Genomic DNA, 144,179 nt, shown 5'->3' with positions numbered 1-144,179 from the left:
AGATCACTGTGAGAAATATTTTGAGAACACCAGCCCTCAGCTGTCAGCTTTAGCAAGGCCTGTTGCCAAAATGTAGGGGACCCCACATCGTTTTTTAAAATTATTTATGCTTGATAACCAGCCTTGCTGAAGCTGACAGCTGAGGGCTGTTGTTCCCAAAATATTTCTCACAGTGATCTGCTGTGAAGTCTGTGCCACCTGCACTGATGTAGCACATGGGCGGAACATGGATGCCACACGTGTGCCGAAGCTAGTACATACACTGACACTGTCATCTCCGTTACCGTTTTTTTTTCGGTACCGGAAATATCAGGACTTGTGAAACCGGCCTAACAATGTGAGAATTGCAGGGTTTTTTCTCACAATTTCACTGCACATTGTATTTTATTCCTGTTTTCCAGTACATTATGTGATATAATGAATGCTGTCATTCCAAAGTACAACTCCATCCTGCAAAAAACAAGCCCCAAATGGGGACAGAAAAATAAAACAGTTTTGAAAGAAGGGGAGAAAAAAAACAAAAATGCTGAAACAAACTGGCCATGTCGGAAAGGGGTTAAATATTAATATTGCATAGGTGAGGTTCACAAGGCATTTTATAGGGAAATCATTGTCAGAAATGAAATGGTACCAGGGAGGAGATCAGCTCACTCTGTCCTTCACCCTTCTATGTGGTGAGGTCAGTGTCCATGGCCTGGGACACCATCATGATGAGAAGATCCCTTTAATTGCTGGGAATGAGCTCATATTTACAAGGCGCCTGTGGATGTGTTTCTAGCAAGTCTGCCTGCAAATATTCTGAGTGATTCATCATGTCATTTGTTCCATTCCTCTATGTAAAGAGACTTTCACTTCCCCTTCAGAAATACGCAATATGGAAAGCAAAACGTCCTTAGAAACTGCCCAGACTTACTGCCCATGATCTTCCAGTGTGAGACAATCCCTTTCTGTGTCACTTCTGTTATGTTGCTACAGAAATAGTCAGAAAAACACAAGAGGCTCAGCTTTGCTTCAACCAAGTGCATTGGTAGGAAACTTTTTAACCTTGTCCCTACTGTGTCTGCAACGCTAAGTGTAGGTGTGAATGTACAGAGCTATGGTATACTGATTTGCAATGCCGTCTCTGCAAGCATAGAAGAGACATGTAGTGGGCATATAGTGGTCTTGTACTAATACACAGCTGTCAATCTAAAAAACGTGGAGCTGCAGTATAAAGCATGGCACACTCTGAGTCTCATAACGAAGACCCATCACTTGCTCGAAAAATGACGTCTACAAATCGAGCTCCCCTGATTATGACACGGTTTTTCTCAATCTCTCCATTGTGGAGCTATTCGCATTTGTTACTTTGGCAGATGTCATATAAGATTTCTGCTCGCATTCCACTTGGGCGTTTGTCCACAATCCTCTGTGGTAAAGTGTGCCTTCACCCCTCCCAGACACTGCCAATCTCTACAGTGCCAGTATTCATACCCTGTGAACTTTTCCACGTTTTCATGTTACACCCACAAACTTAAAGAAGCACTCGTATCAAAGTTTTTATCCTCTTCATATAGTGCAGACATCATATTGTATTTCACTGTGTACTTACAATTGCTCATTTTGCCTTTCTACACAGTAAATTCTTGTTTTCTCTGCTCTATGTTGAAACAGGAAGTCTCTTGTCCCTGCATTTATCATTCCCCTTTCAACTCTTCCTGATCCAGCTGCTCTGCTCCCACCTGCCGTGGACTTTTGCTGTGACTTTAGACTCATATAGGGAAAACTGACCTCCTGTTTCTACATAGAGCTTAGGATTCAGCTGATCAGTGTATAATCATGAGATGAGATTGACCTAATGGAAGAGAGAAGATTTAGCTGGGAAGAAGAACAGAATGAGCAATTGTAGGTACACAATGCTATATAATATGATTTCAATGTATGAAGAGGTTCAACATTTTGATGGGAGGAGTGCTTCTTTAAATGTATTATACTAGATGGTGGCCCGATTCTAACGCATCAGGTATTCTAGAATATGCATGTCCACATAGTATATTGCACAGCCTACGTAGTATATTGCCCAGCCACGTAGTATATTGCCCAGCCACGTAGTATATTGCCCAGCTACGTAGTATATTGCCCAGCCAGGTAGTATATTGCTCAGTGACGTAGTATATTGCCCAGCCACGTAGTATATTGCCCAGCAACGTAGTATATTGCCCAGCCAGGTAGTATATTGCCCAGCTACGTAGTATATTGCCCAGCCAGGTAGTATATTGCTCAGTGACGTAGTATATTGCCCAGCCACGTAGTATATTGCACAGCAACGTAGTATACAGCACAGAGCCATGTAGTATATTGCTCAGCCACGTATGTCACAGGTTAAAAAATAAACATACTCACCTTCCGATCCGAGGGCCCCTTGTAGTTCTGTCGCCTGTGCGCGGTGCACGCGGCAGCTTCCGGTCCCAGGGTGTGATGAAGTAGCGGTCACATGACCGTGACGTCATGGCAGGTCCTTCTCGCGCAGGACCTGTGATGACGTCGCGGTCACATGGCCGTGACGTCATGGCAAGTCCTTGTCACATACCATCCTTAGCACCGGAACCTGCCGCTTGCATGGAGCGGTCACCGGAGCGTCGCGAGGAGCAGGAAAGGCGGCGGAAGGTGAGTATATAATGATTTTTTAATTTTTTTAATTATTTTTAACATTAGATCTTTTTACTATTGACGCTGCATAGGCAGCATCAATAGTAAAAACTTGGTCACACAGGGTTAATAGCAGCGGTAACGGAGTTACCGCTGGCATTAACCCTGTGTGAGCGGTGACTGCGGGAAGTATGGAGCGGGCGCCGGGCACTGACTGCAGGGGAGTAGGGAGGGACTAATCGGATTGTGGCCGTCGCTGATTGGTCGCGGCAGCCATGACAGGCAGTTGGCGAGACCAATCAGCGACTTGGATTCTATGACAGACAGAGGCCACTACCAATGAATATCTGTGACAGAAAGACAGACAGACAGCAGACAGACAGACAGACGGAAGTGACCCTTAGACAATTATATAGTAGATTAACGATTTTATGTGATATACAAACACAAAGTAGTAAGTATTTGTGAAGTGTAAAGGAAATTATACATGGTTTTCTAATTATTTTAAAAATATAAAATGTTAAAATTGGGATGTGCATTTATATAGAGTCCCCTAATTCAATACTTTGTAGGACCACCACTTGCTGCAAGTCTTTTGGGGTATGTCTCTACTAAGTTTGCACATCTGAAATTTTTGCCCATTCTTTTTTTAACTGTAGGGGGGATCAGGCTAATACCAATATTTCTGTCATATGGTGACCATACAGTGGTAGATACTAGCTCTGCAGAATATATTAATAGTTTAGAGTACAGACAGGACAGACCACCATGATGACTTTGCAGAGTTTACAACAAAGACACATTTAACTTCACACATTTCCAGCAACGTTCCCAACTATTCCCAACACCCCCCCATCTTGCTGATACCCCAATGCCGAGCTGCTGGTGCCGTATTTGTCCCTCGTACTGGACCTACTGTTTGGTATAGCAACAGTGCTCACTTTTGAGCCTCGCAAAATAATGGCCACCACTGTGTTCCATACAAAGTAAAATGCTCCCTATATTAGTGCCCTCAGAGAATGTCCTACAAAGTATGTCCTACAAAGTACTACAGTTACAATATCCTAAGAGTAATAATGCCACTTAAATGCCTCTTTAAAGGGAATCTGTCACCCCAAAATTCACTAAGCTAAGGCCACCGGCATCAGGGGCTTATCTACAGCATTCTGTAATGCTGTAGATAAGCCCCCAATGTAACCTGAAAGATAAGAAAAGCAAGTTAGATTATACTCACCCAGGGGCGGTCCGATGAGCGTCGAGGTCCGGGTCCGGCGCCTCCCATCTTCATAGGATGACTTCTTCTTTGCTTCTTGCTACGGCTCCGGCGCAGGCGTACTTTATCTGACCTGTTGGGGGCAGAGCAAAGTACTGCAGTGCGCAGGCGGTGGGCCTCTCTGACCTCAACAGGGCAGATAAAGTACGCCTGCGCCGGAGCCGAGGCAGGAAGAAAAGAAGAAGACGTCATTGCATGAAGATGGGAGGCCCCGGACCGGACTGCGACACCCATCGGACTGGACCGCACCGGGACCGCCCCTGGGTGAGTATAATATAACCTGTTTTTCTTATCTTTCAGGATACATTGGTGGCTTATATACAGCATTACAGAATGCTGTAGATAAGCCCCTGATGCCGGTGGCCTTAGCTTATAGGCGAATTCTGGGGTGACAGGTTCCCTTTAATAAAGTATTGTCATGTGTGAGTCTAAAACGTTCCCTGATGCCCCCAAAGTCCCCCACATGGCAAGATGGCCTTAAAGTCCCAGTCCCACACACAATATGATGGCCCCAACTCACAATGTGATCCCCCACAGCCTCCCACACACAGTATGATGGATCTCATGGCATTCCATACAGTATGATGATTTGTATAGCCCCAGACATAATATGATGTCCCCACAGTTCTCCACAAACTGTATGATGGAGCCATGGTCCCTCAAGCAGGTATGATGGTTCCACAGCCTCCTACACACAGGATGATGGCCACCACAGTTCCCCACACACAGTATGATGGCCTCCACAGCCCCCTAGACACAGTATGATGGCCTCCACAGCCTCCCACACACAGTATGATGGCCCCCACAACCTTCTGTACACAGTCTAATGTCCCCCACACACTTTATCAAGAAGCATGTATCACTTATCCACTGGATTGCCATTGCACCCTGGTTGAAAATGACGTGCCCTGAAGCTCTATCCAAAGTCTATGGCACTGACAAAATCAGCCAAGCCCTTTCCTTGCTGGTTTTCATAAGTGCAATATACTTTGAATGGAGCAGCAGGGCACACACTTCACTGCCGCTCCGTTCAAACTTTTTGCGTTTGGAGGTTCTCGCTGATGTATATTTATCATCTAACTATTGGTATGAAAGAGGTGAATACTTACTCAGGAAGCATTTTTTAATTATTACTGGTTTATTGCCTGGAATTATTTGGGCAACTATGTAGGACTGTAAAACTCTGCATTGTACACTGCAAATCAAAGACATTTATCACATTGAAAAGGTCGTTGTGTCAATAATTGGGCTTTGTTTCTTGCTCCTTATCCAGTTGCTGCCTTTTTCCAGGTAACGGATACAAGTAATTAGATGAAATCTTTTTACTGTATGATGAGTAGTACTTAATGGAAAAGCTTCCTTCGATCAAACTAAATTAGCAGATGCCTCCTCTACTGCAGCCTCTCTCTGCAGATCGCTTTAAAAGAAACAACCAAATTCCAGGAATGCTTCCTAGCAAGGGTTTATGTACAGATCAATAATTTGTGAGCCAATATTCATCATGTTAACGAACTGCATATGTAAACCAGAATACAAGGACAAAGTATTTCAACAAGCGCATTAGGGGCCATAAGAATAAAAAATGCCTTGTTCAGAAGCCCCATGTGGCAGCACAGTGTTGATATGCCTGAGGCTACGGTCAGACGGATGTAGTTCTCCCATCCGAAAGAATCGGGACAATTATTCTAATGACACTCCGATCGAACTCTGGTCAGCCTGTCCGCATAGTGTGATCTGATTCTCCCAGATGAGAGTATTGGGGGGCACTGTATGGAGAAGACAGAGAATAGAATTTCCCCATCTTCTCCATTCTGGGTCCATGGAAATCAGACTGCACCTTGATGTTACCCGAGTGCAGTCCGATATTGTCTGAGCATCCATAGACTTGAATGGGTGAGTGGCGTATCATTTCAAAGTGAATCCCACGAACATGGGATTGGGGGTGTACGCCATTTCATTAACACTAGGGGTTGTCAATTTATTGCCCATAACAAACTCATTCTAACCCTTCTGGAGTTCGTACTCAGTAACAATTATTTTACCTTTGACGGCAGAACCTTCCACCAGCTCAGGGGCACCGCTATGGGCAATCCCTGTGCGCCTACGTACGCCAATCTGTTCCTGGGCTGGTGGGAGGACTGCATTGTCTTTTCTGAAGTACACGCTCAATACCTGGCCCATATTGATTTATGGGTCAGGTATATTGATGACATTTTTGTTTTGTGGAGAGGGTCTAAAGATGTGTTCAATCTATTTATCGACTCTCTTAACAACAATGGGGTAGGACTCAAATTTACTTATGACATACAAGAATTTCAGTTACCTTTCCTGGATGTACTGATCTCCAAATCACAGGATGGAGAACATTTGGAAAGTACCATATACAGAAAGCCCACCGCAACCAACTCGCTGTTAAGGTGGGAGAGCAACCTGTTATGGCTGGCAATCAGGCAACACAGCGTGCAGTAATCAGCGCACATACAGAGATCTGGCAAAAACCCAAAACAATAGGACGAGCTCTGAGACGTGGAATCTCTGTAGACTGCAGTACCTGAACTGTCCTCACACAACTGGAAGCAGCAGTGGATTGCGCCTATCACTACCTATGCAACTCGGCACTGCCTGAGGAGCTGACTAGCCTGAAGATAGAAATACAAGCCTGACTTACCTCAGAGAAATACCCCAAAGGAATAGGCAGCCCCCACATATAATGACTGTTAGCAAGATGAAAAGACAAACGTAGGAATGAAATAGATTCAGCAAAGTGAGGCCCGATATTCTAGACAGAGAGAGGATAGCAAAGAGAACTATGCAGTCTACAAAAAACCCTAAAACGAAAACCACGCAAAGGGGCAAAAAAGACCCACCGTGCCGAACTAACAGCACGGCGGTGCACCCCTTTGCTTCTCAGAGCTTCCAGCAAAAGATAATAACAAGCTGGACAGAAAAAACAGAAAACAAACTAGAAGCACTTATCTAGCAGAGCAGCAGGCCCAAGGAAAGATGCAGTAGCTCAGATCCAACACTGGAACATTGACAAGGAGCAAGGAAGACAGACTCAGGTGGAGCTAAATAGCAAGGCAGCCAACGAGCTCACCAAAACACCTGAGGGAGGACGCCCAGAGACTGCAATACCACTTGTGACCACAGAATTCACAACAGTACCCCCCCCTTGAGGAGGGGTCACCGAACCCTCACCAGAACCCCCAGGCCGACCAGGATGAGCCACATGAAAGGCACGAACAAGATCTGGGGCATGGACATCAGAGGCAAAAACCCAGGAATTATCTTCCTGAGCATAACCCTTCCATTTGACCAGATACTGGAGTTTCCGTCTAGAGACACGAGAATCCAAAATCTTCTCCACAATATACTCCAATTCCCCCTCCACCAAAACAGGGGCAGGAGGCTCCACAGATGGAACCATAGGTGCCACGTATCTCCTCAACAACGACCTATGGAATACATTATGTATGGAAAAGGAGTCTGGGAGGGTCAGACGAAAAGACACCGGATTGAGAATCTCAGAAATCCTATACGGACCAATAAAACGAGGTTTAAATTTAGGAGAGGAAACCTTCATAGGTATATGACGAGAAGATAACCAAACCAGATCCCCAACACGAAGTCGGGGTCCCACACGGCGTCTGCGATTAGCGAAAAGCTGAGCCTTCTCCTGGGACAAGGTCAAATTGTCCACTACCTGAGTCCAGATCTGCTGCAATCTGTCCACCACATAATCCACACCAGGACAGTCCGAAGACTCAACCTGTCCTGAAGAGAAACGAGGATGGAACCCAGAATTGCAGAAAAATGGAGAGACCAAGGTAGCCGAGCTGGCCCGATTATTAAGGGCGAACTCAGCCAACGGCAAAAATGACACCCAATCATCCTGGTCAGCGGAAACAAAACATCTTAGATATGTTTCCAAGGTCTGATTGGTTCGTTCGGTCTGGCCATTAGTCTGAGGATGGAAGGCCGAGGAAAAAGATAGGTCAATGCCCATCCTACCACAAAAGGCTCGCCAGAACCTTGAGACAAACTGGGAACCTCTGTCAGAAACAATATTCTCAGGAATGCCATGTAAACGAACCACATGCTGGAAGAACAAAGGCACCAAATCAGAGGAGGAAGGCAATTTAACCAAGGGCACCAGATGGACCATTTTAGAAAAGCGATCACAGACCACCCAAATGACAGACATCTTTTGAGAAACGGGAAGGTCAGAAATGAAATCCATCGAAATATGTGTCCAAGGCCTCTTCGGGACCGGCAAGGGCAAAAGCAACCCACTGGCACGTGAACAGCAGGGCTTAGCCCTAGCACAAATTCCACAGGACTGCACAAAAGCACGCACATCCCGCGACAGAGACGGCCACCAAAAGGATCTAGCAACCAACTCCCTGGTACCAAAGATTCCTGGATGACCGGCCAGCACCGAACAATGAAGTTCAGAGATAACTTTACTAGTCCACCTATCAGGGACGAACAGTTTCTCGGCCGGACAACGATCAGGTTTATTAGCCTGAAATTTCTGCAACACTCTCCGCAAATCAGGGGAGATGGCAGACACAATGACTCCTTCCTTGAGGATACTCGCCGGCTCAGATAACCCCGGAGAGTCGGGCACAAAACTCCTAGACAGAGCATCCGCCTTCACATTTTTAGAGCCCGGAAGGTATGAAATCACAAAATCAAAACGAGCAAAAAATAACGACCAACGGGCCTGTCTAGGATTCAAGCGCTTGGCAGACTCAAGATAAGTAAGGTTCTTATGATCAGTCAAAACCACCACGCGATGCTTAGCACCCTCAAGCCAATGACGCCACTCCTCGAATGCCCACTTCATGGCCAGCAACTCTCGGTTGCCCACATCATAATTACGCTCAGCAGCAGAAAATTTCCTGGAAAAGAAAGCACATGGTTTCAACACTGAGCAACCAGAACCTCTCTGTGACAAAACCGCCCCTGCACCAATCTCAGAAGCATCAACCTCGACCTGGAACGGAAGAGAAACATCAGGTTGACACAACACAGGGGCACAGCAAAAACGACGCTTCAACTCCTGAAAAGCTTCCACGGCAGCAGAAGACCAATTAACCAAATCAGCACCCTTCTTGGTCAAATCGGTCAATGGTCTGGCAATGCTAGAAAAATTACAGATGAAGCGACGATAAAAATTAGCAAAGCCCAGGAATTTCTGCAAACTTTTTAGAGATGTCGGCTGAGTCCAATCCTGGATGGCCTGAACCTTAACCGGATCCATCTCGATAGTAGAAGGGGAAAAGATGAACCCCAAAAATGAAACTTTCTGCACACCGAAGAGACACTTTGATCCCTTCACAAACAAGGAATTAGCACGCAGTACCTGGAAAACCATTCTGACTTGCTTTACATGAGACTCCCAATCATCTGAGAAGATCAAAATGTCATCCAAGTAAACAATCAAGAATTTATCCAGATACTCACGAAAAATGTCATGCATAAAAGACTGAAAAACAGATGGAGCATTGGCAAGTCCGAACGGCATCACCAGATACTCAAAATGACCCTCGGGCGTATTAAATGCCGTTTTCCATTCATCTCCCTGCCTGATTCTCACCAGATTATACGCACCACGAAGATCAATCTTAGTAAACCAACTAGCCCCCTTAATCCGAGCAAACAAGTCAGAAATCAATGGCAAGGGATACTGAAACTTAACAGTGATCTTATTAAGAAGGCGGTAATCAATACACGGTCTTAGCGAACCATCCTTCTTGGCTACAAAAAAGAACCCTGCTCCCAATGGTGACGACGATGGGCGAATATGTCCCTTCTCCAGGGACTCCTTCACATAACTGCGCATAGCGGTGTGTTCAGGTACGGACAAATTAAATAAACGACCCTTAGGGAATTTACTACCAGGAATCAAATCGATAGCACAATCACAATTCCTATGCGGAGGAAGGGCATCAGACTTGGACTCTTCAAATACATCCTGAAAGTCCGACAAGAACTCTGGGATGTCAGAAGGAATGGATGACGAAATAGACAAAAATGAAACATCACCATGTACTCCCTGACAACCCCAGCTGGTTACCGACATAGAGTTCCAATCCAATACTGGATTATGGGTTTGTAGCCATGGCAACCCCAACACGACCACATCATGCAAATTATGCAGTACCAAAAAGCGAATAACTTCCTGATGTGCAGGAGCCATGCACATGGTCAGCTGGGCCCAGTACTGAGGCTTATTCTTGGCCAGAGGTGTAGCATCAATTCCTCTCAACGGAATAGGACACCGCAAAGGCTCCAAGAAAAATCCACAACGTTTAGCATAATCCAAATCCATCAGATTCAGGGCAGCGCCTGAATCCACAAACGCCATGACAGAATATGATGACAAAGAGCACATTAAGGTAATGGACAAAAGGAATTTGGACTGTACAGTACCAATAACGGCAGAGCTATCGAACCGCCTAGTGCGTTTAGGACAATTAGAAATAGCATGAGTAGAATCACCACAATAGAAACACAGTCTGTTCAGACGTCTGTGTTCGTACCGTTCTACTTTAGTCATAGTCCTGTTGCACTGCATAGGCTCAGGCTTACTCTCAGACAATACCGCCAGATGGTGCACAGATTTACGCTCGCGCAAGCGACGACCGATCTGAATGGCCAAGGACATAGACTCATTCAAACCAGCAGGCATAGGAAATCCCACCATTACATCCTTAAGAGCTTCAGAGAGACCCTTTCTGAACAAAGCCGCTAGTGCAGATTCATTCCACAGAGTGAGTACTGACCATTTTCTAAATTTCTGACAATATAGTTCTACATCATCCTGACCCTGGCATAAAGCCAGCAGATTTTTCTCAGCTTGATCCACTGAATTAGGCTCATCGTAAAGCAATCCCAGCGCCTGGAAAAAAGCATCAATATTACTCAATGCAGAATCTCCTGGTGCAAGAGAAAACGCCCAGTCCTGTGGGTCGCCGCGCAAAAAAGAAATAATAATCAAAACCTGTTGAATAGGATTACCAGAAGAATGAGGTTTCAAGGCCAAAAATAGCTTACAATTATTTCTGAAGCTCAGGAACTTAGTTCTGTCACCAAAAAACAAATCAGGAATCGGAATTCTTGGTTCTAGCATCGATTTCTGATCAATAGTATCTTGAATCTTTTGTACATTTACAACGAGATTATCCATTGAGGAGCACAGAGCCTGAATATCCATGTCCACAGCTGTGTCCTGAAGCACTCTAATGTCTAGGGGAAAAAAAAGACTGAAGACAGAGCTAAGAAAAAAAAATGATGTCAGGATTTCTTTTTTCCCTCTATTGGAAATCATTGAATTGGCTCCTTGTACTGTTATGGCTGGCAATCAGGCAACACAGCGTGCAGTAATCAGCGCACATACAGAGATCTAGCAATAACCAAAAACAATAGGACGAGCTCTGAGACGTGGAATCTCTGTAGACTGCAGTACCTGATCTATCCTCACACAACTATAAGCAGCAGTGGATTGCGCCTATCACTACCTATGCAACTCGGCACTGCCTGAGGAGCTGACTAGCCTGAAGATAGAAATACAAGCCTGACTTACCTCAGAGAAATACCCCAAAGGAATAGGCAGCCCCCACATATAATGACTGTTAGCAAGATGAAAAGACAAACGTAGGAATGAAATAGATTCAGCAAAGTGAGGCCCGATATTCTAGACAGAGAGAGGATAGCAAAGAGAACTATGCAGTCTACAAAAAACCCTAAAACGAAAACCACGCAAAGGGGCAAAAAAGACCCACCGTGCCGAACTAACAGCACGGCGGTGCACCCCTTTGCTTCTCAGAGCTTCCAGCAAAAGATAATAACAAGCTGGACAGAAAAAACAGAAAACAAACTAGAAGCACTTATCTAGCAGAGCAGCAGGCCCAAGGAAAGATGCAGTAGCTCAGATCCAACACTGGAACATTGACAAGGAGCAAGGAAGACAGACTCAGGTGGAGCTAAATAGCAAGGCAGCCAACGAGCTCACCAAAACACCTGAGGGAGGACGCCCAGAGACTGCAATACCACTTGTGACCACAGAATTCACAACAGCAACCATCCCTACTCCCTAAAAAAAGGCATCCCAAAGGGCCAATACCTGCGACTGCGACGAAACTGCTCTAATCAGAGAGACTTTAAAGTAATGGCAGATGACCTAAGACAAAGATTTCTGGCTAGAGGGTACCCGGATCGAATCCTGCGGGAGGCATTTCGTTATGCTAACCAACAGGAGAGGGGGAACCTCCTAATACCCAAAAGGGAGGAGACCGAACCCTCAGGAACAACGAGAATCATCTGTACATATGATAACGGGGCAGTATCAGTCAAAAACATCATCAGAAAACACTGGGATATTCTCAGGATGGATGAGGACTTGAGAGACACCCTGGGAACAGAACCAGTCATCACTTATCGAAGGGCTAGGACCTTGGGTGACAGACTCGTTCATAGTCACTTTACCACACCTAGGGGGTCTACGTGGCTCCCACAGAGACCGGCGGGATGTTTTAGATGTGGCGGATGTATAGCTTGTGACTCAATCCATACAGGAAAGGAGTTTTATAACGAGAATACACAAGAGACCATCAAACTAAAAAAATTCGTGAACTGCAGAAGCACAGGAGTTGTTTATCGCGCTCTGTGCCAATGTGGCATCACGTATGTAGGGAAAACAATCAGAGAATTGAGGAGGAGGGTAGGGGAGCATTTGGGAGACATACGAAATCATAGGGATACTCCAATTGCCAAACATGTGAACAACATGCATGGAGGAGACCTTAGAGCCATACGGTTTATGGGAATTGACAAGGTTGATATGCCAGCTAGAGGTGGTGATCTGGATAGATTGTTGCTTCAGAAAGAAGCGAGTTGGATATTTTTGCTGGATACATGCCATCCCAGAGGTCTCAATGATCAGATTAATTTTGGATGTTTTCTGTAATAAGCTTCCCGTACTCATTCTCCTCCCTCTCCACTGTCTCTTATGTGCGGCCCCAGCCCCTCTCCTTCTACAACTATAATTGTATTCTCCTACCATTAGCCTTTGTTTTAAATACGTGGGTTACTATTTGTTGTGAAGTTTTACTCCCCCTTTCTCTCATGACATTTTGTACATGTATATTGGGAGGGGACTACTACATCCCTCTCATCCCCATATTCCATCTCTGCCTCAGGACCTGCGCTGCTAGAACGGCCAAAGAAAACAAAATTAGTCATTGTGTTTATTATGTAGCAATAGAGCTACTGCTCATTTCTACTGTGATTTCCAGGGACTGCATTGATTGGGGACCCATTTGGGTTCTTTTCCAATTACAGTATGGAATTCTTTCTGTTTTGAGGACCTAACCAATATAGTAACCAATGTGCTTTGCATATTTATGCCTCTTCACTTATATGCCCTTCTGTCCCTATAAATCCCCCTCCCTTCCCCTCCCTCCCTCGTAGGTAACCATCACCAGGCAGTAGCACTTAGATGTAGATACATAGAGTCGCCACATTGATGTCTATTAGTACATCTATATACTGTATAGCACAAGAGATGTATAATACTTTTTGTATATTTGAAGGGTTAACTTTTAAATAAACGTTATGTACCCTTGTAAATTGTGCCTGTAGTGGTCGTTGTATCTCCATGCTGCACATCAATGGAGATAGATACCATACACCAGTGTTTACAAATAGTGGGAGTGTGGTGCCCGCAATATGTGGTGGGTGGGCACTATACGTCATACAGGGCTACGGATACTCCCCAGGGTCATTACGAACTATAGGGAGCACTGTGCTCCATAAACATGGTGGGCGGAAGTGACGCTTGCAACATGGCAAGAGAATAAGAAAAGAAGAAAAGCAGCATCCATACCAGGTGATGAAAATCCAAAACGTATCTTTATTCTGCCATGGTAAAATACAGGTATGGTATTTTACCATGGCAGAATAAAGATACGTTTTGGATTTTCATCACCTGGTATGGATGCTGCTTTTCTTCTTTTCTTATACGTTTGTGTCCGATTGGATCCTTGGACCTTGGAGCGTGCATCCGTTGTCTGAGTGCTGATGGTTTACCCTGCTTGCAACATGGCGTCCATACTTCCGGTATTGAGTGCGGATACCGTTCGGTGATACGAGAGATTACAGGGAGCACCATCGGGCTACAAGAACATGGTGGGCGGAAGTGACGCGCACAACATGGCGTCTGTACTTCCGGTAACAAGCGTTCTAGTGACCGGAACTACCCAGCATGTAGCGAAAGAGCACACATGGCTCTGAATTAGGTATGTGTTGTGAATTCTGTGGCTGAATTCACTCCTGTGGTCACAAGTGGTACTGCAGCTTCTGAGCTTCCTCCCTCAGGTGTTCTGGTGAGCTCGTTAACTGCTTCATTACTTAACTCCGCCTGATGCTGCTATCCTTGCTCCTTGTCAATGTTTCAGTGTTGGATCTGAGCTTCTCCTGATTGTTCCTGTGACCTGCTGCTCTGTATAGCTAAGTGCCTTTTGCTTTTTTGTTGCTTTTTTTCTGTCCAGCTTGTCTTTTGTTTTGCTGGAAGCTCTGAGACGCAAAGGGTGTACCGCCGTGCCGTTAGTTCGGCACGGTGGGTTTTTTTTTGCCCCCTTTGCGTGGTTTTGCTTTAGGGTTTTTTGTAGACTGCAAAGTTCGCTTTACTGTCCTCGCTCTGTCCTAGAATATCGGGCCCCACTTTGCTGAATCTATTTCGTCCCTACGTTTTGTCTTTTCATCTTACTCACAGTCATTATATGTGGGGGGCTGCCTTTTCCTTTGGGGAATTTCTCTGGGGCAAGTCAGGCCTATTTTTCTATCTTCAGGCTAGCTAGTTTCTTAGGCTGTGCCGAGTTGCCTAGGTAGTTGTTAGGCGCAATCCACAGCCGCTTTTAGTTGTGTTTAGGATAGGATCAGGTGTGCAGTCTACAGAGTTTCCACGTCTCAGAGCTCGTTCTTGTATTTTTGGGTATTTGTCAGATCACTGTGTGCGCTCTGATCGCTAAGCACACTGTGTTTCTGGATTGCCTTCATAACACCTGTCATTAGCAAACATAACAGTACAAGGAGCCTAACTAATGATTCTCAATAGAGGGAAAGAAAAAGTTCTGACATCATTTTTTTTTTTTTTCTGCTCTGTGTTCACTTTTTTTTTTTTTCCCTAGACATTTGGGTGATTCTGGACACAGGTGTGGACATGGATATTCAGGGTCTGTGCTCTTCAATGGATAATCTCGTTATAAATGTACAAAAAATTCAAGATACTATTGATCAGAAATCTATGTTAGAACCAAGAATTCCTATTCCTGATTTGTTTTTTGGAGATAGAACTAAGTTTCTAAGTTTCAAAAATAATTGTAAGCTATTTCTGGCCTTGAAACCTCATTCTTCTGGTAATCCTATTCAACAGGTTTTGATTATTATTTCTTTTTTGCGCGGCGACCCTCAAGACTGGGCATTTTCTCTTGAGTAGTGTCGATGCGTTTTTCCTGGCGCTCGGATTGCTGTACGATGAGCCTAATTCAGTGGATCAGGCTGAGAAAAATTTGCTGGCTTTGTGCCAGGGTCAGGATGATATAGAAGTATATTGTCAGAAATTTAGGAAATGGTCAGTACTCACTCAGTGGAATGAATCTGCGCTGGCAGCTTTGTTCAGAAAGGGTCTCTCTGAGGCTCTTAAGGATGTCATGGTGGGATTTCCTATGCCTGCTGGTTTGAATGAGTCTTTGTCTTTGGCCATTCAGATCGGTCGACGCTTGCGCGAGCGTAAATCTGTGCACCATTTGGCGGTACTGCCTGAGGTTAAACCTGAGCCTATGCAGTGCGATAGGACTATGACTAGAGTTGAACGGCAGGAATACAGACGTCTGAATGGTTTGTGTTTCTACTGTGGTGATTCCACTCATGCTATTTCTGATTGTCCTAAGCGCACTAAGCGGTCCGCTAGGTCTGCCGTCATTGGTACTGTACAGTCCAAATTCCTTCTGTCCATTACCTTGATATGCTCTTTGTCGTCGTTTTCTGTCATGGCGTTTGTGGATTCGGGCGCTGCCCTGAATCTGATGGATTTGGATTATGCTAAACGTTGTGGGTTTTTCTTGGAGCCTTTGCGGTGTCCTATTCCATTGAGAGGAATTGATGCTACACCTTTGGCCAAGAATAAACCTCAATACTGGGCCCAGCTGACCATGTGCATGGCTCCTGCACATCAGGAAGTTATTCGCTTTCTGGTGTTGCATAATCTGCATGATGTGGTCGTGTTGGGGTTGCCATGGCTACAAACCCATAATCCAGTATTGGATTGGAATTCCATGTCGGTATCCAGCTGGGGTTGTCAGGGGGTACATGGTGATGTTCCATTTTTGTCGATTTCATCATCCACCCTTTCTGAGGTCCCAGAGTTCTTGTCTGATTATCAGGATGTATTTGAAGAGCCCAAGTCCGATGCTCTACCTCCGCATAGGGATTGTGATTGTGCTATCAATTTGATTCCTGGTAGTAAATTCCCTAAAGGTCGATTATTTAATTTATCCGTGCCCGAACACGCCGCTATGCGCAGTTATGTGAAGGAATCCCTGGAGAAGGGACATATTCGCCCATCGTCATCACCACTGGGAGCAGGGTTCTTCTTTGTAGCCAAGAAGGATGGTTCGCTGAGACCGTGTATTGATTACCGCCTTCTTAATAAGATCACTGTTAAATTTCAGTATCCCTTGCCATTGTTATCTGACTTGTTTGCTCGGATTAAGGGGGCTAGTTGGTTCACTAAGATAGATCTTCGTGGTGCGTATAATCTGGTGAGAATCAGGCAAGGAGATGAATGGAAAACTGCATTCAATACGCCCGAGGGTCATTTTGAGTATCAGGTGATGCCGTTCGGACTTGCCAATGCTCCATCTGTGTTTCAGTCTTTTATGCATGACATCTTCCGTGAGTATCTGGATAAATTCCTGATTGTTTACCTGGATGACATTTTGATCTTCTCAGATGATTGGGAGTCTCATGTGAAGCAGGTCAGAATGGTTTTTCAGGTCCTGCGTGCTAACTCTTTGTTTGTGAAGGGATCAAAGTGTCTCTTCGGTGTGCAGAAAGTTTCATTTTTGGGGTTCATCTTTACCCCTTCTACTATCGAGATGGATCGAGTTAAGGTCCAAGCCATCCAGGATTGGATTCAGCCGACATCTCTGAAAAGTCTGCAAAAGTTCCTGGGCTTTGCTAATTTTTATCGTCGCTTCATCTGTAATTTTTCTAGCATTGCCAAACCATTGACCGATTTGACCAAGAAGGGTGCTGATTTGGTTAATTGGTCTTCTGCTGCTGTGGAAGCTTTTCAGGAGTTGAAGCGTCGTTTTTGTCCTGCCCCTGTGTTGTGTCAGCCTGATGTTTCTCTTCCGTTCCAGGTCGAGGTTGATGCTTCTGAGATTGGAGCAGGGGCGGTTTTGTCACAGAGAGGTTCTGATTGCTCAGTGATGAAACCATGTGCTTTCTTTTCCAGGAAGTGTTCGCCCGCTGAGCGTAATTATGATGTGGGCAATCGAGAGTTGCTGGCCATGAAGTGGGCATTCGAGGAGTGGCGTCATTGGCTTGAAGGAGCTAAGCATCGCGTGGTGGTATTGACTGATCATAAGAACTTGACTTATCTCGAGTCTGCCAAGCGCTTGAATCCTAGACAGGCCCGTTGGTCGTTATTTTTTGCCCGCTTCGACTTTGTGATTTCGTACCTTCCGGGCTCTAAAAATGTCAAGGCGGATGCTCTGTCTAGGAGTTTTGTGCCCGACTCTCCGGGTTTATCTGAGCCAGCGGGTATCCTCAAGGAAGGAGTCATTGTGTCTGCCATCTCCCCTGATTTGCGGCGGGTGCTGCAAAAATTTCAGGCGAATAAACCTGATCGTTGTCCAGCAGAGAAACTGTTCGTCCCTGATAGGTGGACTAATAAACTTATCTCTGAACTTCATTGTTCGGTGTTGGCTGGTCATCCTGGAATCTTTGGTACCAGAGAGTTAGTGGCTAGATCCTTCTGGTGGCCATCTCTGTCACGGGATGTACGTACTTTTGTGCAGTCCTGTGGGATTTGTGCTAGGGCTAAGCCCTGCTGTTCTCGTGCCAATGGGTTGCTTTTGCCCTTGCCGGTCCCAAAGAGGCCTTGGACACATATTTCGATGGATTTCATTTCTGACCTTCCCGTTTCTCAAAAGATGTCAGTCATTTGGGTGGTCTGTGATCGCTTTTCTAAAATGGTCCATCTGGTGCCCTTGGCTAAATTGCCTTCCTCCTCTGATTTGGTACCTTTGTTCTTTCAGCATGTGGTTCGGTTGCATGGCATTCCTGAGAATATTGTTTCTGACAGAGGTTCCCAGTTTGTTTCAAGGTTCTGGCGAGCCTTTTGTGGTAGGATGGGCATTGACCTATCCTTTTCCTCGGCTTTCCATCCTCAGACTAATGGCCAGACCGAACGAACCAATCAGACCTTGGAAACATATCTGAGATGTTTTGTTTCTGCAGACCAGGATGATTGGGTGTCCTTTTTGCCGTTGGCTGAGTTCGCCCTTAATAATCGGGCCAGCTCGGCTACCTTGGTTTCTCCATTTTTTTGCAATTCTGGGTTCCATCCTCGTTTCTCTTCAGGACAGGTTGAGTCTTCGGACTGTCCTGGTGTGGATTCTGTGATGGATAGGTTGCAGCAGATCTGGACTCAGGTAGTGGACAATTTGATCTTGTCCCAGGAGAAAGCTCAACTTTTCGCTAATCGCAGACGCCGTGTGGGTCCCCGACTTCGTGTTGGGGATCTGGTTTGGTTATCTTCTCGTCATATTCCTATGAAGGTTTCCTCTCCTAAATTTAAACCTCGTTTTATTGGTCCGTATAGGATTTCTGAGGTTCTCAATCCTGTGTCTTTTCGTTTGACCCTCCCAGACTCCTTTTCCATACATAATGTATTCCATAGGTCGTTGTTGCGGAGATACGTGGCACCTATGGTTCCATCTGTTGAGCCTCCTGCCCCGGTTTTGGTGGAGGGGGAATTGGAGTATATTGTGGAGAAGATTTTGGATTCTCGTGTTTCTAGACGGAAACTCCAGTATCTGGTTAAATGGAAGGGTTATGCTCAGGAAGATAATTCCTGGGTTTTTGCCTCTGATGTTCATGCTTCCGATCTTGTTCGTGCCTTTCATGCGGCTCATCCTGGTCGGCCTGGGGGCTCTGGTGAGGGTTCGGTGACCCCTCCTCAAGGGGGGGGGGTACTGTTGTGAATTCTGTGGCTGAATTCACTCCTGTGGTCACAAGTGGTACTGCAGCTTCTGAGCTTCCTCCCTCAGGTGTTCTGGTGAGCTCGTTAACTGCTTCATTACTTAACTCCGCCTGATGCTGCTATCCTTGCTCCTTGTCAATGTTTCAGTGTTGGATCTGAGCTTCTCCTGATTGTTCCTGTGACCTGCTGCTCTGTATAGCTAAGTGCCTTTTGCTTTTTTGTTGCTTTTTTTCTGTCCAGCTTGTCTTTTGTTTTGCTGGAAGCTCTGAGACGCAAAGGGTGTACCGCCGTGCCGTTAGTTCGGCACGGTGGGTTTTTTTTTGCCCCCTTTGCGTGGTTTTGCTTTAGGGTTTTTTGTAGACTGCAAAGTTCGCTTTACTGTCCTCGCTCTGTCCTAGAATATCGGGCCCCACTTTGCTGAATCTATTTCGTCCCTACGTTTTGTCTTTTCATCTTACTCACAGTCATTATATGTGGGGGGCTGCCTTTTCCTTTGGGGAATTTCTCTGGGGCAAGTCAGGCCTATTTTTCTATCTTCAGGCTAGCTAGTTTCTTAGGCTGTGCCGAGTTGCCTAGGTAGTTGTTAGGCGCAATCCACAGCCGCTTTTAGTTGTGTTTAGGATAGGATCAGGTGTGCAGTCTACAGAGTTTCCACGTCTCAGAGCTCGTTCTTGTATTTTTGGGTATTTGTCAGATCACTGTGTGCGCTCTGATCGCTAAGCACACTGTGTTTCTGGATTGCCTTCATAACACCTGTCATTAGCAAACATAACAGGTATGTACTACGAACCCACTGATTGGGGTAATCAGGTTTATCAGCTGACGCATTAGGGGGGCTATATAGGGTGGGTATTTGGATCAGTATGCAGGGACTCCTTACAGATTACGGACATAACGGACACCTGTTAATCGGACACGGGTATTCCCTGCCAATGCGGGACCCCGGATATACACGGACCCTCTTGAATGAGACTTGATTATTATCTTTTACGGACTACGGCAGACCCATTGGTCATGAATCACACAACTCCCCTGATGATTCTCCCCCATCGGAGTTGAAACGCGTTGGGAGATTATAGACATTATTTTCGTTTCTTTTGTTGGTTGGTGGGTATCCATAGCAGGACTTACTTGGGGCCTGTCCTTGTCAGGACAGGAGTTCGTGGAGGGTTTACAGGGAAGGCAGTGGTTTACATATTATTTCCCTACCCTCCTACCTGGCTAATACAATCGGTACCACCTTCCTCCTATAACTTGAGGGATTTCCCTTATCTGTTCGTCTAATTGGTAAGACTGCTCCAATTTTTTATCTTGAGCACTGTTTCACTTGAGCACGTTTTTCTGTTTTGTTTGTGTTTGTTAGGATCCAGATTTTTAACTTGGATGTATTAAAAGTTATGTTTTAGATTATGGATATCCTCTATTGCTGCTATTATCAAAGTGAAAGCCCCCCATATTTTAACCACTTCACAACATTTGACGTTCCTATAAGTCATAGAAGGGGTTCCCGATCAATAACGTATAATTACATCATGGCGATCGCGCGTGGCACAGAAGCTGTGCACACATGACCGCCGCTGGGAGCTCTGCTTACATGACAGCTGAGACCCAGCTCTCACAGTTAGGATCAGTTCCCTGCATCCCCCACCTGTTTTACCCCCTCACTGCTGCAATCGATGGCAAGATTTAGGAGGCTTGGAGAGGGAGGGGCTCCTTCTCCTGTCCGATCGGCGCTCCCGAAACGTCATCGCGATGGCCTGATTGTCTATCATATGTCATATAGGCCCCTCAGAATCTTGATAAATGCTTCTGCGCAGGCGCCCATCTTGGTGGTGACTTGTTTTTCCTCTAGCAAAATGGCGCCGGCAGTGGCGAATGTGCAGTAGCATCTATCGTGTTCCGAATTATGCTACTGTGCAGGCACAGCCGGCGCCATTTTGAGTTTTTTTTTTTTCTCAAGAAATGTTTTATCACTAAATAAAAGGAATATGTGGATATTATAAGGCCATGTTCACACCATCCTTTTTTTCATGCGGAATCGCCGCGATTTTCCCGCTGCGGGTCCGCAGCTGTTTTCCATGCAGGGTACATTACAATGTACCCTATGGAAAACAGGAACTGCTGTGCCCACATTGCGGAAAATCGCGGAAAAAGCCGCGCTGAATAGCCGCGGTAAAAAAGAAGTACCATGTCACTTCTTTTTGCGGAACTGCAGCGGTTCTGCACCCATAGACCTCCATTGTGAGGTCAAACCCGCAGTAAAACCCGCAGATGAAAAATATATCTGCGGGTTTTACTGCGGTTTGTGGTGCAGAACCGCTGCAGTGTGGCTGCCCCCCGTGTCCCAATCCCACCCCCCCATGCTCCGATGCCACCCCCCCGTGCTCCACACCCCCCCCCGTGCCCTCATCTCCCCCCCTTATACTTACCCGGCCTCCCGGTGTCCGTCCGGCCGTCTTCTCCCTGGGCGCCGCCATCTTGCAAAATGGCGGGCGCATACGCAGTGCGCCCGCCGAATCTGCCGGCCGGCAGATTCGTTCCAAAGTGCATTTTGATCACTGAGATATAACCTATCTCAGTGATCAAAATTAAAAAAATAGTAAATGACCCCCCCCCCTTTGTCACCCCCATAGGTAGGGACAATAAAAAAATTAAGAATTTTTTTTTTTTCCCCACTAAGGTTAGAATAGGGTTAGGGTTAGGGGTAGGGTTAGGGGTAGGGTTAGGGGTAGGGTTAGGGTATTTTCAGCCATTTTAACCCTAAAAAACTTCCTAGAAAACACACAGACTCTGCATAGAAAACTGCATAAAAAAACGCATAAAAAAACGCATCAAAAAACGCACCAAAAAAAGGACCTGCGTTTTCTGCCAAGAGCTGCGGTTTTTAGTCCTGAAAAAAAAGGAGGGAAATCAGGAACGTGTGAACATAGCCTAAATCTGATCATGCTACAGCACAGGTGCTGCCTGCATTATGAATGTAGTTTTTTTTTCTCAAACAATCAGTATGTAAAATAGGGGGCAGGTCAGTGAAGGATGAAGGATCAATAACTTGTAATAACCCATGCAGATTAATACTTAATCAGAGCACCACATGAAGACCCCCGCAGGCCGCCCCGCACCACGAGCATATCAGTAACTCAAAACTGCAAATAAAGATTACATAACAACCACAAGTCGGATTTCATCAACCAAGGTATCATTTTAATCAGTATAATGGCGCTGACCTGACACTGTGTGTAGGTTACTGTGCACAATCCTGCTGACAGGTTCCCTTTAAGGATATAAAAATTGAACTTTTGAAAATGGCAAATTGTAACCAAAATGTTGACATTTTCATCAATAAGCGTGGATACCATACCTCAATGATGCCCCACTTTGTGGCACCCATCTACTATATAATTGTCTAAGGGTCACTTCCGTCTTTCTGTCTGTCCTTCTGTCTGTCATGGATATTCATTGGTCGCGGCCTCTGTCTGTCATGGAATCCAAGTCACTGATTGGTCTCGACAGTTGCCTGTCATGGCTGCCGCGACCAATCAGCGACGGCCACAGTCCAATTAGTCCCTCCCTACTCCCCTGCAGTCAGCGCCCGGCGCCCGCTCCATACTCCCCGCAGTCACCGCTCACACAGGGTTAATGTCAGCGGTAACGGACCGCGTTATGCCGCGGGTAACTCACTCCGTTACCGCCGCTATTAACCCTGTGTGACCAAGTTTTTACTATTGATGCTGCCTATGTATCAAATGTTAAAAATAATAAAAAAAATAAAAAATCATTATTTACTCACCTTTCGCGACGCTCCGGTGACCGCTCCATGCAAGCGGCAGGTTCCGGTGGAAAGGATGGTATGGGAGAAGGACCTGCCATGATGTCACGGTCATGTGACCGCGACGTCATCACAGGCCCTGCGCGCCTGTGCGAGAAGGACCTGCCATGACGTCACGGTCATGTGACCGAGCTACAAGGGGCCCTCGGAAGGTGAGTATATGTTTATTTTTTATTTTTTAACCTGTGACATACGTGGCTGGGCAATATACTATGTGGCTGGGCAATATACTACGTGGCTGGGCAATATACTACGTGGCTCTGTGCTGTATACTACGTCGCTGTGCAATATACTACGTGGCTCTGTGCTCTATACTATGTCACTGGGCAATATACTACGTAACTGGGCAATATACTATGTAACTGGGCAATATACTACGTGGCTGGGCAATATACTACGTGGCTGGGCAATATACTATGTGGCCGGGCAATAAACTACGTCACTGGGCAATATACTACGTGACTGGGCAATATACTACGTGACTGGGCAATATACTACGTGGCTGGGCAATATACTACGTGACTGGGCAATATACTACGTGGCTGGGCAATATACTACGTGACTGGGCAATATACTACGTGACTGGGCAATATACTACGTGGCTGGGCAATATACTACATCACTGGGCAATATACAACGTGGCTGGGCAATATACTACGTGGCTGGGCAATATACTACGTGGCTGGGCAATATACTACGTCACTGGGCAATATACTACGTGGCTGGGCAATATACTACGTGGCTGGGCAATATACTACGTGGCTGGGCAATATACTATGTCGCTGGGCAATATACTACGTGGCTGGGCAATATACTGCGTGACTGGGCAATATACTATGTCACTGGGCAATATACTACGTGGCTGGGCAATATACTACGTGGCTGGGCAATATACTATGTCACTGGGCAATATACTACGTGGCTGGGCAATATACTACGTGGCTGGGCAATATACTACGTGACTGGGCAATATACTATGTGGCTGGGCAATATAGTACGTGACTGGGCAATATACTACGTGGCTGGGCAATATACTACGTGGCTGGGCAATATACTATGTCGCTGGGCAATATACTACGTGGCTGGGCAATATACTACTTGACTGGGCAATATACTATGTCACTGGGCAATATACTACGTGGCTGGGCAATATACTACGTGGCTGGGCAATATACTATGTCACTGGGCAATATACTACGTGGCTGGGCAATATACTACGTGGCTGGGCAATATACTACGTGACTGGGCAATATACTACGTGGCTGGGCAATATAGTACGTGACTGGGCAATATACTACGTGGCTGGGCAATATACTATGTGGCTGGGCAATATACTATGTGGCTGGGCAATATACTACGTCGCTGGGCAATATACTACGTGGCTGGGCAATATACTACATCACTGGGCAATATACTACGTGGCTGGGCAATATACTACGTGGCTGGGCAATATACTATGTCGCTAGGCAATATACTACGTGGCTGGGCAATATACTACGTGACTGGGCAATATACTATGTCACTGGGCAATATACTACGTGGCTGGGCAATATACTACGTGGCTGGGCAATATACTATGTCACTGGGCAATATACTACGTGGCTGGGCAATATACTACGTGGCTGGGCAATATACTACGTGACTGGGCAATATACTACGTGGCTGGGCAATATACTACGTGGACATGCATATTCTAGAATACCCTATGCGTTAGAATCGGGCCACCATCTCGTATTGAAATAATGTCCCTTTTCATGGTACCTTTATAGAGATATTGCCCTTGTATATTAACCCTCAACTGGTGAGGTGGGGTTTGCCACACCCAAGGGAATTTTTGTTCGGCTGCCATTCATTGAAAAATGCTGGTATGAAGATACGTGTCTCACTAGCTTCCGTCCATTTCCTTGTCAACAGGATGTTGTCAAGGCATCTCTCTTCTGGCCACGCATAACAGAGCTAGCTGTCGCTAAGTGCTGTCTTGGCCTTGCTGAACCCCACATCATCACTCATGTAATTCTTTTTAACACATTTTCAAATTTTGAAAATTTCTTTCTTTTTATCAAAGTATTACATTTTCCAATACTTGTGGGTGTCAAAAATTTGTTATACTCATGTGAAATCAATTGTCAATAAGAAAACGACTAAAACAAACGTGATCTTTGCATTTTCTGTTAAAATTAGAGATTTCTAAACACTGGGGTATAGGAAACTCCACATCATAAGTTGCGTGACAAAAACCCCACCTCACGAGTTGAGGGTTAATAATGTTTCTCTATAGTACAGACCGAAAGTTTGGACACACCTTCTCATTTAAAGATTTTTCTGTATTTTCATGACTATGAAAATTGTACATTCACACTGAAGGCATCAAAACTATGAATTAACACATGTGGAATTATATACTTAACAAAAAAGTGTGAAACAACTGAAATTATGTCTTATATTCTAGGTTCTTCAAAGTAGCCACCTTTTGTTTTGATGAATGCTTTGCACACTCTTGGCACCTAGGTAGTCACCTAGAATTGTTTTCTAACTATCTTGAAGATGTTCCTAGAGATGTTGAACACTTGTTGGCTGCTTTGCCATTAGTCTATGTTCAAAATCATCCCAATTAGAGAGGAGATGCTTTTTTGAAATTCAAATTCGCCTATTTCAAAGAATGTTCCACTAAAATTTGATTTACGGTGATCTCAATACTGGAAAGGGAGGTAGAGCTAGAGTAAGACCACAAGAATAATACATCTAATCCGCTTACCCAGCGAATCTAGAGATGGAATCCAACTCTGTCATACATACTACTATACTGCGCCTGACTGTGCTCCTATCAGGACCATGTCAGCACCGGCGCGCTGCCACGGCTGAGCAGGGTGACTCACCCACACTGCGGGAGAGCCCGGGGTCAGATGGCAAAGGGAAAGCTCAGGCAGACGGTACCTGAGCAGCGTGCTGAAGGTAGCAGAAGACGGAAGGACCTACGATCATGTGACCACAGGGGCGGAGCTTAGCGTCCTGCTGCTGGAGATAAGTGCAGGATTCTACAGGGAACCTGAAATAGAGGAAGGGAAACCTCAAGTCGTACAAACGGGGGTCAGACACGGAGAAGGTGGCGTGGTACAGAAGGGGCGAGCAGAGCATAGTCAGAACGTAAGCAAGGAGTCATACACAGAGATAGCAGCGCAGTACAAGAGGGACAGGCAGAACTCTAAACAGGGAACAGAACCAGATCAGAACCAGACAAGCATAAAGTAGCACAGGCACAAAGCACAGGCACAAAACACAGGCACAACAGGGTCACACACACTCGGCCAAGAGTCAGAGTATAAGCGATAGAGGATAGCTCCACAATGAGGCTATAAAAAGCCTCCCAGAATCCCAGAGTGAGGCCATCCAAGTTAACACTAAAACCACCTAATCCCAGAAACTCAGCAGACCACGACAGCTCCACTGGAAACTGTTGATCTACTGACCACCGCCGTAAAAGGTATAAAAATCTGCTTGCTAAACTGGGATCTAATGCCATAGCTGCTGAGAAGTTGCTGCACAAACCGCTATTAGCGCTCGCTGTAATGATGCATCAGTGTTAGAAATGGTGTCAAATTAAATCTCAAAGTGTTCCAATTTACGGGAACCAGCAAGTATCAGGAAATTCGACTCAAACTCAATCCCCCTCAGATTGATCCACTCATGTTTCTCCATCTCATTTGGGTTGAGGACAGGTGATTGGGGAGGTCATGTCATCTGTTGCAGTCTTACTTCCCTCTCCTTCTTGGTTACATATCTCAAAGGTGTTTTTTGGGTCATAGTCCTGTTGCAATAAAATGAATGGTCCCACTAGTGCAAACCAGATGGGATGCCATTGCAGAATGCTTTGGTTGTCATGATGGCTATGGAATTTAATAAATCACCTTAGAGTGTGACGAGCAAAGCAGGCCCACACCATCACATCTCCCAATCCATGCCTCCCAGTGGGCACCGCACATGTAGAAACCATCTACTCACTTTTTCTGCATCTCACAAAGGCATGGCGATTGATTGCAAAATCTCACATTTTGACTCAACACACAACAGATATTTTTACCGATCTAATGTCCACTCCTTGTGTTGCTTGGCCCAAACCATTTCTTGTATGCAGTCCTTAATCGTGGCTTTTTGAAATAATTTACCCATAAATGCTTAATTGTCGCAGCCTTCTCCAGACAGCTAAAGTCAGTCCTGATTTATGAGGGCCATTATCTGAGGTCCTGTCAATTTGTGTTTTCTGAGGCTGACAAATCTGATGAACTTATCCTCTGCAGCAGGGGTAATTCTTGGTATTTTTTTCTTTCTGCGGCCCTCAAGAAAGCCAATGTCTCATTGCAATTGATGGTTTTAAAAACGGCACTTGAGGATATTTCAAGATTCTAGAAATTTTTCAAATTGACTGACTTTTATATTTTAAAGTAATGATGAACTGTAGTTTCTCTTTACTTATTTAAATGGTTTTTGCCATATTTTGACTTACAACAGTTGTAGAATAGGGCTCCACACTGTATGGAACTATCCACCAATACTGCCTCTTTTAAAACATCTGATAGTCGCAATCACCTCCTGAAGGCCAGTATTCAGACCCCTTTAAATTGTTCACTACTTCATTGCAGCTGTTTGGTAAATTCAAAAAAGTTCATTTTTTTCCCTCATTAATGTACACTCTGCACCCCATCTTAACTGAAAAAAAACAGAAATGTAGAAATTGTTGAAAATTTATTTTAAAAACCCCTGAAATATCACATGGTCATAAGTATTCAGACCCTTTGCTCAGACACTCATTTAAGTCACATGCTGTCCATTTCCTTGTGATCCTCCTTGAGATGGTTCTACTCCTTCATTGGAGTCCAACTGTGTTTAATTAAACTGATAGGACTTGATTTGGAAAGGCACACACCTGTCTATATAAGACCTCACAGCTCACAGTGCATGTTAGACCAAATGAGAATCATGAGGTCAAAGGAACTAGCCAAGGAGCTCAGAGACAGAATTGTGGCAAGGCACAGTTCTGGCCGAGGTTACAAAAGAATTTCTGCAGTACTCAAGGTTCCTAAGAGCACAGTGGCCTCCATAATCCTTAAATGGAAGAAGTTTGGAACTACCAGACGTCTTCCAGCCAAACTGAGCAATTGTGGGAGAAGAGCCTTGGTGAGAGAGGTAAAAAGAACCCCAAGATCACTGTGGCTGAGCTCTAGAGATGCAGTAGGCAGATGGGAGAAAGTTCCAAAAAGTAAATTATCACTTTAACCCTCCACCAGTCAGGCCTTTATGGCAGAGTGGCCCCACGGAAGCCTCTCCTCAGTGCAAGACATATGAAAGCCCGCATAGAGTTTTCTGAAAAACACATGAAGGAAACCCAGACTATGAAAAATAAGATTCTCTGGTCTGATGAGATGAAGATAGACCTTTTTGGTGATAATTCTAAGCAGTATGTGTGGAGAAAATTAAGCACTGCTCATCACCTGCCCAATACAATCCCAACAGTGAAACATGGTGGTGGTAGCATCATGCTATGGGGGTGTTTTTCAGCTGCAGGAACAGGACAACTAGTTGCCATTGAGGGAAATATGAATGTGGCCAACTACAGGGATATCCTGGATGAAAACCTCTTCCGGAGTCCTCTGGACCTCAGACTTGGCTGAAGGTTCATCTTCCAACCAGACAATGACCCTAAGCACACAGCTAAAATAACAAAAGAGTGGCTACAGAACAACACTGTGACCATTCTTGACTGGCCCAGCCAGAGCCCTGATCCAAACCCCAATTAGCAACTCTGGAGAGACCTGAAAATGGCTGTCCACCAACGCTCACCATCCAACCTGACTGAACTGGAAATAATCTGCAAAGAAGAATGGCACAAGATCCCCAAATCCAGGTGTGAAAACTAGTTGTATCATTCCCAAGAACACTCATGGCTGTACTAGCTTAAAAGGGTGCTTCTACTCAATACTGAGCAAAGGGTCTGAATACTTATGACCATGTGATATTTCAGTTTTTCTTTTTAATAAATCTGCAAAAATTTCTACATTTCTGTTTATTTCAGTCAAGATGGGGTGCAGTGTACATTAATGTGAAAAAAAATGAACTTTTTTCAATTTACCAAATGGCTGCAATGAATCAAAAAGTGAAAAATTTAAAGGGTTTGAATATTTTCCGTACCCACTGTATATAGATATACTGTATGTCTTGAGAAAAAAAATTCCTCTTCTGCAGGCAGGCGCCAGCGTGTAATGTGTACATAATTAATTTGTTTTAAGTTATCCTGAAATTCACAAAAAAAAATTAGTTTAATTGCCGATAGCTGCTATTGCATTCTGCTAGAGAAAAAAAAAGTCCTTCTCCAAGATAGCACCTCCGGCGCCTGCACAGTAGCAGCTATCGGATCCCCTCTATATACACCTATAGCTGCTACTGCGCAGGTGCGGCGGGCACCATTTTCAAACTGATTTTTTTTTTTTATGAATTTCGGGATAACTTCAAACAAATGAATTATATACACATTACATATGCGATCAGGCTGCAGCGCAGGCGCCAATGCTGACACCAGCCTGCAGAAGGGGATTTTTTTCCCCCCAAGATACATATAATATTCATTATGTAAACTAGGGGGCAGGTCAGTGAGGGATCAGTGACCTGTCAGAAGCCATACTGATGAACACCTAATCAGAGCACCACATGAAGACTCCCACAGGCTGCCCCAGAGCACGTGCATATCATTAACTGAAAACTACAAATAAAGAGGTATTATTTTAATCAGTATAATGGCGCCGACCTGACACTGTCTGTAGGTTACTGTGTACAATCCTGCTGACAGGTTCCCTTTAAGGGCTACGGATCGGACATAGATCTAACTGAGATTCTGCCTCCAGAGCTTATTTTAACCCCTTAGTGACAGAGCCAATTTGGTACTTAATGACCAGGCCAATTTTTGCAATTCTGACCACTGTCACTTTATGAGGTTATAACTCTGGAACGCTTCAACGGATCCCGCTGATTCTGAGATTGTTTTTTCGTGACATATTGTACTTCATGTTAGTGGTAACATTTCTTTGATATTACTTGCGATTATTTATGAAAAAAACGGAAATATGGCGAAAATTTTTAAAATTTTGCAATTTTCAAACTTTGTATTTTTATGCCCTTAAATCAGAGAGATATGTCACAAAAAATAGTTAATAAATAACATTTCCCACATGTCTACTTTACATCAGCACAATTTTGGAAACAAAATTTTTTTTTGTTAGGGAGTTATAAGGGTTAAAAGTTGACCAGCAATTTCTCATTTTTACAACACCATTTTTTTTTAGGGACCACATCACATTTGAAGTCATTTTGAGGGGTCTATATGATAGAAAATAATGAAGCGTGATACCATTCTAAAAACTACACCCCTCAAGGTTCTCAAAACCACATTCAAGAAGTTTATTAACCCTTTACGTGCTTCACAGGAACTGAAACAATGTGGAAGGAAAAAATGAACATTTAACTTTTTTTTGCAAACATCTTAATTCAGAACCATTTTTTTTATTTTCACAAGTGTAAAAACAGAAATGTAACCATAAATTTTGTTATGCAATTTCTCCTGAATACGCCAATACCCCATATGTGGGGGTAAACCACTTTTTGGGCGCACCGCAGAACTTAGAAGTGAAGGAGCGCCGTTTGACTTTTTCAATGCAGAATTGGCTGGAATTGAGATCGGACACCATGTCACGTTTAGAGAGCCCCTGATGTGCCTAAACAGTGGAAACTCCCCACAAGTGACACCATTTTGGAAACTAGACCCCTTAAGGAACATATCTAGATGTGTGGTGAGCACTTTGAACCCCCATGTGCTTCACAGAAGTTTATAATGTAGAGCCGTGAAAAAAAAAAAAATCGCATTTTTTCTACAAAAATGATCTTTTTGCCCACAAATTTTTATTTTCACAAGGGTAACAGGAGAAAGTAGACCACTAAAGTTGTTGTGCAATTTCTCCTGAGTACGTCGATACCCAATATGTGGGGGTAAAAGACTGTTTGGGCGCACCGCAGAGCTTGGAAGAGAAAGAGTGCCGTTTTACTTTTTCAATGTAGAATTGGCTGGAATTGAGATCGGACGCCATGTCGCGTTTGGAGAGCCCCTGATGTGCCTAAACAGTGGAAACCCCCCACAAGTGACCCCATTTTGGAAACTAGACCCCCTATGGAACTTATCTAGATGTGTGGTGAGAACCTTGAATGCCAAAGTGCTTCACAGAAGTTTATAATGCAGAGCCGTGAAAATAAAAAATATTTTTTTTTCCACAAAAAAGATTTTTTAGCCCCCAAGTTTTTATTTTCACAAGGGTAACAAGAGAAATTGGACCCCAAAAGTTGTTGTCCAATTTGTCCTGAGTATGCTGGTACCCCATATGTGGGGGTAAACCACTGTTTGGGCGCATGGCAAAGCTCGGAAGGGAAGGAGCGCCTTTTTGGAATGCAGACTTTGATAGAATGGTCTGCGGGTATTATGTTGCGATTGCAGAGCCCCTGATGTACCTAAACTGTAGTAACCCCCCACAAGTGACCCCATTTTGGAAACTAGACCCCCCAAGGAACTTATATAGATGTGTGGTGAGAACTTTGAATGCCCAAGTGCTTCACAGAAGTTTAGAATGCAGAGTCGTGAAAATAAAAAATATTTTTTTTTTCACAAAAAAGATATTGTAGCCCCCAAGTTTTTATTTTCACAAGGGTAACAAGAGAAATTGGACCCCAGAAGTTGTTGTCCAATTTATCCCGAGTACGCTGATGCCCCATATGTGGGGGTAACCCACTGTTTGGGCGCACGGCAGAGCTCAGAAGGGAGGGAGCACCATTTGACTTTTTGAGCGCAAAATTGGCTGTCGTGTTTGGAGACCCCCTGATGTACCTAAACAGTGGAAACCCCCCAATTCTAGCTCCAACCCTAACCCCAACACACCCCTAACCCTAATCCCAACCTGATCCATAATCCTAATCACTAACCCTAACCATAATCACAACCCTTACCCCAAAACAACCCTAATGTCAACCCTAACCATAACCCTAATCAAAACCCTAAATCCAACACACCCCTAATCCTAATCTCAACCCTAACCTCAAATCTAACCCTAATCCCAATACACCCCTAATCACAACCCTAACCTTAACACTAATCCCAAACCTAACCCTAATCCCAAGCGTAACCCTAATGCCAACCCTAACCCTAATACCAACCCTAATCCAAACCCTAACCCTAATCCCAGCTCTAACCCTAACTTTAGCCCCAACCCTAACCCTAGCCCTAAGGCTACTTTCACACTTGCGTCGTTTGGCATTCCGTCGCAATCCGTCGTTTTGAACAAGAAACGGATCCTGCAAATGTGCCCGCAGGATGCGTTTTTTGCCCATAGACTTGTATTGCCGACGGATCGTGACGGATGGCCACACGTCGCGTCCGTCGTGCACTGGATCAGTTGTGTTTTGGTGGACCGTCGGCACAAAAAAACGTTCAATGAAACGTTTTTTTGTACGTCGCATCCGCCATTTCTGACCGCGCATGCGTAGCCGTAACTCCGCCCCCTCCTCCCCCGGACATAGATTGGGCAGCGGATGCGTTGAAAAACTACAGCTGCTGCCCACATTGTGCACAATTTTCACAACGTGTGTCGGTATGTGGGGCCGACGCATTGCGACGGCCCCGTACCGACGTAAGTGTGAAAGAAGCCTAACCCTAAATTTAGCCCCAACCCTAACCCTAAATTTAGCCCCAACCCTAGCCCTAACCCTAACCCTACCCCTAACCCTACCCCTAACCCTAATTTTAGCCCCAACTGCTGTTCTCCTGCCGGCCGGCAGATGGAGACAGATGGCGGGCGCACTGCGCATGCGTCCGCCATGTTCTTCTGCCGGCGGCCAGGAGGAGCAGCAAGAGGATCCAGGGACACAGGTGAGTATTGTAGGTTCCCCGAAGTCCCCTATTTCTCTGTCCTCTGATGTGCGATCACATCAGAGGACAGAGAATTACACTTTACTTTTTTTTTTTTTTTTTTGCGGTCGCCGGTAAACAGTTAATTACCGGCGATCGCAAAACAGGGGTCGGTAAAACCGACCCCGATCATGCTCTTTGGGGTCTCGGCTACTCCTGGCAGCCGAGACCCCAAAGATTCTCCCGGTGCCGGCCGGAGGGCGCACTGCGCATGCGCCCGCCATTTTGAAGATGGCGGCGCCCACCGGGATACACAAGGAGCATCGGGGGAGCTAGGTGAGTATTGGGGGGCCACCTGGGACCCCTTTTCTCTGTCCTCCGATGTGCGATCACATCGGAGGACAGAGAAATTAAAAAGAGATTGCGTTTTATTTTTTTGTTTTTTTTTTGCGATCGCCGGTAAACGGTTAATTACCGGCGATCGCAAATGCGGGGTGGGTTAAGAACCCCCCGAATCACGTTCTCTGGGGTCTCGGCTACCCCCGGCAGCCGAGACCCCGGAGAAAATCGGCCTCTGGGGGGCGCTATTGACTTTTTCCACAGCGCCGTTAATTAACGGCGCTGTGGTTTAAGTACCCTTAGCGGCCGCCGTTAAAAGGCGTATCGACGGTCGCTAAGGGGTTAAATGAAGAGACATTACTAGTGTGAGACATGTAATGACACTTTGCTTTCCTGCTCTCACACTGGTAACTCCCTCTTTCATTTACAATATACTCTGGAGGCAGATTGGCAAGGAGTTCTATGTATGGCCCATAGTTCTTCAAAGTTTCTTTACAAATTAAGAAAAATGTGGATTTCTCAGGAATACAACATTTGATCGAAGGTAACAACTGAATCAACTTTCTATGACGTACATGCCTATGTAGACAGATTAGAAGGGTTAATCCAACTGACAATTCTCTTTATTCTTTATTTTTGTCATCTTTATGGGTGACCCGATTTCAGACATCTCTGTTGGGTCGATAGTGAAGACTCAGCACTGCAAGCCAGCCCCTTAACTTTTAGCAATTGGACCCCTACCTCTTAAACATTTTATAGCACCTCTACCGAGCAACACATTATATGAGCTCATTATTGTTTCATTACCATATTGCTGCCTGTGTAAATAGATGGACAACCGCCATCGCCTTCTTTATACAACTTTCCTAGGAGTTATGGAGTTAGTTAGATTCGGAGGGGTAGAGTAACAGGAGAGGACTGAACTATTGAGGTGTTGAGCTGTTCATCAGATAATGCTGTGCTCATATTATGTTTCCAGCAACATTGAACAGTATGTAATTACAAGCTGCTGGAGCCACACTTCATAGATCACATCACCTAATGAGAGATATTATATGTATATATTAGAGATTGTACATTGTACAAACATTAATGTAAAATACTGAGCAAATAAATTCAGATTCTCTAACAGGCAATACCATTCTCCATAACTGCAGGTTTTCATCTCCACAATCTACAGCCCAAGAGCAGACCTGCAACTTTCATGCAGTCAAAATCCCAGATTCCACAAACTGCAATGTACTATTAGAAATGTACTTATTTTAAAATCAGGATTTTGTGTTAAATGGTTTGGGGTTGTTTCATGACATTTTCTTTCGGGAAGAGTTTACAGTAGTCTCAGTATCAGCAGAGTCAGGATTACAATGACAGGTAACACTTTTATACACAGTTGATAACACAGGATCCACCAAACACAATAGTCAATGTCACAGCTGACTCTGCTCCTTTTCACTTCTCAATGACTTTTGCACAGGTTGATTAGACATTTCAATACAAAATATAGAACTTTCCTGAAAGAACAGGAAATCTTACTGTAGAATTGCCTCAGTGGTTAGTGTGATGCAGCGGTGGGGGTGTGTTATGGTGTCTGCACATGAAGCAGTGGGGGGCAAGGGAGACTGCACATGATGAAATGGGGGGTAAGGGGGACTGGGCATGATGAAGTGGGGGGTAAAGGCGACTGTGCATGATGAAGTGGGTGGGTAAGGGGGACTGCACATGATGAAGTGGGGTGTAAAGGGGACTACACATGATGAATTGGGGGATTGGGGATGCACATGATGAAGTGGGGTGATAAGGGGGACTGCACATGATGAAGTTGGAGGGGAAGCGGACTGCACATGATGAAGTGGGGGGAAGGGCATGATGAATTGGGGGAAGGGGACTGCACATGATGAAGTGGTGTGGTAAGGGGGACTACATATGATGAAGTGGGGGTAAGGGGAATACACATGATGAAGTGGGAGTGTAAGGGGGACTGCACATGACAAAGTGGGGGAAGGGGACTGCACATGATGAAGTGGGGGGAAGGGCATGATAAATTGGGGAAGGTGATTGCACATGATGAAGTGGGGTGGTAAGGGGGACTACATATGATGAAGTGGGGGGTAAGAGGGAATACACATGATGAAGTGGGAGTGTAAGTGGGACTGCACATGACGAAGTGGGGGAAGGAGACTGCACATGATGAAGTGGGGGAGGGGATTGCACATGATGAAGTGGGGGAGGGGGACTGCACATGATAAAGTGTGTCCGAGGGGGAACTGCACATGTTAAAATGAGAGGGGGATAGTGGCTGCAAATCATGAAGGTCCAGTGCAGAAGAAGTGAGGAGGTGATAGAGAACTGCAATTGATGAAGTAAGGGGAGGGGGACTGCAAATGATGAAGTGGATGAGGGGACGGGGACTGCATATGATGAAGTGGGGGTGAGGGGACTGCAAATGATGAATTCAGTGTGAGGGACGGGGGACAGCAATTGAAGTGAAGTTGGGGCATGGGAAGAGCAAATTATAAATTGAAGGTGTGGGTTGGGAGGGCAAATTATGATCTAATGGGAGAACAAATAATAATTATTATTATTTATTGTTATAGCGCCATTTATTCCATAGCGCTTTACATGTGAGGAGGGGTATACATAATAAAAACAAGTACAATAATCTTAAACAATACAAGTCATAACTGGTACAGGAGGAGTGAGGACCCTGCACGCGAAGGCTCACAATCTACAAGGGATGGGTGAGAATACAGTAGGTGAGGATAGAGCTGGTCATGCAGCGGTTTGGTCGATCGGTGGTTACTGCAGGTTGTAGGCTTGTCAGAAGAGGTGGGTCTTCAGATTCTTTTTGAAGGTTTCGATTGTAGGCGAGAATCTGATGTGTTGTGGTAGAGGGTTCCAGAGTAGGGGTGATACGCGAGAGAAATCTTGTATACGATTGTGGGAAGAGGAGATAAGAGGGGAGTAGAGAAGGAGATCTTGTGAGGATCGGAGGTTGCGTGTAGGTAAGTACCGGGAAACGAGGTCACAGATGTATGGAGGAGACAGGTTGTGGATGGCTTTGTACATCATGGTTAGGGTTTTGTACTGGAGTCTCTGGGCAATGGGGAGCCAGTGAAGGGATTGACAGAGAGGAGAGGCCGGGGAATAGCGTGGGGACAGGTGGATTAGTCGGGCAGCAGAGTTTAGAATAGATTGGAGGGGTGCGAGAGTGTTAGAGGGGAGGCCACAGAGCAGGAGGTTGCAGTAGTCAAGGCGAGAGATGATGAGTGCATGGACTAGGGTTCTTGGTTGAGGAATGAACGGATTCGTGAAATATTTTTGAGTTGAAGTCGGCAGGAAGTGAAAAGGGCTTGGATGTGTGGTTTGAAGGAGAGATCGAGGCAGCGAGCTTGTGGGACTGGGGAGAGTGGGCAGCCATTTACTGTAATGGATAGGTTCGTTGGGGGGGTCGCGTGAGATGGGGGAAAGATGATGAAATAATAATGATGAATTTTGAGGGTGGGGGAGTAAATGATGTATTGAATGTGAGGAAGAGCAGTTGATAATGAATAGAGGGTGGGAGAGAAAGACATGACAATGAATTGGGGGAGGGGCATGTAAATAAAATGAATCAGGGTTAGGGTTAGAGTGGGAGGTACATAGCAGGGGGCGTTGAGGATGAAGTGACTGGTAATGAATTGGGGGAGAGTACAGGTGCTAATTAATTTATATATTAAATGGGGAAAGTGGCTGTTTATAGTTAGTGGGGGCACAGTGGCGGATTATAATTTATATTTGGAATGGTGGCTTGCATAATAACCAATTATATATTGATGGTGGGTGTATGTCTGTATTCAGATGTGTAGTTTAGAAGAAAGGGAAGAAGTGGGGAATGTGCTCTGGAAGTGGTGCTCTAGATAACTGTTAATCTATGCAGAGACGAGTCCTAGCTGGAAGAAGTGACGGCAGTCTGTGTTCGATGAAAAAAAAAGCAAAGATGAAGGACTTCAGCTATAAACATCACTGGTGAGTCAGTGTGTTACTTGTATACTGACACTATACACTGTATACTATATATAGAGGTCCTGTGTATAATGTCACTGATGATCAACTGTATTAACTGTAACTGACACTATACATAGAGCTCCTGTGTACAATGTCATTGGTGATCACTGTACTAACTGTACACTGACACTATATAGAGAGCTCCTGTGTACAATGTCACCGGTGATCACTGTATTACCTGTACACTGACCCTATATACAGAGCTCCTGTGTACAATGTCACCGGTTATCACTGTATTACCTGTACACTGACCCTATATACAGAGCTCCTGTGTATAGTGTCACTGGTGATCACTGCATTACCTGTACACTGACACTGTATACAGAGCTTCTGTGTATAATGTCACTGGTGATCGTTGCATTACCTGTAAATACAGAGTTCCTGTGTATAATGGCACTTAGTATTGTGGTTTTTTTTTAATTAATGATCAGTATTGTAGTACTTAGTCACTATGTTGTGGTATTTGTTCCTTGTAGGTGGTATTATTCCATCACTATGTGGTGGTAATATGTGATCTGGTCATGGTGTGGCGTCATTTCTCCCTTTTATCTAGTAGCTAAATGCCGCTACAGCTGATCTTTCGATGACGGCAGGGGGGGGGGGGGGGGGTTAGGGGGAAGGGGCTCTGCTGGCACCGGGTGGCAAATTAAGCAGAGAGTGCCTCTACAGTTACAGTAGCGTGGCTCTGTGCGGGCCCCCTCAGAGCACCGGGCCGCCCGCACCCTCTGCCCCCCCCCCCGGTAGCTACGCTACTGGGTGCAGGTAGAGCTGGGGTGGAGCCTGCGTGGAGTTTCAAGGGGGCCCATAAATGTTGCCAGTATGGGGCCCCGAAATTCCTAGTGGCAGCCCTGGAGATGGAGCAGGAGCTGCTGGGTCATGGGACACACGGACAACTCCGCTATGCTGTATTGCCCTTGTAAATGGAACTAATAAACCAACCCCAGATACAAGGAAAAGAAGATGAAAAGAAAAATATTTTAGCCCCTTTCTGACATCTGACTTACTATCCCGTCCGTGTGCCCTGGGCTCATCTGACCATGGACGGGATAGTATGTCATAGCGATCGGCCACGCACACAGGTGGTGTGCGGCCGATCACGGCTGGGTGTCAGCTGATTCTCACAGCTGACACCTGGCACTAAGTACCAGGAGCGGTCACAGACACTTTAACCCCCGAAATGCTGCGATCGAACATGATCACAGCATTCCGGATCCGGCACAGGGGATGACAGCCCCCCTGCCTTTGGATTGGAGACCCCACGGCGTGATGTGGGGTTCTGATCGCTGCCATGGAGACCCGATGTCGTCATGATGACATCCGGGTCTCCAAAGTTGAGAAACTTCCTGTCATGCGCAGTGCATGTCAGGAAGTCTCTCAGGTCAGTGTACAGTACGTGCAGCGCTGACAGCTTCTATAACTTGCAGATCTGCATGCTACAGAAGCGATCAGCCTGCACAAAATGATTGTCCCTTAGTGGAAGACAGTGTAAAAGTTAGAATGAATTAAAAAAATGTTTTTAAATAATTGTAAAAATATTTTAACAAAATAATAAAAAATAATAATAAAATCATTATTTATTCTATCAATAAATATTTGAATGAAAAAAAATCTAAACAATAAAAGTACACATATTTGGTATCGCCGCATCAGTAATGACCCGCCCTATAAAACTGTCTAGTTAACAATGGTACCGCTGAAACCGTCATCTTGTCTTGCAAAAAACAAGCTGCCATATAGCTCTATCACCAGAAAAATAAAAAGTTATAGCTCTCAGAATAAAGCGATGCAAAAATAATTATTTTTTATATAAAATAGTTTTTATTGTATTAAAGTGCCAAAACACAAAAAAGTGATATAAATGAGGTATTGCTGTAATCGTACTGACCAGAACAATAAAACTGCTTTATCAGTTTTACCACACATGGAACGGTAGAAACGCCCCCCCCAAATAAATTTATGAATTGCTGGTTTTTGTTCATTCTTCCTCCCAAAAATTGGAATAAAAAGAGATCAAAAAATGTCATGTGCCTGAAAATGGTACCAATAAAAACGTCAACTCGTCCCGCAAAGAACAAGACCTCACATGTCTCTGTGGGCCAAAATATGTAAAAATTATAGCTATCAAAATATGTTAATGCAAAAACTATTTTTTGCAATAAAAAACATCTTTTAGTGTGTGACAGCAGCAAAACATAAAAACCCGCTATAAAGCCTCTTTCACACGTGCTGATATTTCCGGTACCGGAGATGTCAGTGTCCGTGTGTAATACTTGCGGCACACACATGCCACACGTGTGCCGCAAGTATTACACACATGGACACTGACATCTCCGGTACCGGAAATATCAGCAGGCTCCAGGGAAGGACAGGCTCCAGGGAAGAAGCATTACAGTAAGCGCTGTTCCCCGGCGCCAGGTGCTGAACACGCCTCTCATCATTCGTCCCTGTTTGTGCCGATTGCCAGCAGAGCAGGGGAGAATGATGAGAGCCGTGTTCAGCACCTGGCGCCAGGGAATGGCGCTTACTATAACGCTTCTTACCCTGCGCCGATACGTGTCACATGGATACATCCATGTGTGTTATGCGTATGCACGTGTGCTGGATGTTTTGTGGCCCGTGCTGACATTAAAAAAAGGACATGTCAGTGTCTTTGCCCACGGACACATGGTCCGTGAGGAAACACACTGACGTGCACAAAATCCATTCACTTGAATAGGCAAATGGAACTCCGTTCCTCCCGAGTCTTTCCACATGGCTGCCTAATAGTATAAAATTCTGTGACACACCCATGGTGTCAATATGATCACTGCACCCCTACATGAAATAATTGAGAGATGCAATTCGTTAAATGGGGTGTCTTATGGGGGGTTCTGCTGTTTTGGCACCTCATGGGCTCTCCCAGTGGGTCATGGCACCTGCAAACCATAACAGTAAAATCTGGCGCTCCTTCCCCTCTGAGCTCTGCCATGCGCCCAAACAGTGGTTTGCCCCCACATATGGGGTATCAGTGTACTCAGGACAAATTGCACAATAACTCTTGGTGTCCAATGTCTTCTGTTACCCTTGGGAAAATAAAAAATTGGGGGCGAAAAGATCATTTTTTGAGGAAAAAATATGATTTTTTATTTTTACGGCGAGACCGCTAAGTCTTCTGGGTAATTTCGCAATGCATCGCCAGGAATGGAAGATGGCGGCAGGCGCGAGCGGCTCGGCGGAGTACGGAGGGTGAGTGTAGCAGGTTTTTTGTTTTTTTATTATTTTTAACATTACATTTTTTTACTATTGATGCCGCATAGGCAGCATCTATAGTAAAAAGTTGGGGACACACAGGGTTAATAGCAGTGGTTACGGAGTGCGTTACCCGCGGCATAACGCGGCCCGTTACCGCCGGCATTAACCCTGTGTGAGCGGTGACTGGAGGGGAGTATGCGGGCGACAGGCATTGACTGCGGGGAGGAAGGAGCGGACATTTTCTTCCGGACTGTGCCCGTCACTGATTGGTCGTGGCTGTTTTGCCGCGACCAATCAACGACTTCGATTTCCATGACAGACAGAGGCTGCGACCAATGAATATCTGTGACAGAAAGAAGGAAAGACAGACAGACAGATGGAAGTGACTCTTAGAGAATTATATAGTAGATAAAGGTACAGTGGTCAGAATTGTAAAAATTGTCCTGGTCATGTGCAAACCACCCTCGGAGGTAAAGGGGTTAATATTTAAATGCCGTCTCAAAGTTTTTTGGGACTTTATGGGAAGCACAATGTGCAAAATACCTAAAGAATAAATAAAGAGGTAACAATGAAAGAATTGATGCCACTGTCAATCCGGTTTTCTGTTACAAGCCCTGACCCAGTAATGCTCACAGAATGGGGAATGCCTGTGTAATAATAATAATGTGGATCATCACTGGTTTGGCTGCTCACCCTTTGCTTACCATCTGCCCCTCATTACCACGTGACTCCCCCTCTCCGCCGGCGCAGACACTGAACCGCTGTACCGGCGTCTGGTGCCGGCCCAGGGAGGCTTCCACAGTCCCGCCCAAGCCACGAGAACTTAGAAACGCCCACTTATTTAATTATCCAATAGTAGCGTTCGCATGCAGTCTCCCACGCCCATTATGTAGATGAGGGCGGCTTCCGGGCAGAGGTGGACACTGAGCAGTTATAGAGTGCGGTGTCCGTGCCGGGTACAGACGTGTCACGGTTGTCGCTCCTGTGCCGCGCTTCTATCGGCCACTCATTGTTGGCTCTGGGGGTTCCTGACCGCGCCCCGTGCTGTCTGTGGGTGACCGCTCAGAGGATGGAGAATCAGCCGGAGTCCGGGGACAGCAAAGTAGGTGACCGTGGGGACGAGGGTGGAACGGGACGTGCGGAACTCGTGTGCTGCGGGGCTGTGAGAGCCACCGGTGTGTGGAGGCTGCGGGGTCCGCGGTACTGGCCGGCACGTGATGGTGTGCGGAGCGCGGGGTGGCCGGTATCGTGCGGGTACTGTCCGGGGGACCGATCCGGCAGGTCCGCTCCGGTCACTGCTCGGAGGGAGAGCGCTGTGTGCACCGGCTGTGTATGGGGGGGCTGCCGTCCGGTCCGGGTCCGCAGGGCGATGTGCAGCGGACAGCAGTGATTACCGCTCCGGGGGCCTCACATTCTGCCGTTTCTGAACTTCTTACCAACAGGTGTAAAATCTTCTTATAAAACCTCTTCACAATCTGGTGCCATGATGGCCAGAAACACACAAAACCCCAAACCCTACAGACCAGTCTGTGACTGCAGCGCATTAAGGGCATGTGCACACGATGCAGATTTGACTGGAATTTTCTGTGCAGATTCTGAATCTCTTAACAGAAAACGCAGGTCGGAATCTGCTCCTTAGGGTCAGGTATCGCTGGTGCTGGCGGTGCGGCGTGGGACAGAATGGGCAGCAAGTCCCCACTGCAATGTGTGACCTGGGCCCTATCTTGTGACCTGTCTGAATGTTTTGGTTTTTTTTTTGTTTTTTCTGTCTGTTAAACTGTCACTTTTTTAAGGCTCATGGCACGCTGTATGTGTGTATTTTTTATATATATGTGTATATATATATATTATTATTATTATTATTATTATTATTATTATTATTATTATTATTATTATTATTTATATATTTTTTTTTTTTCTGTGTGGCCTGTGGAATTGATCTCGTGACTATGGCCAATTTCTCATGATCCCTATTACTGTAGGATGTATTATCTGGAGGGTGCACGCTGGCTGCCCACACTGGGATGTATAATCGGGAGGGTGCACACTGGCTGGCCACATTGTGATGTATAATCTGGAGGGTGCACGCTGGCTGCCCACACTGGGATGTATAATCTGGAGGGTGCACGCTGGCTGCCCACACTGGGATGTATAATCTGGAGGGCGCACGCTGGCTGCCCACACTGGGATGTATAATCTGGAGGGTGCACGCTGGCTGCCCACACTGGGATGTATAATCTGGAGGGTGCACGCTGGCTGCCCACATTGTGATGTATGATCGGGAGGGCGCACGCTGGCTGCCCACACTGGGGTGTATAATCTGGAGGGCGCACGCTGGCTGCCCACATTGTGATGTATAATCTGGAGGGTGCACGCTGGCTGCCCACACTGGGATGTATAATTGGGAGGGTGCACACTGGCTGGCCACATTGTGATGTATAATCTGGAGGGTGCACGCTGGCTGCCCACACTGGGGTGTATAATCGGGAGGGCGCACGCCGGCTGCCCACACTGGGGTGTATAATCGGGAGGGCGCACGCCGGCCACACTGGCATGGTCCTCAGTTATTTGTGCTGTTGCTTTGATGGTCCTGTGATTATACTTATTTTTCGCTCTCGGGCAGCCTCACCCATACATCTAGTATTAGTAATGGCCACTTTGCACCATCATAATCAGTCTGCAGCAAAAATAGGCGTCTCCTGGTCCCAGCAGCATCTCAGCCATCAATTATACAAAACCAGTTCATGTCCAGTTTGCTGCCTCACTGCTGTGGGAGCCGTGTCTTGTCTCTGGAGAGCTCCGCCGTCTTCTCTGCACTTGGCTCTTGTCTAGGACTGTATTTTGGGTCACTAACCTGGCACCCTAGGACCGCACCTCAGCCTCCCGGATTTATAATAGTTTCAGATTCACCTGCTTTATTTTACTGGTACTAATCTATTAAAAGGCTTCCCACCAGGGGTCTTATTCAGGGTCCATGTGTGCAGAGCTGCTGTGTACAACAAAATAAAAATATAGCTGTAGTGGTTTTTTTTTTTTTTTTCTTACAAATTTGAACCTGAAAATCCATTCCAGTAAGCACACGGGATTTTTTTTTTTTTTTTGCATGCCCCACCAGACAGTTGCACAAATCTGCCTCATGTGAATATATCCTAAAGAACCCATTTACTGCATTGGAGAAATCACATCCGGTAACCCCCAATCCGGTCGCACGACAGTTGCAACGTGTGGCAAAGCGTCGCTAATGTTAGTCAATGGAGTAAAAACGCATCCTGCAAGCAATTTTTTGCAGGATGCATTTTTTTCTCCTAAACGACGCATTGCGACGTGCAGTGCACGACGCTAGTGTGAAAGAAGCCTAAGACACACATAGGGTAATGAAATGGAGAACTAGACAAGCGGGTATAAAGGCAGTGATGAGAACCAATGTGTCATCTGCAATAGAGCGCTCCTGCATCCTGCCACCGACATGTAGCGCTACACTTGCATACATGCCGCTCTGCCTGTTGCCTCCTGCAGGTTCTGCTTACGTGGGTATTTGGGCCCGCTGCCATACCCGGTAGTCACCGCAGTGTGAAGTCTGAATGATGCACCCACAGGGCAGGCGGGCTGCAGACCTGTCCCTGCTCCTTGTTTCCCCTGCTCCTTCTATCTTTTATGCAGGACAATCAGAAAGCCATCTCTGCACATGAGAATATTGATGGATAACAGGGCACCAGGTAGAGCGACTATTCCAAGTGCGTAATCCCTTCTCAGTGTCATTCCTGAGGGTGCTTTAAAGCCAATTGGAGTGTAAAGGTTACCTCTACCTATAATGGGTCACTGTCGGCCTACCGCACCCATTCCATTATCTCCTCAGACCTTTTGTGGTAAAGGATGCCATCCTGATGGTTAACCGTAGATTTATTGGAGGATCTTTTGAAATTTCTACCATCCATACATGCCAGTAACCACAGCCCTGCACACATGTTTCCCGGCATCTGTTATTCCATTCATTTATCACAGAAGGGACAGTTTAAAGAACAAACTTCTAGTGATATCACTTATCTTTCAGGTTTATGGATTTTATTGCTTTCCCAGAAAATTTGAGACTTGTTGAGTAGCAGGGCTGTGGAGTCAGTAAGCCAAACCCCTACTCCTCAACGTCCACGACTCCTGACGCTCCAGCACTGATCACCACTGAGCATGTGCATAAAGTGCAGCACAGATTCATCTCAACTAACAGCCAAGATCCTTAAAGGGAACCTGTCACCCCGTTTTTTCAGATTGAACTATAAATACTGTTAAATAGGGCCTGCGCTGTGCGTTACTATAGTGTATGTAGTGTACCCTGATTCCCCATGTATGCTGAGAAATACATTACCAAAGTCGCCGTTTTCGCCTGTCAATCAGGCTGGTCAGGTCGGGTGGGCGTGTTCACAGCGCTCTTTTCTTCCCCAGCTTTCCGTTGGTGGCGTAGTGGTGTGCGCATGTCCAAGGTCCGAATTCCCTGTGCCCACGTGAAGACACAGCGCGCGATCTGCGCTGTCATCCCTTTCATCTGTGGGGGCGGCCATCTTCCTGGGGCTGCGCGTGCAGATGGAGTGCTCTGCTGCACGGGGCTTCAGGAAAATGGCCGCGGGATGCCGCGCGTGCGCAGAAGAGATCGCGGAGGCCATTTTCCCAAAGCCGAGATGCAAACTCGCCTAGCGCTAGCGGATTGCGCTAACGCAATGTGATATAAAGGAGTCGCGTTAAACGTCCCCGCTCTCGCAGATCTCCGATCTGCGAGAGCGGGGAACGGACCGCGGGTGCGCCACGGACGCTGCAAGCAGCGTCCGCGGCGCGCCACAAAACACCGGCACATCGCTAGCGCGTGCCGAAAATGGCACGCGCTAGTGATGCGCGTCCCCATTGCTGTTAATGGGCGCGCTAACGGACGCGTTGCACGGCGTTAATTTCGCCATGCAACGCCGTCCCATTAACGCAATGGGAACCTAGCCTTAGATTAGGAACAGAACAGACATTTATAGGACATTTCAGAACTTTCCCAAATTCTTATGAAAACATTTACAGCTCATCCTGCATTGTCCTACTGTACCCAATTTATTATACTTGGAGTCAGTCAATTTTATACCAACTCCACAGCCATGATAAGTACAGAACCAAACTTCTCATTGTGTACTCTTGGCATGGCCAAGACTTCAGTGCACCATTATGCCTCCTCAATTGCAAATTGTGGCCCTCCCTTCCCAGAGCAAGCAACATCTAAGTACTGCTGGGGTGAGTGCACCCACGTGTGTTCTCCTCCATGTCACCTTTCTTCTGATGCCGCTCGCTGTACTAATACACCCAGAAGCGCAGTGGATGGCAGAAGGAACGGTATGGGGAGGAGACTGCATGTGGCACACACCATCTGGCATTCAGACAGTGCTCTCTTTTGGGAAGCGCAAACTGTCAATCAGAAGTGGAGGAAATGCCCCCAATATACAAGTCAGGGGGTGTAACAGTCACGGACGTCTCCTCACCACATACCAGTAACGGGTATACCGGGTACAGTGATGGTATTAGAGGTTAATTCCATTACAACACTGCGTAGGCCACCTGAATTGCATTTTGGGCATGACTGACGCCCTTTAAGGCCGGTGTCACACTTGTGAGTCTCTCGCATCAATACCCAGCACTGGCGCTTGAAACCGGAGTGTGCGGCTGCATGTATTTCTATGTAGCCCAAAGCTACAGTCCTTAGTGGCGGGTATTGATGCGAGAGACTCGAGCGAGTTTCTTTCATTGAACTCGCAAGTGTGACTCCGGCCTAACTCTGACTCGCCTAAGCATCAGAGAAAAACACTTAAATTCCAAAAAAAAAAGCAAAAAACCCTCAGAGAAGCACTCCAGTGACGGGTGGCATATTGCTGTCTTTTCCCGGCTCCAGCATCGTTCTTCTGTCACATCACCGCTCTCCTGCTTACACTGCGCTCTGTGATTTGAAAGTGGTTTCTACAGGGCCGACTCCAGGTTTCCTAGGGCCCCGGGCGAAAGTTTGTGGCCCCCCCTTAACACAAACCACGATTCATGATGCACGTAGTATATAACACAGGCACCCCACGTAGTATATAGCACAGCCACATAGTACATAACACAGGCAGGCCACGTAGTATATAGCACAGCCAGCCATGTAGTATATAGTCTACAAGTCCCAGCATCACTCAGATGCCATACTGTAGGTCTGTGTAGTGTAGGACTAAAAGTCCCAGGCTGCCGCGCTGGACCTGGTTGGTGGACCGTGTTGCGACGATCTGTGATCTCAAAGCATGACAAGCTCGTCCTCACTCTCACCCGGAAGTGACGACCGCCGGCCAGATGTGACTCCCCATGGTGAGTATTCCTGCAGCTGCGCAGTGTCAGTCCCCAGAGAGCTCTGTGTGCTGCCTCCTGCTGCCGGGGATGCCATCTCCAGCTCTGCCTCCGAGTCCTGGCTGGGCGATGACTGTAGTCACACAGCACACTAGCACAGGGATGTAGTCCGGCCTCAGGGACCCCCCAGGACCGCATGATGCGCATCCGTGACAATCAGTGTTGTACTTTAATTGGCCCCTCTGTCTTGCCAGGGCCCCGGCACTTGCCCGGGTGCTGACGCCGGCCCTGGGTTTCTACAATGTAAGCCTATGGAGCACCAGTACAGGGTCTATATACTTGCATTGTACAATCGCCTCCATAGCTTATGCACAAGATTGAAGAGTTTTGGACCATTGCTCCCTGCAGATATTAAATTTTATCAATATTTCTGGGATGCCTTTGTGTGCTCGGTCATCTTCAGGTTACTGTTTGCATCTTGATAAGAGTTGAGTGGTTGTCCACGTCTGATATTGATAACCTCTTTAGAAGGGAAAGATCATCAATGTTGGATCATGGATATCCCGGTGTCACTGTCATCATCGGTTATCTGCTGCAGCCGTGCACGGAGGCTGAGTCACTAACTAGTGCAGCCGTGCATGGCCTCCGTGAGCTGCCGTACTAGCTCTGACAGGTGCCGTGTGTAATGAGAGAATCTACTGTTGAAGCATTTCTTCTAGGGACCATTTTTCTCTGTACATGTCTTCTGATGGGTAAAAAAAAAACTAAGACAAAAACCTTCTGTCTCTGAATAAAGCTGAAGACATGCAGAGGAAACAGAGGCCCCACATACACCTGTTTTTCAGCTTTATTTTAGATCTCCGAAAGGTCAAACCATAATACAGCTATTTAAATGAGTCCTAATTTTATAGCTGTCCATCTCTTTGATATTCACTTCAGTAGAAGCTGAGCTGCAGCACCCAAGGCCGGCCGCTGCTGTGTATGAAGCCAAGCTGTTCTGGTGTTCTACGTTGTGTACATCCGGCTGCTAATAGCTGATCGGCCGGCGTGTCCCCACCAGTCGGATGCTGAGCACTTATTCCAAGTCCTCATTATCACAGTTCTGGATAACTTATCACATGAAGAATGGGAGCCAGACAGTATTTGGCAGTGGCCACTAAAGGTACCGTCACATTTAGCGACGCTGCAGCGATCTAGACAACGATGCGGATCGCTGCAGCGTCACTGTTTGGTCGCTGGAGAGCTGTCACACAGACAGCTCCCCAGCGACCAACGATCCCGAAGTCCCCGGGTAACCAGGGTAAACATCGGGTTACTAAGTGCAGGGCCGCGCTTAGTAACCCGATGTTTACCCTGGTTACCAGTGTAAATGTAAAAAAACAAACACTACATACTTACATGCCGGTGTCTGTCCCTCGCCTTCAGCTTCCCGCACTGACTGAGTGCCGGCTGTAAAGTACAGCGGTGACGTCACCGCTGTGCTCTGCTTTACGGCCGGCCGGCGCTGACACTGGGGGACGCAGGAAAGCTGACGCCGGGGAACGTGACAGGAATGTAAGTATGTAGTGTTTTTTTTTTTTTTTTTTTACTTTTACAATGGTAACCAGGTCTCTTTCCTCTAATATTGTCACTTGTTTTTCTTGAAGCAAATTGGAATATCCTGGAAGTCTAAATTTGCAGTGATTTGGAGCTTTAGTTTTCTGTTATGAGGCAACTGCACCATGTATGTGTCCCCCTGTGAAACTCGCCCATTTCAGTGATGGTATTTTCCTTTTTGTTAGCTATCAAGTGTGTGAGTAATGAGTACACGAACATGCTCACCGGTTGACTTCTTCTGGCGTCACGTGGCCCTAGTTGTGACCTACCAAATTGTGTGGTGCAGAGATCATTTCTTGAATTCTCTCATTGTGGGTCTGTGATTTATCTCACTATCCATATTTGGCCAGTATTTCACATCAGTATATCAAATACAAAATTGGTGCATTGGCTTCTATTATACTTCTGATTTGTTCGTCACCTGGCTTTGGCTTACACATACTGATGTAAAATGCTGAACTTGTGACCATAGCCAAAGACAGAGGCTAGGTAACCTTTTTCTGAGTCCTAAAAAAGTTGTCCAGGCTTGTGGCTAAAGTCTGCAGTCTGTCTGTGGGATTTGCAGGTCACACTGCATTGGGTGAGTGTTACTATGCTCATCATTACATGCTTGCGGATGCTAACAACGTAGGGGAAATATAAATAAAAATACTGTCTTACTCAAGCTTGAGACATATCATAGTTAAGGTTGAAGGAAGACTATAAGTCCATCTAGTTCAACCCATAGCCTAACCTAACATGCCCTAACATGTTGATCCAGAGGAAGGTAAAAAAAAACCATGTGGCAAAGAGTGAGCGCCACATTGGGGAAAAAAATTCCTTCCCGTCTCCACATACGGCAATCAGACTAGTTCCCTGGATCAACGCCCTATCAAGGAATCTAGTATATATACCCTGTAACATTATACTTTTCCAGAAAGGTATCCAGTCCCCTCTTAAATTTAAGTAATAAATCACTCATTACAACATCATACGGCAGAGAGTTCCATAGTCTCACTGCTCTTACAGTAAAGAACCCGCGTCTTGTTATAATGCTTAAACCTTTTTTCCTCCAAACACAGAGGATGCCCCCTTGTCCCTGTTTCAGGTCTATGATTAAAAAGATCATCAGAAAGGTCTTTGTACTGTCCCCTCATATATTTATACATTAAAATGAGATCACCCCTTAGTCTTCGTTTTTCCAAACTAAATAGCCCCAAGTGTAATAACCTATCTTGGTATTGCAGACCCCCCAGTCTTCTAATAACCTTGGTCGCTCTTCTCTGCACCCGCTCCAGTTCAGCTATGTCTTTCTTATACACCGGAGACCAGAACTGTGCACAGTATTCTAAGTGTGGTCGAACTAGTGACTTGTATAGAGGTAAAATGATGATCTCCTCATGAGCATCTATGCCTCTTTTAATGCATCCCATTATTTTATTTGCCTTTGTAGCAGCTGCCTGACACTGGCCACTAAATGTGAGTTTGTCATCCACCCATACACCCAGGTCTTTTTCATTGACTATTTTGCCCAGAGTTTTAGAATTAAGCACATAATTATACATGTTGTTACTTCTACCCAAGTGCATGACCTTACATTTATCCCCATTAAAGCTCATTTGCCATTTATCAGCCCAAGCTTCTAGTTTACATAAATCATCCTGTAATATAAAATTGTCCTCCTCTGCATTGATTACCCTGCAGAGTTTAGTGTCATCTGCAAATATTGAAATTCTACTCTGAATGCCCTCTACAAGTTCATTAATAAATGTTAAAAAGAAGAGGGCCCAATACTGACCCCTGTGGTACCCCACTGCTAACGGCGACCCAGTCAGTGTGCTCCATTAATAACCACCCTTTGTTTCCTATCCCTGAGACAGCTCTCAACCCACTTACACATATTTTCCCCTATCCCCATTATTCTCATTTTATGTATCAACCTTTTGTGTGGCACCGTATCAAAAGCTTTTGAAAAGTCCATATACACTACATTTACTGGGTTCCCTTGGTCCAGTCCGGAACTTACCTCTTCATAGAAACTGATCAAATTAGTCTGACATATATGGGGAGAACACGCTATTAGTTTTAAAGAGATCTTACAGATAAGTTATAATAAAGTGCTGCCTGGAATTTAATTTAAAGGGACTGTCAGCATATGACTGTTCAAACCCAGTACAGGTTCTCTGTTCTTCACGGTGGGGCCAATGATTTATATATGCCCCTTCACACCTGCTTATTTTCAATTGCTGACGGGTGAATTAAGTATTGAACATGTCACCATTTTTCTAAGTGAATATATTTCTAAAGGTGCTCTTGACTTGAAATTCTCATGCAAACCATAAATTGTATAATATTGAGACATGACACAGGGAGAAAGTATTGAACACCTGATGCCACAGAGATGCAAAAAAGCCTTTGAAAGTCGTGTCACAAGCTGAAATCTATCAGTAATTAGAAAGCAATTCTGCCACTTAGTGAAAAATATCAGCTGGTTCAATGGTTGGTCTATAATATCCATTACCAAGGTGCCACACAAACTTCTCATGATGGGTAAAACCAGTGAGCTGCCTCAACCTTTGCAAAACCTACTGATGGCATTGACAGGAGAATTTCTAAACTACCGTATATACTCGAGTATAAGCTGAGATTTTCAGCCCAAATTTTTGGGCTGAAAGTGCCCCTCTCGGCTTTTACTCATGTCACGGTGGGGGGCAGGGTCGGCGGGTGAGGGGGAGAGGGCGCTGAGGCATACTCGCCTAGTCCCGGCGATCCTGGCGCTCCCCCTGCCGTCCCACGGTCTTCGGGTGCTGCAGCTCTTCCCCTCTTCAGCGGTCACGTGGGACCGCTCATTAGAAAAATGAATATGGACTCCACTCCCATAGGGGTGGAGCCACATATTCATTTCTCTAATCAGCGGTAACGGTGACCGCTGATAGAGGAAGAGGCTGCGGCACCGAAGACCAGCTGTCCGGAGAAGGAGCGGGATGCCGGGAGCAGGTAAGTATCGCATATTCACCTATCCCCGTTCCACACGCCGGGTGTCGCTCCATCTTCCCGGCGTCTCTCCGCTCTGACTGTGCAGGTCAGAGGGCGCGATGACGCATATAGTGTGCGCGGCGCCCTCTGCCTGATCAGTCCGTGCAGAGAGACGCCGGGAGCTGCAAGCAAGAGAGGCGAGTATGGCATATTTTTATTTTATTTATTTTTTTTTTAATTGCAGCAGCAGCAATGGCACAGCTTTCTATAGTACATCAATGGGGCAATAATGAACGGTGCAGAGCACTATATGGCACAGCTATGGGGCAATAATGAACGGTGCAGAGCACTATATGGCACAGCTATGGGGCAATAATGAACGGTGCAGAGCACTATATGGCACAGCTAGGGGGCAATAATGAACGGTGCAGAGCACTATATGGCACAGTTATGGGGCAATAATGAACGGTGCAGAGCACTATATGGCACAGCTGTGGGGCAATAATGAACGGTGCAGAGCACTATATGGCACAGCTATGGGGCAATAATGAACGGTGCAGAGCACTATATGGCACAACTATGGGGCAATAATGAACGGCGCAGAACACTATATGGCACAGCTATGGGGCAATAATGAACGGTGCAGAGCACTATATAGCACAGCTATGGGGCAATAATGAACGGTGCAGAGCACTATATGGCAGCTATGGGGCAATAATGAACGGTGCAGAGCACTATATGGCACAGCTATGGGGCAATAATGAACGGTGCAGAACACTATATGGCACAGCTGTGGGGCAATAATGAACGGTGCAGAGCACTATATGGCAGCTATGGGGCAATAATGAACGGTGCAGAGCACTATATGGCACAGCTATGGGGCAATAATGAACGGTGCAGAACACTATATGGCACAGCTGTGGGGCAATAATGAACGGTGCAGAGCATTGTATATGGGGCACAGCTTTATATGGAGCATCTATGGGGCAATAATGAACTGTATGGAGCATTATATGGGGCTCCTGATTCAATATGGATATTCAAAAACACTTAACCTACTGATTCTTAATTAATTTTACTTTTATTGGTATCTATTTTTATTTTTGACATTAACCGGTAGCTGCTCCATTTTCCACCCTAGGCTAATACTCGAGTCAATAAGCTTTCCCAGTTTTTTTTTTTTTTTTTGTAGCAAAATTAGGGGGGTCGGCTTATACTTGAGTATATACGGTACTGAAGGTTTCAGCGAGCACTGTTGGGGGGCCATCATTTGGAAGTGGAAAGAACATAATTTTGCCATAAGCCGTCCATAACAAGGTGCTCCAGGTAAGATTTCAGACAGAGACAAGAATTCAGTAGAGTTGTTGAAGAGCTAAGGACCACCTGTGGAAATCTACAGAAATGCCTGGAATTGGCAGGTACAATTGTTTCAAACAAAACTTTACCTCCATGGACTCTGCACACTCGCCACGCAAGACTCAATTGTTGAGCAAAAAGCATGTTCATGCGTATTTAACATTTTCTCAACATTTAGACAATATTGTGAAATACTGGGAGAATGCAGTCTGGTCAGATAAGACCAAAATCAAAGTTTTTGGATGCCATAATAAATATCATATCAACAGTGAAGTCTGGAGGTGGGAACATTATGGTGTGGCGCTGTCTCAGCATACGGCACTGGACAACTTCATAATTGAAGGAAGGATGAATGGACAAATGTACAGACACATTCACTTTAAAAAAAAAAAAAAAAAATCTGCCGTCTACCAGGATGATGAAATTCAATAAGTCAATGATCCTAAACCCAGACCTGTAAAAGCTCAATTGGTTTCAGGGAAAATAAAGCCACTAGAATGGCCCAGCCAATCACCTGACCTGAATCCAATATAAAATGTATGGAAGGAACTAAAGCTTAGAGCTCATAGGAGCCCACTGAAGCTTCAGGGTGTGAAGAGTCTGTGGAAGAATTGGCCAAAAGTCACTTGAGCAATACATGCGTTTTCTACCATGAAAGGATTTAGTATTAAATACATTTTATAAAGCCTATTGAATACTTTTTTTTTTTTTTTTTCTGCTTGTGGCTTGGATCGGTTATTACTGACATCTGCTGAGAATCTCATGCTCTGCACCCTTTAGAAATGTTTTTACATAGAAAATTGATGCAATCCGTACTTATGTCACCTGCTGTATTTCTGTCCTTCTCTGGCTCTGTGAAGCCCGAGCTGTCGAGGGTGGTGGCATCAGGTGGGAGTGCACTTAAGGTGAACATGACATCTGCTAACAATCCACAAGCAGAATGTATCGGGCACGGTCTGTATGATCTCAGCCAGGTTTCAGAGAAAAACCTACTTGAAAAGCTTCTCCCAGGCCGCTGCCCTGGACTGACAATTCTCTGCCTATATGCTTACACAAGGATAGACCTGTCAATCCAGGGCAGTAGCAAGAAGCCTGTCCCACTAGTCTTGGCACGTCTAGGTCCTCTGCTTTTAAAGTATGGTTTAACTCTAAAACTCCATTTCAGACTGACATACATGGCTGAGATCATACAACTAGTGCCTGGGGCTCCCAATCTAGTATCCCTATCAGTATGTCTTTGGAACAAGATTGTTATATACAGCTTGTAGATCTGGATTGGCTTTGGTGTGACGCTTTTGATGAGTCTCCATAGCAGGGAATGTGATAATTCTGCACTTTGGGCTCTGTTTTTACCAGTGATGAAGGCTGATTATTGCATTACATGTCTGAAGGAGCCGCAGACGCGGTCTGCTCAGATGAGCATGGCTTGCTCTACACCCGGTGCTCCTCTACTACTTTTCCCATAGAAATCCGGACTTGGCAGACACAACTCCCCTTCCAAATGATTAACTGCAGACCGGAGTTTTCTCCTAACTCGCTCATCCGCATTGTAATTCTGTGAGCTGTGTGTCTGAGTAATTAAAGGAGACAGATCCTCGTCCTGCAGCCACCAAATGTCATCTACAGACTGTCGTGGTGGTTTCTGGTGCTTACACCCAAGGTATCTGGTTGAGTAGATCAGCTAGTCCAACTTTGTTGAAGCCAACCTATATAGAAGGCAGGCTATAACGGGGTCATCTCACAGCAATGTGTATGAGGTATTGAACATATTATCCCCCCCCTTTGGCATCCACACCGATCTCTATACGGTGGTCCTGGAAATGGGACTTGCTGTATATCAGTCGGTAAGCCAAACCACTGACTCTTGACTCCACAGCTCACTACTGAGCATGTGCATAAAGTGCAGCACAGGTTCATCTCAGCTAACAGCCAAGATCCTTAGATCAGGAACAGAACAGACGTTTCATAACTTTCCAAAATTCTTATGAAAATCTTTACAGCACATCATGCACTATACTACTGTACCAATGTAATATATTACATTATTATCGGGAACTACTGTTGAAACAGTGAAAGGCTCAAAAGATGGTGCGCCATATTATAGTGCAGATTTTACTCTTATGGTTTGAGCGTGTCATGGCACATTGGCAGTCCCTGAGGTGCCAGAACAGCAGATCCCCACCCCTCCCCCCAAAAGTGACCCCATTTTACAAACTACACCTCAATGCAGTCATCTATTGGTGCAGTGATCATACTGACCCCACAGGTGTTTCACAGAATTCTATACCAATGGGTAGTGAAGAAAAACTTACATTTTTACCATAAATTGTTTTGGCACCAATTTTTAAAAAATGGCACCACAATGTGTCCCACAATTTCTACTGAATGTAGAAATACCCCATATGTGGCTGTACATTACTACTTAGCCACGTGTTGAGACTTGAGGGACAGAGTGATATTTGCCTCATTGAGCACAGATTTTCCTAGAATAGTTTGCAGACCCCTCCACATGCAGAGCCCCTAAGTGCTAGAAGAGCAGAATCCTGCAACCCCTGTTTCAACCCCCCCCCCCCCCCCCCTCCCCGTGACCCCATTTTGGATATTATACCCCTGCCAAACATGTGGATGCTAAAGGCGGTTTATGCACCCTGGAGCTTAGAAGGGAGGGTGCCATTTGGATTTGGGAGCTCAGAAGTTGCTGGACTGCTTCGGGGGGGGGGATGGGGGGCATTGGCATCAAGGAGCCATCTGGCTTTTCCACTAGAAATGCTACTAGAAATTTCTACTAGAAATGTGTAAGCCCCCTATATTTCCATTAACAGATGACGGACCTGAGTAGGGAGTCGCTTTTTTTTTTTTTTCTTTGTGGATTGAGTTAAATCTTTTGTCAACATTTTACAATAACACTTGGTATTGGTTATCCTGCGCCCTACGCTGAGCTATTACTTTGGGGTTTCCATCTAAATCGGGGTGATGTGAATCCACTGAGTGATCCATTCACTATAGTGAGGCAGCAGTTACTCTGGGCTCCGCTGGCTTCTGTTCAGCGATGTCCTTCTTCAAAAGTGCACAAAGCTGTTTTGGATCGTGCTTTTATGTACGCCTAAAAAGACGAACATTGCTGTATCACAGGTGGCCACAATGCCATTTGGCTGCTTTCACGCACTAAAAGATGCTGCGTTTTTTTTTTTTTTTTCAAAAGCATCACCATGTTTTGGCTGACAGTCATTTGACGGATTTTTTTTTTTTTTTTTTTTTTTTTTTTTTGCGGGATTAGTTTACACGCAGTGGTAGTTCAGTCATGACTGACATTGCACGTGATGGTGTGGGAGCTGACACTTGCTCATGGCGTGCTATGTCCGTCACTAGAAGTAAAGGGGTTACACCGCAAACGATGGCAGTTTATCAAAAATAAAATGGCGTAAAGGTGCTGTACAGCAATATATCACCAATCAATTCCTAGTCCTGCTGACTCAGGAAGGTGCAGGACCTGCAATCGTTTGAATCAGTGTATTATTCGCAGACTGAGATGACCACTTTTTTTTTTTTTTTTTTGTTTACCTCGCGAGTAGGAAAACACAAAATTTTAACTCTTCTAACCCTTCTATAATCATGAACTGCGTCGTCTGACCTTCTAACCCTAGGCGGTAGAATCCTGGAATGGCTGTTACTTTCCCTGCCATCTATAATGGTGGCTGTCATCGTCTCTCCTGATTGGTTGTGCTAGACTATATGATGTGATAGCTGCAAGGCATTATGGGGAAGGCAGTGGCTGAGCCCGACATCATGCACCCACTCTCTGGCAGAAGCACTTTTCAGCCATTTGGAACAGGGTGCTGGTTTTTTTTTTTTTTTTTTTTTTTTTCTTTACCCAAAAGGGAATCTGTCACTAAGTCTTTGCTACATAATGAGGGCAGTATAACATGAGACCTTGATTCAGCAAGGTCATTTACTGTACTTGCTGTAGTTTTGATAAAAATCACAGCTTTATCTGCTACAGGTCTAATGCAGAGCGCTGTTTAACCCAATTCACACCACTGATTGGCAGTGACCTGCCCATGTAATGTGTACACAGAAAGCTGCCAATCGAGAGGGGGGGTGGGGGAGCAGGGTTAGAGAGAGCTTATCAATATGGAGAACTACATGGCAGCAGGTTTACTTGTCCTTTAAGGTACCTTCACACATAACGATATCGTTGCTTTTTGTGATGTAGCAACGATATTGCTAAGGAAATTGTTGTGTGACAGCGACCAACGATCAGGCCCCTGCTGGGAGATCGTTGGTCGCTGAGGAAAGTCCAGAACTTTATTTCGTCACTGGATCGGCGTGTGTGACGCCGATCCAGCGATGTCTTCACTGGTTACCAGGGTAAACATCGAGTTACTAAGCGCAGGGCCGCGCTTAGTAACCCGATGTTTACCCTGGTTACCAGCGTAAACGTTAAAAAAACAAACACTACATACCTACATTTCGCTGTCTGTCCCCGGCGCTGTGCTTCTCTGCACTCCTCCTGCATCCTGTGTCAGCGCCAGCCAGCCGGAAAGCACAGCGGTGACGTCACCGCTCTGCTTTCCGGCTGACCGGCGCTGACAGTGCAGAGGAAAGCAGAGCGCTGGAGGACAGACAGCGGAAGGTAAGTATGTAGTGTTTTTTTATTTATTTATTTTTTTAATGTTTACGCTGGTAACCAGGGTAAACAGGGTAAGCGACCCTGCGCTTAGTAACCCGATGTTTACCCTGGTTACCGGGGACCTCAGGATCGTTGGTCGCTGGAGAGCTGTCTGTGTGACAGCTCTCCAGCGACCAAACAGCGATGCTGCAGCGATCGGCATCGTTGTCGGTATCGCAGCGTCACTGAGTGTGAAGGTACCTTTAGTGATCTGCTGACAACTGATTTTATCAATACTACAGCAAGCAGCCCAGTAATGAACACATCACTGGAATCAAGCTCTCTACATTATACTGTTCTCTAGATGGCAAACATCTGGTGACAGGCTCCCTTTAAATCACAGTGCAGGTGCTTCTCACAAAATTAGAATATCCAAAAGTTATTTCATTTCTTCAATACAAAAAGTGAAACTCATATATTAGTCATTACACAGTGATGTATTTCAAGTGTTTATTTCTGTTAATGTTGATGATTATGGCTTACAGCCAATGAAAACCCAAGTCATTATTGCAGTAAATTAGAATACTTTATAACACCAGCTTGAAAAATTATTTTAAAATCTGAAATGTTGTCCTACTGAAATGTATGTTCAGTAAATGCACTCAATACTTGGTCGGGGCTCGTTTTCCATCAATTACTGCATCAATGTGGCGTGGTATGGAGGCGATCAGTCTATGGGCACTTCTAAGGTGTTATGGAAGCCCAGGTTCCTTTGATAGCAGCCTTCAGCTCGTCTGCATTGCTGGGTTTGGTGTCTCTCCTCTTCCTCTTAACCCCATAGAGCATCTATGGGATATTGTTAACCCCTTTCTGCCATTAGACGTACTATTGCGTCCATGTGGGGTGGGCTTTACTTCCCAAGGACGCAATAGTACGTCATATGCGATCGGCAGCGCTCACGGGGGGAGCGCCGCCGATCGCGGCCGGGTGTCAGCTGTTTATCGCAGCTGACATCCGGCACTATGTGCCAGGAGCGGTCACGGACCGCCCCCGGCACATTAACCCTCGGCACACCGCGATCAGATGATCGCGATGTGCCGGCAGTACAGGGAAGCACCGCGCAGGGAGGGGGCTCCCTGCGGGCTTCCCTGAGCCCCCCCGCAGCAACGCGATGTGATCGCGTTGCTGCGAGGGTCTCACCTCCCTCCCTGCTCCCTCCAGCCCCGGATCCAAGATGGCCGCGGATCCGGGTCCTGCAGGGAGGGAGGTGGCTTCACAGAGCCTGCTCAGAGCAGGCACTGTGAAGGCTGCAGCGCTGCATGTCAGATCAGTGATCTGTGATGTCCCCCCCTGGGACAAAGTAAAAAAGTTTAAAAAAAAAAATTTCAAATGTGTAAAAATAAAAAATAAAAAAAAATATTCCAAAATAATGAAAAAAAAAAAAAAAAATATTATTCCCATAAATACATTTCTTTATCTAAATAAAAAAACAAAAACAAAAGTACACATATTTAGTATCGCCGCGTCCGTAACGGCCCGACCTATAAAACTGGCCCACTAGTTAACCCCTTCAGTAAACACCGTAAGAAAAAAAAAAACGAGGCAAAAAACAACGCTTTATTATCATACCGCCGAACAAAAAGTGGAATAACACGCGATCAAAAAGACAGATATAACTAACCATGGTACCGCTGAAAACGTCATCTTGTCCCACAAAAAACGAGCCGCCATACAGCATCATCAGCAAAAAAATAAAAGTTATAGTCCTGAGAATAAAGCGATGCCAAAATAATTATTTTTTCTATAAAATAGTTTTTATCGTATAAAAGCGCCAAAACATAAAAAAATGATATAAATGAGGTGTCGCTGTAATCGTACTGACCCGAAGAATAAAACTGCTTCATCAATTTTACCAAACGCGGAACGGTATAAACGCCTCCCCCAAAAGAAATTCATGAATAGCTGGTTTTTGGTCATTCTGCCTCACAAAAATCGGAATAAAAAGCGATCAAAAAATGTCACGTGCCCGAAAATGTTACCAATAAAAACATCAACTCGTCCCGCAAAAAACAAGACCTCACATGACTCTGTGGACCAAAATATAGAAAAATTATAGCTCTCAAAATGTGGTAACGCAAAAAATATTTTTTGCAATAAAAAGCGTCTTTCAGTGTGTGACGGCTGCCAATCATAAAAATCCGCTAAAAAACCCGCTATAAAAGTAAATCAAACCCCCCTTCATCACCCCCTTAGTTAGGGAAAAATTAAAAAAATGTATTTATTTCCATTTTCCCATTAGGGTTAGGGCTAGGGTTAGGGTTAGGGCTAGGGTTAGGGCTAGGGCTACAGTTTGGGTTGGGGCTAAAGTTACAGTTAGGGTTTAGATTACATTTACGGTTGGGATTAGGGTTAGGGGTGTGTCAGGGTTAGAGGTGTGGTTAGGGTTACTGTTGGGATTAGGGTTAGGGATGTGTTTGGATTAGGGTTTCAGTTATAATTGGGGGGTTTCCACTGTTTAGGCACATCAGGGGCTCTCCAAACGCGACATGGCGTCCGATCTCAATTCCAGCCAATTCTGCGTTGAAAAAGTAAAACGGTGCTTCTTCCCTTCCGAGCTCTCCCGTGTGCCCAAACAGGGGTTTACCCCAACATATGGGGTATCAGCGTACTCAGGACAAATTGGACAACAACTTTTGGGGTCCAATTTCTCCTGCTACCCTTGGGAAAATACAAAACTCGGGGCTAAAACATATTTTTTGTGGGAAAAAAAAAGATTTTTTTATTTTCACGGCTCTGCGTTATAAACTGTAGTGAAACACTTGGGGGTTCAAAGTTCTCACAACACATCTAGATTAGTTCCCTGGGGGGTCTAGTTTCCAATATGGGGTCACTTGTGGGGGGTTTCTACTGTTTAGGTACATTAGGGGTTCTGCAAACACAATGTGACGTCTGCAGACCATTCCATCTAAGTCTGCATTCCAAGTGGCGCTCCTTCCCTTCCGAGCTCTGCCATGCGCTCAAACGGTGGTTTCCCCCAACATACGGGGTATCAGCGTACTCAGGACAAATTGGACAACAACTTTTGGGGTCGAATTTCTCCTGTTACCCTCGGGAAAATACAAAACTGGGGGCTAAAAAATAATTTTTGTGGGAAAAAATTTTTGTTTTATTTTTACGGCTCTCCATTATAAACTTCTGTGAAGCCCTTGGTGGGTCAAAGCGCTCAGCACACATCTAGATAAGTTCCTAAGGGGGTCTACTTTCCAAAATGGTGTCACTTGTGGGGGGTTTCTACTGTTTAGGTACATTAGGGGCTCTGCAAACGCAATGTGACACCTGCAGACCATTCCATCTAAGTCTGCATTCAAATGGCACTCCTTCCCTTCTGAGCCCTCCCATGTGCCCAAACAGTGGTTCCCCCCACATATGGTGTATCATCGCACTCAGGACAAATTGGGCAACAAATTTTGGGGTCCAATTTCTCCTGTTACCCTCAGGAAAATATAAAACTGGGGGCTAAAAAAATAATTTTTGTGGGAAAAAAATTTTGTTTTATTTTTACGGCTCTGCATTATAAACTTCTGTGAAGCACTTGGTGGGTCAAAGTGCTCACCACACCTCTAGATAAGTTCCTTAGGGGGTCTACTTTCCAAAATGGTGTCACTTGTGGGGGGTTTCAATGTTTAGGCACATCAGTGGCTCTTCAAACGCAACATGGCGTCCCATCTCAATTCCTGTCAATTTTGCTTTGAAAAGTCAAACGGCGCTCCTTCCCTTCCGAGCTCTCCCATCCACCCAATCAGTGGTTTACCCCCACATATGGGGTATCAGCGTACTCAGGACAAATTGTACAACAACTTTTGGGGTCCAATTTCTTCTCTTACCCTTGGGAAAATAAAAAATTGGGGGCGAAAAGATAATTTTTGTGAACAAATATGATTTTTTATTTTTACGGTTCTACATTATAAACTTCTGTGAAGCACTTGGTGGGTCAAAGTGCTCACCACACCTCTAGATAAGTTCCTTAGGGGGTCTACTTTCCAAAATGGTGTCACTTGTGGGGGGTTTCAATGTTTAGCCACATCAGGGGCTCTCCAAACGAAACATGGCGTCCCATCTCAATTCCAGTCAATTTTGCATTGAAAAGTCAAATGGCACTCCTTCGCTTCCGAGCTCTGCCATGCGCCCAAACAGTGGTTTACCCCCACATGTGGGGTATTGGCATACTCAGGACAAATTGTACAACAATGTTTGGGGTCCATTTTCTCCTGTTACCCTTGGTAAAATAAAACAAATTGGAGCTGAATTAAATTTTTTGTGAAAAAAAGTTAAATGTTCATTTTTATTTAAACATTCAAAAAATTCCTGTGAAGCACCAGAAGGGTTAATAAACTTCTTGAATATGGTTTTGAGCACCTTGAGGGGTGCAGTTTTTAGAATGGTGTCACACTTGGGTATTTTCTATCATATAGACCCCTCAAAATGACTTCAAATGAGATGTGGTCCCTAAAATAAAATGGTGTTGTAGAAATGAGAAATTGCTGGTCAACTTTTAACCCTTATAACTCCCTAACAAAAAAAAATTTTGGTTCCAAAATTGTGCTGATGTAAAGTAGACATGTGGGAAATGTTACTTATTAAGTATTTTGTGTGACATATCTCTGTGATTTAATTGCATAAAAATTCAAAGTTGGAAAATTGCGAAATTTTCATAATTTTCCCCAAATTTCCGTTTTTTTCACAAATAAACGCAGGTACTATCAAATAATTTTTACCATTGTCATGAAGTACAATATGTCACGAGAAAACAATGTCAGAATCACCAGGATCCATTGAAGCGTTCCAGAGTTATAACCTCATAAAGGGACAGTGGTCAGAATTGTAAAAATTGGCCCGGTCATTAACGTGCAAACCACCCTTGGGGGTAAAGGGGTTAAGGTCAGGCGAGTTTGCTGGACAATCAAGCACAATAATAGTTTTTAAACCAGGTATTGATACTTTTGGCAGTGTGGATAGGTGCCAAGTCCTGCTGAAGAATTAAATTTCCATTTCCTGGTTGATGGCTGCTCTGACTTTGGTCTTAACCCCTTCCCGACCTGTGACACAGCGTATGCGTCATCAAAGTCTGTGCCAATCCGACCTGTGACGCATATGCTGTGTCACAGAAAGATCGCGTCCCTGCAGATCGGGTGAAAGGGTTAACTCCCATTTCACCCGATCTGCAGGGACAGGGGGAGTGGTAGTTTAGCCCAGGGGGGGTGGCTTCACCCCCTCGTGGCTACGATCGCTCTGATTGGCAGTTTCACTTTCAACAGCCAATCAGAGCGATTTGTAATATTTCACCCATTATAACGGGTGAAATATTACAATCCAGCCATGGCCGATGCTGCAATACCATCGGCCATGGCTGGAAATACTAGTGTGCCCCCACCCCACCCCACCGATCGCCCCCCCCAGCCCCCCGATCTGGCCGGTACACTGCTCCGGCTCCCCTCCGTCCAGTGCTCCGCTCCCCCCCCGTGCTCTTGTCCGCTCCCCCCCCCGTGCTCCAATCACCCCCCCCCCGTGCTCCAATCGCCCCCCCCCTGCATTCAGATCCACCCCCCCCGTGCTCCGTTCCACCCCCCCATGCTCCGTTCCAGCCCCCCCGTGCTCCGTTCCACGCCCCCCGTACTCCGTTCCACGCCTGCCGCGCTCCGATTCCCCCCCCGTGGTCCCCCCCCACCCCATCATACTTACCGATCCAGCCGGGGTCCCGTCCGTCTTCTCCCTGGGCGCCGCCATCTTCCAAAATGGCGGGCGCATGCGCAGTTTCGGCAGGCAGATTCGTTCCAAAGTGCATTTTGATCACTGAGATTATATCTCAGTGATCAAAATAAAAAAAATAATACATGACCCCCCCCCTTTGTCACCCCCATAGGTAGGGACAATAAAAAAATAAAGAAATTTTTTTTTCCACTAATGTTAGGTTAGGGTTAGGGGTAGGGCTAGGGTTAGGGCTAGGGTTAGGGTTTCGGTATGTGCACACGTATTCTGGTCCTCTGCGGATTTTTCCGCTGCAGATTTGATAAATCCGCAGTGCTAAACCGCTGCGGATTTATGGCGGATTTACCGCGTTTTTTTCTGCGCATTTCACTGCGGTTTTACAATTGCGATTTTTCTATTTGAGAAGTTGTAAAACCGCTGCGGAATCCGCACAAAGAAGTGACATGCTGCGGAATGTAAACCGCTGCGTTTCCGTACAGTTTTTCCGCAGCATGTGTACAGCGATTTTTGTTTCCCGTAGGTTTACATTGAACTGTAAACTCATGGGAAACTGCTGCGGATCTGCAGCGTTTTCCGCAGCGTGTGCACATACCTTTAGAATTAGGCTATGTGCACACGGTGCGGATTTGGCTGCGGATTGGCCGCTGCGGATTCGCAGCAGCATTCCATCAGGTTTACAGTACCATGTAAACATATGAAAAACCAAATCCGCTGTGCCCATGGTGCAGAAAATACCGCGCGGAAACGCTGCGTTGTATTTTCCGCAGCATGTCAATTCTTTGTGCGGATTCCGCGGCTTTTTACACCTGTTCCTCAATAGGAATCCGCAGGTGAAATCCGCACAAAAAACACTGGAAATCCGCGGAAAATCCGCAGGTAAAACGCAGTGCCTTTTACCCGCGGATTTTTCAAAAATGGTGCGGAAATATCTCACACGAATCCGCAACGTGGGCACATAGCCTTAGGGTTAGGGTTGGAATTAGGGTTGTGGTTAGGGGTGTGATTAGGGTTATGGCTACAGTTGGGATTAGGGTTAGGGGTGTGGGGGGGTTAGTGTTGGAGGTAGAATTGAGGGGTTACCACTGTTTAGGCACATCAGGGGTCTCCAAACGCAACATGGCGCCACCATTGATTCCAGCCAATCTCGTATTCAAAAAGTCAAATGGTGCTCCCTCACTTCCGAGCCCTGAAGTGTGCCCAAACAGTGGTTTACCCCCACATATGGGGTATCAGTGTACTCAGGATAAACTGCGCAACAATTACTGGGGTCCAATTTCTCCTGTTACCCTTGTGAATCTAAAAAAATGCTTGCTAAAACATCATTTTTGAGGAAAGAAAAATGATTTTTTATTTTCACGGCTCTGCGTTGTAAACGTCTGTGAAGCACTTGGGGGTTCAAAGTGCTCACCACATATCTAGATAAGTTCCTTGGGGGGTCTAGTTTCTAAAATGGGGTCACTTGTGGGGGGTTTCTACTGTTTAGGCACACCAGGGGCTCTGCAAACGCAATGTGACGCCCGCAGACCATTCCATCAAAGTCTGCATTTCCAAAGTCACTACTTCCCTTCTGAGCCCCGACGTGTGCCCAAACAGTGGTTTACCCCCACACATGGGGTATCAGCGTACTCAGGAGAAACTGGACAACATCTTTTGGGGTCCAATTTCTCCTGTAACCCTTGGGAAAATAAAAAATTCTGGGCTAAATAATTATTTTTGAGGAAAGAAAACGTATTTATTATTTTCACGGCTCTGCATTATAAACTTCTATGAAGCACTTGGGGGTTCAAAGTGCTCACCACACATCTAGATAAGTTCCTTTCGGGGTCTAGTTTCCAAAATGGGGTCACTTGTGGGGGGTTTCTACTGTTAAGTCACATCAGGGGCTCTGCAAACGCAACGTGACGCCCACAGAGCATTCCATCAAAGTCTGCATTTCAAAATGTCACTACTTCACTTCCGAGCCCCGGCATGTGCCCAAACAGTGGTTTAACCCCACATATGGGGTATCATTGTACTCAGGAGAAACTGGACAACAACTTTTGGGGTCAAATTTCTCCTGTTACCCTTTGTAAAATAAAAAATTGCAGGCTAAAAGATCATTTTTGAGAAAATAATTTTTTTATTTTTATTTTCATGGCTCTGCGTTATAAACTTCTGTGAAGCACCTGGGGGTTTAAAGTGCTCAATATGCATCTAGATAAGTTCCTTGGGGGGTCTAGTTTCCAAAATGGGGTCACTTGTGGGGGAGCTCCAATGCATAGGCACACAGGGGCTCTCCAAACGCGACATGGTGTCCGCTAACAATTGGAGCTAATTTTCCATTCAAAAAGTCAAATGGCGCGCCTTCCCTTCCGAGCCCTGCCGTGTGCCCAAACAGTGGTTTACCCCCACATATGAGGTATCGGCGTACTCGGGAGAAATTGCCCAACAAATTTTATGATCCATTTTCCAGGACGTCCCCCTGACAGCACATTGGAGGACGTCCTCCTCCTCCTTGCAGGGACAGGAAACACAACACGAGAGGTTAAAAGGTCCCACTCCACCCCCTTTTCCTCAGTGTTTTTCCTGTCCCTGCATGGAGGGACACACGAGAGGATACAGCGCTATACAAGCGGGAAGACTCACCAGTCCGGAGGGCTCGGGGGATTGTGCGGCTAACGCCAATATCCTTTCCCCGCATCATTAAGCCCCAGGCAGAAACTTCCCGGTGGGGAGTCCCTCTGCCAAAAGACCAGTCGAGCGGACGAGCTCCTGGGTCGAACCGCTTCCTCCCGGTGGGGGGCTCTCGGTTCGGGCGCCAGGAGAAGAGGCGCCGCAAGAGGTCCGGCGCCAGCGGCAGCAGCGTGCGTTCCACTGAGTGGAACGCGGAAGTAGGTTTGTTAGACCGAGTGCAGTACGTCCGGTGTCAGGCGCAGGTAAGGTGACGTCACATCCGGGGACGGGGCCATCTCGGCGTGCGTTCCACCTGGTGGAACGCGGAAGTAGCAGCTTTAAGGGCGCAAGGCTCAGGGCACTCGCAGATGGTTATCCAGCGCTTCCTCTGGTAGGAGAGCGCCGGAGTGTATCCCTGGAGAATATTTGCTGCAGGACAAACGTGCGAGCAGTCTGCTGCGGACATGCCGGAGACCAAGGGTGAGTGCAGCAGACGCTGCTATATCCCTTTTATACATATGGGAGCATATGAGATCATGTACTGATAGTAGTATTTCTCCACAGAGGATATGGAGAACAGGAATGAGGAGATAGGGGTAAGTGCGCAATGCGCAGAGTACTCAAATATACGCCTGCACACACTGAGCCGTTCTTGTCCTTATGCTTACATTTAGGATAAAGAGGCCAGTCTAGCTCCCCTCCCTCAGACTAAAAGGTCTGGCAAGTCATTGACTAAATCTAAGAGGTGCTCTCTATGTAACGCAAAACTTTCAGAAGCATACAAAAAGGATCTGTGCAGCTCTTGTATTAAGAAAATTGTCAGAGAAGAACAACCATCAATGTTGTCCGAAATGAGGAATATAATCCGGGAGGAGGTCCAGAATTCCTTAGCTTCAATGTCACAACGGGAAGTGTACAGTCCGGGCCCGGCTCGTAAAAGACCAAGGAAAGATCCAGAACAGGAGGTTCAGGATGGTTCATCGGAGGCGGAATCAGAATATAGAGGTTCTGATCAAGAAGAAGGAGAACTGCCAGTAGAAGAACAAGAAGGGAAGAGGTACTACTTTCCAGTTGAAGAAACAGAAGAACTGGTCCAGGCGGTCAGACGTACTATGCAGGTGAAAGAAGATCCACAGCCGAGATCTAGACAAGATCAGATGTTCGGAGGGCTCACATATCAGGAACGGACGGTGTTCCCGGTGAGTGAACACATACGTAAGATGATCTCGCAAGAATGGAAAGATGCGGAACGAAGATTGGTGATGTCCAGAGAGTTTAAAAATCGTCTTCCTTTTGATTCAGAAGAGATCAAGACATGGGAAGAGATTCCGAAGGTAGATGTCCCTTTAGCCAAGGTGGCAAAGAAAACATCAATACCTTTCGAAGATTCATCTAGTCTTAAGGATGCAATGGATCGCAAGGCGGATATCCTTTTACGTCGAGCCTGGGAGACTTCAGCAGCTTTAATAAAAACCAACATCGCAGCTACTTCTGTAGCGAGATCCATGTTCCTGTGGATGGAACAGCTGGAAGAACATTTAATTAATAAGACTTCACGGGCGGATATAATTGCTTCTCTGCCTATCATTAAGTCAGCCACGGCCTTTATGGCAGATACATCAGCTGAATCTGTGAGATTTGCGGCTAGAAATAGCTCCTTGTCCAATGCAACAAGAAGGGCTATTTGGCTTAGATCTTGGTCGGGGGATAATGCATCCAAAAATAAATTATGCGCCATTCCATTTTCAGGTTCCAGAATATTTGGTCAGGCTTTAGATGACATCCTAGAGTCAGCAGCTGATAGTAAAAGAGGGTTTCCCGAGGATAAACCCAAGAAGTTTCAGCCCTTTCGGAGGAGGCCTCTCCCCCCTCCCCCTCCCCCCCGCAGATTTCCAGAGTATAGAGAACAATGGAGATCAGGTAGAGGATCCTTTAGGAGTTCCTACGCTCAGAATAGAAGGGGTAGGAATTCCTTGTTCGGTTCTGGCTATAGACCAAGGAAACAATGACGCCATAGGAATAGGCGGGAGATTAAGTTTCTTCCTCAAACAATGGAGTCAGATCTCAGACAACGATTATGTCCTCAAGATAATCTCAGAAGGTTACAGAATAGAGTTAATATCCCGCGTACCTCAGAGGTGGATCTTACCAACAATGTTAGCCAAAGATTCCCCTATGTTTCTAGACCTACAAAAACTGTTCGACTCCGGGGTTATAGTTCGGGTTCCTACTCCAGAAATAGGTACAGGTCACTATTCCTCTCTTTTTTTCTATTCCAAAACCGTCAGGGGAATCCCGTACAATAATAAATTTAAAACCTCTGAACGTTTTCGTCAAATACAAACGGTTCAGAATGGAGTCGATCAGGTCCATCATTCATCTTATAAACAAAGATTCGGTAATGTGCACTCTCGATCTGAAGAGTGCGTATTATCAGGTCCCGATACATCTCTCTTCTCAGGAGCTTCTGAGATTCTCGGTAAGTCTCTCGGACATGACCTGCCACTTCCAATTTCAATGCCTCCCTTTCGGTCTAGCATCCGCCCCAAGAATTTTCACCAAATTGGTAGCAGAGGTGGTGGCTTTCTTAAGAAATCAAGGAATAACAATAATTCCATACTTAGACGATTTTCTGGTTGTGGCACGTTCAAGGGCCATTCTGCTACAACACAGAGATCGGGTCATAGCAGTATTAGAGGAAATAGGATGGGTGGTCAACAGAAAAAAGTCACATTTAAAGCCAGAATCCCAGAAGATATTTCTAGGAGTACTCTTGGATTCTACAACCAGGCAGTCCTTCTTACCAAGGGACAAACGAACCTCATTAAAAAAGATGATCTTAGAATTCCAAAGAAGTCCAGTGACGATAAGAGCAGCTATGAAAGTCTTGGGGAAGATGACAGCATGCATTCCGTGTGTCAGATGGGCTCAGGCTCACTCAAGGCCTTTACAAGAACAGATACTCATGGTATGGGATCGACGTCGTTCCACATTAGACAAGAGGCTAGAGCTATCAATGAAGACAAGAAGATCACTACGATGGTGGATCCAGGACTACAATCTAAAAAAGGGCATCCCTTGGATATCAACCCCTTGTGTGATAATCACCACAGATGCAAGTCAGTGGGGATGGGGAGCGCACCTAGAAGGAAAATTCTTTCAGGACAAGTGGCCCGAGGAGATCAGTCAGATGTCGTCAAATTACAGAGAATTATACGCAGTCTGGGAAGCTCTCAGAAGAAACCGTTCATGCCTAAAGGACAAACATGTAAAAATCCTATCCGACAATGTAACAGCGGTATCCTTTTTGAGGCATCAAGGAGGTTCCAAACACAAAGCGCTTCAAAGTCTAGCGCAGAGAATATTTGCCTGGGCAGAAGACGTTGTCTTATCTATAACAGCAGTGCATCTAGAAGGGTCACAGAACATACTAGCCGACTATCTAAGCAGAAAGAAAGTTTCTCCAACCGAATGGGAACTAAGTCAAGAAATGTTCCAAATTCTTTGCCACCGTTGGGGAACGCCCAGGATAGATTTATTCGCCACAAGGAAAAATTCAAAGGTTCCCAGATTTTATTCCCTCAACCCTCTAGACATGCCGGAAGCAGTCGACGCCTTAAGTCAAGCATGGAGCGAACCTCTGTCTTACGCATTTCCACCAATAGCACTTATTCCAATAGTGCTCAGGAAGATTCAGGAAGATCAGGCAACAGTGCTGACAATTGTACCATTCTGGCCAAAGAGAAGTTAGTTCCCATTGTTGGGGGCCATGGCATCGGGAGACCCTATCATGCTCCCGTTATGGAAGGATATAATTCATCAAGGGCCTGTTTTACACCAAAACCCGGAGAGACTGCATCTATCAGCATGGATCCTGAGAGGGACATCTTGAAATCCAGAGGTCTTTCAGATGAAGTAATTACAACCATCCAGGCTAGTAGGAAGCCTGTCACCTCAGCCATCTACCACAAGATCTGGAAAAAATTTTGTATGGGAAGTGGCGGGTCAGCTGTGATTCCGGGGGTCTTGGATGTTCCTAGAGTCTTAAAATTCTTACAGGCAGGCTTTGACTTGGGGCTCAGGCCAGGTACAATAAAAGTCCAGATCTCGGCCCTTAGTACTTTTCTGGATTATCCATTAGCTTCCCATCCCTGGATAATCAGATTTGTGAGGGCTATCCAAAGATTACGGCCTACCTTGAGACAGCTAGCTCCCACTTGGGACTTAAATTTAGTCCTTAGGGCTCTATGTAAAGATCCCTATTCTCTAGAGGAGGACATGCCTATTTCAGTTCGTACCTGGAAGACGGCCTTCCTAGTAGCGATTACTACAGCTAAACGCGTAGGGGAAATTCAGGCTCTATCAATTAAGGATCCATATCTTCAAGTCAGAGAGGATCATATAATCCTAAAATTAGACCCAGCTTTTATCCCAAAAATAGCTTCAGCAAAAAATCGAGATCAGGAAATAATTTTACCTTCCTTTTGTGAGAACCCTTCTAATGAAAAAGAACAGGCTTTACACTCCCTGGATGTTAGGCAGGCAGTATTAAACTATCTAGAGGCCACTAGCTCCTGGAGGAAGGATTCTAATCTTTTTATCCTATTTGGAGGTAAGAATAAAGGTAAAAAAGCTTCCAAGGCGTCTATAGCTAGATGGATTACTACTATAATTTAATATATTTTATATTTTATAATTTCAAAAGCCTACGCATCAGAAGGGATAGCGTGCCCAACAGGGATTAAAGCTCACTCTACTAGGGCTGTTTCAGCATCATGGGCTGAGCGAGCAGGAGCGTCACTAGATCAGATTTGCAAGGCAGCAACTTGGGCCAGAGTAAACACGTTCTGTAAGCACTATAAGCTAGACGTAGTAGCAGCTCAGCAGACGTCTTATGGGAGGAAAGTTCTCCAAGCAGTTGTCCCACCCTAAACGTAGTTTTCTTTGGTATTCTCCAATGTGCTGTCAGGGGGACGTCCTGGAAAATGGGTATTATTACCTACCGATAATTCGGTTTCCAGGAGTCCATCCTGACAGCACCGTTATTTCCCCCCCTATGTATGCCAGTTCATATGCTGTAATATGTTTGGTTAATAAAGTTTTCAAAAGTATATCTATCCATGGTGTGGTACTTGTCAAAACACTGAGGAAAAGGGGGTGGAGTGGGACCTTTTAACCTCTCGTGTTGTGTTTCCTGTCCCTGCAAGGAGGAGGAGGACGTCCTCCAATGTGCTGTCAGGATGGACTCCTGGAAACCGAATTATCGGTAGGTAATAATACCCATTTTATCCTACTGCCCATGTGAAAATGAAAAAATTGAGGCGAAAAGAATTTTTTTGTGAAAAAAAAGTACTTTTTCATTTTTACAGATCAATTTGTGAAGCACCTGAGGGTTTAAAGTGCTCACTAGGCATCTAAATAAGTTCCTTGGGGGGTCTAGTTTCCAAAATGGGGTCACTTGTGGGGGAGCGCCAATGTTTAGGCACACAGGAGCTCTCCAAACGCGACATGGTGTCCGCTAATGATGGAAATAATTTTCCATTCAAAAAGTCAAATGGCGCTCCTTCCCTTCCAAGCCCTGCCGTGCGCCCAAACAGTGGTTTACCCCCACATATGAGGTATCAGCGTACTCAGGACAAATTGCACAACAACTTTCGTGGTTCAGTTTCTCCTTTTACCATTGGGAAAATAAAAAAATTGTTGCTAAAAGATAATTTTTGTGACTAAAAAGTTAAATGTTCATTTTTTCCTTCCATGTTGCTTCTGCTGCTGTGAAGCACCTGAAGGGTTAATAAACTTCTTGAATGTGGTTTTGAGTACCTTGAGGGGTGCAGTTTTTAGAATGGTGTCACTTTTGGGTATTTTCAGCCATATAGACCCCTCAAACTGACTTCAAATGTGAGGTGGTCCCTAAAAAAAAATGGTTTTGTAAATTTCGTTGTAAAAATGACAAATCGCTGGTCAAATTTTAACCCTTATAACTTCCTAACAAAAAAAAATTTTGTTTCCAAAATTGTGCTGATGTAAAGTAAACATGTGGGAAATGTTATTTATTAACTATTTTGTGTCACATATCTCTCTGGTTTAACAGAATAAAAATTCAAAATGTGAAAATTGCGAAATTTTCAAAATTTTCGCCAAATTTCCGTTTTTATCACAAATAAACGCATAATTTATTGACCTAAATTTACCACTAACATGAAGCCCAATATGTCACGAAAAAACAATCTCAGAACCGCTAGGATCCGTTGAAGCGTTCCTGAGTTATTACCTCATAAAGGGACACTGGTCAGAATTGCAAAAAACGGCAAGGTCTTTAAGGTCAAAATAGGCTGGGTCATGAAGGGGTTAATAAGACACAGTGGACCTACAGCAGATGGCATGGCTCCCCAAAACATCACTGATTGTGGAAACTTCACACTAGACCACAAGCAGCTTGGATTGTGGCCTCTCCACTCTTCCTCCAGACTCTGGGACCTCGATTTCCACATAAAATGCAAAATTTTCTTTCAAGACACTTTGGACCACTGGGCAACAGTCCAGTTCATTTTCTTCTTGGCCCAGGTAAGACGCTTCTAGCGTTGTCTATTGGTCATGAGTGGCTTGACACAAGGAATGAGACACTTGTTCCCCATGTCCTGGATACGTCTGTGTGTGGTGGCTCTTGAAGCACTGACTCCAGCAGCAGTCCACTCCTTGTAAATCTCCCCCCATTAATGTGCTTGGATACAGCACTCTGTGAACAGCCAGCTTCTTTAGCAGTCACCTTTTTTGGCCTTTGCAGGTGTTTTTTGTTCTAATTTACTGAGATGACTGATTTTTCATTGGCTGTAAGCAATAAACATCAACATTAACAGAAATAAACACTTGAAATAGCTCACTGTTTGTAATGACTCTGTGAGTTTATCTTTGTATTTAGGAACTGAAATAAATTACATTTTTGATATTCTAATTTTGTGAGAAGCACTTGTACTTGGGCCCTGATTCATCATTGTTTGTGGGAACTTTTTTCTTTTTTGCACCCAATTTATTATATTTATTTTTTTCTTTTTTAATTCTTCCTGTTTTTTGGATGACGTTGTTATATCAGATGGTTTTTCATGACTCATCACATCCATAGAGTATGTGTGTATGTGTGTATGTGTGTATGTATATAATTTTATTTTTTTTGTGTATTTTGCATATGGTATTAAAGGGAACCTGTCACCCCGAAAATCACGGGTGAGGTAAGCCCACCGGCATCAGGGGCTTATCTGCAGCATTCTGTAATGCTGTAGATAAGCCCCCGATGTTACCTGAAAAAGGAGAAAAAGACGTTCTATTATACTCACCCAGGGGCGGTCCCGCTGCTGGTCAGGTCAGATGGGCGTCTCTGGTCCGCTGCGGTGCCTCCCATCTTCATTACAAGACGTCCTCTTCTGATCTTCAGCCACGGCTCCGGCGCAGGCGTACTTTGCTCTGCCCTGTTGAGGGCAGACAAAGTACTGCAGTGCGCAGGCGCCGGGCCTCTGAGCTTTCCGGTGCCTGCGCACTGCAGTACTACCTCTGCCCTCAAGAGGGCAGAGCAAAGTACGCCTGCGCCGGAGCTGTGGCTGAAGATCAGAAGAGGACGTCTTGTAATGAAGATGGGAGGCGCCGCAGCGGACCGGAGACTCCCATTTGACCTGACCAGCAGTGGGACCGCCCCTGGGTGAGTATAATATAACGTCTTTCTCCTTTTTCAGGTAACATCGGGGGCTTATCTACAGCATTACAGAATGCTGCAGATAAGCCCCTAATGCCGGTGGGCTTACCTCACCCGCCATTTTCGGGGTGACAGGTTCCCTTTAAAGCAGTTTAGGCCGGTCTGTGGAGGCAGTAATCCAATCCTCCGACTCTTCAATGTCCCCGACTCTCAACTCCCCAGCACTGGTCACTACTGAGCATGTGCATAAAGTGCAGCACAGATTCATCTCCACCAAAAGCCGACATCCTTGGATCAGGAACAGAACAGACATTTATAGGACACTTCATAACTTTCCCAAATTCTTATGAAAACATTTACAGCTCATACTGCATTGTCCTATTCAGACTCCACAGCCCTGAATTTATGGCAGGAAAAAGGCCATCTTGATGAATTTGTTGGTCATAACTGCATCTGGTACCATTAGCAAAAAAAGTAAAGTTATAGATGTGGCTGCTCTTGCTTCCTCCGGGTGTCTTGATTAGCCTGAAAGATGTGAGTGAAGTCAGCACTGATTGGTCACTGGAATCGTGCCTCAGGAGAGCCAGAGGTGCGTATAGGTGTTATTATTGTACTGGAGGAAAACATGGGGATTAAGAAACCAAAAATGTACCGTAAATGATTAACTTTGGCGTTAAGTCCCAATTTAGTATGTATAATCCTCCGAGTATTTCTATTATATAATGTTTGCCTTTTGGGTAGGGATCCTTTTTGACTGTTTTGGAAGTAGTCTAAACAATATAAGGATAAATTCTGAAAATGGATAAAAATGAATATTTGTTTATATGGGGTGGTGGATTTTTTTTTTTCTCCACATAATTTGCAGTTTCTAGATACAGTATGAAGAGGTGACTCATGATTTTAAATTTACCGTGTTTTATTTTCCCTATTCTCCAGGTTGCCATAAAAAATATTGAGCGTGAGCTTTTATGTCCTGCTTGTAAGGAGTTGTACACGCATCCAGTGATCTTACCATGTCAGCACAGCATCTGTCACAAGTGCGTGAAGGAGCTGCTCTTCATGTCTCTGGAGGACTCCACAGATGTGAGCTCCGAAACCTCAACACCTGGAAGCCCCCGCGTCCGCATGCAGTCACCCAGCATAGAAAGGATCGACAGACTTCTTAGATCAGGTTTGTGATATATTCGCAAGTTTTATTCCGCCACCTTCCCCTTCATCTCTTGCAAATTCCTGTCACTGGGGCTATGTGCTATGAGCGCATGCATTTGCATCACTCTTCTCCTAGGACATGTACATACGATATACCAGTTACTGCCTCTTGTGTGTAGGCAAGGGCTACTAAACTGTAGGGGGTACAGCCACAGGTCTCCGATCAGGGTATTTACAGGTTGCAGTAGTATACGCCTTTTTTAATTTATGGTGGGTTAATAACTTTTCAGAGCTGTATCTGTAACAATCACTGGGTAGCCATCTTTGGTGAATGGGTGGTCTCGATAAGCATTTATTTTAAAAGCACTAATGGCAACCTATCTGGACAAAATCCACCCTGAAGCACCGCCACAGCCTTCTAATGTTTAAGAACTCTTCTAAACCTGTCCTGTGCCCCTCTTAAATTGTATTCACCCCATGTAAATGACTTCATTGAAGTAGTCCATCTCTCCTGGTTGGGTCATTCGCGTGATTGGCCCACATGGCAGGATACACCGGTATCTTGTACATGGGCTGTAAAGCAAAGTTCACATACCTCCTGACTTTTTTTTTTTTTTTTTATTATTAGATAAAATCACTAATATGTACAGGCACCTTACCAGTATGGACATGCCTATTTATACTTTTTTGTGTTCTTATTGGCCTGTGCATGTTGTAAATTCAGAATGAAGGCAGCAAAACCACAAAGGAACACACATGAAAATAAGTAAAAAAAAAAACACATGTTAAACCTTACGTTCCTCAATGTACTCCCTTTTACTCTGACAGCTTTGCACGCCCTTGGCCTCTCGCAAGCAGCTTCACTAGATAGTCACCTGGAATGGCTTCCAACAGCCTTAAAGGAGTTCCCAGACGTGGCTGAGCACTTGACTGCTTTGCCATCACTCTGCAGTCCTACTCGTCCAACACCATCTCTGTTTTGGCTGAGTTTGGATGATTGTAAAGGCCATATCATCTGATGCGGAGTTCCATACCTCACTTTCTTGGTTACAGCCCTTACATAGCCTTGATGTATGTTTTAGGTCTTTGTCCTATTGCAACACAAATGATTCCACAAACTGAAATCCAGATGAGGTGTTGTGGCCATGCCGAGTAAGTGGCCCTTGAATATGGAATAAATTATCAAGTTCCACCAGCAAAATACCCCCACGTCACACCTCTCACTTCATGGTGAGCACCACACATGTAGAAACTTCTGTTAACTTCATCTCGTGAAGAAAATGTGGTTGGTAGCAAATTTTGACTTGTCAGACTATATTACAGATTCCTGCTGATCTTCTTTTTAATCTTTTGTTGCTTGACCCCTAACTTGCGAACCAAATGAATGGTTTCTTTGGAGCAAGTTGACCTCAAAGGCCACTTCTTGCTCTCCTCCCTGGACAGTTGCTTTTCGAGGTGCATCTGCTAGTTATCTGTGCTAGAACACTTGTAAAATAGGGCTCATCTCTATAGTATGCAAAGGTGTACCAACACTGACGAACAAATCTGAGGGACAGGGATTCAACAAATGAACTTTTTGAGTAGGCCTACCTGTTATCTTGAAGCTGTTCCCGGTAACAACAGGATGGAGCATCTTGAGAGAATGTCAAGGGTATGTAAAGCTGTCAGTGAAAAGGGGCTACTTTGCAGAATCTAGGATTTTGGTCAAATTCTGGCTTGTATCACGCTTCTTTACGCATTGTTTCCGTGTGTGCCTTTCTGCTGTCTGTTTCCTTCCACAATGTGCACATTCCAAGAACATTGGAAATCATTGCAAATTTGTTTTCCTACCAGTACTGTACATGTGAAGAAAAGGAGTCCTTGACAACATAAATCAGTAGTGAAATATAGGGTATAACTTTTTTTTCTTGTAGGTTCCCGTTAAAATAAAGCTGTCGGGTGATTAATGTAGCTCCGAGGCAGGCCACACTAATGGAAGCCTTGCCTGCTCAATAACAACCTGATACTCTTGAAATGCTCCAGCGTTTCCGAGAGAATGTATGAGGAATCGGTCAATTGCCTATGGGCTCAGCCGGTTCGGGCAGCATGATTCGCCTGACAGGTTCCCTTGAACATCTTAGATGTGTGGTGTGAGGGGAATGGACGTACTGTAACACCTGCAATGTCTCACTTTACACATGTTAATATTTTTCAGCATCGCATCGGAGCTCTTTTGTACTGAGAAGTAGAGGTGACTTGTTCTGTTACTATAATGGGCTTCTTTGTGTATTGGCTTTACTCCCGTTTCTGCTGTTTGTGTAGTAGGTTTCATTCTGTTGGAGAGGTAGACTACAATGGGCAATACCAGCACTGTAAATGTGCCAGAAAACAAACTTGGCCACTTTAATCATGAACTCTAAATACTATTCCCACTTTGAACTGTTTATGTATATACAATTGTCTTTAATTACTATGCTAGTTTCTTTTTCTTGTTTTCTGCATGCTCATACAATTGGTTGTACGTCACTATGCTTAGATAAAGTCAGATGCAGTCATAATCTCCACTATATAGTGACTCCACTAATTAGTGTTTAGTTTTATGGGTTGGCCATTCTAGTGGTCAACTATTGCTGGGTGAAGTGTTTCAGAACATTATTAACTGCTCCTACCAGATCTTCAGCTTCTCCTGTCACCAGAACGGCTATTTCTTTAACTGCTGACAAGGCAGGTCTAATAGACTAAGTGTGAACAGGTGCTGAACCTAGAGTTGCCAACTCGTATATAGTTAAGTAAATAAGGCAGCACACTGCAGCGCCAAAACATGTAAACTTGAAAACACGAAATTTGAACTGCATTACTGCACTAGAAATATGAAAAATGAGAGCTTTTAGCGCGGTAAGGCAAGTGTAGGACCTGGTATAAGAGAGATGCCGTAAAGGGGCTACCAGGTACACATAAAATTGGCCATTTTTATGCGCTAAAAGCTCTCATTTTTCATATTTCTAGTGCAGTAATGCAGTTCAAATTTCGTGTTTTCAAGTTTACATGTTTTAGCGCTGCAGTGTGCTGCCTTATTTACTTAACTAAGGCAGGTCTAATGCCATCACGCTGATTTGACAGCCCAATAAGGCAGATGGGAGCCCGTTGTGAAATCTGCACGACGCCAGTATTCCCGCTCTGTTAACAGGAAAAGCAGCCGCTCTGACGTGCCATCTGCCAGCCTGGAATGACTGGCAAAGCAGGTAGGTAGGTAGCAGCTAACTGCTTGTTGGTGCTGGGCACTTTTTCTAAAGTCACAAATATCCACTTTAATGTAGCCCTCAAATGATAAACGAAGGCTTAACTTTCCATCAGTTTGTACATGGTTGTACAAGTAATGCTGGATTCACATTAAAGGGAATCTGTGACCTCATTTTTTTGTATATAAGCTGCGGCCACCGCCATTAGGGGCTTATCTACAGCATTCTGTAATGCTGTATATAAGCCCCCCAATGTATCCTGAAAGATGAGGAAAAACAAGTTGATTATACTCACCCGGGGGCGGTCCGGTCCAATGCTCGTCACGGTCCCGTCCAGCGCCTCCTATTTTCATACGATGACGTCCTCTTCCTTGCTTCCTGTCACGGCTCCTGCACAAGCGTACCGATTTTGCCATGTTGAGGGCCACGTAAAGTAGTGTAGTGCGCAGGGCCTCTGAGCTTACCCGGCGCCTGTGCACTGCAGTACTTTACGTGGCCCTCAACAGGGCAAAATCGGTACACTTGTGCAGGAGCCGTGACAGGAAGCAAGGAAGAGGACGTCATCGTATGAAGATGGGCGTCCGGGTCCGGCACCTCCCATCGGACCTGGCCTGCCACAACAGTGCAAGTTAATGCAAAATGTAATGATCAAATCCTTGTATCTGTGGCACAGTGGAGTCTATATAAACTTTGGGTTAGAGAGCAAAACAACAAGCAAGCACCCAGCCTCATCCACTGAACATTGAAAGTTACTGGTCTGGGAAAATGGGTATACAATAAAAAATAGTGCCTCTCTCACACATGATAGAAGGTTGTGTCATTTGTGTCTCATCCTACAGTAAGATAAAGGCCTCATACAGTTATGTTAACAGACAATGTAAAGGATGTGGCACTTCAGAAGACGGGGAAAAAATGACAGGAAAAAAATAGAAATAAAGAAGAAAAAAAATCTCCCAGTTGAGAAGGGTTGAAAGTATAAAATAGTGTAGCGATTAGGCTATTCTGTCCTTGCTTTAAAAATACATAAAATAACTGTATATTGGCTGTTGTACTGTGAGTGAACTTTACCATGGAAATCCATTGCCTTTCCTAGCGTCAGTAAACATGTCATTGCATCAACTTTATATCATTTACTGAAATATTTCATCCACATTTTCTCATGATTCATTGTTTCCAACAGAATGAAAGTTTTTGGCTGTATTGCACTGGTGAATTCTTACTTTGTGCCTCACCTTTCCTCCTTTTGGTGTTTGCATGCATTTCATGTGTTTGAAGTTAAACGCACATTGGGGCAGTTTTACTTTTGTAAGTTCATCTCTACTTAGAAGAAAAATGCAGCAACATTTGGCCACAAACTTTCATCTCTTTTTTTTTTTTTAACCCATTTAAACCCTTGTGGCTCACTCAAAGGCAGGTTGGCTTAGCTGAAAAGGCAACATAAGCCAACATGAACCAACATTTAGGTGGGGGGTGTACGAATGTTAGCCATCTAATGCCATATCTCATCCTGCAGGAACACTGTTTAGGGTAAGTCTCCATTGTCAGAATGAGAGGATTGGTAAATCTGCCCCATTGTCTAGTGCCTTTTTGTTTTGCAAATACACAAACCATTGATGTTAAATGTTTTTTACCTTTACCCCAAAGTTGCTATTTCTAACTTTCAGAATAATTTTTAAACCCTACATTGAAAAATTGACATTTTCAATCTCTTACAATCGCTCTGACATTTCTCTCCTCTTGCTAGAAGGAAGTAGTGAAGTTTCTACCCCCCACCAGAGGTCTTTTTAAACCTTCTGAAGGGATTGTTCTGGGCATATACCGTAAATAGCATAGATGTTGGTGATGAGCGAGCGTGCTCGGATAAGGTGTTCTAATCTGAGTATTTTCAGCTTTCTAGAAAAATATGCTAAAGTCCCATGCAGAAACATGCAGCGTCAGTGACTCGAGCGTATTGTTCGAGCATGCCAAAATACTGAGCGTGCTCAGATAACTCCCTACCCGTGCACACACTCATCACTAATGGATGACTTTGACAAAATAAAAAGGAACTATGGGCGGCACAGTGGCTCAGTGGTTAGCACTGTAGCCTTGCTGCACTGGAGTCCTGGGTTCAAATCCCACCAAGGATAACATCTGCAAGGAGTGTGTATGTTCTCTCCGTGTTTGTGTGGGTTTCCTCCGGGTTCTCTGGTTTCCTCCCACATTACAAAGACATACTGATAGGGAATTTAGATTGTGAGCCCCATCGGGGACAGTGATGATGATGTGTGTAAACTGTAAAGCGCTCCGGAATATGCTAGCGCTATATAAAAATAAAGATTGTTATATTCTCCTCCCTGAACCCCCAGTGTTCTTGTCATGCTGCTGCTTGGTCTTGTCTCTGACTAGCTTTTAGTGTCAATCACTTTCCTTTCCCCTAAGATAGCGCCACAGAGGGGGGACCCACCCATCAAGGATAAGGGACTACATACAAGCAGATGGTATCGGGGGTCTGGCTGCTTTTACTAGCCGTCTGGAGCAGGCCACATACCCAATATTTGACTGCAGTGAAGGAGACATTAGCAGGGGGCACACTAGCACACACCCCTGATGTGACGTAACATCCAATAAGGGAGGAGCAGCTGCAGGGTCACACAGAATTACTGGTAGTGTGAGGGTGGAAAACGGCACTATGCATGTTATAATGGGTATGAATAGTGATGAGCGAATATACTCATTACTCGAGATTTCTCGAGCATGCTCGGGGGGGGGGGGTCCTCCGAATTTTTTAGTTCTCGGAGATTTAGTTTTAATTCCCTCAGCTGAATGATTTACATCTGTTAGCCAGCTTGATTACATGTGGGGATTCCCTAGCAACCAGGCAACCCCCACATCTACTTATGCTGGCTATCAGATGTAAATCATTCAGCTGCAGCAAGAAAAATGAAATCTCTGAGCACTAAAAAATTACTGAGGTCACCCGAGCATGCTCGGGAAGTCTCGAGTAACGAGTGTATTCGCTCATCACTAGTTATGAATGTATGGCCATTACAATTTCTTTCCAGAGTACCCCTTTTAAGAGCAGGAAACCAATAATAAAGATATATGGTAAAACATGGAAAAAGTTCCTGACTAGCTCAGGGGGAAAATTGGGTGAGAGGAGCCTATCAAATTTATTCGAAAAAAGGGTTCGGGCTTAGGGTTATCCCTAAGCACTCTTAAAGTGCAAGTCTCGGCTTTAGCGGCATTGTGTAACTGATTTGGTTAATGCTCCCTCTTGTACAAATTTTGGAAGATGGTTATTCTAAAAACCAGATCCATAACTTCCAAAAGTAGCCACAAAATTCCATAGCGATTCCTTTTTGCACTAACCCCAGGAACCCTAAGAAGGAAAAATGTTACACCCTGGATGTTAGAATGTCTTTGATAAATTGTATATTTGCAACAAAACCCTATAAGTAGAGCCAGTCTTTCCCCCCCCCCCCCCCCCCCCTTTCGAGCGCTCTAGGAAAGACCTAAAGGTCTCGAGAGGTTGCCCAGGGAGATGGATAAGGGAGGCCACTAACTTGGCCTACTCCTCCATTGGTAGTCAGTCCCTGAGAACATAAGGGCTTATTCTACTTGAGCTATCGTGACTTCCTGGCAAGATGTCAGATATGTAAGGTGGCAACATGGTCCTCTCCAACCCTCTGTAAGCACTATAGACTTGATTCTGAAAATCTGCCCTTTGGGAGAAGATACTATAGGCAGGTGCTCCCTAAAGGTACCGTCACATTTAGCGTCGCTGCAGCGATATAGACAACGAGCCGATCGCTGCAGCATCGCTGTTTAGGTCGCTAGGAGACGTCAAACACCGGCAACAGCTGAGCGATGCAGGAGCGATCCAGTGACGTACTTATCGTTCTCGCTGGTTGTTCGCTCCATGTAAAACCATTGCTGGTATCGTTGCTTTTGCTGTCAAACATGACGAATCACGCCGACCTGACGACCAAATAAAGTTCCGGACTTTCAGCTACGACCAGCGATGTCACAGCAGGATCCTGATCGCTGCTGCGTGTCAGACACAACGAGATCGCTATCCAGGACGCTGCAACGTCACCGATCGCTGTCGTTCTCGTTGGTAAGTTGCTTAATGTGACGGTACCTTTAGTAAATGTACATTTACTTCATGTGTTGTCTTGTCTTTAATGCAGGCTCGCTTCTTTGCCTGCACATGATGGCTAATTTAATCAGCCATCACATCGCTTCAAAAGCCGTGAGCAGAGTAGAGCTCCGCCCACAGCGGTTAACCTGCTAAATGCCACTGTCGGTACAATCCTCTTATGAAAGACAGCTCTGCACCTGGCATTCAGAGATTGCTCGTGCTAAACATATCAATGCTGATGCACTGCTGTGTAAAGTGAAACCACAATCAGAGGATCGCAGCTTCAAATCATTGAAGACTATTAAATACAGTAAAAAAATATAAAGACAATGAAAGCTCAATCATTCCTACACCCCCACTTTTGCCCCATTACGAAAATAAAACCGTTTAAAAACAATACTTTGGACTTTTACCAACTCTGCAATACATTGAACGACTTGGTAAATGCGACCCCCCTCTCGCCCCCCCCCCCCCCCCCCCAAAAAAAAAATGAATGATGCCATTGAAAAGTACAACTCGTCCTGCAAAAAAAATCCATCTTGCGGCTATAGTTACTGCAAAAAAAAAAAAGTTGACTCTAGGAGGGTGAGGGGGGGAATGGAAAATCCTTGTCATGAAGGAGATTAACATACAGGAGACTGCCATTTAAATGAATTGTATATTTCCAATCTGTCTGCCACCTTTTCTGGCATGGTGGCTAAGGAGGACCCTGACTCTTGAGCACTCGATCACCGCTCCAGTGACTATTGGTGAGCAGCATGCACTGTTCTAGAACTTTCTTAGTGAAACTTTCAAATGGTATTAACAATTAAACTGCGCAGTTACATTTCTTTTAAAGCGATTTTAGATATGAGCCTCTTATCTGTAGAATGTAAGCCCGCAGGGTCCTCGCCCCTCTGTATCAGTCCGTCATTGTTAGTTTGTTTACTGTATGTGATATTTGTAACTTGTGTGTAACCCCTTCTCATGTACAGCACCATGGAATCAATGGTGCTATATAAATAAATAATAATAATAATAATAATAATTGTGGCTTGAACTAGGGCCACAAGGTACTTTGACAAACTAAATCCCGATCCTGGGTTTGGTTTTGACATGAATACTTGGTGGCAGCTTTGAGTCCTGTATACTTCTGACCTCTCGGCAAATCTTTTGAAGATGGCTCCGTTTCAATCTTTTAAATCGGGGTGGTGACGGCCTCAGTGTAACGGCATGGGCTAGATTATTTGTCACTTTGCTGCAGTTGCCCTGGATACTGTAGCCCACCATCAGCATGAAGAATCCAAGGAATTCTAGACTGTTGGTTTGGCTGACATGGACCTTCCTCTGAGGCAAATTGGACTTGTCTGGGATTGTCTTGTGTAGGGATAACTGTTATTGATATGACGGACTCATTGCATCAAGGAGTATGACTCTTACAGGTGCCCTTCCATAGCAGTGAATGTAGAGGGATGCAGGTCCCAGAAATCGGCCTCACATTTGAGCCCAAAAATGGCAGGTTTGAGAAGATCTTTTTGGCGCAAGATAAATGTCAAAACCAAGAACAGACGATTTGTGCACTTTTGGTGTGGCCAATCAGTTCAGAGCTAGGGTTGAGCGACCTTGACTTTTTTAGGGTCGAGCCGGGTTTCACGAAACCCGACTATCTCAAAAGTCGAGTCGAGTGAAATCGGCCGATTATGGCGAAAAGTCGAGGATCGACCGAAACACGAAACCCAATGCAAAGCCAATGGGATTTTTTTTTTTTCTCTCTCCTCTCTCCTCTCTCCTCTCTCCCCTCTCCTCTCTCCCCTCTCCCCTCTCCCCCCGTTTTTACTGTCACTGGTGAGTTTGTCTGAATTTGATTACACGAGGGCCCAGTTGTCCTAAGTAGAAGCCATTTTCGACCTGCCTCTACAATACATCTAGGGAATAGTCTGAATTTGTTATAAACGTACAAGGTGGAGTTAACGCCTAAATTTTATTTTTATTTTTTTTTTTATTCCTGAAAATGATATATATATATATATATATATATATATATATATATATATATATATATATATATATATATATATATATATATATATATATATATATTCTTTATATCTTTCTGTTCATCTTTGATATTAAAATGTTGCCGTGCCAGTGTTGGCTGTATGTACTTTGGTCTTCATCTCATTCTACAGTTCTCTAAATTAACAAAATTTATATTATCTTTCTAGGGTCTAAGCGCAATTCTTTAACCCCTAGAATTACTTCATTGTCGTGTCCCGGCTGTTTACGTGATGTGGACCTTGGAGAGCGAGGAATGAATGGCCTTTTTCGGAACTTTACTTTGGAGTCTATAGTAGAACGCTACAGACAGGCGGCTCGAGCTGCTACTGCCATCATGTGTGACTTCTGTAAACCTCCAGTCCAAGAATCTACAAAGAGCTGTTTGGATTGCAGTGCCAGCTTCTGTAATGAGTGCTTCAAGATCAACCATCCCTGGGGGACCATCAAAGCCCAGCATGAATATGGTGCACCTACAACTAGCTTCAGACCGAAAGTGAGTTCTTTTGGGGCATGGATGTGGTCAAGCATGAGTCTGGCCTTGTGAAACCAGTGTGTGTTGTCTATAGAGCTTAAACAGAAGTGATCACCCCCAGGGCGACACTGTTTTTGTATAAAATCTGCTCCAACATGTACACGAACATCCCTCGTGTATTTTTATAGGTGTTGTATTGCATGTATCGGTAATGACTGTTTTCCGCTATAGTTCATCTCCTGTAGAAGCTGAGCTGCACTACCTGAGAACGGCCACTACATGGAGTACTGAGCTGTTTTATCTCTGTGCCGCCCATCTGACACTGATGTTCTGTCCTAAGGAGAAGTAATTATGATCTGAGACCTGGACAAGTCCTAGATCAGCAAGAAGCATGTATTTGAAAGGTTACAAGGAAATATAATATGTGCTATGAATTGGCCTTCTCTATGTGTCGATCCTGGAGCTACAGTGAGCATGTAGATGAAAGGTGGCGAGGAGCACAATGCTCTGACTGCACACATTCTATGAAAAGTATGTGATATCTCTGCTGACTGTTTCCTGGCAACATAACATAATAAGCCTGGATATAAAATGAAGCGACAGTTGTCAGGAAGGGCAAAGGAGCCTCTGTTAGTGTGTGTGTGTGTGTGTGTGTGTGTGTGTGCGCCTCATGTTCATCATGACATTAATATGTGCGGTAGAAAACATATGTAGCAATCCAATCTTTGTCCTGCTAGTACTTTCTCACGTTTTTTAGTGCAGTGTCTTTTTTTTATAGTTTTTTTTTTTTGGGGGGGGGGTTTGATATTCAACGCCTATTGAAAACAAGCAAAAGATCAGTGAAACAAAAAACAATTTAAATATCTCAGTACAAGTAATAAGCTGTTTCTCCAAATCCAACACACATGCGCCTTCACTGCCTGTTGGGCCATGTACATAGGGTGAGTATCTGGTTAGTGTTCTGCATTTTTCACCCACTCCTGGTTTTGGCTTACAAATACTGAATTAAATTGCTCGCCGAATACTTAACGTGTACATGTGGCCTTTCAGTCTCAGATTTAACCCCTTGATGACAAATGACTTTAGTAGTGAGCTAAACCTCTTTTGGCTGTTATGACCTGCTGCAAACAATGCCCAGACACCAGCATCTGGGAGTCTTCCCGAGACTTCTCTCTTGACCCATTTGTCTTCAGCAAAGTTCTTTAGCTCACTAATAATCTTGAGTTGTCAAGACGGTGTCTGTTTTTCCTTGTTAAAGGGAACCTGTCGACAGGATTGTGCACAGTAACCTACAGACAGTGTCAGGTTCGTGCCATTTTACCGAATAAAATGATACCTTGGTTGATTATATAACAACCACAAGACTGATTTTTAACCCCTTCACACCGCAGCCCTTTTTCGTTTTTCACTCCCCTCCTTCCCAGAGCCATAACTTTTTTTTTTTTTTTTTTTTTTTTTTCAATTTTTCCATCAATATGGCCATGTGAGGGCTTATTTTTTTGCGGGACGAGTTGTCGTTTTGAAAGACACCATTGGTTTTACCATATCTTGTACTAGAAAACGGGAAAAAAAATTCCAAGTGTGGTGAAGTGCAATCCCACACTTGTTTTTTGTTCACTAAATGCTAAAACTGACCTGATACTATGATTCTCCAGGTCATTACGAGTTTAGATAAAAAATAACCTAGACATGTTAGGTGTCTAAGTGGTGAAGAACAAAATTTAAAACTTTGCTAAAAGAAACAAACAAAAAAAGCCATTTTCCGATACCCGTAGCATCACTCTCTCGTGATCTGGGGTCAGGAGAGGGCTTATTTTTTGTGTGCCGAGCTGACATTTTTAATACCACTTCTGTGCAGATACGTTATTTTTTGATCGCCTGTTATTGCATTTTAATGCAATGTCGCGGCGACCAAAAAACCCATGATTTTGGCGTTTCAAATTTTTTTTTTTTTTTTTTTTTTTTTTTTTTTTTTGGCGATTCTGAATGTGGCAATACCAAATATGTCTAGGTTTGATTTTTTTTTTTTTATTTAATTTTGGATGGGGCGAAAGGGGGTGATTTAAACTTTTATATTTCATATTTTTAAAAACACTTTTTAACTTTTGCCATGCTTCAATAGCCTCCATGGGAGGCTAGGAGCTGGCAGCGAGCATCAGATCGCTGCTATGTACCTAAAATGCAGGCTTGCTATGAGCGCTGACCACAGGGGGGCACTCACAGCAGGCCGGCATCAGTAACCATAAAGGTCTCAAGGACCTCTGGAGGAGGAAGAATGAGGTGTATGCTGAATGCAGCACCCAGCCTACAATGAGGCAGGGTGGTAGGTCTGCAATGCTCTTAAGCTGCACTGCTTCCTCTGGCACTGGAAAACCTAAAAGGACAAGATGGATCAGTCTACTCGAGAAATCTTGGACACAAACCTACAATCTGTCAGAAAGCTGAAGCTTGGGTGTTACTGGACCTTCCAACAGGACCGTGATCCCAAGCATAAGTCCCATTCCATAAATTAGTTGGCACTAGTTCCTCCATCTGCTATTCCACATTGACTCTGCTTGATCAGACGACTTTTTTTTTTTTTTCTTCTGCCTGTTACGATAATACTGTTCAGTGTTTTATCAGCAGCACAGGAGCAAAGTTCCAATGAGCTACATGAACAGACGGTGCTCGCCAACTTGATTCCAAATCCGGTCTATTCAGTGCATGTACGCAGGTGAGGAAATGCAGGACAGACTCTATCCGATGTGTCCTCACCAATGTAAGTGCACCGAATAGTGAGCCGGATGGTTTGAAATAAAGTTGGTGAGTGCTGTGTCTAATTTAATACAGTGTGAGAAATAATTACTTGATCACTCGCTGAATTTGTAAGTTTGCCCACTGACAGACATGAGCAGTCTGTAATTTTAGGAGTAGGTTAATTTTAACTTCGAGAGAATATCAAATATAAAATCCAGAAAATCACCCAAGCACTTCTGGAGCAGTGTTTTTTTTTTTTTTTTTTTTGTTTCCCCCCTCTTCAACATGAGGAATGGGCTACAATTCCTCAGGAACGTTGCCAGAAGCGGGTGTCTGGCTAATCAGATTTGCAGAAGACCATAGTAGCCAAAAGAGCTCTATTAAAGATGCTAGTCATGAAGGGGTGAATAATTTTGAGGCTGCTGAGGTCCATAAGTGACATTTGTTGGTGAAACCACTTGGTTTTTAATTCGTACACTCTTTTCAATCGAAAACAAGAATAATTTTAACTCCTAATTTGCAATGGTAGTTAAAATTTAGATTGCAATTGTACACTTGGTGAACTAAAATATCAGACTGGAGCAAGTATGGATCCAGGTTACCTTTAAATGGTGGTCGCTAGTAAAGACTGGTATTACTGCGGAGCCAGCTTTGTGGGATCTCAAGGGAATTGTGACAACTTGTGCTTACTTGGTTTCATCTGCTCCTTATTTTTTATTTTTTCTGTGTCTTCTACCACATTTCTCCCCCAAACTAGTATATTCTGTTTCCCCCCTCGCCCCCCCCCCCCCAATAAAATTACCATGTTAACAGGTCTATAGGATTGATTTACTCCTGACCGTACAATATACTTGGCCATAGCTGATGATCGTAGTTCTAAAATACTGACTTATGCTCCATCATTAAAGCACAGAGTCCGTCCTGCTCGGCATATGGCCCATTATTTCCATTAACATGGCAGTGATCTCATGCTGCAGTGAGGTCATGGCCAGTTGTTGGGATATTGGGTTTCTATGTGTCTGACGAACCATCTGTCCACTAAAATACAGTAGGATGATGTGTATTTTATTCAGTCTTATGGCTGTGCTGGTGGGTGATTCTGCAGGCCACGTCCAGATTTCCTTTTACTATACAGATCGCTGTATTTTTTTTTTTTTGCAGATTCAGCTCCTCACGCTTTTATTGTGATCTACTGATCTTGTAATTACTCCTTGGGGAGCGTCTGCTAAGTCACCAGAGCACAGGAGACTGTCAGCTATACACCTGCAGACCTGGGGCAATTATACTTGTAGCTAGGGATCTTTGTCTGTATCGATGGTGTAAAAATACGTATAACCTCAATATACACAGGAGTAACAATGGCACTGTTCCCTTGTTTGGCTTTTATGTGACTTTGTCCGCTGCTGAGATGTAAGATTTATTATGAATCCAAACCTATAGGGACGGGAGCAATGCAATGTATTTTTCTGCAGGCCAGTGCATATAGTGCTCCTAATTTTAGAAAGGTTTCCATTAGGGCTTGAGATGTGAATGTGACGCGTTGCTGAACCAGATCTGTGTTCTTTAACCCCCGACGACCTGTGAAGCCGTCCACCGCCCATTATTGGTACTGCAGCTCGCTCCACTGTTTCTGTAGAACTGTGCTGCATGAAATTGATGTAGTGTTAGTGGGTGTATTTTTCTTTTTAAGGCTATGTGCGCACGTTGCAGATTTCCTGCGGATCCGCAGCTGTTTTTTTTTTTTTTTCCGCACAAACACTGCAGATCTGCAAGTGATTTACAGTAAGATGTAAATCAATGGCAAAAAAAAACCGCCGTGCTGATGGTGCAGAAAATTCTGCACGGAAAAGGCTGCGGAATAAAAAAAAAAAAAAAAAAAAAAAAGACCATGTCAATTCTTTGTGCGGATCTGCAGCGTTTCTGCACCCATTCCAAAATAGAAATCCGCAGGGGTAAAAACGCATGAAATCTGCAGTAAATCCGCAACAAAATTGCACAATCTGCAAAAAAATTGCAGATTTTGACCTGTGTCCTGTGCCAAGAGATGCAGAATCCGCACAGAAAATTCCACAGGCAAATCCGCAATGTGTGCACATAGCCTTATAGTGTTATATAGTTTCACACCTTCATGTTAATGTTTGTTGCTATAAGTTTCTGGGGCAGAATCCGAAGAGCGGAGTTCCCAACCAGTGTTGCTGTGCAGGAGCTACATAAAGGTAGCACTGGCTCTCCGCTATCAGTAGGAATTTATTGCAGATTACTTCAGTGGCTTTGAGGTTTCTGGAGAACCATGAACAATAAGCCTAATCCCAGCCTCAGACATGTAAAGGGCATTGAGAATGCAGTCAGTCGGCCATATATAAACTGGACGTGGATCGGATCATGGTGCACGGACTGGCTGGCGGCTCTCCTGAGCGTGAGAGCTGCATAGAAATGCACACATGAAGCTGTCGCTCTGCAGTAGAGACCCGCCAGCCAGTGCGAGCCTTGCATTCCGATCTACGTCCGCTTTATACAGCCGTCTGACTCTTCCCTTACACTGCACGATAATCGTCAATGAAATTTGACGCTCGTTTCATTAACTTTCCATATAAACAGTCTGCCATTCACCGCTCATTGGGTGCCATGATCTCTTGTGCTGCATAAGTGTCCTCGCCGGTACGTCGTCCTGTGCACAGTACTCACTGCCTCGGCCTACAGCAGCCGAAGTGCACCTAACGATCGTCATTTACGTTGGTCTGCAAGGCATTTTTAAATGACCGCCGAACGTTGCGTTTACTGATCGGTAGTTGTATCGTGCCACCAGTTCTAAAAGGATCCTTGAAGTACATGTCACCAAATGGAGGTTGTCCTTCTATAACTTTGAGAACAGACTCGCATTTCAGATTTTTCTAGCAATCGCATATTTAGAAGTATCCCATCCCCCTGCTTCCAGCCCAACAAGCCCTTTGTACACTATTTGATTGCAGTAAATGGCAAAATCTGCTTTATAAATCAGTTTGCGATGTGCTAATTTAATGTCAGACTAGTCGAGGGGGCATTGGTTTCCCCAGACTACTCGTCCACTAACGATATTGTGCCCTTGTGGAACATTACCGTGGACTTTTGCAAACTATTGTCCTCATGTCAATTCACAATGACACTGGATGAATGTGCCCCGGCTTCAATGGTGCGCTGTGCATGTCTGAACGTGAATTTATGTATAATTCTATATTCCTCCTTTGTTAGTGATCATCTTCTGAAAAACTAGTAAGATTATACTGACCCTACATAATGGTTGGGTTCCCTGGACGATGGTCAGCTACTTGCTACGTAATGTCCTTCCGGGTGCTATATTATGAGGCAGCGATTTGCATCCATAGGATCTGTTGCCATGTTGATCAGTATTCCATTTACATCATGAGTGGATTGCCAGTCCGCAGAAGATGCTATTAAAGGGAATGTGTTAAACAAAATAAAAAGACACCCTATTGTTTTAAGGAGATTCCAGTGATTCATTGCTTGTTGCGGTTTCAATAAAATCAGTGTTTTCAGTATGAGATGTCTAGAGGACTAGTTGTCTTGTGCCATGTAGTCCTTCTGCTTTGTAACCACTCCCCCACCACTGATGGGCAGCTTTGTGTAAGCTGGTAGTTTCCGGCCTGTGCACAGTGGTACTCGCTTAATGGGAGAGGCCATGCTATCTAAACTAAGGCACTCATCACTGGAATAGGTCAGTCGCCGCATTGTGCTGCTTTCAGATTACATGGCAAAAACCTGTGATCAGAATCCATTTAATGAGAATGCAGTCATTAGGGCAAGGATCCCTGTGCAGAGGAAGCGGTGATCACTCAACATGCACCCTTCACTATGGAGTTAGCTGCTGTATATGTAGGCTGTCAAGGTTCTCCACAATGTGTGCTGAGGTCTTCTGTACAGAATAGGAGGGATGAGCCTAGTAGAATGCTTGGTGAATAGTGGTAAACTTGCAATTCATACAATATTCCATATCGCTATCTAGTAAATGTGCCGAGACCTAAACGTGACTGAATAGATGAATTTATCGAACAGTAATCGCTAAGTATATTAAGCATCACGGTAAAGCTGCTCTGTAGAAAGTGTTATGTCCTGATCCTATGCTGTATTTTCAGGTGCTCATGTGTCCTGAACACGAGACGGAGAAGGTGAACATGTATTGTGAGATCTGCAGAAGACCGGTTTGTCATTTGTGTAAACTCTCAGGTTCACATGCAAACCACAGAGTGACCACCATGAGTAACGCCTACAAGACGCTGAAGGTAAACCGTGGAGAATTTTTATACCCTAATAGTTACATTAACAAGTCCTCTGACTGTGGATTATATCACATACACCAGTTCCAGGTGTGGATGTCATTCCAACAATTGACTAACTCTTAAGACTGATTATGTGGAGTGCAATTCTCTATGGTTTGGAGATGCTTCGAAGTACTAATGCCGCGATGTAGTACCACAAGTCCATATCTGACCATTAATGAGTTTTCCAACATGACATCGGGAGTTGACCAACCAAATCATGTATATACAGAAAACTGCAGTATTTGGTTGTGATTAGTGTAAAGCATCGAAGTCATGCAAACCCTTCTCTGCACCGATGGCGTCCACCATCCAAAACATGTTTGCCATGTCTGTTATCCCTTAGGGGTCGGTCAGTGGCTTGCAGGGTAGGTGCACTATATGGTCTTACATCATTTGTAACAGGATGGCTCCATCTAAAGAGATCTCTGAATTGACATGCGGTCCTGTAAAAGGATGGCACCGTTATAATAATGGGTAGAAGGCCAACAGAAAAGGCGCCACCAAAAAGGTAACTGGGAAGACACCAAAAACTATGCTTTAAGAAAATGACTTATTCTGAAGTGTCTTCCTCTTCAAAAATTGGGGGTACTCCGACCCTGTGTGCGCATAACCTTAAAGCGAGTTTGGATATATATTTTATTGCTATAGCATTTGTTGTAAGGCACAATGACTAATAATAGCCTTGCTTTTTTGGGGGGGTCTTACAGGAGAAGCTTACAAAGGGCATTGGTTATCTGATCAGCAAAGAGAGCCAAGTGAGGACCCAGATAACTGAACTGGAGATTTTAATCAGAAGAACTGAGGTATGCGGTGTAGCCGATCTGGATTTATTGAAGGGGTAGATCAGCTCTTGGCTGGCTTTTGACGATTCTTAGCTGGCTCCTTATTGGTGCCTATTTTAAAATAATTTCCATGCTTTTTCTTAACCCTTCAGAGCAATGGAGATCGAGCCGTTGAAGAGGCTACCTACAACTTTGATAAACTATTTAATATTTTGGAAGGTAGGAAAGCGTTTGTGCTGCAGTCGATAAAGAGCTCCCAGTCTTCTAGATTAGAGAAGCTACAGAGTCAGCTGGAGGAATATCAGGGCCTCCTGGAGAACAATGGGCTGGTGGGATATGCACAAGAAGTCTTGAAGGAAACTGATCACTCCTGCTTTGTCCAAACGGCAAAACAGCTACAAACCAGGTACGGTATGTCCGTAACAGATCAGGGATGTAAATATATGTACACACAAGGGGTAGAAATACAAAACACAGAATACGACTCCTCCAAAGAGGTGTGTGGGTTCACGGGTGGAAGTGGATTAAGATGTGATGAGGTGTAAGAGCCAAGAGGGTGGTGTAAATGGGCTCCCAATGTAACCTGATCCTCTGGACAATCTGAAAATGTCAGTTATCACATTCTGTGTCCACTAATATAAAACGAGAATGGAACAGTAAATCTGTGGTGGGTATTTTGAGATGGCAGCTGCCCAACAACAGTGTTCCTAATTGAAAAAAAAGAAAAAAAGAATGTTGCTACTCATACTGAGCAGCTAATGAAAATGCACACTAGGCATTATATTAGCTGGTGTTTTTTTCCTATTTGGCCCTTTTTTGTGTTGATGGGGAGAAAGTTTTGACAATCTTCATTTTCAACCTTTCCTCTAACAGGTGATGAGCTTTTTTGTTAGCCATTTGTTACGTGCATGTTCTGTCATATTGTGACCCATGGTTGGAATTGTCTTTCAGAATTCAAAAAGCTTCAGAGTCTTTGAAAACTTTCCACCCAGCTGCAGATTCCAGCTTTGAAGGCTATTTGGTTGATATTTCTAAGGAAGAAGGCTTACTGAATGACTTGTCTTTCACCAAAGGTAAATGTAACACTTATCTGCCATTATATGTACAGCATGCATGTTCTAGGAGTGCAGAGTCCACTACTTGCATGGCCGATGGCAGCTGTGACAGATGCTGTGGTCACTATTGATGTGACATCTTGGATGTTAAGCTGCCATAAACCAGCTGTATAAGTGGTTAGACCGGCCTTTATCGGAGCTCATTGACCGCACCGTATAGTGCAAAACAACCAAATAAGCTTTAATGCAGAATAGTGAGAAATTCAAGATATTAAAAACAAACTTCAAATATTAATCCCTTTGGTTTTTTTGGATTTAGATTTCGTTTGTGCAAGTCTACCTAGAAGAATTGGTTGGTATGACCACCCTTTGCCTTCAAAATGGCAAATTTTGATTTAGATTTTTTCACTTTTTCACTTTTTTAGTTAAAGGGAGTCTGTCACCCCAAAAGTCGTATCTGAGCTAAGCCCACCGGCATCAGGGGCTTATCTACAGCATTCTGTAATGCTGTAGATAAGCCCCCGATGTAACCTGAAAGACGAGATATAAAGGTTAGAGTATACTCACCCAGGGGCGGTCCCGATGCAGTCTGGTCAGATGGGTATCGCGGTCCGGGGCCTCCCATCATCATACGATGACGTCCTCTTCTGGTCTTCACGCCGTGGCTCCGGCGCAGGCGTACTTTGTCTGCCCTGTTGAGGGGAGCGTAAAGTACTGCAGTGCGCAGCCGCTGAGCCTCTCTGACTTTTCACGGCGCCTGCGCACTGCAGCACTTCGCTCTGCCCTCAGCAGGGCAGACAAAGTACGCTGGAGCCGCAGCAAGAAGAGGACGTCATCGAATGAAGATAGGAGGCCCCGGACTGCGACGCCCATCGGACCCGGACCACACCAGACCGCCCCTGGGTGAGTATAATATAACCTTTATTGCTCATCTTTCAGGATACATCGGGGCCTGATGCCGGTGGGCTTAGCTTGGATACGATTTTTGGGATGACAGACTCCCTTTTATAGACGAAATCTAACACTTTATTTTATTTTTTTAAAGATTTTTACCTTGCATTTTTTTTTTTTTTTTACATAACTGCCTAAATCTTTTACACAGTGCTGCAGTGACTTTGAGCTGTAGATCTGGCAGTCAAGACACTAGTAGCTTCTTAATTTGTCTTCCTCATGCAATCTTTTTAAAGCAGACTTGCAGGAACATCACATGCTCTTAAAGCCATTCTGAAGAAATCTTGCCTTAAGTTTTATTATAATCATATTTTTCGGACTTCAGTAAGCACCCAGGCATGGATAAAGGAAAGCAGGGAAAAAAATTTCATAGTAATTAAAAATCCATAAATGATCTCGTAAGTGGGAATACGCTGAGGTAACACTTGGGGTATGAACACACATTGTATTTGTAGCAGATTTTTCTACAATAAATACCAGAATCTTTGCAAGGAAAACTGTAAAATACATGCATTTTTACTTGAGTTCCCTCCCCCCCCCCACCCCCCATTCATTTGAATCTGTGAAAAATGCAAAAAACGCTGAAATAATTTGACTTATTGCAGATTGCGAATAAATGTTTCAAATCTGCAAGGAAAGATTAAGCAGCACATGCTCATTCAGTTTGCTGAGAAAGTTTTATAAAATATCAGCAGTGTGAACAACTTTAAAGTCTGCAATTTTAAATGCAACTCTGTGAATGGAGGTTGAAAAATGGGTTGATGTAATGTCACAATCCATCATTTTAATGCAGCAGCCAGTATGATATTCCACTCCAACCGCTACACCGATGCCTCTACCCTGTGCCAGTCGTTGCACTGGTTGCCCATCCGCTAGAGTTCAATATAAACGTATCACTCCGACCCACAAAGCACTCATTGGTTCAGCACCACCCTAAATCTCCCTCATCTATCGCCCTACCCATGCCCTCCATTCCACTAATAACCTATGGTTAATATCCCTTCAACTTGAACCTCCCATTCCAGTCTTCAAGATTTTTTTGTGTGTTTCGCCAATTCTCTGGAATGCATTATCTAGGACAATTCGATTAATTCCCAATACCCACAGTTTTAAGCGAGACCTAAAAATGCGATTCTTTAGACTGGCCTAAAGTGCTGCAGAATGTTTGTGCTATAGAAAAAAATTACAAGCATTACTACTGCTTTGTCTTTGATTAGGTGACATTTCAATGATTCAAAACTCCTGTTTACTGTGACTGAGAAATAATGTGCAGGAATAGCTGAATCCTGTACTGAACAGATGTAGTGGACCTGTGCTGTCATGAGCTACATGTTGTGGTGCACAGCAGATTACATATATACAAGTGACAAAATTATTCTGTCAGTTTACTTTAGCACAGAATTAAAATTTGCCCTGCAGTGAATTCCATCTTTCAGTTCCGCTCACATCGAGGCTCCCTGATGTGGGGCTGGAGGAGAGGAAGGGGCAGCGACCAGAGCAGCGTCTGGCAGACTGGACAATGGTGCGTTCTGTCCTGCACTGATCACAGGGAGAGAAAGCTTCGTATAGCCACATGTATCGTGATCAGGGGAGGAACAACCCGGAGCACGCTGCCCAATCACGGAGCACACTGCAGAGGTGGTCTGACACTGCAGGTGGTGGGAGGCCGAGCAGACCTGCTTCAAATCCTAGAACTTTTCAACATGATTTCTTTTTTTTTTTTTTTTTTGGTTTTTTTTTTTTTTTTTTTTTTTGCTGAAAAGTCTTTTCACCTCTGTTCCACTCCTGGTTTTCGCTTAAAAATACGGATTTAAAAATTGCCAAATACTCAGTGTGCCTTATAGTCCAAAAATGATGGTGCAATTTTGTAGGCCCCTGAAATAGGTTTCTCATAGTAGTAATTGTTATGGATTAACAGGAAGATAACAATTTTCTAGATTTGGAATTAATAAATTATAATTTAAAGTGTTTATCCTTTTTGTATATGCTTAGCTCTAGAGGTACCTCAAATCAACACTGATGAGAGCAAAGTATACAACAACGCGAAGATCTGCTGGAGTCAGCCTAACGATTCGGGTTTCACGGACGGCTATATTCTGGAGTACCGGAAACTGGATAAAAATCAAGATCCTTCATGGAATGAAATTGAAGCATCGAGTACAAGTAAAGTGGTCTCTGATCTAGACCTAAACAGCTCCTACTGCTTCCGAGTGCAGGGCCTTAGGGGCTCCATGTGCAGCACCCACAGCAAAGAAGTCATCCTCCAGACGCCACCTGCCCCAGGTAAACCATGGGTTTGCATCATAAAGCTTTGTAACCCTCGATCACTGATCCATAGGCTTGTGAGTGTGATACACAGGTGCTGATTGAATAGCCATTGCTTACAATCGGTTTCCCAAATGTGTTTTTCCTTGACCTGGTCATTAGGGGCTTTTAAATTAAAGGCAATAGATCGGCCGGCTTTTGCTTTGTAATCTGAAGGCCACATGTAGGGGATGCCAGCACTGTCACATACTGGGCTGCTTGCTGTCATTTTGACACGATCACTGCTTTCTCTAATGCAGATCTAGCAGTTCTCTGAATACTGAGCTCTGGATAACCCCGCCCACACCACTGATTGGCCATCTTCCATGGAACTTTTTTATCTTTACAGTTTATTCACTGGTGGGGACAAAATTACAGAGCCGTAGACTAGGGGGCTCAAGGCACCCGATCCTGTAGTGATTTCTTGCTGATTAAAACGGATTTTTATTGAAATGGCAACATACAGCCCAGTAAGTGATGTCGGATTACATGGCAAAAACTTGCTGACAAATCCTCTTGTTAATGAAATGATGATTTCCTGGAAATTTTTACTTAAATTCTATTTCCCTTTAATTCTCCTAATTTTGATTAATAATTTGATTTCTCTGTTTTTTCATCTGTTAGTGTTCAGCTTTCTTTTTGATGATAAATGTGGATTCAACAAGGAGCATCTGATGCTTAACGACAGAAGGAACACGGTGGAAAGTGTCGCCGGTCATCCCCTACTACTCGGAGCTGAACGCGTACAAGTTGGATGTTACATGTGCCTTGATTACATTATTGGTGATGCTGGCGTCACGAAGGGCAAGCATTTTTGGGCCTTCTCGGTCGAGCCTTACTCGTACATGGTGAAAGTCGGAGTTGCATCGGATATCAAGCTGCAAGAATGGCTCCATAACCCTCGTGACATTAGTAGTCCCAGGTAATGTAGAGGACAAAGGGGGGGAGTAATGAATGACCCTGCTCCAATTAATGAAAACCATAATTCTTCTGTAAGATCGCTGACCTAATCCAAACAGCAGCTGAAAAATGTAACTGTATCACATTCAGTCACAAATGAGGAATGTCAGAATATGAGCTCGGCTTCTAGCAAAACCCATTCATTTGTGTAAACCGCAGCCATGTCCCTACCTACAGCTCTCATTAGTCTCCGTCTGCCGTGTCAGTCTCCCCCTGGGGGGTATTCGTGCCGACGCCAACTAGTTGTCTAAAAAGAGAAATTGCTGAGAAATTAAGTTTTGATGAATTTTCTGCCTTGAAGAAAACCCTGAACATACTGAGATCTGTCAGCTGCGTGCTTTCCGAATTCACCCTAATGGCGCAGCCTTCACAATGGGCCTGCTGAGTTTTCGACTCTGCAAAAACTCTTACTGTTTCACTTATTCATTCTCGTCTGGACTATTGTAACTCTCTACTAATTGGCCTCCCTCTTACCAAACTTTCCCCACTCCAATCTGTCCTGAATGCTGCTGCCAGGATCATATTCCTCACCAACCGTTACACCGATGCCTCTACCTTGTGCCAGTCATTACACTGGCTACCCATCCACTCCAGAATCCAGTACAAAACTACTACCCTCATCCACAAAGCACTCCATGGCTCAGCACCACCCTACATCTCCTCCCTGGTATCAGTCTACCACCCTACCCGTGCCCTCCGCTCCGCTAATGACCTCAGGTTAGCATCCTCAATAATCAGAACCTCCCACTCCCGTCTCCAAGACTTTACACGTGCTGCGCCGATTCTTTGGAATGCACTACCTAGGTTAATACGATTAATCCCCAATCCCCACAGTTTTAAGCGTACCCTAAAAACTCACTTGTTTAGACTGGCCTACCGCCTCAATGTATTAACCTAACGATCCCTGTGTGGCCTATTTATATAAAAAAACAAACAAAAAAAAAAAAAAAACAGGTTCCTCGCATCATGTTCTCATTCACTTTATGCAGTTAATAGCCCTCTGTGTCTGTACTGCTACATACTTAGGCAGTTAACCGGTTCATGCAGCTTTATATGAACACCCGAGCCTTACACTATGGCCGGTCCGAATAACTAAAGCAATTGTTACCATCCACCTCTCGTGTCTCCCCTTTTCCCCATAGTTTGTAAGCTTGCGAGCAGGGCCCTCATTCCTCCTGGTATCTGTTTTGAACTGTATTTCTGTTATGCTGTAATGTCTATTGTCTGTACAAGTCCCCTCTATAATTTGTAAAGCGCTGCGGAATATGTTGGCGCTATATAAATAAAAATTATTATTATTATTTTTGCTGTATATAAACTGCACTTTATTAGGCTCTCTGGAGAATTAATGGCCCCCTCGTGTGTGTATGGGGGGCACCCTTTATTATTTATTATGCATTGCTTATATAGCGCTATCATTCCACAGCACTTTACAGACGTCATCATCGCTGTACCCATTGGGGCTCACAATCTAAATCGCCTATCAGTGTGTCTCTGGAGTGTGAGGAAACCCAGGCAAACATAGGGAGAACATACAAACTCCTTGCAGCTGTCCTTGGAGGGTTTTGAACAAAGGACCCCAGTGCTACAGTGCTCACCACTGAGCCACCGTGCTGCCGAGGGGTGTAAGACTCTGACTCCCATCAAAACACAGAGCACTGAAGAGGTGGCGGTCAGCCAAATAATGATGTATTGTGTACTTGGTATGGGCCATCATTGTTAGATAGATGGGGGGCCTAAAACTGCATGATGCAAGCATGGTGTCCCTTCATGGTTTACCGGCACAGCTCTTGTTCTGTGATAAGCTGTAATACCGGACACTGCTCCTCCTTTATCCCATACAAGTGAATGGGTCTGAGCTGCCATACATAGCACAACCGCTACTAAAATATGAAGTACATGAGGCCGTCACCCAAGCCCTTTGCAATGTGAGATCAGGAGGAGTTCTGAGTTAATGTCACATCAGGTAGGATCAATCTGCAGTTAAATGGTGCTAGAAAGGTGCCCAGTAGAGGTGGGCGAACCCGAAAAATAAAGCTCTGCGTCCGTACCGAACACCTACTGTTTGGGTACCTGAACACCGGATGTTTGTCATGCAGCCGTGTGCAGCTTCTGATTGGTGGTGAAATGATACCTGCTGGTCTGAGAACCACGTTTCCCAAGCATAAATACAGGGGAGACCCACTTCTTTTTTTTTTTTTTTTTTTTAATTGTTTACAGTGCAGGATCGGCTGATGAATACTCCCATCCACCACTCCTGTTCTCAGTTTGCGGCAGCAGGCATCGGATGATGGGATCAGTAGTCCCATCAGCTGACACCAGTGACCGGAGGTACATGACAGCATGGCAAACGCTGGATCTCCGGGCCCTCCATTCAAGTGAATGGTGGTAAGGTCTGACTACTGTTCTGGTACCCGAACTTTTTTAAACAGTTTGGCCAGACCCGAACATCCAGGTGCCCGCCCATCTCTAGTGCCCAGCTGCTGAACTGAAAACAAAGCAACCGGGAGAAATTAACTTTATTCCTTCCAGGACCTGCCATCTTTCAGTCAGCGCTGACCACTCATAGCACTGAGCAGCAGCTGCACTTGGCAGCCGCCTCTGCTGTGCATCAGTAAGGAGCCGGCTGGCAAAGTGCCGGGTGGTGCTTAGGCTACGTTCACATTAGCGTTGCGCGCCGCTGCGTTGGCGACGCAACGCACGACGCACAAAAAAAACGCACGCAAAAACGCTGCGTTTTGCGACGCGTGCGTAGTTTTTTGACGAAAATCGGACGCACGGAAAATGCAACTTGTTGCATTTTCTTGCGTCCGACGCTAGCGTCGGAAACGACGCACGTGTCGGAAAACGCAACAAAAAAACGCACGCGTCCCCCATGTTAAACATAGGGGCGCGTCGCCGCTGCGTCGCCGACGCAACAGCGACGCACATTAGCGGAACGCTAATGTGAACGTAGCCTAACAGCTGTTACTCATGGTATAGTGAGATGGGACTGTAGCCGTGGCTGTAACTCTGTATGACTGACTGAAAGCCGGCAGCTCCCAGGAGGAATAGTTAATTTTCCCCCAAATGTCGCACTTGCAGTTCTTTGGCCGAGCACCTTTCTAATACTATTAACCTGTAGAATTGCAGGTGTATGGCTTTGTCCAGTGTCACCGGTTCCCTGTAAAGAACCAGATGACCCACTTGAGGTACTTTTGTGGCTGTCCTGTATGTAATGTTTAGAATGAATTCATAACCTACTTTTTGTTGTTTTTCCCAGATATGATCAGGATAGTGGTCACGACAGCGGCAGTGAAGATGTCGCCTTTGACTCATCGCAGCCTTTCACCTTGGCTACAATAGGCATGAGGAAGCTCTTTATCCCCAAAGCGTCTAATGTTTCCACCGCTTATGGAGAGCGTGTTCTCCCTCTGCCTGTCCGAATAGGGGTTTGCCTGGACTATGAAAAGGGAAAAGTGGGGTTCTATGATGCCACCAACATGAAATGTCTGTATGAAAGAGAAGTGGACTGCATCGGAACAATGTATCCCGCGTTTGCCTTGATGGGCGGTGGAGCAATTCATTTGGAAGAAGTAATTACAGAAAAACACTTGGATTATTCTCAAGAAATGTAACAACCAAGCATTCGATTTTCATTCTCTAATACAAGTGTAATGCTGTCCTCCATGCTCTGGTTGCACCTCATTCCCATCATTTTAAATGTCATTCCTCCGTCTGTTTTAGCTGAAGGCCACTGGAATAAGCCTTCATATCCGATATACATGTCTGAACGTCTGTCCCTTAAAATGACTCTCCTTTTAAAGGGCTTCTTTTTAAGAATTAAATATCAGATTTTATTTTCTAGAATTGTTTAGTTCTAGATTATTTTAGGTGGATCTCTGAATTGCTGAGAAAATGCTCTTGGTGGTTGAGCCATTTTCAAGTTTCACTGATCTGTATCCAATATAGCAGTGTCCCCCAACTCCGGTCCTCAAGAGCCACCAACAGGTCATGTTTTCAGGATTTCCATAGTGTTGCACAGATGATGATTGCATCACCTGGACGGGCAAGCACTCAATCACCTGTGCAATGCTAAGGAAATCCTGAAAACATGACCTGTTGGTGGCTCTTTAGGACCAGAGTTGGGGAACACTGCAATATAGCATATTAATTTTTTCTTTAGTGCCTTTATGTAGCAGAGGCCTTATTGATGAACCGATTTCCATGTGCTCATTGATGAGGCGTTGGCGGTACAATGAATGTCTTGTATTTATTTAATTTGTTTTTTTTTCTGTGTAGTTTGTTTCCTATTCACTACGATGTTTCCTAAAACATATTGTCATTGTATGTGCTATTTATGATGCGTGAATGTCTTTTATCAAGTCACTAGACACAGGGGACACTATTGTACTACTGTACTGACACAGCAGGATGTATTATGTATTTGGTTAGATCCACCACTGTCTCTTGAGTTAAAGGGCTATTGCATGTTTACACTGGAAATTTACCCCATTTTTCCAAATTGCATTTTAGAAAACTTTTAGGGTTAATGTGAAGAAAAGTGAATAATCCTATAGTTGCTTCCTGGAGATTGTTCTCTAGCGTTCAACAGGAGGTTACGTAAAGACTACTGAAGATTGAAGCCTTTCATAACTAATGTATGAGATTGCTCTCTGCTACAGACAGTGCCACTCTTAGCTCTGGTTGTCTGGTATTGCAGAGCCTCCCCATCCTGATAAATGGAATGCAGATGCTACCCTTTTCACAACTCGTGGACAGTCGCAAAAACAAGATTTTTCTAAATTTGTACTACCTTTTGCACATAAATGAAGCTTTTTTTATTTGCAGATTGCATGACTTTGAAAGATAGACATGACACTGCAGGGTTTTCACACTCCTTTTAGGACTTTTTTTTTTCTAAAACTGGTACAATAGGGAACATGTCCACGCAGTTTTAATCTTTACCCAACACTGAAAGTATGAGGCAGTGTTCGTATTGTATTTCCATTTTTCCGAAACACTGCAATTTTTGGAAAATCACTGCAAAAAAACATTGCATACCCGTTATGTCTGTTCTAATGGTTTCTCTGGACCGCTTGTCCACTTTTCCTTTGCACTGATTTTGCCTTAATATATCTCATTGGATGCCTTGATATAGTCTAAGACCTCAATGTCAACTATAAGGGGCATATAACACTAACCACAAGGGCCTTTTTTTTAACATAAGCTTCTTTGTACAAGTCTTCATATTTGTTCACTGATCTACACTCCTCTCCTTTCATCTGTTACTGTATATTACTGGGATTAAAGGAATGAATGAATTTAACTGTTGGGGACACATATATACGACATGCCACACACCCCACCCTATACGTTGGTTTTCTGCATTGCTGACTAATGGTTAAAAGCACCTCGTAGCGGTTTTCCTTGGTTAAAAGCACTTTATAGCACAGACTTCTGTGTGCTATGCAGTACTAAAAATGTGCAATTATGCTGCTAGACTGATAAACATTTGGGTACTACTGTACAGAATATATAAATTATGCAGTTCTTGATTTCTTCAAAGCTTTACTGTTAAGAGAAACATTTAGTTTGTGTTTTGTTTTGCTCACATGTCGTTTGTGTTTTTTAAGTAAAATATTAAAATTGCTTTTTTAAGTGTATTGTCTTGCTCATTTATAGCGATCCTGCTAATTGTAGGGCAGTACAGCATTACCTACGTGTGATTCTCAGATTTCACTCCAGGCAGAAGTATTTTTATGAAAAAAGTACATATATTGGTATAGCAAGTGGTGAGCACTTTGAACCCCCAAGTGCTTCACAGAAGTTTATAATATAGAGCTGTAAAAATAAACATATTTTTTTCACAAAAATGATCTTTTCGGCCCCAATTTTACTTTTCCAAGGGTAACAGGAGAAGGTGGACACCAAAAGTTGAAGTGCAATTTGTCCTAAGTATGCTGATTCCCCATATGTGTTAAACCACTGTTTGGGCACATGGCAGAGCTCAGAAGGGAAGGAGCGCTGTTTTGAAATACAGACTTTGATGGAATGGTCTGCGGGCGTCACGTTGCCTTTACAGAGCCCCTCATGTACCTAAACAGTAGAAACCCCCTACAAGTGACCCCATATTGGAAACTAGACCCCCCCCCCCCCCCCCAAGGAACTTATCTAGATATGTTATGAGAACTTTAAACCAGGGGTCCCCAACTCCAGTCCTCAAGGCCCACCAACATGTCATGTTTTCAGGATTTCCTTAGTCTTGCCCAGGTAATAATTGCATCACCTGTGCAATGCAAAGGAAATCCTGAAAACATGACCTGTTGGTGGGCCTTGAGGACTGGAGTTGGGGACCTCTGCTTTAAACCCCCAAGTGTTTCACTAAAGTTTATAACACAGAGCTATAAAAATAAAAACTTTTTTCCCACAAAAAAAGATTTTTCCGGTTCACCACTTGGCAGCACCATGGAGGATGTCCTCCTTACCCTCAGTGGGACAGGAACAATGAGCTTTTAAACGGACCCTCCCCTTACCACCCACTAGTGTTTTTCCTGTCCCACTGGGGACAGAAAACTGGCGGAAACGGCTCTGTAAAGCCTGTACACTTAAGATTGTCAGGGAAGAGCAGACATCACTAATAACCAACATGAGGTCAATGATAAGACAGGCTCAAGATGGAAGCCTGGACCTCCTGAGTCTCCCTCATACCAGCCAAGTAGAACCGCAGAGATCGCAGAAAAGGCTTAGGGAATCTAGCACTTCCTTGGATGGCGAAAAAGACCGCCATCCCGTTCAAGGACTCCTCCGGACTGAAAGAACCGATGGATCGTAAGGCGGATGGGCTACTGAAGAGAGCCTGGGAATGTTGGGCAGCTATAATTTGGGCCAACATTGCAGCAGCCTCTATAGCCCGGTCCATGCATTTATGGATGGACGATCTGGAGGAACATCTCAAAGCAAAAACTTCCAGAGATGTCATACTTAAATCCCTGCCTTTGTTAAAGCTCGCGACAGGATTCAGAACAAACACATCGGCAGAGTCAGTGCGATTCGCCGCCAAGAGCGAGTCTTCAAGTCTTTAGCCAGATTGCTCTTCTGGCAGCATTAATCGGGGGATACCCAGTCGAAAAATAAGCTCTGTGCAATTCCATTTTCGGGGGTAAAGTGTTTGGGCCAGTTTTAGATGACATACTAGAAAAGGCCTCATAAAAAAGGGTTTCCTGAGGGGAATACGAGAAAGTACCAGCGCTTTCGTAAATCCCGTCCTAGTCAAAAAAACATCCCAAAGGGGGGGGGGGGGTAGAGACTCCATCTTCCCGGGTCGTGGCTCAGGAAAATACAATAAATGATGCCACCAGAGTGGGAGATCATTAAAGGAGTTTTTAGGGGGTTGGCAGAAGATATCACAGAATCCTTGGACTCTTCATACAATTGGCCAGGGCTACAAACTAAAATTCAACAGCGTAACCCCCAGAGAGATTCATAGTAACCAAATCCCAACCTCTGCTAGACTCACCTATGTGGACAGACATCCAGGAGTTATTAAAAATAAATGCAGTTGTTCCAGTTCCCACTTCAGAGAGAGCCAGTGGTCATTACTCGAGTCTCTTCTCAATAAAAAAAAAACAAATCCGGATACTCCCGAGCAATCATAGATCTCAAACCTCTGAACAGGTGGATAAAATACAAGAGATTCAAGATGGCGTCCATAAAATCCACGATACCCCTGCTAGACAAGGACGTGGTGATGTGCACTTTAGACTTGAGTGCATACTACCATGTCCCAATCCACACTTCCTATCAGAAATACTTAAGATTCACCCTGAAAAACCAGAGGATAATCCATAATTTTCAATTCCGGGGCCTTCCCTTCGGCCCCCAGAATTTTTACCAAGCTGATGATAGAAGTGGTCGCCTATTTAAGAAGCCACGGCATAACCATAGTACCATATTTTGGACGATTTTTTTTGGTAGTGGCGAGATCTGATAATCAGCTCAGGATTGACTGCCACTTAACAATCTCCTTGCTGCAGGAGCTACGGTGGATCATAAATTGGGAAGTCAAATTTGATTCCACAATCCAAAATAAAATTTCTGGGAGTCATATTAGATTCCCACATCAGAACATCTTTTTTTGCCAGAAGAAAGACAAGTCACAATAATTGAAAATGTCCACCTTTTTCAGGAAGAATCCGTCCTTTTATAAGGGAGTCCATTTCACTCTCGAAAGTTGCAGGAGGTTCTAAGGTCCTGGTACAGAAGGTGGAGTTCTTTAGACAAGAATATGACTCTTTCAGTAAGGAGAGCACTGAATTGGTGGACCATCCCAGAAAGTAGGTGTACCATGGGTTCTCTGTCCCTGTATCACCGTGACCACATACGCCAGTCAGTTCAGATGGGGGGGGGTCATATAGTCAGGAGATACTACCAAGGACAATGGAATCCAGAGATGGAAGTCCAAATCATCAAATTTCAGGGAATTATACGCAATATGGAAGGTTCTTTACCAGGCTTGGTCAGAGATCAGAGGCAAACATGTAAAGGTACTATCGGACAATGTGAAAGCGGTGGCGTTTCTAAGACACCAAGGAGGCCCAAAGCACCCATCGTTACAACATCTGGCAAACTGGATTTTCAAGTGGGCAGAAAACTATCGAATCCATCTCAGCGGTACACCTGGAGGGAGCCAAGAGCCAGGTGGCAGATTTCTTGAGCAGAACTCTGATAAATCCCACAGAGTGAGAATTGAATGCGGAAGAGTTAGACCTGCTGTGCCGACGTTGGAGAACACCGCAGGTGGATCTCTTTGCCTCCAGAACAAATGCAAAGGTCAGAACCTTCTTTTCACTGAATCCCCTAGACGGGGCAGTGGGGGTCGACCATCTATCGCAACATTGGGGAGAAGGGCTCCTGTACGCCTTTCCACCCCTCCCACTGATTCTGAGAGCACTCGGAAAGATACAGGAAGACGGAGCGGCAGTGATCTTGGTATTACCTTTTTGGCCAAGGAGAAGCTTGTTCTCTCTACTAAGCAGAATGGCAGGAGAGGCCTATTTTACCGAAGAGACGGGACCTGCTGCACCAAGGTCCGTTGCTCCACAAGAATCCAGACTTGCTCCAACTATCTGCTTGGATCCTGAACGCCAGACCCCGAGATCCAGAGGCCTGTTGGAAGATGTGATCCCCACGCTCCAAGCAAGCAGGAAGCCGGTGACTTTGGCAATTTACAATAAAACTTGGAGATGATTTCGTACCTTTTCAGGAGGAGCTCCAGTAGCCACAAGTCCGGACATTTCCAGAATTCTTGACTGTCTCCAGTTAGGCTTTAACACTAGGACTACTGGTATAGTCATTTTGACTACTTGCATTAGTTCTAGTCAGGGTTCACTAGTCCAGTAGTCCTAGTGTTAACCCCTTTCTGACATTAGACGTACTATCCCATCGAGGTGGGATAGTACGTCATATGCGATCGGCTGCGCTCACGGGGGGAGCGCAGCCGGCTGTCAGCTGCCTATCGCAGCTGACATCCGGCACTGTGCCAGGAGCGGTCACGGACCGCTCCTGGCACATTAACCCCCGGCACACCGTGATCAAACATGATCGCGATGTGCCGGTGGTACAGGGAAGCATCGTGCAGGAAGGGGGCTCCCTGCGTGCTTCCCTGAGCCCCCCGCAGCAACGCGATGTGATCGCGTTGCTGCGAGGGTCTCCCTACCTCCCTCCCTGTAGCAGGCCCGGATCCAAGATGGCCGCGGCATCTGGGTCCTGCAGGGAGGGAGGTGGCTTACCAAGTGCCTGCTCAGAGCAGGTGCTTGGTAAGCCTGCAGTGCTCTGAGACAGATCGGTGATCTGACAGAGTGCTGTGCAAACTGTCAGATCACCGATCTGTGATGTCCCCCCCTGGGACAAAGTAAAAAAAAATTTTTCCAAATGTGTAAAAAAAAAAAAAAATTATTCCCATAAATACATTTCTTTATCTAAATAAAAAAAAAAAACAAACAAAAGTACACATATTTAGTATCGCCGCGTCTGTAACGACCCAACCTATAAAACTGTCCCACTAGTTAACCCCTTCAGTAAACACTGTAAGAAAAAGAGGCAAAAAACAACGCTTTATTATCATACCGCCGAACAAAAAGTGGAATAACACGCGATCAAAAAGACAGATATAAATAACCATGGCACCGCTGAAAACGTCATCTTGTCCCGCAATAAACGAGCCGCCATACAGCATCATCAGCAAAAAATAAACTTATTTTCCTCAGAATAAAGCGATGCAAAAATAATAATTTTTTTCTATAAAATAGTTATCGTATACATGACAAAGTTAGAGGTAGGTGGAAGGTCCTTAAAGATGATTTCAGGGAATTAGGCTGCAAGCTGAAAGCAAGGACCTCCAACGTGGTATTTTCCGAAATACTGCCGGTACCACGTGCCACGCCAGAGAGGCAACGGGAGATTAGGGAGGTTAATAAGTGGCTCAAGAATTGGTGTAGGAAAGAGGGGTTTGGGTTCCTGCAGAACTGGGCCGACTTCTCAGTTGGCTACAGGCTCTACGCTAGGGACGGGCTGCACCTCAATGGGGAGGGTGCAGCTGTGCTGGGGGAGAGAATGGCTAGAAGGTTGGAGGAGTGTTTAAACTAGGAATTGGGGGGGAGGGTATTCATTTTATAGGAGGGGAAGATAGTGCAGACAGAGTCCTGGGCACATATAAGGAAGTTGGGGGTGGCGGTGGCATGGGGGGTGGGGTCAGAACAGTTAATAATTTAAGAAATAGAAGTACAGAGAGGAACATAAAGTGCATGTATACTAATGCCAGAAGCCTCGCCAACAAAATGGACGAATTAGAACTAATGTTGTTGGAGCATAATTATGACATGGTGGGGATATCTGAAACGTGGCTGGATGAGAGCCATGACTGGGCTGTTAACTTGCAGGGCTATAGCCTGTTCAGAAATGACCGTACAGATAAGCGAGGGGGAGGGGTGTGTCTATATGTAAAATCATCCTTAAAACCCATCCTGCGCGATAATATAGGTGAATTTAATGAAAATGTAGAATCCCTGTGGGTGGAGATAAGGGGAGGGGGAAAAAATAATAAATTACTGATAGGGGTTTGTTATAAATCTCCAAAAATAATGGAAGCAATGGAGAATATCCTCGTAAAGCAAATAGATGAAGCTGCGACTCAAGGAGAAGTCATTATTATGGGGGACTTCAACTACCCTGAAATAGATTGGGGAACAGAAACCTGCAGTTCCAGCAAAGGTAATCGGTTTTTGACAATTATGAGAGACAATTACCTTTCACAACTGGTTCAGGACCCAACAAGAAGGGGGGCACTGCTAGACCTAATATTAACCAACAGGCCAGACCGCATATCAAATATAAGGGTTGGGGGTTACTTGGGAAATAGCGATCACAAAATAATAAGTTTTCATGTATCCTTTAAAAAGATGTGTAGTAGAGGGGTTACAAGGACACTAAACTTCAGGAGGGCAAATTTCCAACGGATGAGAGAGGATCTTGGTGCAATTAACTGGGACGATATCCTGAGACACAAAAATACACAGAGAAAATGGGATACGTTTATTAGCATCCTGGATAGGACCTGTGCACAGTATATACCGTATGGGAATAAACATATTAGAAATAGGAGGAAACCAATATGGCTAAATAGAGCTGTAAGGGGCGCAATAAGGGACAAAAAGAAAGCATTTAGAGAATTAAAGGAAGTAGGTAGTGAGGAGGCATTAAATAAATACAGAAAATTAAATAAATTCTGTAAAAAGCAAATCAAGGCAGCAAAGATTGAGACAGAGAGACTCATTGCCAGAGAGAGTAAAAATAATCCTAAAATATTCTTTAACTACATAAATAGTAAGAAACTAAAAAATGATAGTGTTGGCCCCCTTAAAAATAGTCTGGGTGAGATGGTGGATGAGGATGAGGAAAAAGCCAATATGCTAAATGACTTTTTTTCATCAGTATTTACACAAGAAAATCCCATGGCAGACAAAATGTCTAGTGATAAAAATTCCCAATTAAATGTCACCTGCTTAACCCAGCAGGAAGTGCGGCGGCGTCTAAAAATCACTAAAATTGACAAATCTCCGGGCCCGGATGGGATACACCCTCGAGTACTGCAGGAATTAAGTACAGTCATTGATAGACCATTATTTTTAATCTTTAAAGACTCCATAATAACAGGGTCTGTGCCACAGGACTGGCGTATAGCAAATGTGGTGCCAATATTCAAAAAGGGAACAAAAACTGAACTCGGAAACTATAGGCCAGTAAGCTTAACCTCTACTGTGGGTAAAATCCTGGAGGGCATTCTAAGGGACGCTATACTGGAGTATCTGAAGAGGAATAACCTCATGACCCAGTATCAGCACGGGTTTACTAGGGACCGTTCATGTCAGACTAATTTGATCAGTTTCTATGAAGAGGTAAGTTCCGGATTGGACCAAGGGAACCCAGTGGATGTAGTGTATATGGACTTTTCAAAAGCTTTTGATACGGTGCCACACAAAAGGTTGATACATAAAATGAGAATAATGGGGATAGGGGAAAATATGTGCAAGTGGGTTGAGAGCTGGCTCAGGGATAGGAAACAAAGGGTGGTTATTAGTGTTGAGCGATACCTTCCGATATCGGAAAGTATCGGTATCGGTTTGGATCGGCCGATATTCAAAAAATATCGGATATCGCCGATACCGATACCCGATCCCAATGCAAGTCAATGGGACCAAAATATCGGAATTAAAATAAACCCTTTCTTTCCTTGTAGGTTCATTCTACATGAAGGAAAACAACTAAGAATAATGCCGGATGTATTTGGGGAGGTGGCGGAGACATTAAAGTCATAGAGGTTTATCCCAATCAAATAGAATAGCATGTTTTTTGTTTTTTTTTAAGACGTTCGGAGTGACAAAGATATTGACTATGTAAATTTTTTTTTTATTTTGTCAGATATTGATGTTTCACTATTCCACGCCCTTCCCCTTCTTTTTTTTCTTTTTTTTTTTCTTTTCCCACACTTTCATCTTCATCATCATCAGCATCTTTGACATCAACTTCTTCACCTTATTCATCTTCTTCTTCATCTTCTACCTATTTTTTTTTTTTTATTACATTCTTCATATTCATTTTATTCAACTATTATTATTCTTCTTATTCTACATATTCTTTTTATTCCACTGTTATTATTCTTCCTATTCTACTTCTTCATCATATTCTCATTTGTGACAGGCATTCCCGTAGTTGTTATCTATAAAAGTTTGAAGATTACACCTTCCGTTCTGCCAGTCACAAAAGTTACATTTGTCCGCGTTCAGTTTGGCCTGCAGCATCAGGCTTTATCCAGGGGCACCACGAGGAGGAACGGACTCACCCCCATACACTGCTTAGTCTTCTTCTGCATATAATTTAGATAATATCTTTTGCTCTGATATTAAGTCTTATGCTTAATGTTCTTCTGCTCTTTGTTCTGCAGCCTCTTGTTCTTCTGCTTCTCGGTCTTCCATGTTGTCGTCTCCAGGGTCGTCGTCTCCAGTGTCGTCATCTCCGCCGTCGTCGTCGTCGTCATCGGGGTGGTCTTCCGTGTCGTCGTCATCGTGGTGGTCTTCCGGGTCGTCGACGTTAGGGTCTTCAACTTGGAAATGTAGCAGAAGGTACAAGAAGGCTGAGAAAATGCCAAGAACCAGCTGATGGAACTGGAACTCGGATGGCTACCCGAAGGTTCAAGAGCCTATGGAACTACCGAGGACCAGCTGACGTTACTGGAACCCGGTTACTAAGCAGGAGGTACCCGTGCTAAAAAGCACTACCAAGGACCGCCTGACGTTGACGGAACTCGGATACCCAGAAGGAGGCACCTAAGCCAAAGGCTCTGCCCGGAACCAGCTGACGTTACTGGAACCAGGATGGGGAGCAGAAGGTACAAGAGCAAAAGACACTGCCGAGAACCAGCTGACGGTACTGGAACCCGGATGGGTAGCCGAAGGTCCAAGAGCCAATGGAACTACCGAGGACCAGCTGACGTTACTGGAACCCGGTTACTAAGCAGGAGGTACCCGTGCCTGAAAGCACTACCAAGGACCACCTGACGTTGGTGGAACTTGGATACCCAGAAGGAGGCACCTAAGCCAAAGGCTCTGCCCGGAACCAGCTGACGGTACTGGAACCAGGATGGGGAGCAGAAGGTACAAGAGCAAAAGACACTGCCGAGAACCAGCTGACGGTGCTGGAACCAGGTGGTGGACCCGAAGGCCCACAGGAGAGGAGAGAACAGCTAGGCCGCGAGGCAGCCGCAGTTACCGAACCCCAACAGTCCTACAGGGGGAGCTGGGCCTACTGGCACTACATAACCAGCCTTGACTACCAGTTCACGCAGCCCACATAGGAAGCTCCTAAACTGGAGGCACCCTGGAGTTGGCTAACTCGACCGCACCACGACGGGGCAAGCATAGGCGTCTCAGTGAAGTTGACACAACCCGGAAACAGCTGACGGTGCTGAAACCAGGCTTGGCACGAGGGAGTACCTGTGACAAGAACACTGCTGAGAACCAGCTGGCGGTGCTGGAACCCGGATGCGTTGCCCCAGTGTGCAAGAGCCAATGGCACGACCGAGGACCAGCTGACGGTGCTGGAACCCGGTTACTAAGCTGTAGGTGCCCGCGCTTAAAAGCACTACCAAGGACCGCCTGGCGTTGGCGGAACTCGGATACCCAGGAGGAGGCACCTAAGCCAAAGGCTCGGCCCGGAACCAGCTGACGGTGCTGGAACCAGGTGGTGGACCCGAAGGTCCACAGGAGAGGAGAGAACAGCTAGGCCGCGAGGCAGCCGCAGTTACCGAACCCCAACAGTCCTACAGGGGGAGCTGGGCCTACTGGCACTACAGAACCAGCCTTGACTACCAGTTCACGCAGCCCACATAGGAAGCTCCTAAACTGGAGGCACCCTGGAGTTGGCTAACCCGACCGCACCACGACGAGGCAAGCATAGGTGTCTCAGTGAGCTTGACACAACCCGGAAACAGCTGACGGTGCTGAAACCAGGCTTGGCACGAGGGAGTACCTGTGACAAAAACACTGCCGAGAACCAGCTGGCGGTGCTGGAACCCGGATGCGTTGCCCCAGTGTGCAAGAGCCAATGGCACGACCGAGGACCAGCTGACGGTGCTGGAACCCGGTTACTAAGCTGTAGGTGCCCGCGCTTAAAAGCACTACCAAGGACCGCCTGGCGTTGGCGGAACTCGGATACCCAGGAGGAGGCACCTAAGCCAAAGGCTCGGCCCGGAACCAGCTGACGGTGCTGGAACCAGGTGGTGGACCCCAAGGCCCACAGGAGAGGAGAGAACAGCTAGGCCGCGAGGCAGCCGCAGTTACCGAACCCCAACAGTCCTACAGGGGGAGCTGGGCCTACTGGCACTACAGAACCAGCCTTGACTACCAGTTCACGCAGCCCACATAGGAAGCTCCTAAACTGGAGGCACCCTGGAGTTGGCTAACCCGACCGCACCACGACGAGGCAAGCATAGGTGTCTCAGTGAGCTTGACACAACCCGGAAACAGCTGACGGTGCTGAAACCAGGCTTGGCACGAGGGAGTACCTGTGACAAAAACACTGCCGAGAACCAGCTGGCGGTGCTGGAACCCGGATGCGTTGCCCCAGTGTGCAAGAGCCAATGGCACGACCGAGGACCAGCTGACGGTGCTGGAACCCGGTTACTAAGCTGTAGGTGCCCGCGCTTAAAAGCACTACCAAGGACCGCCTGGCGTTGGCGGAACTCGGATACCCAGGAGGAGGCACCTAAGCCAAAGGCTCGGCCCGGAACCAGCTGACGGTGCTGGAACCAGGTGGTGGACCCCAAGGCCCACAGGAGAGGAGAGAACAGCTAGGCCGCGAGGCAGCCGCAGTTACCGAACCCCAACAGTCCTACAGGGGGAGCTGGGCCTACTGGCACTACAGAACCAGCCTTGACTACCAGTTCACGCAGCCCACATAGGAAGCTCCTAAACTGGAGGCACCCTGGAGTTGGCTAACCCGACCGCACCACGACGAGGCAAGCATAGGTGTCTCAGTGAGCTTGACACAACCCGGAAACAGCTGACGGTGCTGAAACCAGGCTTGGCACGAGGGAGTACCTGTGACAAAAACACTGCCGAGAACCAGCTGGCGGTGCTGGAACCCGGATGCGTTGCCCCAGTGTGCAAGAGCCAATGGCACGACCGAGGACCAGCTGACGGTGCTGGAACCCGGTTACTAAGCTGTAGGTGCCCGCGCTTAAAAGCACTACCAAGGACCGCCTGGCGTTGGCGGAACTCGGATACCCAGGAGGAGGCACCTAAGCCAAAGGCTCGGCCCGGAACCAGCTGACGGTGCTGGAACCAGGTGGTGGACCCCAAGGCCCACAGGAGAGGAGAGAACAGCTAGGCCGCGAGGCAGCCGCAGTTACCGAACCCCAACAGTCCTACAGGGGGAGCTGGGCCTACTGGCACTACAGAACCAGCCTTGACTACCAGTTCACGCAGCCCACATAGGAAGCTCCTAAACTGGAGGCACCCTGGAGTTGGCTAACCCGACCGCACCACGACGAGGCAAGCATAGGTGTCTCAGTGAGCTTGACACAACCCGGAAACAGCTGACGGTGCTGAAACCAGGCTTGGCACGAGGGAGTACCTGTGACAAAAACACTGCCGAGAACCAGCTGGCGGTGCTGGAACCCGGATGCGTTGCCCCAGTGTGCAAGAGCCAATGGCACGACCGAGGACCAGCTGACGGTGCTGGAACCCGGTTACTAAGCTGTAGGTGCCCGCGCTTAAAAGCACTACCAAGGACCGCCTGGCGTTGGCGGAACTCGGATACCCAGGAGGAGGCACCTAAGCCAAAGGCTCGGCCCGGAACCAGCTGACGGTGCTGGAACCAGGTGGTGGACCCCAAGGCCCACAGGAGAGGAGAGAACAGCTAGGCCGCGAGGCAGCCGCAGTTACCGAACCCCAACAGTCCTACAGGGGGAGCTGGGCCTACTGGCACTACAGAACCAGCCTTGACTACCAGTTCACGCAGCCCACATAGGAAGCTCCTAAACTGGAGGCACCCTGGAGTTGGCTAACCCGACCGCACCACGACGAGGCAAGCATAGGTGTCTCAGTGAGCTTGACACAACCCGGAAACAGCTGACGGTGCTGAAACCAGGCTTGGCACGAGGGAGTACCTGTGACAAAAACACTGCCGAGAACCAGCTGGCGGTGCTGGAACCCGGATGCGTTGCCCCAGTGTGCAAGAGCCAATGGCACGACCGAGGACCAGCTGACGGTGCTGGAACCCGGTTACTAAGCTGTAGGTGCCCGCGCTTAAAAGCACTACCAAGGACCGCCTGGCGTTGGCGGAACTCGGATACCCAGGAGGAGGCACCTAAGCCAAAGGCTCGGCCCGGAACCAGCTGACGGTGCTGGAACCAGGTGGTGGACCCGAAGGTCCACAGGAGAGGAGAGAACAGCTAGGCCGCGAGGCAGCCGCAGTTACCGAACCCCAACAGTCCTACAGGGGGAGCTGGGCCTACTGGCACTACAGAACCAGCCTTGACTACCAGTTCACGCAGCCCACATAGGAAGCTCCTAAACTGGAGGCACCCTGGAGTTGGCTAACCCGACCGCACCACGACGAGGCAAGCATAGGTGTCTCAGTGAGCTTGACACAACCCGGAAACAGCTGACGGTGCTGAAACCAGGCTTGGCACGAGGGAGTACCTGTGACAAAAACACTGCCGAGAACCAGCTGGCGGTGCTGGAACCCGGATGCGTTGCCCCAGTGTGCAAGAGCCAATGGCACGACCGAGGACCAGCTGACGGTGCTGGAACCCGGTTACTAAGCTGTAGGTGCCCGCGCTTAAAAGCACTACCAAGGACCGCCTGGCGTTGGCGGAACTCGGATACCCAGGAGGAGGCACCTAAGCCAAAGGCTCGGCCCGGAACCAGCTGACGGTGCTGGAACCAGGTGGTGGACCCCAAGGCCCACAGGAGAGGAGAGAACAGCTAGGCCGCGAGGCAGCCGCAGTTACCGAACCCCAACAGTCCTACAGGGGGAGCTGGGCCTACTGGCACTACAGAACCAGCCTTGACTACCAGTTCACGCAGCCCACATAGGAAGCTCCTAAACTGGAGGCACCCTGGAGTTGGCTAACCCGACCGCACCACGACGAGGCAAGCATAGGTGTCTCAGTGAGCTTGACACAACCCGGAAACAGCTGACGGTGCTGAAACCAGGCTTGGCACGAGGGAGTACCTGTGACAAAAACACTGCCGAGAACCAGCTGGCGGTGCTGGAACCCGGATGCGTTGCCCCAGTGTGCAAGAGCCAATGGCACGACCGAGGACCAGCTGACGGTGCTGGAACCCGGTTACTAAGCTGTAGGTGCCCGCGCTTAAAAGCACTACCAAGGACCGCCTGGCGTTGGCGGAACTCGGATACCCAGGAGGAGGCACCTAAGCCAAAGGCTCGGCCCGGAACCAGCTGACGGTGCTGGAACCAGGTGGTGGACCCCAAGGCCCACAGGAGAGGAGAGAACAGCTAGGCCGCGAGGCAGCCGCAGTTACCGAACCCCAACAGTCCTACAGGGGGAGCTGGGCCTACTGGCACTACAGAACCAGCCTTGACTACCAGTTCACGCAGCCCACATAGGAAGCTCCTAAACTGGAGGCACCCTGGAGTTGGCTAACCCGACCGCACCACGACGAGGCAAGCATAGGTGTCTCAGTGAGCTTGACACAACCCGGAAACAGCTGACGGTGCTGAAACCAGGCTTGGCACGAGGGAGTACCTGTGACAAAAACACTGCCGAGAACCAGCTGGCGGTGCTGGAACCCGGATGCGTTGCCCCAGTGTGCAAGAGCCAATGGCACGACCGAGGACCAGCTGACGGTGCTGGAACCCGGTTACTAAGCTGTAGGTGCCCGCGCTTAAAAGCACTACCAAGGACCGCCTGGCGTTGGCGGAACTCGGATACCCAGGAGGAGGCACCTAAGCCAAAGGCTCGGCCCGGAACCAGCTGACGGTGCTGGAACCAGGTGGTGGACCCCAAGGCCCACAGGAGAGGAGAGAACAGCTAGGCCGCGAGGCAGCCGCAGTTACCGAACCCCAACAGTCCTACAGGGGGAGCTGGGCCTACTGGCACTACAGAACCAGCCTTGACTACCAGTTCACGCAGCCCACATAGGAAGCTCCTAAACTGGAGGCACCCTGGAGTTGGCTAACCCGACCGCACCACGACGAGGCAAGCATAGGTGTCTCAGTGAGCTTGACACAACCCGGAAACAGCTGACGGTGCTGAAACCAGGCTTGGCACGAGGGAGTACCTGTGACAAAAACACTGCCGAGAACCAGCTGGCGGTGCTGGAACCCGGATGCGTTGCCCCAGTGTGCAAGAGCCAATGGCACGACCGAGGACCAGCTGACGGTGCTGGAACCCGGTTACTAAGCTGTAGGTGCCCGCGCTTAAAAGCACTACCAAGGACCGCCTGGCGTTGGCGGAACTCGGATACCCAGGAGGAGGCACCTAAGCCAAAGGCTCGGCCCGGAACCAGCTGACGGTGCTGGAACCAGGTGGTGGACCCCAAGGCCCACAGGAGAGGAGAGAACAGCTAGGCCGCGAGGCAGCCGCAGTTACCGAACCCCAACAGTCCTACAGGGGGAGCTGGGCCTACTGGCACTACAGAACCAGCCTTGACTACCAGTTCACGCAGCCCACATAGGAAGCTCCTAAACTGGAGGCACCCTGGAGTTGGCTAACCCGACCGCACCACGACGAGGCAAGCATAGGTGTCTCAGTGAGCTTGACACAACCCGGAAACAGCTGACGGTGCTGAAACCAGGCTTGGCACGAGGGAGTACCTGTGACAAAAACACTGCCGAGAACCAGCTGGCGGTGCTGGAACCCGGATGCGTTGCCCCAGTGTGCAAGAGCCAATGGCACGACCGAGGACCAGCTGACGGTGCTGGAACCCGGTTACTAAGCTGTAGGTGCCCGCGCTTAAAAGCACTACCAAGGACCGCCTGGCGTTGGCGGAACTCGGATACCCAGGAGGAGGCACCTAAGCCAAAGGCTCGGCCCGGAACCAGCTGACGGTGCTGGAACCAGGTGGTGGACCCCAAGGCCCACAGGAGAGGAGAGAACAGCTAGGCCGCGAGGCAGCCGCAGTTACCGAACCCCAACAGTCCTACAGGGGGAGCTGGGCCTACTGGCACTACAGAACCAGCCTTGACTACCAGTTCACGCAGCCCACATAGGAAGCTCCTAAACTGGAGGCACCCTGGAGTTGGCTAACCCGACCGCACCACGACGAGGCAAGCATAGGTGTCTCAGTGAGCTTGACACAACCCGGAAACAGCTGACGGTGCTGAAACCAGGCTTGGCACGAGGGAGTACCTGTGACAAAAACACTGCCGAGAACCAGCTGGCGGTGCTGGAACCCGGATGCGTTGCCCCAGTGTGCAAGAGCCAATGGCACGACCGAGGACCAGCTGACGGTGCTGGAACCCGGTTACTAAGCTGTAGGTGCCCGCGCTTAAAAGCACTACCAAGGACCGCCTGGCGTTGGCGGAACTCGGATACCCAGGAGGAGGCACCTAAGCCAAAGGCTCGGCCCGGAACCAGCTGACGGTGCTGGAACCAGGTGGTGGACCCCAAGGCCCACAGGAGAGGAGAGAACAGCTAGGCCGCGAGGCAGCCGCAGTTACCGAACCCCAACAGTCCTACAGGGGGAGCTGGGCCTACTGGCACTACAGAACCAGCCTTGACTACCAGTTCACGCAGCCCACATAGGAAGCTCCTAAACTGGAGGCACCCTGGAGTTGGCTAACCCGACCGCACCACGACGAGGCAAGCATAGGTGTCTCAGTGAGCTTGACACAACCCGGAAACAGCTGACGGTGCTGAAACCAGGCTTGGCACGAGGGAGTACCTGTGACAAAAACACTGCCGAGAACCAGCTGGCGGTGCTGGAACCCGGATGCGTTGCCCCAGTGTGCAAGAGCCAATGGCACGACCGAGGACCAGCTGACGGTGCTGGAACCCGGTTACTAAGCTGTAGGTGCCCGCGCTTAAAAGCACTACCAAGGACCGCCTGGCGTTGGCGGAACTCGGATACCCAGGAGGAGGCACCTAAGCCAAAGGCTCGGCCCGGAACCAGCTGACGGTGCTGGAACCAGGTGGTGGACCCCAAGGCCCACAGGAGAGGAGAGAACAGCTAGGCCGCGAGGCAGCCGCAGTTACCGAACCCCAACAGTCCTACAGGGGGAGCTGGGCCTACTGGCACTACAGAACCAGCCTTGACTACCAGTTCACGCAGCCCACATAGGAAGCTCCTAAACTGGAGGCACCCTGGAGTTGGCTAACCCGACCGCACCACGACGAGGCAAGCATAGGTGTCTCAGTGAGCTTGACACAACCCGGAAACAGCTGACGGTGCTGAAACCAGGCTTGGCACGAGGGAGTACCTGTGACAAGAACACTGCCGAGAACCAGCTGGCGGTGCTGGAACCCGGATGCGTTGCCTTGCCTATTAAAGATTGTCTTCCTAGAGCCCCAACTAGCGGTGTTGGAGCAAAGGGTAAGCAGGGGGAGATGAGTGTAGGCCGAAGCCTGCACTGGAGGCAGCTTTGTGTCTGCGTTGCGTTTGCAGGACACTTTGCCGGCTACACACTGGGGGAACAGCTGGCGTTGCTGAACCCCACTAACACAATGGCGTGTGTTTTTCTCTGTGCAGCTAGCACTTGCGGGCAAGAACTAGCGATGTTAGAGCCCGTGTTGAAGCAGGAGGAGGAGGAGAGGAGCAGAGTGTAGGCCGAAGCTTAGTTGAACCAATTTCAAAGGAAACCTTTAACCCCCCCCTCAGGTGTTACAAAGTACAAGAGACACACCTTGTGCAGTATTAATGCTGCACAAGTGAAAGGTTGCTCTATTAATTTGTCTACTTGCACACGCTGAATGAAAGACATACACAATTTACCCCATTCTACAGTCAAACTGTAGTGGATGCGTGACTTGGTTTTTTGATGAGACGCAGCACAGGTGTCCAAAATAACGCCTTGGTGCTTGGAGCAGCTTCCTGAGCGTTGTTATTTGCTGTACAGGAGTCTGCGCTCTTGTGTTATCCCTTGGCAATGCCCTGTTAGCGCTGCCCATCTTATGACATCATTTCATGTTGGCCGGTGCGGTTAACGATGGCCATAAATCCCAGACCCACAGTGTCTTTTCATAAAGCCACACTGCGGTGCTGGGATTCGTGGCCTTGAGCAGTAAATATTTTGGCCGCTCACACACGTCCTTACACCTGCTTCAGACTGGGCGGCCTCTGCTGATCCCTTCTTGCATGCCGCGGCCATGAGGCTGCACAGTCTGAAGAAGGCTGAAGGAGATGAGTTAAGACAGGCGAAGATATGCACTGCTCGTGCCCATCAATCACACCCTCGCAGTCAAAATAATTAAGACAACGAGGAGCATTTTATTCAGGCAGGGCGGACGAACAGGCGCAAGTAGCCAACCAATGATGTCAGAAGACGGGAAGCGCTACCAAGGGGGGTGCTGCGTATCATTAGAAAGGAAAGTCACACCTCAGGGACAGTGGAATGGTCTCAAAGAGACACATTTTGTACGTGTTGAGTTCCACGTGGGCAAGGAGAAAACATCAGCCACCTTGTACAAATGCAGCAGTACTGCTGTACAAGGTGGCTGTTATACATAGAAACACCTGGGGGTGGGGGCCAGGCTCCCTTCAATTTCAGTTCATGTGCCTGCGTGGCGTTTGCAGGTCACGTTGCAAGCTGCACAGCAGGGGAACAGCTGGCGGTGCTGAACCCCACTAACACATTGGCTGGTGTTTTTCTCTGTGCAGCTAGCATTTCCGGGCAAAAACTAGCGGTGTTTGAGCCCAGGGTCAGCAGGAGGAGGAGGAGAGGAGCAAAGTGTAGGCCGAAGCCTGCACTGGTGGCAGCTTTTGGTCGGTTGTGCCAGCGTGGCTTGTGCTGGACACGATGCCGGCTACACAGCGGGGGAACAGCTGGCGTTGCTGAACCCCACTAACACATTGGCTGGTGTTTTTCTCTGTGCAGCTAGCATTTCCGGGCAAAAACTAGCGGTGTTTGAGCCCAGGGTCAGCAGGAGGAGGAGGAGAGGAGCAAAGTGTAGGCCGAAGCCTGCACTGGTGGCAGCTTTTGGTCGGTTGTGCCAGCGTGGCTTGTGCTGGACACGATGCCGGCTACACAGCGGGGGAACAGCTGGCGTTGCTGAACCCCACTAACACATTGGCTGGTGTTTTTCTCTGTGCAGCTAGCATTTCCGGGCAAAAACTAGCGGTGTTTGAGCCCAGGGTCAGCAGGAGGAGGAGGAGAGGAGCAAAGTGTAGGCCGAAGCCTGCACTGGTGGCAGCTTTTGGTCGGTTGTGCCAGCGTGGCTTGTGCTGGACACGATGCCGGCTACACAGCGGGGGAACAGCTGGCGTTGCTGAACCCCACTAACACATTGGCTGGTGTTTTTCTCTGTGCAGCTAGCATTTCCGGGCAAAAACTAGCGTTGTTACAGCCCAGGGTCAGCAGGAGGAGGAGAGGAGCAGAGTGTAGGCCGAAGCCTAGTTGAACCAATTTCAAAGGTTACCTTTAACCCCCCCTCAGGTGTTACAAAGAACAAGAGCCACTCCTTCTGCAGCATTAATGCTGCACAAGTAAAAGGTTGCTCTATTAATTTGTCTACTTGCACAAGCTGAATGCAACACGTAGACTATTTAGCCCATTATACTGTTTAACAGTAGTGGAGGCGTGACTTGTCTTTTTAAAGAAAAGCAGCACAGGTGTCGAAAACACCTTTTTGCATGGGCGCAGCTTCCTGAGCGTTGTTAGTTGCTGTACAGGAGTCTGCGCTCTTGTGATCCTTTGGCCATGCGCTGTGAGCGCTTCCTGTCTTATGACCTCATTTCATGTTGGCCGTTGCGGTTAGCGATGGACATGAATCCCAGACCCACAGTGTGTTTTTAAAAAATCACACTGCGGTGCTGGGATTCGTGCCCTGGTGCAGTAAATATGTTTGCCGCTCACACATGTCCTTACACCTGCTTCAGACTGGACGGCCTCATCTGATCCCTTATCGCATGCCGCGGCCATGAGGCCGCACAGTCAGAAGAAGGCGGAAGGAGGGGAGTGAAAACAGGGGAACATATGCACTGCTCGTGCCCATCAATCACACCCTCGCAGTCAAAATATATGAGACAACGGGGGGCGTTGTGTCGGGCAGGGGGGACGCACAGGCACAGCCAGCCAACCAATGATGTCAGGAGACGGGCAGCGCTAACAATGGGGGTGCTGCGTGTCATTAAAAAGGAAAGTCACACCTCAGGGACATTGTAATGGTCTGTAATGAGACACATTTTGTACTTGTTGAGTTCCACGTGTGCAAGGAGAAAAAGTCAGCCACCTTGTACAAATGCAGCAGTACTGCTGTACAAGGTGGCTGTTATACATAGAAACACCTGGGGGGGTGGGGGGCAGGCTCCCTTCAATTTCAGTTCATGTGCCTGCGTGGCGTTTGCAGGTCACGTTGCAAGCTACACAGCAGGGGAACAGCTGGCGTTGCTGAACCCCACTGACACATTGACTGGTGTTTTTCTCTGTGCAGATTGCATGTCCGGGCAAAAACTAGCGGTGTTAGAGCCCAGGGTCAGCAGGAGGAGGAGGAGAGGAGCAAAGTGTAGGCCGAAGCCTGCACTGGTGGCAGCTTTTGTTCTGTTGTGCCAGCGTGGCTTGTGCTGGACACGTTGCCGACTACACAGCAGGGGAACAGCTGGCGGTGCTGAACCCCACTAACACATTGGCTGGTGTTTTTCTCTGTGCAGCTAGCATTTCCGGGCAAAAACTAGCGGTGTTTGAGCCCAGGGTCAGCAGGAGGAGTAGAGGAGCAGAGTGTAGGCCGAAGCCTAGTTGAACCAATTTCAAAGGTTACCTTTAACCCCCCCCTCAGGTGTTGCAAGGTACAAGAGCCACACCTTGAACAGCATTAATGATGCACAAGTCAAAGGTTGCTCTATTTAATTTTGCTCCTTGCACACGCTGAATTAAACACGTACACTATTTAGCCCATTATACTGTCAAACAGTTGTGGAGGCGTGACTTGTCTTTTTAACGAGACGCAGCACAGGTGTCAAAATTTGCACCTAGGTACTGGGCGCAGATTCCTGAGCGTTGTTATTTGCTGTACAGGAGTCTGCGCTCTTGTGTTATCCCTTGGCAATACCCTGTTAGTGCAGGCCGTCTCATGACCTCATTTCATGTTGGCCGGTGCGGTTAACGATGGCCATAAATCCCAGACCCACAGTGGCTTTTCCTAAAGTCACACTGCGGTGCTGGGATTCGTGGCCTTGTGCAGTAAATATGTTCGCCGCTCACACATGTCCTTACACCTGCTTCAGACTGGGCGGCCTCAGCTGATCCCTTATCGCATGCCGCGGCCATGAGGCCGCACAGTCAGAAGAAGGCGGAAGGAGGGGAGTGAAAACAGGGGAACATATGCACTGCTCGTGCCCATCAATCACACCCTCGCAGTCAAAATATATGAGACAACGGGGGGCGTTGTGTCGGGCAGGGGGGACGCACAGGCACAGCCAGCCAACCAATGATGTCAGGAGACGGGCAGCGCTAACAATGGGGGTGCTGCGTGTCATTAAAAAGGAAAGTCACACCTCAGGGACATTGTAATGGTCTGTAATGAGACACATTTTGTACTTGTTGAGTTCCACGTGTGCAAGGAGAAAAAGTCAGCCACCTTGTACAAATGCAGCAGTACTGCTGTACAAGGTGGCTGTTATACATAGAAACACCTGGGGGGGTGGGGGGCAGGCTCCCTTCAATTTCAGTTCATGTGCCTGCGTGGCGTTTGCAGGTCACGTTGCAAGCTACACAGCAGGGGAACAGCTGGCGTTGCTGAACCCCACTGACACATTGACTGGTGTTTTTCTCTGTGCAGATTGCATGTCCGGGCAAAAACTAGCGGTGTTAGAGCCCAGGGTCAGCAGGAGGAGGAGGAGAGGAGCAAAGTGTAGGCCGAAGCCTGCACTGGTGGCAGCTTTTGTTCTGTTGTGCCAGCGTGGCTTGTGCTGGACACGTTGCCGACTACACAGCAGGGGAACAGCTGGCGGTGCTGAACCCCACTAACACATTGGCTGGTGTTTTTCTCTGTGCAGCTAGCATTTCCGGGCAAAAACTAGCGGTGTTTGAGCCCAGGGTCAGCAGGAGGAGTAGAGGAGCAGAGTGTAGGCCGAAGCCTAGTTGAACCAATTTCAAAGGTTACCTTAAACCCCCCCCTCAGGTGTTGCAAGGTACAAGAGCCACACCTTGAACAGCATTAATGATGCACAAGTCAAAGGTTGCTCTATTTAATTTTGCTCCTTGCACACGCTGAATTAAACACGTACACTATTTAGCCCATTATACTGTCAAACAGTTGTGGAGGCGTGACTTGTCTTTTTAACGAGACGCAGCACAGGTGTCAAAATTTGCACCTAGGTACTGGGCGCAGATTCCTGAGCGTTGTTATTTGCTGTACAGGAGTCTGCGCTCTTGTGTTATCCCTTGGCAATACCCTGTTAGTGCAGGCCGTCTCATGACCTCATTTCATGTTGGCCGGTGCGGTTAACGATGGCCATAAATCCCAGACCCACAGTGGCTTTTCCTAAAGTCACACTGCGGTGCTGGGATTCGTGGCCTTGTGCAGTAAATATGTTCGCCGCTCACACATGTCCTTACACCTGCTTCAGACTGGGCGGCCTCAGCTGATCCCTTATCGCATGCCGCGGCCATGAGGCCGCACAGTCAGAAGAAGGCGGAAGGAGGGGAGTGAAAACAGGGGAACATATGCACTGCTCGTGCCCATCAATCACACCCTCGCAGTCAAAATATATGAGACAACGGGGGGCGTTGTGTCGGGCAGGGGGGACGCACAGGCACAGCCAGCCAACCAATGATGTCAGGAGACGGGCAGCGCTAACAATGGGGGTGCTGCGTGTCATTACAAAGGAAAGTCACACCTCAGGGACATTGTAATGGTCTCTAATGAGACACATTTTGTACGTGTTGAGTTCCACGTGGGCAAGGAGAAAAAGTCAGCCACCTCGTACAAATGCAGCAGTACTGCTGTACAAGGTGGCTGATATACATAGAAACACCTGTGGGTGGGGGGCAGGCTCCCTTCAATTTCAGTTCATGTGCCTGCGTGGCGTTTGCAGGTCACGTTGCAAGCTACACAGCAGGGGAACAGCTGGCGTTGCTGAACCCCACTAACACATTGGCTGGTGTTTTTCTCTGTGCAGCTAGCATGTCCGGGCAGAAACTGGCGTTGTTTGAGCCCAGGGTCAGCAGGAGGAGGAGAGGAGCAAAGTGTAGGCCGAAGCCTGCACTGGTGGCAGCTTTTGGTCGGTTGTGCCAGCGTGGCTTGTGCTGGACACGATGCCGGCTACACAGCGGGGGAACAGCAGGCGGTGCTGAACCCCACTAACACATTGGCTGGTGTTTTTCTCTGTGCAGCTAGCATGTCCGGGCAGAAACTGGCGTTGTTTGAGCCCAGGGTCAGCAGGAGGAGGAGAGGAGCAAAGTGTAGGCCGAAGCCTGCACTGGTGGCAGCTTTTGGTCGGTTGTGCCAGCGTGGCTTGTGCTGGACACGTTGCCGACTACACAGCAGGGGAACAGCTGGCGGTGCTGAACCCCACTAACACATTGGCTGGTGTTTTTCTCTGTGCAGCTAGCATTTCCGGGCAAAAACTAGCGGTGTTTGAGCCCAGGGTCAGCAGGAGGAGTAGAGGAGCAGAGTGTAGGCCGAAGCCTAGTTGAACCAATTTCAAAGGTTACCTTTAACCCCCCCCTCAGGTGTTGCAAGGTACAAGAGCCACACCTTGTGCAGCATTAATGCTGCACAAGTAAAAGGTTGCTCTATTTGTTTTGCTCCTTGCACACGCTGACTAAAACACGTACACTATTTAGCCCATTATACTGTCAAACAGTTGTGGAGGCGTGACTTGTCTTTTTAACGAGACGCAGCACAGGTGTCAAAATTTGCACCTAGGTACTGGGCGCAGATTCCTGAGCGTTGTTATTTGCTGTACAGGAGTCTGCGCTATTGTGATCCCTTGGCCATGCGCTGTGAGCGCTTCCTGTCTTCTGACCTCATTTCATGTCGGCCGTTGCGGTTAGCGATGGACATGAATCCCAGACCCACAGTGTGTTTTTAAAAAATCACACTGCGGTGCTGGGATTCGTGCCCTGGTGCACTAAATATGTTTGCCGCTCACACATGTCCTTACACCTGCTTCAGACTGGGCGGCCTCATCTGATCCCTTATCGCCTGCCGCGGCCATGAGGACACCCAGTCTGAAGAAGGCGGAAGGAGATGAGTGAACACAGGCAAACATATGCACTGCACATGCCCATCAATCACACCCTCGCTGTCCAAAAAAATAAGACACCGAGGGCCGTTGTTTCGAGCAGGGGAGATGCACAGGCGCAGCCAGCTAACCAATGATGTCAAAAGACGGGCAGCGCTAACAAGGGTGGTGCTGCGTGTCATTACAAAGGAAAGTCACACCTCAGGGACATTGTAATGGTCTCTAATGAGACACATTTTGTACGTGTTGAGTTCCACGTGGGCAAGGAGAAAAAGTCAGCCACCTCGTACAAATGCAGCAGTACTGCTGTACAAGGTGGCTGATATACATAGAAACACCTGTGGGTGGGGGGCAGGCTCCCTTCAATTTCAGTTCATGTGCCTGCGTGGCGTTTGCAGGTCACGTTGCAAGCTACACAGCAGGGGAACAGCTGGCGTTGCTGAACCCCACTGACACATTGACTGGTGTTTTTCTCTGTGCAGATTGCATGTCCGGGCAAAAACTAGCGGTGTTAGAGCCCAGGGTCAGCAGGAGGAGGAGGAGAGGAGCAAAGTGTAGGCCGAAGCCTGCACTGGTGGCAGCTTTTGGTCGGTTGTGCCAGCGTGGCTTGTGCTGGACACGATGCCGGCTACACAGCGGGGGAACAGCAGGCGGTGCTGAACCCCACTAACACATTGGCTGGTGTTTTTCTCTGTGCAGCTAGCATGTCCGGGCAGAAACTGGCGTTGTTTGAGCCCAGGGTCAGCAGGAGGAGGAGAGGAGCAGAGTGTAGGCCGAAGCCTAGTTGAACCAATTTCAAAGGTTACCTTTAACCCCCCCCTCAGGTGTTGCAAGGTACAAGAGCCACACCTTGTGCAGCATTAATGCTGCACAAGTAAAAGGTTGCTCTATTTGTTTTGCTCCTTGCACACGCTGACTAAAACACGTACACTATTTAGCCCATTATACTGTCAAACAGTTGTGGAGGCGTGACTTGTCTTTTTAACGAGACGCAGCACAGGTGTCAAAATTTGCACCTAGGTACTGGGCGCAGATTCCTGAGCGTTGTTATTTGCTGTACAGGAGTCTGCGCTATTGTGATCCCTTGGCCATGCGCTGTGAGCGCTTCCTGTCTTCTGACCTCATTTCATGTCGGCCGTTGCGGTTAGCGATGGACATGAATCCCAGACCCACAGTGTGTTTTCAAACAATCACACTACGTGGCTGGGATTCGTGGCCTTGTGCAGTAAATAGGTTTGCCGCTTACACATGTCCTTACACCGGCTCCAGACTGGGCGGCCTCAGCTGATCCCTTATCGCCTACCACGGCCAGGAGGCCGCACAGTCTGAAGAAGGCGGAAGGAGATGAGTTAAGACAGGCGAACATATGCACTGCTCGTGCCCATAAACCACACCCTCGCTGACAAAATAAATATGACAACGAGGGGCGTTGTTTCTAGCAGGGCGGATGCACAGGCGCAGCCAGCTAACCATGATGACAAAAGACGGGAAACGCTACCAAGGGGGGTGCTGCGTATCATTACAAAGGAAAGTCACACCTCAGGGACAGTGGAATGGTCTCAATGAGACACATTTTGTACGTGTTGAGTTCCACGTGGGCAAGGAGAAAAAGTCAGCCACCTTGTACAAATGCAGCAGTACTGCTGTACTAGGTGGCTGTTATACATAGAAACACCTGGGGGGGTGGGGCCAGGTTCCCTTTTAATTTCAGTTCCTGTGCCTGCATGGCGTTTGCAGGTCACGTTGCCGGCTACACAGCAGGGGAACAGCTGGCGTTGCTGAACCCCACTAACACATTGGCTGGTGTTTTTCTCTGTGCAGCTAGCACTTCCGGGCAAAAACTAGCGGTGTTTGAGCCCAGGGTCAGCAGGAGGAGGAGAGGAGCAGAGTGTAGGCCGAAGCCTGCACTGGTGGCAGCTTTTGTTCTGTTGTGCCAGCGTGGCTTGTGCTGGACACGTTGCCGACTACACAGCAGGGGAACAGCTGGCGGTGCTGAACCCCACTGACACATCACCTAGTGTTTTTTTCTGTGTAGACAACACTTCCAGGTGGCAACTGACAGTGTTGAAACCCAGGGAATCAAAGAGGAGCAGAGTGTAGGCCGAAGCCTGCAGTGGAGCAAGTTGAAAGGGAACCTTTAACCCCCCCCCCCAGGCATTTGTTGCTGAAAGAGCCATCTTGTACAGCAGTAATACTGCACATGGAAAATGGTGGCTCCGAAAATTATGCTCCTTGCAAACGCTGAAGTACACACTCATATAATGTGTCCCCTCACACCGTCAAACCATCCCGGAAGTGGGACTTTCCTTTGTAATGTGACACAGCACAGCCGTCATTCCAACCCCCTTGGTGCCGGGCACCACCTCCTCAACGTTGTTTGGTTCTGTCACGGAGCCCGCACTGTAATGTTATCCCTTGGCCATGCACAGTTAGCGGTGCCCGTCTTCTGACATCATGTAGGTGTCAGGCTGGCAGTGCCTGTGCGTCCAAGCTGCCCGAGATCCAACCTTGCAGTGTCATCTAATGTAGTCCCACTGCGGGCCAGGGATCCATGGGCATGCGCAGTGCATATCATCGCCTCTCACTCACCTCCTTCCTGCTTCTTCAGACTGTGCGGCGTCACGGCCGTGGCATGCTATTAGGGATCAGCTGACGCCGCCTAGTCTGAAGAAGCGTGAAGAAGGGGAGTGAGAGGCTAGTATATGCACTGCGCATGGCCATGGATACCAGGCCCACTGTGGGATCACATTAGACGACACTGCGAGGTGTGATTTCGGGCAGCGTGGACGCACAGGCGCAGCCAGGACGACAACAAATGATGTCAGAGGACGGGCAGCGCAAACTGTGCATGGCCAAGGGATAACATAACAGCGCAGGGTCCATGACGGAATCAAACAACGCTAAGGAGGCAGCGCACGGTGCCAAGGGGGTAGCAATGACGGCTGTGCTGTGTCACATTACAAAGGAAAGTCCCACCTCCGGGACGGTTGGACGGTGTGAGGGGACACATTACATGAGTGTGTAGTTCAGCGTTTGCAAGGAGCATAATTTCAAGAGCGACCTTTCCCTTGTGCAGTATTAGTGCTGCACATGGTGGCTCTTTCAGTAACAAACGCCTAGGGGGGGGGGGGGGACAGGTCCCCTTACATTTTAGTTGTGCCAGCGTGGCGGTCGCATGACACGTTGCCGGATACACAGCTGGGGATCAGCTGACGTTACTGAACCCCAATAACAGAGGAGCGACTGTTGACTGTGCACACAGCACTTCCAGGCACCAACTGGCGGTGTTAGAGCCCAGGGACAGCAGGAGGAGCAGATTGGAGGTATTGCCGCACACACAGCTGGGGATCAGCTGACGTTACTGAACCCCAATAACAGAGGAGCGACTGTTGACTGTGCACACAGCACTTCCAGGCACCAACTGGCGGTGTTAGAGCCCAGGGACAGCAGGAGGAGCAGAGGAACAGAGTGTAGGCCGAAGCCTGATTGGAGCAAGTTGAAAGGAAACCTTTAACCCCCCCCCCCCCAAGACGTTTGTAGCTGAAAGAGCCATGTTGTGCAGCACTAAGGATGCAAAAGGAAAAGGTTGCTCTTTTAATTATGCTCCTTGCAAACACCGAAGTAAACACTAAAAATGTGTCCCTTTATACCGTTAAACCGTTCCGGAGGTGCGAATTTCCTTCGTAATGGGACACAGCACAGCTGTCATTCCTATCCCCTTGATGCCGTGCGCTGCCTCCTCAGCGTTGTTTTAAGCTGCCACGGAGCCTGCGCTGTTCTGTTAGCCCTTGGCCATGCCCAATTAGCGCTGCCTGTCTTCTGACATAATTTGGTGTCAGGCTGTCAGTGCCTGTGCGTCCACGCTGCTCCAGATCCCACCTCGCAGTCTCATCTAACGTAATCCCACTGCGGGCCTTGGAACCATGGGCATGCACAGTGCATAACCTCGACTCTCACTCCCCTCCTTCCCTCTTCTTCAGACTGTGCGGTGTCACGGCCGTGGCATGCTAGGGATCAGCTGACGGCGCACAGTCTAAAGAAGGCGGAGGGAAATGAGCGAGAGCCCGAGGGGAAGATATGCACTGCGCATGCCCATGGATCCCAGGCCCGCAGTGTGACTCAATCAGAAGACACTGCGAGGCGGGATCTCGGGCACCGCGGCCGCACAGGCGCAGCCAGCCTGACACCAAATTATGTCAGAAGACAGGCAGCGCAAATAGGGCATGCCCAAGGGATAACAGAACAGCGCAGGCTCCGTGACAGCTTAAAACAACGCTGAGGAGGCAGCGCATGGCACCAAGGGGGTAGGAATGACGGCTGTGCTGCGTCACATTACGAAGGAAAGTCCCAGCTCCGGGACGGTATAACGGTATCAGTGAACACATTTTATAAGTGTTAAGTTCTGCGTGTGCAAAGAGCTAAAAAAAAAGAGCTACCTTTTCCTTGTGCAGCATTACTGCTGCACAAGATGGCTCTTTCAGTAACAAACGACGGGGGGGGGGGGGGGGGGGACAGGTTCCCTTACATTTAGGTTGTTGTGCCAGCGTGGCGGTCGCAGGACACATTGCCGGCTACACAGCTGGGGATCAGCTGACGTTACTGAAACCCAATAACACTGGGTCGTATGTTTTTACTGTGCAGCCTGCACTTCTGAGCCGCAACTGGCGGTGTTGGAGCCCAGGAATAGCAGTTCAGGTGGTAGAAAGATGAACACAGCAGGAGACCTGGATGACACCCAATTACTTAATCAGGCAGAGGAGTGGCAAATTCCTGCGAGATCCAGGCCTGGTTCATTTTCAGGAAAGTAAGCCGGTCAACGTTATCGGAGGATAGTCGCATGCGACGGTCTGTTAGTACACCACCTGCGGCACTAAAGACACGTTCCGATAAGACACTAGCCGCAGGGCAAGCCAGCACCTCCAATGCATACTGGCTTAGCTCTGGCCATGTATCCAGCTTAGAGACCCAAAACTTGAACGGGGAAGAGCCGTCTGGGAGTACAGTAAGAGGGCAAGCCATGTAGTCTGTCACCATCTGACGGAACCGTTGCCTCCTGCTGACTGGAGCCGCCGGTGATGGTGTAGACATTTGGGGCGGGCACACAAAAGTGTGCCAGAGTTGTGCCATACTGGGCTTGCCTTGGGCAGAGGCACTGCTTCTGCTCCCTCTTTGGGCAGAGCCTCCCCCACTGCCTCGACGCACTGAGCTGCTTTGTAAAGCACTAGCAGCACTCCTCTCAGTTGGACAGGAGAAGATGATGGAATTCACCAGTGTGTCGTGGTACTCCCGCAATTTACGCTCCCGGGTCAACGCAGGGATGAGGTTTTGGACGTTGTCCCGGTAGCGAGGATCGAGGAGGGTGAACACCCAATAATCAGGCATGTTGAGAATGTGGTCGATGCGGCGGTCGTTTCTCAGGCACTGCAGCATGAAATCCACCATGTGCTGCAGAGTGCCAACCGGCCCAGAAACGCTGTCCCCTGCTTGAGACATGATCTCTGCCCGCTCGTCATCACCCCACCCTCGCTGTACACACTGACCACTGGACAATTGTGTCGCTCCCTCCTCTGGACGGAGCTCTTCCTCCTCCATTGACTCCTCCTCATCCTCCTCACAAATTGGCCCCTGCGTACCCCTTTGTGAGGAACCACGTGGCGCTGACTCTCCAGAAGCTGATGGAAAAGGTGACTCCTCATCCTCCACCTCTTCCACCACATCATCCCTTAACCCTTGCAAAGTTTGCTGAAGCAGGCAGATAAGGGGGACAGTCATGCTGACTAGTGCATCATCTGCACTTGCCATCCGCGTGGAATAATCAAAAGGACGCAAAACCTGGCAGACGTCCTTCATAGTGGCCCACTCTGTGGTTGTGAAGTCTGATCGGCGCTGACTGCGACTTCTTTGCGCCTGATGCAGCTGGTACTCCATAACTGCTTGCTGCTGCTCACACAACCGCTCCAACATATGTAACGTGGAATTCCACCGGGTAGGTAGGTCACATATGATGCGGTGTTCCGGAAGGCGGAATCGGCGCTGCAGAGCAGCAATGCGGGATCTGGCCAAGCTGGAACGCCGCAAGTGAGCACACTCTAGGCGGACCTTGTGCAGCAGGGCATCAAGATCCGGATAGTCCCTCAGAAAACTCTGCACAACCAAATTGAGCACATGTGCCAGACATGGGATGTGAGTGAGGTTGCCAAGGGCCAAAGCTGCCACCAGATTTCGGCCATTGTCACACACTACCATGCCTGGCTGGAGATTCGCTGGCAGTAACCACACATCGCTCTCCTGCTTTATGGCATTCCAGAGCTCCTGCGCTGTGTGGCTTCGATGCCCCAATGAAACTAGTTTCAAGACGGCCTGCTGACGTTTGGCCACGGCTGTGCTCATGTCGGTCATAGGTAAACGTTCACGGGTCCATGTGGGGGTGGACTGTGACGGATCCTGCAGAGAGGAATCAGAGGAACTGGTGTAAGAGGAGGAGTCGATGCGTACAGACTGGATTCCTGCAATCCTTGGAGTGGGCAGGACACGTCCTGCGCCACTCGCACGATCTGTACCTGGCTCAACAACATTAACCCAATGGGCAGTGAGGGAAACATATCGCCCCTGTCCATGCTGACTGGTCCACGCATCGGTGGTGAGGTGGACCTTGCTACTGACGGCGTTCAGTAGCGCATGTTTTATGTTTGCCTCAACATGCCTGTGCAGGGCAGGGACAGCCTGCCTGCTGAAGTAAAAGCGGCTGGGCACCTTGTACTGTGGGACTGCCAATGCCATCAAGTCACGGAAGCTGTCAGTCTCCACCAGCCTGAACGAGAGCATTTCCAGGGACAACAGTTTGGCAATGCCTGCATTCAGAGCCTGTGCTCGGGGGTGGTTGGCCGAGAATGCCCGCCTTTTCTCCCATGCCTGTACTACCGATGGCTGTAGAGTAGACTGGGAGTGTGAGGATGACTGGGAAGGTGGTGCTGTGGGTGGAATTACACAAGGTCTCTGGGAGGAAGCCAAACCAGCTGTGCGTGAGCTGGAGGAAGAGGCAACACGAGCTGAAGAGGTGGTAGCTGCCGCTGTTGGTTGGCCTACATCTTCAGTGTGTTTCTGTAACTCCACCGCGTGCCTGGTCCGCACATGTTTCCACATATTTGTGGTATTGAGGTTGCTGACATTTTTCCCTCTTTTTACTTTATGATGACACAGCTTGCATTTGACAAAACAAATGTCATCTGCAACTGTGTCAAAAAAGGACCAGGCACTGCAAGTCTTGGGAGCGCCCTTTTTGGCTTTGGAAAGAGACAGGCTCCTAACGGGTGCCAAAGTGGAGGCTACAGGCTCCGCAGTCTTCCCCCTCCCTCTCCCTCTTTGGCCCGTAAGAGGAAGCTCTTCCTCTGAGCTGCTCCCACCACCTTCCTGTTCCTCACGCCACGATGGGTCAAGGACCTCATCATCTCCACTACCCTCTGCCACCAACTGCTCCTCCTGGGTAGTCTCAGCAGCACAGTACGCACGAGAAAGCGGCACCTGAGTTTCATCATCAGATGCGTACTGCGCTGTGGTCACCGGAGGCACTGGCCCACCTGCCTCTTCAGAGTCAGAGAGAAAAAGGTGTTGGGCATCACTGCACACTGCCTCTTCTTCCATTTCTCCAATGCTGCTTGGCTGGCCCCCTGTTTCCAAGCCAAGAGATTCAGAGAACAGAAGTAGAGACGGCTCCTGTCCTGGGCTCTCTGACTGCCTGGCCAATTTGGCAGGTGGTGAAGAGACAGATGGCTGCTCTCCAGTGCTCTGTGCCTGAGAGGATGTGGCACTAACTGAAGTCGATGCCGAGGCGTTAGCTGCCATCCACCCGACAACGGCTTCAATTTGGTCTTCACGCAGCAGCGGTGCACGGCGCTCTCCGACAAAGCTGCGCATGAAGGACTGTTCCCTGCTGAAACTGAGTGACGACGAGTCACCGGCGCCCGCAGCAGGCACAGAATCACCACGTCCTCTCCCTGCTCCTCTCCCTGCTCCGCGCCCACGCCCACGTGCCTTACTCCCTGCCCTCTTCATCTTGGTTGACAGATAAAGATAAGCAGAAAAGTACTAAGGCCTTAGTGTGCTTATTCCTGTAATGCTCCTCCTAACAGGTGTAAGAAACACTAATGTTGTAAATTGTGGACTAAACTTTATTATTTTTCAAATGTGGCCTACACAAGTGTAAGTTGTGTTTGGTGAACTTAACCTTTTTTTTGGTGCAGATCGGGCTACAGAGCTAGTTTAAATCACACGGAGACCGTGCAGACAGCCGTAAACGGCGCTGCAAGGCCAAGAAACCCTCCTCTAGGTTATCCTATATAGTGTTTTTCCACTATTTAGCTGGATACAAGTGGAAAGACACTAATAGGAATTTTTTTTTTCAAATTTTAAACTGGCTGCACTATTTGAAAAAAAGGAAATTGTTTTTCAAGGTATGAGGCAGTAACGCACCCTGAGCTGAATCCAACCGGCTATGGCTGCACACAGACTACAGGGCGAGCTGGGCTCACACGGAGACCGTGCAGACAGCCGTAAACGGCGCTGCAAGGCCAAAAAACCCTCCTCTAGGTTATCCTATATAGTGTTTTTCCACTATTTAGCTGGATACGAGTGGAAAGACACTAATAGGAATTTTTTTTTTCAAATTTTAAACAGGCTGCACTATTTGAAAAAAAGGAAAATTTTTCTCAAGGTATGAGCCAGTAACGAACCCTGAGCTGAATCCAACCGGCTATGGCTGCACACAGACTACAGGGCGAGCTGGGCTCACACGGAGACCGTGCAGACAGCCGTAAACGGCGCTGCAAGGCCAAAAAACCCTCCTCTAGGTTATCCTATATAGTGTTTTTCCACTATTTAGCTGGATACGAGTGGAAAGACACTAATAGGAATTTTTTTTTTCAAATTTTAAACAGGCTGCACTATTTGAAAAAAAGGAAAATTTTTCTCAAGGTATGAGCCAGTAACGAACCCTGAGCTGAATCCAACCGGCTATGGCTGCACACAGACTACAGGGCGAGCTGGGCTCACACGGAGACCGTGCAGACAGCCGTAAACGGCGCTGCAAGGCCAAAAAACCCTCCTCTAGGTTATCCTATATAGTGTTTTTCCACTATTTAGCTGGATACGAGTGGAAAGACACTAATAGGAATTTTTTTTTTCAAATTTTAAACAGGCTGCACTATTTGAAAAAAAGGAAAATTTTTCTCAAGGTATGAGCCAGTAACGAACCCTGAGCTGAATCCAACCGGCTATGGCTGCACACAGACTACAGGGCGAGCTGGGCTCACACGGAGACCGTGCAGACAGCCGTAAACGGCGCTGCAAGGCCCAAAAACCCCCCTCTAGGTTATCCTATGTAGTGTTTTTCCACAATAGAGCTGGAGACTGGTGGAAAAACACTAATAGGAAATTTGAGAAAAAATGTGCAGCAGGCTGCACTAAGAGCAAAAAAGAACAACTGTGTGAGGCAGTGTGAACCCCCCCTGAGCTGAATACAACCGGGTATATGGCTGCACACAGACTACAGAGTGAGCTGCACACACACACACACAGAGACCTTGCAGAACGCTGTTAAAACAGCGCTGCAAGGCAAGAGCAAGGTGAACAGTGAAGAACACACAGCGTTTTGCTAAATTAGCCTTTGGAAAGGAAAATAAAGCAATTAGCTAGCTCAACTGGCCCTCAGTTAGAACACAGCGTCCTGTCCCTAACTGAAATCACAGCAGAGTGAGCGCAAAATGGCGGCAGCGCTTTTTTATAGTGCAGAGTGACATCATTTCAGCAGCCAATCCAAGCCTTGCCAGTACTTACATGCCCACCATGCTAAACAGGATGTGCCCACACTTTCATTCATTCCTCATTGGCTGCTGCGTTCAATTTGAATTCTGGGAACTTCCGATTCCGGTATCCGATACGCGGGAAGTATCGGAATTCAGTATCGGAATTCCGATACCGCAAATATCGGCCGATACCCGATACTTGCGGTATCGGAATGCTCAACACTAGTGGTTATTAATGGAGCACACTCGGACTGGGTAGCGGTTAGCAGTGGGGTACCACAGGGGTCAGTATTGGGCCCTCTTCTTTTTAACATATTTATTAATGACCTTGTAGGGGGCATTCAGAGTAGAATTTCAATATTTGCAGATGACACTAAACTCTGCAGGGTAATCAATACAGAGGAGGACAATTTTATATTACAGGATGATTTATGTAAACTAGAAGCTTGGGCTGATAAATGGCAAATGAGCTTTAATGGGGATAAATGTAAGGTCATGCACTTGGGTAGAAGTAATAAGATGTATAATTATGTGCTTAATTCTAAAACTCTGGGCAAAACCGTCAATGAAAAAGACCTGGGTGTATGGGTGGATGACAAACTTAAATTCAGTGGCCAGTGTCAGGCAGCTGCTACAAAGGCAAATAAAATAATGGGATGCATTAAAAGAGGCATAGATGCTCATGAGGAGAATATAATTTTACCTCTATACAAGTCACTAGTTCGACCACACTTAGAATACTGTGCACAGTTCTGGTCTCCGGTGTATAAGAAAGACATAGCTGAACTGGAGCGGGTGCAGAGAAGAGCGACCAAGGTTATTAGAGGACTGGGGGGTCTGCAATACCAAGATAGGTTATTACACTTGGGGCTATTTAGTTTGGAAAAACGAAGACTAAGGGGTGATCTCATTTTAATGTATAAATATATGAGGGGACAGTACAAAGACCTTTCTGATGATCTTTTTAATCATAGACCTGAAACAGGGACAAGGGGGCATCCTCTGCGGTTGGAGGAAAAAAGGTTTAAGCATAATAACAGACACGGATTCTTTACTGTAAGAGCAGTGAGACTATGGAACTCTCTGCCGTGTGATGTTGTAATGAGTGATTCATTACTTAAATTTAAGAGGGGACTGGATACCTTTCTGGAAAAGTATAATGTTACAGGGTATATACACTAGATTCCTTGATAGGGCGTTGATCCAGGGAACTAGTCTGATTGCCGTATGTGGAGTCGGGAAGGAATTTTTTTCCCCAATGTGGAGCTTACTCTTTGCACATGGGGTTTTTTTGCCTTCCTCTGGATCAACATGTTAGGGCATGTTAGGTTAGGCTATGGGTTGAACTAGATGGACATATAGTCTTCCTTCAACCTTAATAACTATGTAACTATGTAACTATGTATAAAAGCGCCAAAACATAAAAAAAATATAAATGAGGTGTCGCTGTAATCGTTCTGACCCGAAGAATAAAACTGCTTTTTCAATTTTACCAAACGCGGAACGGTATAAACGCCTCGCCCAAAAGAAATTCATGAATAGCTGGTTTTTGGTCATTCTGCCTCACAAAAATCGGAATAAAAAGCGATTAAAAAAAAAAAAAAAGTCACGTGCCCGAAAATGTTACCAATAAAAACGTCAACTCGTCCCGCAAAAAACAAGACCTCGCATGCCTCTGTGGACCAAAATATGGAAAAATTATAGCTCTCAAAATGTGGTAACGCAAAAATATTTTTTGCAATAAAAAGCGTCTTTCAGTGTGTGACGGCTGCCAATCATAAAAATCCGCTAAAAAAACCACTATAAAAGTAAATCAAACCCCCATTCATCACCCCCTTAGTTAGGGAAAAATTAAAAAAATGTACTTATTTCCATTTTCCGGTTAGGGTTGGGGCTAGGGTTAAGGCTACAGGTAGGGTTGGGGCTAAAGTTACGGTTAGGGTTTAGATTACATTTACAGTTGGGAATAGGGTTGGGGTTAGGGGTGTGTCAGGGTTAGAGGTGTGGTTAGGGTTACTGTTGGGGTTAGGGGTGTGTTTGGATTAGGGCTTCAGTTATAATTGGGGGGTTTCCACTGTTTAGGCACATCAGGGGCTCTCCAAACGCGACATGGCGTCCGATCTCCGTTCCAGCCAATTCTGCGTTGAAAAAGTAAAACAGTGCTACTTCCCTTCCGAGCTCTCCCGTGTGCCCAAACAGGGGTTTACCCCAACATATGGGGTATCCGCGTACTCAGGACAAATAGGACAACAACTTTTGTGGTCCAGTTTCTCCTGTTACCCTTGGGAAAATACAAAACTGGGGGCTAAAAAATGTTTGTGGGAAAAAAAGGATTTTTTATTTTCACGGCTCTGCGTTATAAACTGTAGTGAAACACTTGGGGGTTCAAAGTTCTCACAACACATCTAGATAAGTTCCTTGGGGGGTCTAGTTTCCAATATAGGGTCACTTGTGGGGGGTTTCTACTGTTTAAGTACATTAGGGGCTCTGCAAACGTAATGTGACACCTGCAGACCATTCCATTTAAGTCTGCATTCCAAATGGCGCTCCTTCCCTTCCGAGCCCTCCCATGCGCCCAAACAGTGGTTCCCCCCACATATGGTGTATCATCGCACTCAGGACAAATTGGACAACAAATTTTGGGGTCCAATTTCTCCTGTTACCCTTGGGAAAATACAAAACTGGGGGCTAAAAAATAATTTTTGTGGGAAAAAATTTGTTTTATTTTTACGGCTCTGCATTATAAACTTCTGTGAAACACTTGGTGGGTCAAAGTGCTCACCACACCTCTAGATAAGTTCCTTAGGGGGTTTACTTTCCAAAATGGTGTCACTTGTGTGGGGTTTCAATGTTTTTAAGTATAAGAAAAATCAGCCGCACTCAAATGGTTGAAAGTTCAGCAAACTGTGTAGTTTCTTTATTAACCTGGCGGACGTGCTTCCACACAACTCCACCAGAGCTGTGAGGTTTTGATAAAGACCCGCTGGGGTCGAAACGTTACCCGAATTGAATAGTCCGCCACCCATTTACATCCTAAAAAAGCACCTGGTGATGTTTATTGTTTGTGTTAATAAAGAAACTACACAGTTTGCTGAACTTTCAACCATTTGAGTGCGGCTGATTTTTCTTATACTTGGACTATTTTGTTCATGCCTGCACCAACCTAGTGACAGTGTGCACATCTTTTTCCTGGGTTTCAATGTTTAGGCTCATCAGTGGCTCTCCAAACGCAACATGGCGTCCCATCTCAATTCCTGTCAATTTTGCATTGAAAAGTCAAACGGCGCTCCTTCCCTTCCGAGCTCTCCCATGCGCCCAAACAGTGGTTTACCCCCACATATGGGGTATCGGTGTACTCAGGACAAATTGTAAAACAACTTTTGGGGTCCATTTTCTCCTGTTACCCTTGGTAAAATAAAACAAATTGGAGCTGAAGTAAAATTTTTGTGAAAAAAAAGTTAAATGTTCATTTTTATTTAAACATTCAAAAAATTCCTGAAAAATTCCTGTGAGGGGTGCAGTTTTTAGAATGCTGTCACACTTGGTTATTTTCTATCACATAGACCCCTCAAGATGACTTCAAATGAGATGGGGTCCCTAAAAAAATGGTGTTGTAAAAATTAGAAATTGCTGGTCAACTTTTAACCCTTATAACTCCCTAACAAAAAAAAAATTTTGGTTCCAAAATTGTGCTGATGTAAAGTAGACATGTGAGAAATGTTACTTATTAAGTATTTTGTGTGACATATCTCTGTGATTTAATTGCATAAAAATTCAAAGTTGGAAAATCGCAAAATTTTCATAATTTTCGCCAAATTTCCGTTTTTTTCACAAATGAACGCAGGTACTATCAAATAATTTTTACCACTATCATGAAGTACAATATGTCACGAGAAAACAATGTCAGAATCACTGGGAACCGTTGAAGCGTTCCAGAGTTATAACCTCATAAAGGGACAGTGGTCAGAATTGTAAAAATTGGCCCGGTCCATAACGTGCAAACCACCTTTGGGGGTAAAGGGGTTAAGAAGGGCCTTCAGCCTAGTACTTTAAAAGTGCAGATTGCGGCCCTTAGCGTTTTGACCTTTTAGCCGCACATCCCTGGGTAGCGAGGTTTTCTAGAGCCACACAGATTGAGACCCCTTGTAAGGAAGTAATCTCCACCGTGGGACCTTAACCTGGTCCTTAATGCCCTGTGTAAACCTTCGTATCTCCTGTCAGAGGACATGGGTATAGCCAAGCTCTCTTTTAAAACAGCCATCCTCGTGGCCATTATATCGGCTAAAAGACTGGGGGAAATGCAGGCCCTATCTATGCAGGATCCATACCTACAGAGTTTTGATGATAGAGTAGTCCTGAGGCTTGACCCAACTTTCCTCCCCAAGGTGGTATCATCTACAAAAATGAACCAAGAAGTGATCCTTCCATCGTTCTGCTAGCACCCTGGAAATCCAAAAGAAGGGGTCTATCATAATTTAGATGTCAGAGAGACAGTACTAAAATATCTGAAGGCAACTGAGAGTTGGAGATGGGACAAAAATCTGTTTATACAATATGGGGGGCCAAATAGGGGCTGTAAAGCAGCAAAAGCAACTATCGCGAGGTGGTTAAAGACTACGATAGACCTAGCTTATAGAGCTCAGGAGAAGGATCCCCCAGACACTCTTAGAGCCCATTCAACCCGAGCTATGTCATGGGCAGAAGGGGGGGGGTGCTTCAACAGAACTAATCTGTAGGGCTGCAACTTGGGCTAGTCTTGGTACTTTCGGTAGACATTACAAGCTAGATGTTGTTTCAGAACAATTAGCCTTTGGCAGGGAGGTTTTACATGCAGTAGTCCCACCCTAACATTACCATCCTTTGGTACTTCTCCATGGTGCTGTCAGGTGGTGAACTGGAAAACGGTAATTGGACCTATCGGTAATTGTATTTCCAGGAATCCATCCTGACAGCACTACTAGTTCCCTCCCCACTGCCAAATTTATTTATTTTTGTTAACAATTCTTACACCAATGTTACGTCACATCAGTATGCAAACAAAAAAATCTTGCAGTGGGGAGGGAACTAGTAGTGCTGTCAGGATGGATTCTTGGAAATACAATTACTGTACTGTATAGGTCTAATTACTGTTTTTAGTCCCAAAATTCTTATTTTCCCAAGGGTAACAGGACAAATTGGACAACAACGTTTGTGGTCCAATTTCTCCTGAGTAGTCTGATACCCCATATGTGGAAGTAAACCACTGTTTGGGCGCACGTCGGGGCTCGGAAGGGAAGTGGCATTTTGGAATGCAGACTTTGATGGAATTGTCTGCGGGCGTCACTGTGTGTTTGCAGAGCCCCTGATGTGCCTAAACAGTGGAAACCCCCCCCAATTCTAACTCCAACCCTAACCCCAGCACACTCCTAACCCTAACCACACCCCTAACCCCAACACACCCCTAATGCCAGCCATAGCCCGAACGCACCCCTAACCCTAATCCCAACACACCCCTAACCCAACCGTAAACTTAATCCCAACCCTAACTTTAGCCTAACCCTAATGGGAAAATGGATATATATATATATATATATATATATACTAGATTGTGGCCCGATTCTAACGCATCGGGTATTCTAGAATATGCATGTCCCCGTAGTATATGGACAATGATGATTCCAGAATTCGCGGCAGACTGTGCCCGTCGCTGATTGGTCGAGGCAACCTTTATGGCCCGATTCTAACGCATCGGGTATTCTAGAATATGCATGTCCCCGTAGTATATGAACAATGATGATTCCAGAATTCGCGGCAGACTGTGCCCGTCGCTGATTGGTCGAGGCAACCTTTATGACATCGTCGCCATGGCAACCATTATGACATCTACGTTGATACTGTGCCCGTCGCTGAATCAGAAACGTGAGATGTCTACGTCCTTTATGACATCATCGTCGCTGTGCCCGTTGCTGATTGGTCGAGGCCGCTGTGCCCGTCGCTGAATCAGAAACGCGGGATTTCTACGTCCTTTATGACATCATCGTCGCTGTGCCCGTTGCTGATTGGTCGAGGCCTGGCGGCCTCGACCAATCAGAGACGCGGGATTTCTACGTCGATGCTGTGCCGGTCTCTGATTGGTCGAGGCCTGGCGGCCTCGACCAATCAGAGAGCCGGGATTTCCAGGACAGACAGACGGAAAAACCCTTAGACAATTATATATATAGACTAGATTGTGGCCCGATTCTAACGCATCGGGTATTCTAGAATATGCATGTCCCCGTAGTATATGGACAATGATGATTCCAGAATTCGCGGCAGACTCTGCCCGTCGCTGATTGGTCGAGGCAACCTTTATGACATCATCGTCGCCATGGCAACAATTATGACATCTACGCCGATACTGTGCCCGTCGCTGAATCAGAAACGTGAGATGTCTACGTCCTTTATGACATCATCGTCGCTGTGCCCGTTGCTGATTGGTCGAGGCCTGGCGGCCTCGACCAATCAGAGGCGCGGGATTTCTACGTCGATGCTGTGCCGGTCTCTGATTGGTCGGGGCCGCCAGGCCTCGACCAATCAGAGAGCCGGGATTTCCAGGACAGACAGACAGAAAGACAGACAGACAGACGGAAAAACCCTTAGACAATTATATATATAGATATATATATATCTATATATATAATTTATTTATTTTTTTTCGCTAACTAAGGTGGTGATAAATGGGGGGGTTGATTTACTATTTATAGCAGGTTTTTATAGCAGGCTTTTAGGTTTGGCAGCTGTCGCACACTAAAAGACACTTTTTATTGCAAAAAATAGTCTTTGCGTCACCACATTGAGAGCTATAATTTTTACATATTTTGGCCCACAGAGTCATGTGAGGGCTTGTTTTTTGCGGGACAAGATGACATTTTCAGCGGTACCATGTTTATTTATATCCGTCTTTTTGATCGTGTTATTCCACTTTTTGTTCGGCGATATGATGATAAAGCATTGGTTTTCATTTGTTTTCTTTTTTGCCTAATGGTGTTGTTTTTTTTTTTTTACGGTGGTCACTGAAGGGGTTAATTAGTGGGACAGTTTTCTAGGTCGGGTTGTTACAGAAGCGGCGATACTAAATATGTGTACTTTTGTTGTGTTTTTTTATTTTTTTTATTTACATAGAGAAATATATTTATTGGAGGCGCTCGCAAGCCACCTCCCTGAAGGACCCGAAAGGACCCCCGTGGTCCTCTTGGATCCGGGGCCTGCACTGAGGAGACTCGGAACAAAGCGATCACATTGCGTTGTTCTGAGGATCTCGGAGAAGCACGTAGAGAGCCCTCTCCCTGCGCCATGCTTCCCTATGACACTGGGAGTCTGCGATCATTTTTGATCACATTGTTCCTTGGGTTAATGTGCCGGAAGCGGTCCGTGACTGCTCCTGGCACATGGTGCCGGATGTCAGCTGTGATAATCAGCTGACACCCGGCCGTGATCAGCCACGCTTCCCCCGTGAGCGTGGCTGATCGCATATGACGTACTATCCAGTCAAACAAAAGTGCAATAAAACGTGATCAAAAAGACTAATGTAAATAAAAACGGTACCTCTAAAAAAACCTCCTTATCCTGCAAAAAAAAGCTGCCATACAGGTCAATCAGCAGAGAAGTAAAAAAAAAAAAAAAGCGCTCAATGTTTTTTTTCTATAAACTTTTTTTTGTGTAAAAGCACAAAAAATATGAATGTGGTATCACTGTATTCATACTGACCCAATGCACGAAGCTGGCTATTAATTTTACTACACGTGGAATGGCATAAAAAAACAAAACAATTCTTGGACTGCTGGTTTTTGTTCATTCTGCCTCCCAAAATTCTGAGTAGAAAGTGATAAAAAAAAAGTCATGAGCCCAAAAATAGTACAAATAGTACAAATGAGTACAAATAGGAGCGTCAACTTGTCCCACAAAAAAACAAGCCCTAAATAAATGTGTAAAAATATGGCGATGTAAAAACTTATTTTTGGAAGAAAAAAAAAAGCGTTTGAGTGTGACAGCAGCCAAAAATAAAATATAAATCTGGTATCACTAATTGCACTGACCTGAAGAAAAGTCATCTAATCACTTATACCACATGAGGAACGGCGTAAAAAATAAAACCAATTTTACCTGCTGCTGTTCTTGTTCATTCTGCCTCTCAAAGATCACAGTAAGGCTCTGCACACATTTATCCTGAGCTGAGCGCTTACATTGGGGTTTCCATCTCTGAAATACATCATTCAGACGGACCCCCAACGGAAGATTCCCTATAATGAGGCAGATGCAGGCACTGTGGACGCCGTCTAGAGTGTCATCCAGCAGTTCACACTTTTATGCAAGCCTAAAAAGATGGAGTCAGCTCCAGTTTTGTGCACT

The 144,179-nt window shown here is 46.3% G+C and overlaps 1 protein-coding gene across 2 annotated transcripts; it reads left to right on the top strand.

The window, feature by feature from the left end:
- The first annotated feature begins 41,491 nt into the window (after window positions 1–41,491).
- On the top strand, window positions 41,492–103,246 carry TRIM36 (tripartite motif containing 36). Of its 2 annotated transcripts, XM_069753017.1 has the most exons (11): window positions 41,503–41,654; window positions 74,440–74,674; window positions 76,847–76,882; window positions 84,198–84,523; window positions 91,369–91,515; window positions 92,262–92,357; window positions 92,489–92,742; window positions 93,288–93,409; window positions 96,335–96,625; window positions 97,271–97,568; window positions 100,869–101,356. In XM_069753017.1, the coding sequence occupies exons 1-11, from the start codon at window positions 41,622–41,624 to the stop codon at window positions 101,221–101,223; spliced, it is 2,193 nt and encodes a 730-aa protein (XP_069609118.1). In that variant the 5' UTR covers window positions 41,503–41,621; the 3' UTR covers window positions 101,224–101,356. The 2 variants fall into 2 exon arrangements, with proteins under 2 accessions (XP_069609127.1, XP_069609118.1); XM_069753026.1 differs by lacking the exon at window positions 76,847–76,882 and having other exon boundaries at window positions 41,492–41,654; window positions 100,869–103,246.
- Window positions 103,247–144,179: the final 40,933 nt, after the last annotated feature.

Source organism: Ranitomeya imitator, chromosome 1 (genome assembly GCF_032444005.1).
Source record: "Ranitomeya imitator isolate aRanImi1 chromosome 1, aRanImi1.pri, whole genome shotgun sequence".
Classification (NCBI taxonomy): Eukaryota; Metazoa; Chordata; class Amphibia; order Anura; family Dendrobatidae; genus Ranitomeya; species Ranitomeya imitator.
The sequence above is the reverse complement of the archived record's forward strand: the minus strand, read 5'-3'. Positions and strand labels throughout refer to the sequence as shown.

Excerpts from the sequence above, each read along its gene's own strand:
- TRIM36 (XM_069753017.1), top strand. The coding sequence starts at position 41,622 with ATGGAGAATCAGCCGGAGTCCGGGGACAGCAAA. Across the intron at positions 41,655-74,439 it reads CGGAGTCCGGGGACAGCAAA|GTTGCCATAAAAAATATTGA; the intron begins GTAGGTGACCGT and ends CCTATTCTCCAG. Across the intron at positions 93,410-96,334 it reads TGACTTGTCTTTCACCAAAG|CTCTAGAGGTACCTCAAATC; the intron begins GTAAATGTAACA and ends GTATATGCTTAG.